Consider the following 144,179-nt stretch of genomic DNA (forward strand, 5'->3'; position numbering starts at 1 on the left):
GATTAGTTTTAAACCTCAATAATTGTTATTTAGTGCCAGCTTTGAGCATGAACATTGTATCTGGATCTCGTTTAATTCGAGATGGCTACTCATTTAAATCCGAGAATAATGGTTGTTCTATTTATTTGAGAGATATGTTTTATGGTCATGCCCCGCTGGTCAATGGTTTATTTTTGATGAATCTCGAACGTGATGTTACACATGTTCATAGTGTGAATACCAAAAGATGTAAAGTTGATAACGATAGTCCCACATACTTGTGGCACTGCCGCCTTGGTCACATTGGTGTCAAGCGCATGAAGAAGCTCCATGCAGATGGACTTTTGGAGTCTCTTGATTACGAATCATTTGACACGTGCGAACCATGCCTCATGGGTAAGATGACCAAGACTCCGTTCTCCGGAACAATGGAGCGAGCAACCAACTTATTGGAAATCATACATACCGATGTGTGTGGTCCAATGAGTGTTGAGGCTCGCGGAGGATATCGTTATGTTCTCACTCTCACTGATGATTTAAGTAGATATGGGTATGTCTACCTAATGAAACACAAGTCTGAAACCTTTGAAAAGTTCAAGGAATTTCAGAGTGAAGTTGAGAATCAACGTGACAGGAAAATAAAATTCTTACGATCAGATCGTGGTGGAGAATATTTAAGTCACGAATTTGGTACACACTTAAGGAAATGTGGAATAGTTTCACAACTCACGCCGCCTGGAACACCTCAGAGAAATGGTGTGTCCGAACGTCGTAATCGCACTCTATTGGATATGGTGCGATCTATGATGTCTCTTACCGATTTACCGCTCTCATTTTGGGGCTATGCTTTAGAGACTGCCGCATTCACTTTAAATAGGGCTCCGTCGAAATCCGTTGAGACGACACCGTATGAATTATGGTTTGGGAAGAAACCTAAGCTGTCGTTTCTAAAAGTTTGGGGATGCGATGCTTATGTCAAGAAACTTCAACCTGAAAAGCTCGAACCCAAGTCGGAAAAATGCGTCTTCATAGGATACCCTAAGGAAACTATTGGGTATACCTTCTACCTCAGATCCGAAGGCAAGATCTTCGTTGCCAAGAACGGGTCCTTTCTGGAGAAGGAGTTTCTCTCGAAAGAATTGAGTGGGAGGAAAGTGGAACTTGATGAGGTGATAGTCACCCCTTCCGAACCGGAAAGTAGCGCAGCGCGGGAAAATGTTCCTGTGGTGCCTACACCGACTGGGGAGGAAGTTAATGATGATGATCATGAAGCTTCGGATCAAGTTACTGAACTTCGTAGGTCCACAAGGACACGTTCCGCACCAGAGTGGTACGGCAACCCTGTCCTGGAAATCATGTTGTTAGACAACGGTGAACCTTCGAACTATGAAGAAGCGATGGCGGGCCCGGATTCCGACAAATGGCTAGAAGCCATGAAATCCGAGATAGGATCCATGTATGAAAACGAAGTATGGACTTTGACTGACTTGCCCGATGATCGGCGAGCCATAGAAAACAAATGGATCTTTAAGAAGAAGACGGACGCGGATGGTAATGTGACCATCTACAAAGCTCGACTTGTCGCTAAGGGTTATCGACAAGTTCAAGGGGTTGACTACGATGAGACTTTCTCACCCGTAGCGAAGCTGAAGTCCGTCCGAATCATGTTAGCAATTGCCGCATACTATGATTATGAGATATGGCAGATGGACGTCAAAACGGCATTCCTTAACGGCTTCCTTAAGGAAGAGTTGTATATGATGCAGCCGGAAGGTTTTGTCGATCCTAAGAATGCTAACAAAGTATGCAAGCTCCAGCGCTCAATCTATGGGCTGGTGCAAGCATCTCGGAGTTGGAACATTCGCTTTGATGAGATGATCAAAGCGTTTGGGTTTACACAGACTTATGGAGAAGCCTGTGTTTACAAGAAAGTGAGTGGGAGCTCTGTAGCATTTCTCATATTATATGTGGATGACATACTATTGATGGGAAATGATATAGAATTCTTGGAAAGTATAAAGGCCTATTTGAATAAGTGTTTTTCAATGAAGGACCTTGGAGAAGCTGCTTATATATTAGGCATCAAGATCTATAGAGATAGATCAAGACGCCTCATTGGTCTTTCACAGAGTACATACCTTGACAAGATATTGAAGAAGTTCAGTATGGATCAGTCCAAGAAGGGGTTCTTGCCTGTATTGCAAGGTGTGCAATTGAGCACGGCTCAATGCCCGACCACGGCAGAAGATATAGAAAAGATGAGTGTCATCCCCTATGCCTCGGCCATAGGGTCTATTATGTATGCCATGCTGTGTACCAGACCTGATGTAAACCTTGCCGTAAGTTTGGTAGGAAGGTACCAAAGTAATCCCGGCATGGAACACTGGACAGCGGTCAAGAATATCCTGAAGTACCTGAAGAGGACTAAGGATATGTTTCTCGTTTATGGAGGTGACGAAGAGCTCGTCGTAAAGGGTTACGTCGACGCTAGCTTCGACACAGATCTGGATGACTCGAAGTCACAAACCGGATACGTGTATATTTTGAATGGAGGAGCAGTAAGCTGGTGCAGTTGCAAGCAAAGCGTCGTGGCGGGATCTACATGTGAAGCGGAGTACATGGCAGCCTCGGAGGCAGCACAGGAAGCAGTCTGGATGAAGGAGTTCATTACCGACCTAGGGGTGATTCCCAATGCGTCGGGCCCGATGACTCTCTTCTGTGACAACACTGGAGCTATTGCCCTTGCGAAGGAGCCCAGGTTTCACAGGAAGACCAGGCATATCAAGCGTCGCTTCAACTCCATTCGTGAAAGTGTTCAAAATGGAGACATAGATATTTGTAAAGTACATACGGACCTGAATGTAGCAGATCCGTTGACTAAACCTCTCCCTAGAGCAAAACATGATCAACACCAGGACGCAATGGGTGTTCGATTCATCACAATGTAACTAGATTATTGACTCTAGTGCAAGTGGGAGACTGTTGGAAATATGCCCTAGAGGCAATAATAAATGGTTATTATTATATTTCTTTGTTCATGGTAATTGTCTATTATTCATGCTATAATTGTATTGTCCGGAAATCGTAATACATGTGTGAATACATAGACCACAACGTGTCCCTAGTAAGCCTCTAGTTGACTAGCTCGTTGATCAACAGATAGTCATGGTTTCCTGACTATGGACATTGGATGTCATTGATAACGGGATCACATCATTAGGAGAATGATGTGATGGACAAGACCCAATCCTAAGCATAGCATAAAAGATCGTGTAGTTTCGTTTGCTAGAGCTTTTCCAATGTCAAGTATCTTTTCCTTAGACCATGAGATCGTGCAACTCCCGGATACCGTAGGAGTGCTTTGGGTGTGCCAAACGTCACAACGTAACTGGGTGACTATAAAGGTGCACTACGGGTATCTCCGAAAGTGTCTGTTGGGTTGGCACGGATCGAGACTGGGATTTGTCACTCCGTGTGACGGAGAGGTATCTCTGGGCCCACTCGGTAATGCATCATCATAATGAGCTCAATGTGACTAAGGCGTTAGTCACGGGATCATGCATTGCGGTACGAGTAAAGAGACTTGCCGGTAACGAGATTGAACAAGGTATTGGGATACCGACGATCGAATCTCGGGCAAGTAACATACCGATTGACAAAGGGAATTGTATACGGGATTGATTGAATCCTCGACACCGTGGTTCATCCGATGAGATCATCGTGGAACATGTGGGAGCCAACATGGGTATCCAGATCCCGCTGTTGGTTATTGACCGGAGAGGCGTCTCGGTCATGTCTGCATGTCTCCCGAACCCGTAGGGTCTACACACTTAAGGTTCGGTGACGCTAGGGTTGTAGAGATATGTGTATGCGGAAACCCGAAAGTTGTTCGGAGTCCCGGATGAGATCCCGGACGTCACGAGAGGTTCCGGAATGGTCCGGAGGTGAAGAATTATATATAGGAAGTCCAGTTTCGGCCACCGGGAAAGTTTCGGGGGTTACCGGTATTGTACCGGGACCACCGGAAGGGTCCCGGGGGTCCACCGGGTGGGGCCACCTATCCCGGAGGGCCCCATGGGCTGAAAGTGGAAGGGAACCAGCCCCTAGTGGGCTGGGCGCCCCCCATGGGCCTCCCCCCATGCGCCTAGGGTTGGGAACCCTAGGGTGGGGGGCTTCCCCTTGCCTTGGGGGGCAAGGCAACCCCTTCCCCCCTTTGGCCCCCCCCCATGAGATCCCATCTCTAGGGCCGGCGCCCCCCCCAGGGGGCCTATATAAAGGGGGGGGAGGGAGGGCAGCAACCTACAGCCTTGGGCGCCTCCCTCCTCCCCTGCAACACCTCTCTCTCTCTCTCGCAGAAGCTCGGCGAAGCCCTGCCGGAGACCCGCTACATCCACCACCACGCCGTCGTGCTGCTGGATCTCCATCAACCTCTCCTTCCCCCTTGCTGGATCAAGAAGGAGGAGACGTCGCTGCACCGTACGTGTGTTGAACGCGGAGGTGCCGTCCGTTCGGCACTCGGTCATCAGTGATTTGGATCACGGCGAGTACGACTCCGTCATCCACGTTCATTGGAACGCTACCGCTCGCGATCTACAAGGGTATGTAGATGCACTCCTTTCCCCTCGTTGCTAGTACACTCCATAGATGCATCTTGATGGGCGTAGGAAAATTTTAAAAATTATGCTACGATTCCCAACAGTATGCACCGTTGCGAAAGTTCATCGTGCCGAGACACCACGTGATGATCGGGTGTGATAAGCTCTACGTTCACATACAACGGGTGCAAGCCAGTTTTGCACACGCAGAATACTCGGGTTAAACTTGACGAGCCTAGCATATGCAGATATGGCCTCGGAACACTGAGACCGAAAGGTCGAGCGTGAATCATATAGTAGATATGATCAACATAGTAATGTTCACCATTGAAACTACTCCATATCGCGTGATGATCGGACATGGTTTAGTTGATATGGATCACGTGATCACTTAGATGATTAGAGGGATGTCTATCTAAGTGGGAGTTCTTTAATAATTTGATCAACTGAACTTTAATTTATCATGAACTTAGTACCTGATAGTATTTTGCATGTCTATGTTGTTGTAGATAGATGGCCCGTGCTGTTGTTCCGTTGAATTTTAATGCGTTCCTTGAGAAAGAAAAGTTGAAAGATTATGGTAGCAATTACACGGACTGGGTCCATAACTTGAGGATTATCCTCATTGCTGCACAGAAGAATTACGTCCTGGAAGAACCGCTAGGTGCCAAACCTGTTGCAGGAGCTGAACCAGATGTTATGAACGTCCGGCAAAGCAAAGCTGATGACTACTCGATAGTTTAGTGTGCCATGCTTTACAGCTTAGAACCGGGACTTCAACGACGTTTTGAACGTCATGGAGCATATGAGATGTTCCAGGAGTTGAAGTTAATATTTCAAGCAAATGCCCGGATTGAGAGATATGAAGTCTCCAATAAGTTCTACAGCTGCGAGATGGAGGAGAATAGTTCTGTCAGTGAGCATATACTCAAAATGTTTGGGTATAACAATCACTTGATGCAACTGGGAGTTAATCTTCCGGATGATAGTGTGATTGACAGAATTCATCCATCACTGCCACCAAGCTACAAGAGCTTTGTGATGAACTATAATATGCAAGGGATGGATAAGACAATTCCCGATCTCTTCGCGATGCCAAAGGCTGCGGAGGTAGAAATCAAGAAGGAGCATCAAGTGTTGATGGTTAACAAGACCACCAGTTTCAAGAAAAAGGGTAAAGGGAAGAAGGGTAACTTCAAGAAGAACGGCAAGCAAGTTGCTGCTCAAGTGAAGAAGCCCAAGTCTGGACCTAAGGCTGAGACTGAGTGCTTCTACTGCAAAGGGACTGGTCACTGGAAGCGGAACTGCCCCAAGTATTTGGCGGATAAGAAGGATGGCAATGTGAACAAAGGTATATGTGATATAAATGTTATTGATGTGTACCTTACTAATGCTCGCAGTAGCACATGGGTATTTGATACTGGTTCTGTTGCTAATATTTGCAACTCGAAACAGGGACTACGGATTAAGCGAAGATTGGCTAAGGACGAGGTGACGATGCGCGTGGGAAATGGTTCCAAAGTCGATGTGATCGCGGTCGGCACGCTACCTCTACATCTACCTTCGGGATTAGTTTTAGACCTGAATAATTGTTATTTGGTGCAGCGTTGAGCATGAACATTATATCTGGATCTTGTTTGATGCGAGACGGTTATTCATTTAAGTCTGAGAATAATGGTTGTTCTATTTACATGAGTAATATCTTTTATGGTCATGCACCCTTAAAGAGTGGTCTATTTTTAATGAATCTCGATAGTAATGATACACATATTCATAATATTGAAGCTAAAAGATGCAGAGTTCATAATGATAGTGCAACTTATTTGTGGCACTGCCGTTTAGGTCATATTGGTGTAAAGCGCATGAAGAACCCCATTCTGATGGACTTTTGGAATCACTTGATTATGAATCACTTGGTACTTGGGAACCATGCCTTATGGGCAAGATGACTAAAACACCGTTCTTCGGAACTATGGAGCGAGCAACAGATTTGTTGGAAATCATACATACTGATGTATGTGGTCCGATGAATGTTGAGGCTCGCGGCGGGTATCGTTATTTTCTCACCTTCACAGATGATTTGAGCAGATATGGGTATATCTACTTAATGAAACATAAGTTTGAAACATTTGAAAAGTTCAAAGAATTTCAGAGTGAAGTGGAAAATCATCGTAACAAGAAAATATAGTTTCTGCGATCTCATCGTGGACGAGAATATTTGAGTTACGAGTCTGGTCTTCATTTGAAACAATGCGGAATAGTTTCGCAACTCACGCCACCCGAAACACCACAGCGTAATGGTGTGTCCGAACGTCATAATCGTGCTTTACTAAATATGGTGCGATCTATGATGTCTCTTACTGATTTACCGCTATCATTTTGGGGTTATGCTTTAGAGACGGCTGCATTCACGTTAAATAGGGCACCATCTAAATCCGTTGAGACGATGCCTTATGAACTGTGGTTTGGCAAGAAACCAAAGTTGTCGTTTCTTAAAGTTTGGGGCTGCGATGCTTATGTGATAAAGCTTCAACCTGATAAGCTCGAACCCAAATCGGAGAAATGTGTCTTCATAGGATACCCAAAGGAGACTGTTGGGTACACCTTCTATCACAGATCCGAAGGCAAGACATTCATTGCTCAGAATGTATCCTTTCTAGAGAAGGAGTTTCTCTCGGAAGAAGTGAGTGGGAGGAAAGTAGAACTTGATGAGGTAACTGTACCTGCTCCCTTATTGTAAAGTAGTTCATCACCGAATCTGTTCCTGTGACTTCTACACCAATTAGTGGGGAAGCTAATGATGATGATCATGTAACTTCAGAACAAGTTACTATTGAACCTCGTAGGTCAACTAGAGTAAGATCTGCACCAGAGTGGTACGGTAATCCTATTCTGGAGGTCATGTTACTAGACCATGACGAACCTACGAACTATGAGGAAGTGATGATGAGCCCATATTCCGCAAAATGGCTTGAGGCCATGAAATCTGAGATGGGATCCATGTATGAGAACAAAGTGTGGACTTTGGTTGACTTGCCCAATGATCGGCAAGCCATCGAGAATAAATGGATCTTCAAAAAGAAGACTGACGCTGACGGTAATGTTACTGTCTACAAAGCTCGACTTGTTGTGAAAGGTTTTCGACAAGTTCAAGGAGTTGACTACGATGAGACTTTCTCACCCGTAGCGATGCTTAAGTCCGTCTGAATCATGTTAGCAATTGCCGCATTTTATGATTATGAAATTTGGCAAATGGATGTAAAGACTGCGTTCCTGAATGGATTTCTGGAAGAAGAGTTGTATGATGCAACCTGAAGGTCTTATCGATCCAAAGGATGCTAACAAAGTGTGCAAGCTCCAGCGATCCATTTATGGACTGGTGCAAGCATCTCGGAGTTGGAATAAACGTTTTGATAGTGTGATCAAAGCATATGGTTTTATACAAACTTTTGGAGAAGCCTGTATTTATAAGAAAGTGAGTGGGAGCTCTGTAGCATTTCTAATATTATATGTGGATGACATATTGTTCATTGGAAATGATATAGAATTTCTGGATAGCATAAAAGGATACTTGAATAAGAGTTTTTCAATGAAAGACCTCGGTGAAGCTGCTTATATATTGGGCATCAAGATCTATAGAGATAGATCAAGGTGCCTAATTGGACTTTCACAAAGCACATACCTTGATAAAGTTTTGAAGAAGTTCAAAATGGATCAATCAAAGAAAGGGTTCTTGCCTGTGTTACAAGGTGTGAAGTTGAGTCAGACTCAATGCCCGACCACTGCAGAAGATAGAGAGAAAATGAAAGGTGTTCCCTATGCTTCAGCCATAGGCTCTATCATGTATGCAATGTTGTGTACCAGACCTGATGTGTGCCTTGCTATTAGTTTAGCAGGGAGGTACCAAAGTAATCCAGGAGTGGATCACTGGACAGCGGTCAAGAACATCCTGAAATACCTGAAAAGGACTAAGGATATGTTTCTCGTTTATGGAGGTGACAAAGAGCTTCGTAAATGGTTACGTCGATGCAAGCTTTGACACTGATCCGGATGACTCTAAGTCACAAACTAGATACATATTTATATTGAACAAAGCGTCGTGGCGGGATCTACGTGTGAAGCGGAGTACATAGCTGCTTCAGAAGCAACAAATGAAGGAGTCTGGATGAAGGAGTTCATTTCCGATCTAGGTGTCATACCTAGTGCATCGGGTCCAATGAAAATCTTTTGTGACAATACTGGTGCAGTTGCCTTGGCCAAGGAATCCAGATTTCACAAGAAAACCAAGCACATCAAGAGACGCTTCAATTCCATCCGCGACCAAATCAAGGAGGGAGACATAGAGATTTGCAAGATACATACGGATCCGAATGTTGCAGACCCGTTGACCAAGCCTCTCTCACGAGCAAAACATGATCAGCACCAAGACTCCATGGCTGTTAGAATCATTACTGTGTAATCTAGATTATTGACTCTAGTGCAAGTGGGAGACTGAAGGAAATATGCCCTAGAGGCAATAATAAAGTTGTTGTTTATATTTCCTTATATCATGATAAATGTTTATTATTCATGCTAGAATTGTATTAACCGGAAACTTAGTACATGTGTGAATATATAGACAAACTAAGTATCACTAGTATGCCTCTACTTGACTGGCTCGTTGAATCAAAGATGGTTAATTTTCCTAGCCATAGACATGAGTTGTCATTTGATTAACGGGATCACATCATTAGAGAATGATGTGATTGACTTGACCCATTCCGTTAGCTTAGCATTTGATCGTTTAGTATATTGCTATTGCTTTCTTCATGACTTATACATGTTCCTATGACTATGAGATTATGCAACTCCCGAATACCGGAGGAACACTTTGTGTGCTACCAAACATCACAACGTAACTGGGTGATTATAAAGGTGCTCTACATGTGTCTCCGAAGGTACTTGTTGGGTTGGCATAGATCGAGATTAGGATTTGTCACTCCGATTGTCGGAGAGGTATCTCTGGGCCCTCTCGGTAATGCACGTCACTATAATCCTTGCAAGCAATGCAACTAATGAGTTAGTTGCGGGATGATGTATTACGGAAGGAGTAAAGAGACTTGCCGGTAACGAGATTGAACTAGGTATTGAGATACCGATGATCGAATCTCGGGCAAGTAACATACCGATGACAAAGGGAACAACGTATGTTGTTATTCGGTTTGACCGATAAAGTTCTTCGTATAAATATGTGGGAGCCAATATGAGCATCCAGGTTCCGCTATTGGTTATTGACCGGAGACGTGTCTCGGTCATGTCTACATAGTTCTCGAACCCGTAGGGTCCGCACGCTTAAAGTTCGGTGAGGATCGGTATTATGAGTTTTTGTGTTTTGATGTACCGAAGGTAGTTCGGAGTCCCGGATATGATCACGAACATGACGAGGAGTCTCGAAATGGTCGAGACGTAAAGATCAATATATTGGAGGACTATGTTCAGGACACCGGAAATGTTTCGGGAGGTTTCAGACATATACCGGAGTACCGGGGGGTTACCGGAACCCCCCGGGGAGTTTATTGGGCCTATTGGGCCCTAGTGGGAGAAGAGGAGGGGCGGCCAGGGCAGCCGCGCCCCCTCCCCCTCTAGTCCGAATTGGACAAGGAGGGGGGGCGGCGCCCCCTTTCCTTCTCTTCCTCTTTCCCTTCCCTCTCCTATCCTACTCCTACTTGGAAGGGGGGAGTCCTACTCCCGGTGGGAGTAGGACTCCTCATGGGGCATTCCATAGGGGGCCGGCCACCTCCCCCTCATCCACTCCTTTATATACGGGGAGGGAGGCACCCCTTGGAGACACAACAATTGATCATTGATCTCTTAGCCGTGTGCGGTGCCCCCTCCACCATAATCCACCTCAATCATATCGTAGCGGTGCTTAGGCGAAGCCCTGCGTCGGTAGCAACATCATCACCGTCATCACACCGTCGTGCTGACGGAACTCTCCCTCGAAGCTCTGCTGGATCGGAGTTCGTGGGACGTCATCGAGCTGAACATGTGCTGATCTCGGAGGTGCCGTGTGTTCGGTACTTGGATCGGTCGGATCGTGAAGACGTACGACTACATCAACCACGTTGTTCTAACGCTTCCGCTTTTGGTCTACGAGGGTACGTGGACACACTCTCCCCTCTCGTTGCTATGCATCACCATGATCCTGCATGTGCGTAGGAATTTTTTTGAAATTACTACGTTCCCCAACACTTATAAATTGTTCACCATATAGAAAAAAAGTTCCATGTGTATATGAAAAATGTACAATGTGTATTTAAAAGGTAGGCATGTGTTGAAAAAAAGGAAAAGTCGAAGAAACTGGTGAAGGAAAACAAACCCATAAGAAAAAGGAAGCGACTAACCACCAGTCGACTGGACGCTAAACATCAGATCTGCATGATCGTACACCCGCGTCCCTCCCGCGCGACCCACTTCGGCAGAGCAACCCATGATGACCCAGCCTTCTTTCGCGAGGCCCAGCACGTGCAACACATGAGGCCCAAGACAAAAAAGACGGCCCCTCTGGCCCACCTTCCCCCGCACGTGACTTACCACCCCAAAACCTAGTTTCTTACCTCCATCGCAAGAAACAGCCACCTGCCCCAGTCTGTTGCAGATGCGTGATTCAACCTCTATACAGATGCTGCATTACATTTCAACCTCTATACAGATGCTGCATTTACATTTACATACCAATAAAATCAAGGCAAAAAAACATGGGAAAAGAACAACAAGTACTAAAGAACAAAGCCAAAAAGATGCAGAAAAAGGTAGCCCTTTTACTGCATGTGTGTAATTCCTCCGTTGTAATTGAGTTACCATTCAAATTCAGTCAGGTTACCAACAAAGATTGAATAAATTTGCCTCTTTTACAGCCAAAAAGCTGGTATAATTGATCCATGTTCCTACCTACAGATTACATCATTGAGTTACCTCATCATTGAGTTACCATCATAAATCCATATAGGTTATCATCATCACTCTATTAAGCTATCTTTTTTGAAGCATGTTAGAACTACATGTATGAAATTTCTCATTAATAGCCGAGTTACCATTTCGAGTGAATATAGATTACCAAAGTGTGTGCATTGAGTAATTAGCATCCTTTAACACTTATTCAACATAAAAGAAGATCCTTTTTTTATTGAATAAACCCATGTCAGAACAAGTTATCATGCTAAATCATTACAATTTACCAGGAAAACTTAGAACCAAAGGTGCTAAAACACTACAAGAATACCATGTGTTGATTTACATTGTTGCCACCATAATTTTTTGATAAAGAAATGATGTTGATGAAATGAGGTTGATAGGAACTATCACTGTCATACTCCCATACGCTGGTTACTTCCAAAATGATACCTGTTATAAAAATGAAGTAATCAGTGCAGAAAAAGAAAAAAATAGTTGTTGGGAAAAAATAATCAAAATTGCTTGTAAGTGTGGAAAATTGATGGATGCAATTATATATGCTATCAGGTGCTGCAACACAAAAAAATGGCACATGACAACGGGGGTAATGAGGATGTCATGATGAGTGGTGTGGGGACAAACCAACAGTGTGAATATGCACAGACGACAAGCTTTGGTTTTGCCAACATCAACAAAACAGACGAAGGTAAAACATTTACCATGCTACCACATTTTTATACACGGACTTGTTACCATCATACTTGAATTGCAACTACCACCTATGTTATTTCCAACTACCACATTCACCATGAATCAGTCCACAAATCACCAAGCTGAATGCACACAAGTTACCATGAAATTAGGTACAATTACCACTCTTACTGCATACGAATTATCATGCAATCCGTATTACAATTAGAATTACATGCTTTCACTTTACAACTACAAAAACATCTTACTGCATGCAAACTTTACCGGGCTAGTGGAGTACAAGTTACCACTAGTTTTGGCATGCAGAAATATAACACAAACTAACAACTTCAAAAACATTACAGGTGCTACATCTAGAAGCAACCCGATGGTCCGAGAGACAAGCAAAGAACTGACTACTAGCAGCATAGGGGGAGAGAAAGCTTCTTTGATTATTTAGTCAGCGAGCCAGCGAGTCCAGAAACAGGAGGAGAGAATGTTGAACAGGGAGACAAAAACACCAAGGCATACTCCACACCGGAGCCTCGTGATGAAACGATGAAGTTTGATACTTATGAGGAAGCATATGATCACTACAAGCAATATGCACTCAGACATGGGTTTGGGATGAGGCTGGAATACAGAAAAACAATTAAAGACGATACTGTAAGCAGAGTCCTCTTGGTTTGTGGGAAATACGGCAAGCCAAAAACAAACAAGGAGGAGACACAGGATGTGCAGGACCCAAAAGGCATCGTGAAGAAGAGGAAAAGAGGTAAGGTTGTGAGGTCGGGATGTCCGGCCCACCTTTACATCACCCACACGGATGCGTCGTGAAGAGTCAAACACTTCAACGACGAACACAACCACCCTCTAATAAGAAAGCCGTCATTGACAAAGTTCCTATCATCACATAGGAACATTCCCAAGGATGACCAGGACTTCTTGAAGATATTGCACGGATGCAACATAGAGTCACCAAGACAGATCCAACTAATGTCATGGTTCTACGGGTCTCCTAAAGATGTACCATACACGACAAAGGACATCACAAACCAATGAGCTAAATTCCGCATGGAGTACCGCCATGCTGATGTGGGGAGAACAATCTCATACTTCCAAGATATGAAGGTACAAGATCCAGATTTCTATTGGAGAATAAAGCTTGATGATGAGGACAGAGTGGAAAATTTGTTCTGGATAGATGGTGCGTCGCACAGGGCATATGCTAGATACAATGATGTCATCTCATTCGACACAACATACATGACAAACATGTACAAGATTCCCTGTGCGTCCTTCATTGGCATTAATAACCATGGGCAGTTAATCCAGTTTGGTTGTGGATTTGTTCGAAACAAACTATTTGGTAACTTTGTGTGGCCGTTTAATGCATTCTTGCATGCAATGGGTGGAATTGCGCCAAAGAACATAATAACATATCAAGATTTTGCAATGAGGAGTGCTATTGATGAGGTGTTCTGTTGGGGAACGTAGTATTTCAAAAAAAAATCCTACGATCACGCAAGATCTATCTCGGAGAAGCATAGAAACGAGCGGGGAGAGTGTGTCCACGTACCCTCGTAGACCAAAAGCGGAAGCGTTTAGTAACGCGGTTGATGTAGTCGAACATCTTCGCGATCCAACCAATCCAAGCATCGAACGTACGGCACCTCCGTGTTCAGCACACGTTCAGCCTGATGACGTCCCTTGAGATCTTGATCCAGTTGAGGGCGAGGGAGAGTTCCGTCAGCACGACGGCGTGGTGATGGTGATGATGAAGTTACCGGCGCAGGGCTTTGCCTAAGCACTACGACGATATGACCGAGGTGGTAAACTATGGAGGGGGCACCGCACACGGCTAAGACAATTGATCTTGTGTGTTTTAGGGTGCCCCCTGCCCCCGTATATAAAGGAGGGGAGGGGGAGGCCAGCCGGCCCCTGTAGGACGTGCCAGGAGAGAGGAGTCCTACTAGGACTCCAAGTCCTAGTAGGATTCCACTTGGTGGAAGGGGGAAGGAGGAAGGGAGAGGGAGAAGGGAAGGAAAGGGGGGCGCCGCCCCCTTCCCCTAGTCCAATTCGGACCCAGGGGGGGGGGGGGCGGCCAACCCCTTGTGGCCCTTCTCTCTCCCCACTAAGGCCCATGAAGGCCCATTAGTTCGCCCAGTAGGGGTTCTGATAACCCTCCAGCACTCCGATAGTTACCCGGTACCTCTCAGAACTCATCCGGTGTCCGAATAACATCGTCAAATATATCAATCTTTATGTCTCGACCATTTCGAGACTCCTCGTCATGTCCGTGATATTATCTAGGACTCCGAACAAACTTCGGTCATCAAATCACATAACTCATAATACAAATCATCATCGAACGTTAAGCGTGCGGACCCTACGGGTTCGAGAACTATGTAGACATGACTGATACACATCTCCGGTCAATAACCAATAGCAGAGCCTGGATGCTCATATTGGCTCCTACATATTCTACGAAGATCTTTATCGGTCAAACCGCATAACAACATACATTGTTCCCTTTGTCATCGGTATGTTACTTGCCCGAGATTCGATCGTCGGTATCATCAAACCTAGTTCAATCTCCTTACCGGCAAGTCTCTTTACTCGTTCCGTAATGCATCATCCCGCAACTAACTCATTAGTCACATTGCTTGCAAGGCTTATGGTGATGAGCATTACAGAGAGGACCCAGAGATACCTCTCCGATACACGAAGTGACAAATCCTAATCTCGATCTATGCCAACTCAACAAACACCATCGGAGACACCTGTAGCGCATCTTTATAATCACCCGATTACGTTGTGACGTTTGATAGCACACAAGGTGTTCCTCCGGTATTCGGGAGTTGCATAATCTCATAGTCAGAGGAACATGTATAAGTCATGATGAAAGCAATAGCAATAAAACTAAACGATCATTTATGCCAAGCTAACGGATGGGTCTTGTCCATCACATCATTCTCTAATGACGTGATCCCGTTCATCAAATGACAACACATGTCAATGGTTAGGAAACTTAACCATCTTTGGTTAACGAGCTAGTCAAGTAGAGGCATACTAGGGACACTCTGTTTGTCTACGTATTAACACATGTACTAAGTTTCCGGTTAATACAATTCTAGCATGAATAATAAACATTTATCATGATATAAGGAAATATAAATAACAACTTTATTATTGCCTATAGCGCATATTTCCTTCAGTCACCCACTTGCACTAGAGTCAATAATCTAGATTACATATTAATGATTCTAATACCCAGGGAGTCTTGGTGTTGATCATGTTTTGCTCGTGAGAGAGGCTTAGCCAACGGGTCTGCAACATTCAGATCCGTATGTATTTTGCAAATCTGTATGTCTCCCTCCTTGACTTGATCACGGATGGAATTGAAGCGTCTCTTGATGTGTTTGGTTCTCTTGTGAAATATGGATTCCTTCACCAAAGCTATTGCTCCAGTATTGTCAGAAAAGATTTTCATTGGACCCGATGCATTGGTATGACACCTAGATCGAATATGAACTCCTTCATCCAGTCTCCTTCATTTGCTGCTTCCGAAGTAGCTATGTACTCCGCTTCACACGTAGATCCCGCCACGACGCTCTGCTTGGAACTCCACCAAGTGAAAGCTCCACCATTCAATATAAATACGTATCCAGTTTGTGACTTAGAGTCATCCGGATCAGTGTCAAATCTTGCATCGACGTAACCATTTACGACGAGCTCTTTGTCACCTCCATAAACAAGAAACATATCCTTAGTCCTTTTCAGGTATTTTAGGATGTTCTTGACCGTTGTCCAGTGATCCACTACTGGATTACTTGGGTACCTCCCTGCTAAACTAATAGCAAGGCACACATCAGGTCTGGTACACAGCATTGCATACATGATAGAACCTATGGCTGAGGCATAGGGAATGACTTTCATTTTCTCTCTATCTTCTGCAGTGGTTGGGCATTGTGTCTGACTCAACTTCACACCTTGTAACACAGGCAAGAACCCTTTCTTTGACTGATCCATTTTGAACTTCTTCAAAACTTTATCAAGGTATGTGCTTTGTGAAAGTCCAATTAAGCGTCTTGATCTATCTCTGTAGATCTTGATGCCCAATATATAAGCAGCTTCAGCGAGGTCTTTCATTGAAAAATTCTTATTCAAGTATCCTTTTATGCTATTCAGAAATTCAGTATCATTTCCGATCAGTAATATGTCATCCACATATAATATCAGAAATGCTACAGAGCTCCCACTCACTTTCTTGTAAATACAGGCTTCTCCAAAAGTCTGTATAAAACCATATGCTTTGATCACACTATCAAAGCGTATATTCCAACTCAGAGAGGCTTGCACCAGTCCATAAATGGATCGCTGGAGCTTGCACACTTTGTTAGCACCTTTAGGATCGACAAAACCTTCTGTTTGCATCATATACAACTCTTCTTTAAGATATCCATTAAGGAATGCAGTTTTGACATCCATTTGCCAAATTTCATAATCATAAAATGCGGCAATTGCTAACATGATTTGGGTAGACTTAAGCATCGCTACGGGTGAGAAGGTCTCATCGTAGTCAACTCCTTGAACTTGTCGAAAACCTTTCACAACAAGTTGAGCTTTGTAAATAGTAACATTATTGTCAGCGTCAGTCTTCTTCTTGAAGATCCATTTATTCTCTATGGCTTGCCAATGATCGGGCAAGTCAACCAAAGTCCATACATTGTTCTCATACATGGATCCCATCTCAGATTTCATGGCCTCAAGCCATTTCGCGGAATTTGGGCTCATCATCGCTTGCTCATAGTTCGTAGGTTCGTCATGGTCAAGTAACATGACCTCAAGAACAGGATTACCATACCACTCTGGTGTGGATTGTACTTTGGTTGACCTAAGAGGTTCAGTAGTAACTTGATCTGAAGTTTCATGATCATCATCATTAGCTTCCTCACTAATTGGTGTAGGAATCACTGGAACTGATTTCTGTGATGTACTACTTTCCAACTCAGGAGAAGGTACAATTACCTCATCAAGTTCTACTTTCCTCCCACTCACTTCTTTCGAGAGAAACTCCTTCTCTAGAAAGGATCCATTCTTAGCAACAAATATCTTGCCTTCAGATCTGTGATAGAAGGTGTACCTGTCGGTGTCAAAACCGGCAGATCTCGGGTAGGGGGTCCCAAGCTGCGTGTCTTAGGATCGATGGTAATATGGACACGGGATTTTACCCAGCTTCGGGCTCTCTCGAAGAGATAATACCCTACATGCTGCTTTTGATTGTATTCGATGCGTATGATTATGGAGTTGATCTACCTTGAGATCATATGTTGTGGTCTAAACCCTAGAGGTATGATGAGTAATGTCACTACAAAAAAAATACACTTCCGTGATGATACATGTTTGTCACAGTAGGTCACGTTTTCTGTCATGCATGTACATCCATGACGATTTTATGACAGAATCAAGATAGTCATACCTGTGCTGTCGTTGAAGTGTTCCATGACATTACCAAATTTATAATCACAGAAGTGTCCACTTCCATTACGATAAATCGCGCGTCACAGAAGTGCTTTCGTCAAGGGTGACCGACACGTGGCATCCACCGTAACGGAACGCCGTTAAGCTATCGGGTCCGATTTTGGATCCCATAACCCGTTAACAGCCCCGACCAATGGGGATTTTCCACGTGTAAAATCATCATTGGCTGGAGGAAACACGTGTTGGCTCACCATTGGGACAGATGTCATCCACTCATTGGACCCAAAGCGCCTATGATACGTCGACACGTGGCACGGCCCAACAGAGGCCCATTCCTGTGAAAAGGCCGGCCCGTTTAACTTGGTCAAAAGGTGGCGAGCCGGCCCACGGCAAGCCTGTTAACGGCCTGTTCGCATATAGCCCATTTACAACCCGCTAACCCAGGGCCCGTTTACGGCCTATCCGAATTAGGCCCAGTAGCGTCATCTGGGCCGTTCAATATAATTCCAGCCTTTTTTAACTTCCGGCCCATGTATGGCCCATGACATCTTTCGGCCCATATGAGGCCCTTAGTAACTCTCGGCCCATTAATGGCCCGTGGTAAAACTGGCTCATAATGAACAGTGTATCACTTTATACCCATTAACAACACGTGGTGTAACTGGCCCGTAATGAACAGTGTATCACTTTATACCCATTAACGGCCCATTATTCCGTTGGGCCGTTTCCAGCCCATGTTATCTTTCGGCCTTCTCAGGGCCCATTTATTCTTGGGCTCATTTCCAGCATTCGTTTACTTACGGCCCATTACTGTCATTTTCTGCTTGTGGGCAAAATTCAGCCCGTGGTTATAGTCGGCCCGTTTGTGGCCCGTTAATACGTTGGCCGTTTTCATAGCGTCATCAAATACGGCCGATTAACGACGGCCCGTTATGGTCGGCCCATGAACGGACAATTTCAAGTCTAGCCCATTTACGACCATAATGTGGTCTATTATTGGCCCATGTTTGGCCAACCGATCATACGGCCCGTAGAAGACCCATTGATGATACGGCCCGTAGAAGGCCCATTGTGTCTACGGCCCATATAAGGCCCATTGTTTCTACGCCGCAGAAGGCCCATTGTTTCTACGGCCCTTAGAAGGCGCATTATTTCTACGGCCCATAGGAGGCCCATGTTAACTACAGTAAATATGTAGCCCATGGTTATTGTGGCCTAGTTTAAAAAAATAGGTTATTGCGGCCACTAGCAAACCGCGGAAAAAGAACTGCACTAACTACAAGAAAACAAATAAACAAGACAATAAGGAAATAAATAATAAAGCAACTTACGCTAGGCTATCACGGCTATTACACATATTACATCCACTGGGCATCAAAGTTCGCCACAGTTGCAAATATAGGGAACAAAGCAGCATATAAACGCCGCAGCAAAACAAGTCCAGAACTGAAACCACTTCAAAAGATCTCAAGAAACAATATCCTGGGTACCCATACTGCTGGCAAGATGCTTAACAAGCTTATTAACTTTCTCTTGTTTGGCGCTTAAATCCTCCAACACTTGCTGTTGCACCAGAAAGTATGCATCTGAATTCTGCAGGGACTTCCTCAGTCCTTCGGCTTCCTATCGCATAACATCTGATCGATGTCTTTCAACTTGAAGTTGAGACTCAAGAAGCCGAACTGATTCAGGCAGCGAGTTCGAAGAGCTGGTGCCAGCAGTAGTAGCCAGTAACTCGAACATTACATCAAGACAGGACTTTGGGGTTGTCTCAGTGCCTTCAATATAGTTTTTATCAGCTTTCTTGGAGACCAATAGGGATGTCTCACTATCTTGAACCTTATCTGCATTACTTCCTTTACCATCGCATAACGGGGTACTCTTCTCCAATATTTTATCTGCGTTCTAAAAGAGAAACAAACAAACAAATACATCACAGGTTTACAATGTAGTATATGAAAATCATTTTGGTAAACCAGTTCAGTAGTAAGGTGGATAGGATAACATCATGAAACAAACATATATCTATGTAGTATGGTCACTGTATGGTCTATATCATTCTAGTTTATGTTGCCAAATCAAGATAGATACAGTTCGAATCATATCTATTTAAGACAAAGCAGCATAGACAGAATATAAGTGTGGGAAACTACACAGCAATAACAACACTTGTAATGTGCATGGCATGAGAACATAACTGTTTATGCAATTGAAATTGAAATCAACATAGAGCAAGTTACAACAGCAAACACGTTAAAGAAACAGGTTTAAAACATACCTGTTGCACCATTGGAGTTTCAATTGCATCCTTCCAATTTGAAATTAGTTGGTATGAGTAAATAAAGTGATGCAAGAGCAAAGTAGTATGAACCATAGCTACAGAACCTGACCTGAGAACAATTCTTCTTCTGCTTTAAGCGTTGACTTGGGGTTCGGAGTGGTGGTCCTCGTGCTTTGGGCACTGCAGTTGCCTTACTAACTGCTCGTGTTTGGGTGCTCTGTGGTGGAGACGGTGTTGTGTCAACGGGAACTGGGTTACTATCTGCTGGGGTTGGGGTTAGAAGGGGTGTAGCTGGTTCTTTGTCCAACTAGGTAGGGGTACAATCTGCGTGAGTCTGGGTTATGTGTGGTGGGGCTGGTTCTTGGGCAAGTACAACCGTGGTTCTATCTCCATCGACAGGTAGCACGATCTTTTCTGAAGACCGTGTTTTTAGTCCCACAGATACTGCCATCACCCCTCCAATTGAAATGGCTGATAAACAAGAAAAGTAATTGAATGTACAGACATTATAAGATAGACAGGTGCAATGGATAGTAGGGAAGAAAACAGGGCAAGAAATAATTCACATTTATGTTGTCTAACCAAACAGAATAGGATGACACAATTTCACATATATGATGGCTAATTAAACAAGATAGCATGACACAATTTCACATATATGATGGCTAACTAAACATGATTGAATGACATACTTCAAAATATGATGAGTATGTAAACAGGATGACATGATATAACTATACGATGTGTCTATTAAAGTGGTTGGCATGCCATAAATCACAAACATGCCGTCGATGGAAACATGATGGCATGATATAATTCACGGATAGAATGACATTATTCAAAATATGATGACTATGTAAACAGGATGAGATGATATAACTATATTATGTCTTTAGAAAATGGGTTGGCATGCCATAATTCAGATACATGCTGTCTATGTAAACATCATGGCATGATATAATTCAAATATATGATTTATATACTAAGGAAGTGAGCAGAGGGCAATCGCATATATGATGTGTCAACTAAGGAGATGGCATTCAATATCGTGTATATGATGTAAAAACTAAGCATTGCAATACAACATATGCATGATATGAGTAATATAACCCTGCCAAGTTTGAGCATACACCTCAGGGGGATAATAGGACTGGTCATTTGCCTCTGAATCCTTCTCTGAATCTGTAACCAGCAAGATATCTGCTTCAGCAGGTAGCATTGTCTGCTCTGAAGACCTTGTTTTCACTCCAGATTTCTCCGTCACCAATTCAAATGGCTGATGCACAGGAAGAGCAGTTGAATATACAAACATTGTCGACAAAAGCAATGAGAAATACAAAAAAAGGATGGCATGATATAATTCACATATATGACGCTTGGCTAAACAGCATGCATTGCATAATTCACATATATAATGCCTTGCAACAAGATAGCATTGCATAATTCACATATATAATGTCTTGCAACAAGATGGCATTGCATAATTCACATATATGGTAATTACACACTAAACAGGTGGCATTCACACAAAGCATGTCTAAACTAAGCAAATGACATATCAATGCAAGATACCATACACACGATATGAGCAACATAACCCTGCCAAGTTAGAGCATGCACCTCGGAGGGGAAATAGGACTGGTCATCTGTCTCTGAATCCTCCTCCGAGGAGCTATCTATAACCAGCAAGACATGCGCTTCGTCAGATAGCATTGTCTGCTGTGAAGATGTTGTTTCCACTCCAGATTTTTCCATGACCGTGCCGAATGGCTGACGCACAGGAAGAGTAATTGAATGTACTAAAATTGTTGACAAATTTAACACGTAATAAAAAAATGATGTCATGATATAATTCACATATAAGATGACTGGCTAACCAGGGTGGCATTGCAAAATTCACATATATGATGCCTGGCTAAACAAGATGGCATTGCATGATTCACATATACGATAAAGAAACTAAACAGATGGCATTGACACAAAGCATGTCTAAACTAAGCAGATGACATCTTTGATGTATACAGTAAGCAATGCAAGGCACCATATGCATGATATTACCAACATCAGCATGCCAAGTTAGAGCGAAGACCTCATGGGGTAAATAGGAGTGGTCTTCTGCTTCTGAATCCCCCTCAGAACAGTTATCTTCCTCTTGATTATGATCTGAAATGGGTGGAGGGGGGGCTGCCTTTGCGCCCACCATGGAGCGACGTCTGCATGAAATTTTATTGCCACGCAAGGCTCGTCTCTTTTGCTCTACATGTTAGTTCCATTGTGTACAATAACTGGCATGCATAGGAATAAAACATAGTGAGATTATGTAAGGAGTGCATGCACAAATCCAGAGTGATGGTAGCAAACTGTGGATAGACCCAAAACCAATGATAGCAGGCAGATAATAGATTTTGTTAAAAAATACAGATAATGGATCCTTTAATGTTTGTTTGCACCCAACATGAAACTCATAGTAGACACCCGAGATTAACCAGATAGTAGACAGATAGTACTGATTGCCGCCCCAATATGTACCCCACAACCATTTAAAAACTCAAGTTTCAGCATAAGTTTGGACCTGACTCGGAGTCTAATAGGTGAACACGACGATAAAGTAGCATGTCATCATATTAAGTGATGCATAACGTAAGCAGACACGGAAGAGTGCGACCTCTCTTGCGGACCCGTGTAGTCCTCAAGGTCATCTGCTCAGTTGATGATGGTAATGCAGTTGTCGTGGCTGCCGGCGGCGGGGAAGAAGATCTGAGGTGGCGAAAGACAGTCTGGAGAGCGGATCCCTGCTGTGGTTCACCCTTCCGTCGTTGGAGCAGCTGAGCTGGGGTGGAACACAGCACCGTAGGAGCAGGACAAACCACACAAGGTTTTCTTTGACACATATCTGTAACAGAAGTAATTGTGTAAGGGCTTGTTTGAATTTGAGGATTCTAACATTGCAGTGATAGGAAATAGACAGGAATAGGATAGGAATGCACGTGCAAAACAGAGAATTTAAAAACACAGGATTTCTGCCAATCTAGGTGTTTGGTTCACAAGAATTGGAAGATCACAGGATGCAAAGAAGCATGGTTAGATTAAGTTAAACCACTAGAAAATGTACGGTTATAATGCTATTATGCTACTATCTCTTAGTCTTGTGCTTCATGAATAGGAATTTGAAAAGGAGGACAAGTGGACATTAAAATTCCTACGGTTTTTCTTTCAAGGAGACACTAAAGGAACAAATCCTACAGTTTTCCTTTGCTCCATTCCTTTGCACCAAATTCACGAAAAGTAGTACCATACGAAACTTTCCAATTCCTATGTTTTTCATTCACTTTTCCTTTCAAGCACCGGCGATTCTAGTAGGCAGGCCTGAGCAAGGAAAAGGCTACACTAAAAAAATGTTTTTGTGCTACTTCTATTACTTTGGACCCAGGCCACTGCCCTACTAGTTCAACTCCCAGGGCCATCGACAAATGCAAAACTCAAACGCGCAGAGATAAATAATGATGGCGTTCAAGAGAGTCCATCACGGATAGCTAAGTTGCCTGGTACCTCACTGCTTGTCATATAGTAGGATAAAATAATCGTATTTCCCGTTACTCCGTGTGCTCAGTGGACAATATATATAACATGTAGAGTAAAAAAGAGATGCAACAAGTGTACAACCTCTTTGGCGAAGCCATGTCGATCTCAGCGTGATTGGGTTGGCCGGTGAGGATGCTCCGGCTGACTTGGCTGTCGGAGGAGGGGAAGAAGATCTTAGGCGTCTGGAGATGGAGCCCGAGGTACTGATCCGCTGTGATGGAGGGTTTCGTTGTTGGAGCAGCTCCGGTGAGTTGTACGACGCCGAGGCTGAAGCAGGACAGGAGAGACAATGTTAACCTGAGTGGAATTCTAATAGCATCTCCAATAGATGATGTAAAATACATAACCACAAAGAGCTAGATGTAAAATACATCAGCCGCTCATCTTTGAACTTAACTGTCGAAACTGAATTTAGCTGTCGAAACTGAATTTTGCTGTCGAAACTGAATTTTACTGTCAAAACTGAACGCACTAGAGGTGAGGCTACACGTCAGTCGACTGATTTTTTCATCTCTGGTCAGTCAATTTTGTAGCCGTTGGATATGAAATCAAGGGCCTGTAGTTCATCTTCAACCTCCACCCCCCTGAGCCGCTAGCCACCACCGGCCAAACAGCCGCCCCCCGCCGCCCGCGGCCAGCTATGCACCGCCCCGCTCGCCCCGAAAACACTCCCCACCGCCGGTCCGCCGCCGCCCCGGCCATCCCTCTAGCCCCCCCCCCGTGCCGAGCTTTTTCTCCGGCGATCCCCACGCCACCGCCCCACCACCGCCGGCGACCACCGCCCCCACCCTGAACCCTAAGATAGATAGTAGGGTACCTCTCTGGCGAGCCCCCCTCCCCGCTGCGGCTGGTTCTTCCTTAACTCCGGCGAGCCCCCCTCCCCGTTGCGGCTGGTTCTTCCTTAACTCCGCCAAGCCCCCCACCCCCTGAAAATCGACTGACCCAAAAGTCAATTCAGTCGACTGAAGTGTAGCTAAATCGGAGCAGCATCGCAAGAAAGAGCAAGAGCAAGAGCAGCAGCACGAGCAAGAGCAAGAGCAAGAGCAAGAGCAGACTAGGTAGGGGACCGAGAGCAAGAGCAGAGCAGCAGCGCGAGCGAGAGCTAAAGCAGCAGCAGATCCTACTGATGTGGACGTCGCCGCCGAGGGAGCGACGCTGTGGAGGAAGTGGCCGGCGATGCCGGCGTGGATGGAGCCGTGCCGTGTCGGCTCGGGACCGAGCACCGGCAGCACCGTGAGATCGAATCAAGAAGAAAATGCGGAGATTAGTGTACAACCTCTTTGGTGGCGCCGATTAGGCCGCAGCTTCATCCGAGGAAACGGTGATGATGCTGCTCTTCCGGTGGTGCAGGTGAAGACGATGGTGTGGGAATGGAGGTGGCGCGAAAGATGAGGGGAACGTCGGGGCAGCTCCTTGGAGGTGGAGGACGGGGTGGCTGAACCGGCGGGACGACCAGATCGACGACGGATCCTCATCCGGTACAGTGGATGAGGTACGTCGATGTGTTATTGTGACGACATCGTCAGGGAAGAGGCTCCGACTGGGTGGCAGACGGAGGAGGGTGTGGGGCTTCGCGGGTTTTCGCGGCCTCAGTGTATGAATTGGTGGGATGGGAGTGGGAACCATGGCTTAGGGACGCGCTTGTCCGAAATGTGGGGTAAGTTATGAAAGTACCGCCACCGATTTGAGGCGGTTCTTTTGGTTCAGGGGTATTACAGGCATTTCGCATGTCGGGATTTCAGAGGAGGTGGGAGTTTTCGCGCGCGTTGTAATTTTGGAATAGCAAGGCGCGGGTTGAGATGGAGGGAGTTGTCGGAGCACAACGAGACAATGATTTATCTTAAATATTTCAGGGTAACAAGGCGTGGGTTGAAGAGGCGGGAGTTTCGCAGCATGATAGACAGAGGCGCTAGCTTGAAATTTCGGCATAACAAGGCGCGACTTGAAATTTCGGGAGAACAAGCTTAACGTGTACCAAAAAAAGACAATTTGGACTAGTATGATATACTACGTACAATGTGTTTAACACGCACAACACACACATACACCATTTAGACTAGTAAGGTACACGTGCATTGCACGCATGAGATTTGGCAACCAAATTATGAATAAATACCACATTATAGCATGTAAGCTTTGAGTCATATATGCATGATGTAGATGTTTGTTTAATTCTTATAGTTCATTTCATTCAAAATCATCTAGTTTTTATAAGAAAGCTAATCTATTTTAAGATTCATGGAATTGTGCGTTGTAAGGCATAAAGTAAAAACAAATCATGTACAAAAACATTTGGGCAATTCTGATACGGAAGATTCTAGAACAAAGAAGAAGTGCTTGTGTTTTGAGGTTTGTGCATTATGCTTAAGTTCAACCATAGAGTCTTCTAGATTGTACATGTGGCAAAATCTGGTGGAATCTAGATGATATCCAATGGCCAGTAGTGCTCAAATTTGCCAGCTCTGCACCATCGGATTGGCCTCATCCAACGACCATCTTTCAAAGTTAAAGTTATCCGCACACTATAATATATATATATATATAGGGGTATAGATATAGATATGTGCTGCGAAAGCCACCCATCATCTCCAATTAGAATAGTGTGTCCATGCACGGATGCAATGTGGCCAAACGATGTCTGCCATCAGTATCTCAAATTCAAACCAGTCTGACCTTGTTCAATGTGTATACATTACAACATGCTCGTTTCCAAACCACACCGCGCAGATCTCCGTTATATTCATGCATGCATGGGTTTCAAACATCATGATCTCTTATTCAAATAATTGAATTCAAATTTACATTGATTATGACCTCACCTAGTCTTTTACACCCACACATTGGTCTTCTCTTTATAATTGTACCACTAACTTTCTCTCGTGCATGCATGCACACACACTACCAGTCGGCATTATCCATCGCACACATGCAATCTTTTTCTTCAGGTCGGTCTCGCATGAAGGCACACACACACACACACATCCCCCTCTCCATCATATCGGACATTCTTTATCTCTCACGTGCATGCGCAACGATTGATGTTCCTCTATGTGTGTGTGTATATATAGCTAGGTCTTTCATAGTTTCCCACATAAACCGATCAATCTATATATCTAGTGAGGTCTCACCCTCTTTCCCACGTCCACATCGATCAATCTATACCTCTCTATATAGGATTACATATATAGCTAATACACCCACATTAATTATATATCGAACGCCCCCTTCTCATCATCCATGCCTTCCGCTTCATCTCTCAGACGCGCGCACAATGGCGAAGATAGGGGGCAGCAAGGGCCCTGCCCCCCTAACATCACTATATATCGAGGCTTATATGAATGTGATCATTAGACAATTGCTGGTAAAAATGGTTTAAGTTGATGAATTGGCCCTCCTCGTAAAGGATTAGCAATGCTTGGCCCCCTAGCTCATGGGACATTTTTCATGGCTCCGCCACTGCGCGCAACAGCGCACGTTCTCGCCCCCTCTATCTAAATATCGATCTCGCAGTTGTGCACTCCTTCATAGTCTCCCTCCACTTGGCCCCTCGCACCATCTTCTAGCCCCCCACCGGATTTTGCCACATGTACAATCTAGCAGACTCCATGGTTGAACTTAAGCATAATGCACAAATCTCAAAATAACAGTGGTTCTCCTTTGTTCTAGAATCTTCCGTATCATAACTGCCCAAACTTTTTTTCTAGTTGAATTGCCATTATTTGTTTTCACTTTATGCTTTACAACGCACAATTCCATGAATCATAAAATAGATTAAGGGCTTCTTTGATTCAAAGGATTCTCAAAGGAATTTTGGAGGATTCTAATCCTTAGGAATTTTCCCTATCTTGGTTGTTTGATTCGTAGGATTGTAAACCATAGGAATTTTTCCATATGATTCATTTGCACTAGATTTCATAGGAAACAACCCATCCACTCAAACCTCTTTGAAAGAATTCTGCGTTTTTTCTATGCACAATCAAACACTCGTACAATCCTATAGGATTCAAGACGACATTCCACTCTAATCCCATGTTTTTCCTATTCCCGCGTTTTGGAAATCCTATGAATCAAAGAGGCCCTAGGTTTTTTATAAAAACTAATTGATTTTGAATGAGATGAACTATAAGAATTAAATGAAGGTCTACATTAGGCATATATGACTCAGAGCTTAAATGCTATAGTGTGGTATTTATTCATAATTTGGTTGCAAAATCTGACGCGTGCAATGCACGTGTACCTTACTAGTACTTCGAGTATGTGCAAAACACAATGGCACGCTACACAATGTCTCTCTTACAGTTCATGCAGCGACATGGCACATGTGGAGGCGTTGTCGCGACATCCTTGTGTGGATTGATCACAGTGACGTACTGCTGATTCCAGAAGAATGTACTCGTCCTCCCTGAGCCACACTGGCGGTACATGCACAAAGCGAAGATGTGCACGCACGCCACACACGCACTCATTCCCTCTCACGCACACGCGGGTACACGAGCGGACGCAATTTTGTACCAAGATCCACCCCATGTGATAATTTGATGCGTGTAAAGTCCTTCACTTCATTGATGGCCAATTAGTACAACACATGCAAATTGAGTGGACGTGAGCGCGGAAGAAAGACATTACTACTCCACTGCGCGCATGTGAGTAGTTAAATCATGGGTTGCTAGTAGTACTTCCATTGGTCTCCTTCGTATTTTGTGCCAATTTTTGACAGTAACATAATATTTACGCATCTGAGCAGTGTAATCTACTTGAAATTTATGTTCCATTAAACTCATCGGGAGCCGTTTCGGGCCTCGAAACCAAAACCCATCAATTTATCTTTACCTTGTTCCCATCACATTCGAAAGTACTAGTGCTACAATTAATTGCAAGCCTGCTCACACCTACTAGTACGTACCAAACCTGAACGTGTTCCCACTATGCAGGTATTAGTACTAGTGCTAGTACTTAGGTTATAAAAAGGGGAACTACCTAACCGAAAATTACTCTACCTTTCCTCCTCATAAGTGCTTCTTCTTCGTTCGTCCTTGCCATGTCCGGTGCGCAGAGCTCTAGGTCGAGAACTACTGGTAACAAGGGAGCGACAACCAAGGCTGCGTAAAAAAGAGAGGGCTCGCCGCCACGCAGAGACCTCGAAAGATCTCTCACGGGCTGGCGATTGCTCCCAGGAGCGCCCTAGCCGCGAAGGCGAACATGCCGAGCTGGCGGCGCTGGAGTCGTTATCCCTCGATGGCATGCCCGATCAGCTCAATAAGCACCTCAATAAGCAGAAGGAGTTCATCCACGGCTTGGTGGAGCTGCTGAAGGAGAGCCTCGACGACATGCCCGCTGAGCTCAATAAGCAGGGGGAGTTGACCGCCGGCTTGGTGATGCTGCTGAAGAAGAGCATTGCCTCGGAGAAGAAGGCGACCGGCGAAATCCTGCAACTTCAGGAGGACAAGGCGAAGCTCTGCCACGAGCTCGACCTGCTGAAGGAGAAGAACACCGGCTGGAAGAAGCTGCATGAGAGTAGTAGTTCCTCGATGAAGATGCTGTAGGCCCTCATCATGGAACAGAAGGAGGAGTTGGCGAAGCTCCGCATCGAGCACCCGGCTACTGTCAAGGTACGTAATGCGGCCGTGGAACAGATGATGAAGGCTCGCATCTAGAAATCCCGCGTCATGGACAGAATGAAGAAGATGGCGGAGGAGACGCGCAAGGAGATGGAGGCCGTGGAGGCGATGAAGAAGCAGTTACGACTCCGCGGCGAATTAAATCATTTGGGGTGATAATCTTCCTTCTTCTTTTTCTCCTGTGTTTCTTCTTTTGCTTCGGGTGTTTCGCGGCACGTGTCACGTTCTCTGCGAGGCATGAATAGAACAATGCTAACAATGAGATGACTAGCAAATTAGATCATTTTTTATCGCCATATGGCACCGGGCTGCCATGTTTCGTGCTCCTTGTCGGTGTCAAAACTGGCGGATCTCAGGTAGGGGGTCCCGAACTGTGCGTCTAAGGTCGATGGTAAGAGGAGACAGGGGACACGATGTTTACCCAGGTTCGGGCCCTCTCTATGGAGGTAATACCCTACTTCCTGCTTGATTGATCTTGATGAATATGAGTATTACAAGACTTGATCTACCACGAGATCGTAATGGCTAAACCCTAGAAGTCTAGCCTGTATGACTATGCTAATGAGTATATCCCTTCCGGACTACACCCTCCGGTTTATATAGACACCGGGGGGATCTACGGTTACATAGAGTCGGTTGCATAGGAAGGAATCTTCATAGTTGATCGCCAAGCTTGCCTTCCATGCCAAGGAGAGTCCTATCCGGACCCGGGTAAGGTATTCCGCCTTCGTGTCTTCACAGCCCATCAGTCCGGCCCATGGATAACAGGCCGGACGCCCGAGGACCCCTTAGTCCAGGACTCCCTCAGTAGCCCTTGAACCTGGCTTCAATGACGAGGAGTCCGGCGCGCAGATTGTCTTCGGCATTGCAAGGCAGGTTCCCTTCTTTTCAAACTCCAAGATAGTCTTCGGATGCGATGATAGTATCCGGACCTGTCACACACACCATACACAACCGCAGAGAGAATATAATTTTACACGAGTCCAGTCCGCTGACAACTTGTTGTAGCATGACGTCACGTCCGACCGGTCATAATTCCGAACCGTTTTGTGTCCACCGCTCCACGTTTCGAGACGCGGTTGCTATTGGCACGTCTTGTCAAAGCAGAGATCGTGTCCCCTTATTGCGGGATTCTCATCAATACGGGTATGGGTAACCCAACCGTGCCGTTTACACAGTCTTTCGGAATATGCGAGTTCTAAGGCGAGTGGGGAGGCGTTCAATATTCACTGCCTTTATAAGGGGATAAGGATTCCCCCTTCCTCTCCCACACCTTCTCTCTTTCTCCGCCCTTCCAATCTCGAGCTCCAGCGCCCAAGTTCTTATCTCCTTTCCACTCGAGCTAGCACTCAACCATGTCCGGATCCAGAGGTCAGGGTAAGTGGATGGTCTCCTCCGTCAAGGAGGAGGACATTACTGAGCTTCGGGCGGCCGGATACTTGGCGAAGGAAATCGCCCACCGTCTGCCGGCCGAGGGACAAGTCGTCCCCACACCGAAGCCCAACGAGAGGGTGGTATTCACCCCTCATTTCTTCCGCGGACTAGGGTTTCCATTCCACCCATTCGTCCGCGGGCTGATGTATTATTACGGGATAGATTTCCACGATCTGTCCCCGAACTCCTTCCTCAACATCTCGGCGTTTATCGTTGTGTGTGAGGCCTTCCTCTGCATCCAACCCCACTTCAAGTTGTGGCTCAAAGTCTTCAACATGAAGCCGAAGGTGGTGGATGGCCAGCACGCGGAGTGCGGAGGAGCCATGGTGAGTAGGCTGTCCAACGTCTCCTGGCTGAAAGGCACTTTCGTGGATACAGTAAAGGAGTGGCAGAAACAGTGGTTCTACATCACAGAACCCCGTGACACCACCTGGGCTGCAGCTGCCAAATTCCGCTCCGGCGCTCCCATGCGACTCACCTCCTGGGTCGAGAAGAGTCCGAACTGGTGTTCGCCCGATGAGCTGATAGCGCTGCAGACGCGTGTTCAAAGCATGATAGCCAAGAACGTCAAGCTTGTCGATGTAATCAAGGTGATGCTAGTTCGCCGGATCCTCCCGTGCCAGCGCCGAAGCCGCCCTCTGTGGGAGTTCAATCCGAAGAAGCACCAAACCCTGGTGAGGCTCTTCGAAACCACTCACGAAGGTGCCTGGAAGTTGCTCTTTAAGGGCAACAAAAAACCGCCGGCCACAGATTCAGACCGTGGGCACGACATTAAACACCTCGCTAGCGAGGTATGTTATTTTTAACGTATCCCCTACTTGTTTGTTTCAAGGATGATGTCTGAGCTTTTACGATTGCTTATTCAAGACTGGATGGAGAGGGCGAAGCGGATCCAGTGTCCGGCTCCGCTGCCTGAAGAACCAGTCATCCCGCGTCTAGCGAAGATGCTGGTGCCGACACCCTATAAGGCGCCGGAGAAGAAGGCCAAGGGGGCCAAAAGTGGCCCCCGTCGCAAGGGTGCTTCGGACGTGACGTCCGAAGATGAAGAAGCCCATTCCTCCGTCCCTGAGGACGACGACGAGGAAGAGGAGGAGGAGGAGGAGAAGAACCCTCCCCCTGAGGAGGGAAAGAAGAAGAGGGCGGCTTCCAGGAATCTGGAGGCGGGAACGCCCAAGAAGGGGAAGGGCGCCCTTGCGGTCAACACCGCGTGGGACGTCGACAGCAGTCCGGAGCGACGCCCCCGCACTAAACCTCGGGCCGCATCGTAAGTACTATGACTCATGTATACCCGCATATCCGGCCTCTCCTTTTTATCGTTTTGATGTGGTTAATTGTGCTATTGCAGTCCGGCCCGCGATAGTATCCATCGATCCTCATCTGGAGGTTCACTGGGTCCGGCAGAAATGGCCAGCATGTCACCGCCGACCGCTCATTCCCCCGAGGCCAAGGTCGACACCGAAGTGTTGTCCCGGAGGACCGCTCCAAGCCGGGGAGGGGCCCAGGACGCTGTCCAGGAGGCGCCGCAAGGCGAGACCTCCGTCGCCGGACACATGGAGACTGGCGAGGAGGGACGTATTTAGTTCGGGCCTCAGTCGAATACCATTCCGAGGCCCATACGGCCGCGGAATCCGGCGAGCACCTTCCTTCGAAGGAGGAAGGTGCGCCAATTCCACCGGTGGCCCCTGTCCAACCAGGGGCACCGGATAACCTGATGGAGGCGCTACGAGGCGCCTCCATTGTGGACGAGCACCGTGTCCTTATGGGTACAGTGATCGAGAAGATTCAGTCCATCAAGAACGGACTAAATCAAGCCTGCAACAACCTGTTGATAGGTTTTGAGGTAAGCAACGTAGAAAGAGAAAAACCCCATGCAGATAGTAGCCCCTGAGACACTGTCCGGTGTTCGGAAAGAAAGGCCAGACAAAGGATCAATCCCTTGTTGCAGGAGACTAACTTGATATGTATGAATAACTAGGCGTCACTGTTGGCCGCGACCTCGCATACTGCCGAAGCCTCTGAACTGAAGCAGAGGTTGGAGCGGGCCGAGAACGAGCTCGGCGAGGTGAAGATTCAGCTCCAGGAGAAACAAGGTATGTAACGACTTGCTGTATATTCGGGAAGAATAAAATGGTGTATATTGACCGTAGTGTCGTGATATGTGTAGGAGCAGCGACCGAGGTCGAGGCCCTAAAAAAGGCACTGGCTGAAGCCGAGGGGAAGGCTGTCCTGTAGCAAGCCGCCCGTAAGAAGCTCAAGGCCCGGGTCAACAAGGTCCAGCAGGAGCTCCAGGATGTGGTGAAGAGGTGCGAAGCCTTGGAGCGCGAGGCGTCGGTTCAAGAGACCGAACTTACCAAGGCTCGCCAGAGCGCGGAGGCCGCATGGAATGAGGCCTGGGACGCTCTCCAGGAGATCCAGGAGGCCAAGAAGATCGCAACGGGTAAGGCATTTAACATGCAAAGCAAGTATGCGGAGAGGAAGTACCTTTTACTAACCCGGATTCGGAGTTGCCCAGGGGTTTCTGCGGATCTACCACGCAGCGTGTCCGATGTTGCGGAGTTCTTCCGAGCCAAAGAAGGCAATTCCATGGAGAAGCTGTTCTGGTCACAGTATGCTGCGCCAGAACATCCGGTGCCTTTTGCCGATCAGCTGAAACAGTTGGTCAAGCTGCACAGGGTGGCCGAACTGGCCATGAAGGATTTAATAATCCAGCTGTGGCCAGCCGAAGCTATACCCAGCAGTTATTTTGGCCTCATGAAGCGGGTGGTGGAGGCCTGTCTGCGGCTAGACATCGTCAAGCGATCAGTCTGCATCGAAGGTGCACGCATGGCCTTCGCCCGTTGCAAGATGTGGTGGGCGAAGATGGATGTCGTCGAGGTGGCCAGGGGGCCGCTAGAGGGCAAGGAGCACCGCACACCCGAGCACTATTTTGCGGATGTCCTAGAGGGGTCTCGACTTGCAGCAGCGCAATGCGGGCAAGACATTATTTTCGAATGAGTATATTTGTGTTGTCTTTGCCTTGTATGATGAAAACAAAGCCGGTTTGTAATATAATGTTTGTTATGTTTTAATTGTTTCCTCCTGTGCGGCCGTGTTGTATGGAATCCGAGGGTTGGCCAGTCGTCGGCTTCTGCCCTCTCGTAGGTAGTACGGAGGTGTTCGGGATGGAATCTAAACAATCTTGATCCAATTATATGGTCCTTGAAGGAGTTGCTTAGCGCAACGAACCAGGCAATCAGACTATGCGGCTTAAATGCCCTCACTTAGCCATAGGAGTTTTATAATAAAACATGGGCACAGCCCCTGGTATACGAACCAGAGTGCTGTCAGCGTCTGATCGGGAGGTACCAATCCTTCGCGTAATGCGGAAAAAATCTCCAGCGATTTGTAACCTCCGAACAGCTGACCGGCTCTCGCCGCATCATGACAGTTAGTTTTCGGCTTTCTCTACTGAGGTGCTCATCCGGTTTAGACCAGGGCACAATCGCAGTAGTTCTCCCTTTACTACCCTAGCCGATGTAGCGGAATGTAGGGTAGCAAGCACAGGAGCCGGGCAACCCAACTATTGACCAAAGACATGATTTGGAGCCAATGCATATAATGCTAAATTCGGGGTGCCGAACTTATCTATAAGAAGTTCGGACTTTGTTGCCGTATTATGGGGCGATGGGGAGCCCCTCATAAATATGAAACGTACCAAAGTGTACGGGTGCTAGAAGAGAAATAATTAATGGTAAAAGGAAAACAGAAAGAGAGGAGAGGTAGTATCTGGGGCTCTTGAACTTGGGCCGTGAACTGTTTCCATTATAATTGGGTTAATGCGTTAAAGCGCATTGATACAAATAGTGCGATAAGCCACCGACTATTTAACATGCCATAACCAAAGGCGAGCTGCATTTGGGTCCTGAAAACCGGTAGAGTAATCGTTGGATTGTCCTCTAGAGCTTCCCCTGTATGCATGTGCTCTGTGCCAATCTGGTGTACTTGTCCTTTGACAGGACCAGTGATCAGGCCATCAAAGGAGGCCTGTATAAAAGAGACCTGAGAAAGGGGAAAAGGAAATAGTAAAGGTACAAGTGAGTCCGGGATCGGTGTAGCCGAACTGTGGACAACAAGCTAGTTGTGCCTCCGTTGATGCCCATGGGATTTTGAGTGCGTAATTATGTACGCGTGGTATGAATGCCACTACCTCATCGGGACTGGGACGGAGGCCGAATTGCTAATCGAGCTCTTGACGAGCCAAGCTGTCCTGTTGCAGTGTGGTCCGGACCCTCTAAGTGATGTCCAGGGGCTCGGCAGCCGGATTATAGTTCTGCTTGAGAAGGCCGCTCTGTACCTCTACTGCTAGGGCGGCTGTGTGCTCCTCTGTAAGGAGGGAGCGTTCTGTGTTTCCATTGACTGTTATGACGCCGCGTGGACCTGGCATCTTAAGCTTGAGATAAGCATAGTGTGGCACCGCATTGAATCTAGCAAACACGGTTCGTCCGAGCAGTGCGTGGTAGCCGCTGCGAAAGGGGGCGATATCGAAGATTAGCTCTTCGCTTCGGAAGTTGTCCGGGGAACCGAAGACCACCTCCAGCGTGATTGAGCCCGTACAACGGGCCTCTACGCCTGGTATGACTCCTTTAAAGGTAGTCTTTGTGGGCTTGATTCGTGAGGGATTAATGCCCATTTTGCGCATTGTATCCTGATAGAGCAGGTTGAGGCTACTACCACCGTCCATTAGGACTTGTGTCAGGTGAAATCCGTCGATGATTGGGTCAAGGACCAGTGTGGCCGAACCGCCATGAAGGATACCAGTTGGATGATCTCGACGATCAAAGGTGATCGGCAAGGACGACCACGGATTGAATTTTGGGGCGACTGGCTCTACCGCATAGACGTCCCTGAGTGCGCGCTTGCGCTCCCTTTTGGGGATGTGTATAGCATATGTCATGTTCACCGTTTTGACTTGACGGGGAAATTTCTTCTGCCCCCCAGTGTTCGGCTGCCGGGGCTCTTCGTCATCGTCCTCACTTTGTGATCCCTTTTCCTTGTTCTCGGCATTTAACTTGCCAACCTGTTTAAAAACCCAACAATCTCTGTTGATATGATTGGCTTGTTTGTCTGGGGTGCCATGTATCTGACACGGACGGTCGAGTATGCGGTCCAAGCTAGATGGTCCCTCGCTGTTCCTTTTATAGGGCTTCTTCCGCTGGCCAGACTTGGAGCCACTGAATCCGGCGTTAACTGTAGTGTCATCGGTGTTATCGCCATTGCTTTGGCGTTTGTGTCTATTGTGCTGGAGCTTGCCGGTGCTGTTTTTGGCCTCGGAGGGGCCTGCCTCGCTGGCTGTGTTTTTGCTACGAGCCAGCCAGCTATCCTCACCTGTGCAAAAGCGGGTCATGAGTGTCGTGAGGGCTGCCATAGACTCTGGCTTTTCTTGGCCGAGGTGGCGGGCGAGCCATTCGTCACGGATGCTATGTTTAAAGGCCGCTTGGGCTTCGGCATCCGGAGAGTCAACTATTTGGTTCTTCTTGGTTAGGAACCTAGTCAAGAATTTTCTGGCTGATTCTCCAGGCTGTTGGACTATGTGACTTAGGTCATCGGCGTCTGGTGGCCGGACATAAGTACCTTGGAAGTTGTCAAGAAAAGCTTCTTCCAAGTCCTCCCAGCTGCCGATGGAATTTTCAGGCAGGCTATTTAACCAGTGTCGAGCTGGCCCTTTGAGTTTTAGTGGGAGGTAGTTGATGGCGTGGAGGTCGTCTCCACGGGCCATATGGATGTGGAGAATAAAATCCTCGATCCATACTGCGGGACCGGTTGTTCCGTCGTATGATCCAATATTTACGGGCTTGAACCCCTCGGGGAATTCATGATCCATTACTTCATCTGTTAAGCAAAGAGGGTGTGCGGCGTCTCTATATCGGGCCGCGTCACGGCGCACCTCCGATGAAGTCCACCTGCGATTATCGGCCCGGGCGTGACTAGGTTTGTCACGTCCGAATAGGTAGCCGTCGTCGTGAGTCGAAAAGCGTCCTCGCGGTCCGTAGATTGATCTGGTGTGTCCTGCTCTACTGTCTAGGTCCTGCCGAAGGTCGTATGTATAGTCCCGAGCTGTTTTGTCTCTATTTTTACGAGGCAGTGGGGCGGGCTGCGTGTTCGGCCTGAGTTGCCGTTTTATCCCGACCGCAGGGTGGTCGGTCCGCCGCACTGTCCCGACCACGTGGTGGTCGTTCCGCATTGCGCGAGGGAGGTATGGGCTCCGGCGCCTCCTCATCGAACTAAGGTAGCAATCTGCGCTTCAGGTAACTCTTGGCTGGACGCTTGAGGCCATATTCTTCGGCTGCCATGACATCAGTCCATCTGTCAATGAGTAGGTCTTGATCAGCTTGAAGCTGCTGCTGCTTCTTCTTCAGGCTTCTTGCAGTAGCTATTAGCTGGCGCTTGAAGCGCTCCTGCTCGAGGGGTGCCTCAGGCATGATGAAATCCTTGTTGCCGAGGCTCTCCTCATCCTCGGAGAGTGGACGATAACTATCGTCATTCGAGTCGTTGGGCCTGGCTTGTTTATCAGGGTTAACTTGCCCGTTTTCTTGTTCCTCCTGTTCGGATGTTGCTCCAACAGGGTCTTCATTGTTTTCGGCGTCGTCCGGAGTACTATTTTCTCTGGTGCCAGTGTTACTGTCTTTTGAGCGACGTGACTTAGAATGGCGTTTAGGGCGCTGGCGCTTGGACTGTGTCTCAGGAGGTTTATTCTCAACTGGATTTTCTTTGTCATCGTCGCTAGCTTTTTAGGTGTATCAACCATGTACACATCATACGAAGAGGTGGCCGTCCAACGTCCAGTGAATGGCGGGTCTTGGCCTTGCTCCTTGTCGGCATCGTCATCCATACCACCGATGCCTTCGGAGCCATAATCAAGCATGTCGGTTAAGTCCTCGACAGTGGTTATGAAGTGGGTGGTGGGTGGGAGGCGAAATTCTCCATCATCAGCCTCTGGTTCGAACCGGACATAGTTCGGCTGTGAGTCCCCCGCCAAGGATAGGTTCTTTAATGAATTTAGCACATCGCCCAAGGGCGACTGTTGGAAGATGTCTGTGGCGCTGAACTCGAAGATTGATAACCGATCCAGCTCGGTGTCCACAGGCATACGTGGTTCGGAAATTGTAGCCGGAAACGAGTCCGGAATTCCGTTGACGCAGATATTGCAAGGTGTTGAGTCTGTGTGCGGCTCTGACGCCGTGGGCTCTGTGGCCTCGGATGGCGTGATCTGCTCCGGATCTAAGGCCGTAGCAGTTGCAGGAACCATCTCCTGAATGTGGTCCGATGACAGATTTAAGTCATGTTCATCGGAGCGAGAGGGAGCGATTGTCGCGGTCCCAAATCCGTCGAAGATCAGGTCTCCACGGATGTCCGCGACGTAGTTCAAGATTCCGAATCTGACCTGATGGCCAAGGGCGTAGCTATCGATCTGCTTCAGATGGCCAAACGAGTTGGCCCGCAGTACGAAGCTGCCGAATACGAAGATCTGTCCGGGAAGGAAGGTTTCCCCATGGACAGCTTCACTATGGAGGACAGAAGGAGCCATGAGACCTATTGACGACGGCACAGTGAAACTCTCAATGAAAGCACCAATGTCGGTGTCAAAACCGGCGGATCTCGGGTAAGGGGTCCCGAACTGTGCGTCTAAGGTCGATGGTAACAGGAGACAGGGGACACGATGTTTACCCAGGTTCGGGCCCTCTCTATGGAGGTAATACCCTACTTCCTGCTTGATTGATCTTGATGAATATGAGTATTACAAGAGTTGATCTACCACGAGATCGTAATGGCTAAACCCTAGAAGTCTAGCCTATATGACTATGCTAATGAGTATATCCCTTCCGGACTACACCCTCCGGTTTATATAGACACCGGGGGGATCTAGGGTTATATAGAGTCGGTTGCATAGGAAGGAATCTTCATAGTTGATCGCCAAGCTTGCCTTCCACGCCAAGGAGAGTCCTATCCGGACCCGGGTACGGTCTTCAGCCTTCGTGTCTTCACAGCCCATCAGTCCGGCCCATGGATAACAGGCCGGACGCCCGAGGACCCCTTAGTCCAGGACTCCCTCACTCCTCCGTCGTAGTACTACTCCAGTGAAAAACTTGAGTATACCGCACGGTTCTTTGCTCCTACTCAGGTCGTCGGCACATTTATACGAGCAGTCAAATCACAAGGCCTCGCCTTCCAGCAGTAATGAGCCGTCAAATCACAAAGGTCCTCGCCTCTCGTGAAAAGGACCAAGCTAGACTGCCCTGCCCTCTAGCCTTTTAAAAAATGTATACATTTGTACAGTAGTAGTATTGATGGATTGCGCCATGGAGCAAAACTAACAAGATGAAATTAAAGAAAAAAGGTGGTACATATAGAGAGCGCTCATCACTAAATTATGCATATACTATATGACACTACCCACTATGAAGGTACTAGTAACATAGACTAGTAACTAGTCTATGTTACTCTCCACTATGACCAGCCAAAGTCGAGGCGCGGATACCAATGAGGGCCTGGTTGTGTATATACTTGGACAACTCACCCGACTGCATTCGCACCAGGCAGACGAAGCTCGTGTCGTGTTGCTGCCGTGTGCGGCCCGCACATTAACCAAAACCTCGCGCCTCCATCTTAGCCTCCGCGTTTTAAACTTCTCAATCTCAAGGCCAAGGAGCAACGTGAAACCTATGATAGAGCCAATCGGATGGTTGAGAACACTACAATTCGTAGCTACATATGCGTGTGTCAGAGAGGACGAGTGCGTGCATGCACCTCTTCTCAGAGTACAAGTGTATGTGGGTGGCATCGACCTAGGGAGCAGTGATGGTGCGTGCGAGAAGTCCCGAGAGATAGGTGTAATGCGTCTGAAAAAAAAGACTAGTCTATAGCTCGCCATGAGGCTATTCCTGTCGAATGCCAAGCGTAAGATATGTATCTGACGGTGCCAGTTTTTGCACGTACACATAAGTAGAAAAAGAACTAGTACCATGGCATATGCTACACCACGGCCGAGAAAACGTGCCGACGTTACGCCATCCAGGAATAGTGCCGCACTTCGAAACTAGAACCGTCAATAAATTTTGAGCGCGTCTCGTGATAACCCACAAGTATAGGGGATCAATTGTAGCCTCTTTTGATAAGTAAGAGTGTCGAACCCAACGAGGAGCTAAAGGTAGAACAAATATTCCCTCAAGTTCTATCGACCACCGATACAACTCTACGCACGCTTAACGTTCGCTTTACCTAGAACTGTTGGGGAACGTAGTAATTTCAAAAATTTCCTACGCACACGCAAGATCATGGTGATGCATAGCAACGAGAGGGGAGAGTGTTGTCCACGTACCCTCGTAGACCGAAAGCGGAAGCGTTAACACAACGCGGTTGATGTAGTCGTACGTCTTCACGATCCGACCGATCAAGTACCGAACGCACGGCACCTCCGAGTTCAGCACACGTTCAGCTCGATGACGTCCCTCGAACTCCGATCCAGCCGAGTGTTGAGGGAGAGTTTCGTCAGCACGACGGCGTGGTGACGATGATGATGTTCTACCGATGCAGGGCTTCGCCTAAGCACCGCTACGATATTATCGAGGTGTAATATGGTGGAGGGGGGCACCGCACACGGCTAAGAGATCAATGATCAATTGTGTGTCTAGAGGTGCCCCCTGCCCCCGTATATAAAGGAGCAAGGGGGGGGGTTCGGCCGGCCAAGGGGAGAGGCGCGCCAGGAGGAGTCCTACTCCTACCGGGAGTAGGACTCCCCCCTTTTCCATGTTGGACTAGGAGAGAGAGGGGGAAGAGGTGGAGGGGAGGAAGGAAGGGGGGGCGCCGCCCCCTCTCCTTGTCCTATTCGGACTGGGGGGGAGGGGCGTGCGGCCCTGCCCTGGCCTCCTCTCCTCTCTTCCACCTAGGCCCACTAAGGCCCATTAAGTTACCGGGGGGTTCCGGTAACCTCCCGGTACTCCGGAAAAATCCCGATTTCACCCGGAACACTTCCGATGTCCAAACATAGGCTTCCAATATATCAATCTTTATGTCTCGACCATTTCGAGACTCCTCGTCATGTCCGTGATCACATCCGGGACTCCGAACAACCTTCGGTACATCAAAACATATAAACTCATAATATAACTGTCATCGTAACGTTAAGCGTGCGGACCCTACGGGTTCGAGAACTATGTAGACATGACCGAGACACCTCTCCGGTCAATAACCAATAGCGGAACCTGGATGCTCATATTGGTTCCCACATATTCTACGAAGATCTTTATCGGTCAGACCGCATAACAACATACGTTGTTCCCTTTGTCATCGGTATGTTACTTGCCCGAGATTCGATCGTCGGTATCTCGATACCTAGTTCAATCTCGTTACCGGCAAGTCTCTTTACTCGTTCCGTAATACATCATCCCGCAACTAACTCATTAGTTACAATGCTTGCAAGGCTTATAGTGATGTGTATTACTGAGTGGGCCCAGAGATACCTCTCCGACAATCGGAGTGACAAATCCTAATCTCGAAATACGCCAACCCAACAAGTACCTTTGGAAGCACCTGTAGAGCACCTTTATAATCACCCAGTTACGTTGTGACGTTTGGTAGCACACAAAGTGTTCCTCCGGTAAACGGGAGTTGCATAATCTCATAGTCATAGGAACATGTATAAGTCATGAAGAAAGCAATAGCAACATACTAAACGATCGAGTGCTAAGCTAACGGAATGGGTCAAGTCAATCACATCATTCTCCTAATGATGTGATCCCGTTAATCAAATGACAACTCATGTCTATGGCTAGGAAACATAACCATCTTTGATCAACGAGCTAGTCAAGTAGAGGCATACTAGTGACACTCTGTTTGTCTATGTATTCACACATGTATCAAGTTTCCAGTTAATACAATTCTAGCATGAATAATAAACATTTATCATGATATAAGGAAATAAATAATAACTTTATTATTGCCTCTAGGGCATATTTCCTTCAGTCTCCCACTTGCACTAGAGTCAATAATCTAGTTCACATCGCCATGTGATTTAACATCAATAGTTCACATCACCATGTGATTAACACCCATAGTTCACATCGTCATGTGACCAACACCCAAAGGGTTTACTAGAGTCAGTAATCTAGTTCACATCGCTTATGTGATTAACACCCAAAGAGTACTAAGGTGTGATCATGTTTTGCTTGTGAGATAATTTTAGTCAACGGGTCTGTCACATTCAGATCCGTAAGTATTTTGCAAATTTCTATGTCTACAATGCTCTGCACGGAGCTACTCTAGCTAATTGCTCCCTCTTTCAATATGTATCTAGACCGAGACTTAGAGTCATCTAGATTAGTGTCAAAACTTGCATCGACGTAACCCTTTACGACGAACCTTTTGTCACTTCCATAATCGAGAAACATATCCTTATTCCAGTAAGGATAATTTTGACCGCTGTCCAGTGATCTACTCCTAGATCACTATTGTACTCCCTTGCCAAAATCAGTGTAGGGTATACAATAGATCTGGTACACAGCATGGCATACTTTATAGAACCTATGGCCGAGGCATAGGGAATGACTTTCATTCTTTTTCTATCTTCTGCCGTGGTCGGGCTTTGAGTCTTACTCAATTTCACACCTTGTAACACAGGCAAGAAACTCTTTCTTTGACTGTTCCATTTTGAACTACTTCAAAATCTTGTTAAGGTATGTACTCATTGAAAAAACTTATCAAGCGTCTTGATCTATCTCTATAGATCTTGATGCTCAATATGTAAGCAGCTTCACCGAGGTCTTTCTTTGAAAAACTCCTTTCAAACACTCCTTTATGCTTTGCAGAATAATTCTACATTATTTCCGATCAACAATATGTCATTCACATATACTTATCAGAAATGCTGTAGTGCTCCCACTCACTTTCTTGTAAATACAGGCTTCACCGCAAGTCTGTATAAAACTATATGCTTTGATCAACTTATCAAAGCGTATATTCCAACTCCGAGATGCTTGCACCAGTCCATAGATGGATCGCTGGAGTTTGCATATTTTGTTAGCACCTTTAGGATTGACAAAACCTTCTGGTTGCATCATATACAACTCTTCTTTAATGAATCCATTAAGGAATGCAGTTTTGTTTATCCATTTGCCAGATTTCATAAAATGCGGCAATTGCTAACATGATTCGGACAGACTTAAGCATCGCTGCGAGTGAGAAAATCTCATCGTATTCAACACTTTGAACTTTGTCAAAAACCTTTTTCCGACAAGTCTAGCTTTGTAGATAGTAACACTACTATCAGCGTCCGTCTTCCTCTTGAAGATCCATTTATTTTTTATGGCTCGCCGATCATTGGGCAAGTCAATCAAAGTCCATACTTTGTTCTCATACATGGATCCCATCTCAGATTTCATGGCCTCAAGCCATTTTGCGGAATCTGGGCTCACCATCGCTTCTTCATAGTTCGTAGGTTCGTCATGGTCTAGTAACATAACCTCCAGAACAGGATTACCGTACCACTCTGGTGCGGATCTTACTCTGGTTGACCTACGAGGTTCAGTAACAACTTGATCTGAAGTTTCATGATCATCATCATTAACTTCCTCACTAATTGGTGTAGGTGTCACAGGAACCGGTTTCTGTGATGAACTACTTTCCAATAAGCGATGAGGTACAGTTACCTCATCAAGTTCTACTTTCCTCCCACTCACTTCTTTCGAGAGAAACTCCTTCTCTAGAAAGGATCCATTCTTAGCAACGAATGTCTTGCCTTCGGATCTGTGATAGAAGGTGTACCCAACTGTCTCCTTTGGGTATCCTATGAAGACACATTTCTCCGATTTGGGTTTGAGCTTATCAGGATGAAACCTTTTCACATAAGCATCGCAACCCCAAACTTTAAGAAACGACAACTTTGGTTTCTTGCCAAACCACAGTTCATAAGATGTCGTCTCAACGGATTTAGATGGTACCCTATTTAACGTGAATGCAGCTGTCTCTAATGCATAACCCCAAAACGATAGTGGTAGATCGGTAAGAGACATCATATATCGCACCATATCTAATAAAGTACGGTTACGATGTTCGGACACACCATTACACCGTGGTGTTCCAGGTGGCGTGAGTAGTGAAACTATTTCACATTGTTTTAACTGAAGGCCAAACTCGTAACTCAAATACTCTTCTCCACGATCAGATCGTAGAAACTTTATTTTCTTGTTACGATGATTTTCCGCTTCACTCTGAAATTATATGAACTTTTCAAATGTTTCAGACTTCTGTTTCATTAAGTAGATATACCCATATCTGCTCAAATCATCTGTGAAGGTCAGAAAATAATGATACCTGCTACGAGCCTCAATATTCATCGGACCACATACATCTGTATGTATGATTTCCAACAAATCTGTTGCTCTCTCCATAGTTCCGGAGAACGGCGTTTTAGTCATCTTGCCCATGAGGCACGGTTCGCAAGCATCAAGTGATTCATAATCAAGTGATTCCAAAATCCCATCAGTATGGAGTTTCTTCATGCGCTTTACACCAATATGACCTAAACGGCAGTGCCACAAATAAGTTGCACTATCATTATTAACTTTGCATCTTTTGGCTTCATTATTATGAATATGTGTATCACTACGATCGAGATCCAACAAACCATTTTATTGGGTGTATGACCATAGAAGGTTTTATTCATGTAAACAGAACAACAATTATTCTCTAATTTAAATGAATAACCGTATTGCAACAAACATGATCAAATCATATTCATGCTCAACGCAAACACCAAATAACACTTATTTAGTTTCAACACTAATCCCGAAAGTATAGGGAGTGTGCGATGATGATCATATCAATCTTGGAACTACTTCCAACACACATCGTCACCTCGCCTTTTACTAGTCTCTGTTTATTCTGCAACTCCCGTTTCGAGTTACTACTCTTAGCAACTGAACCAGTATCAAATACCGAGGGGTTGCTATAAACACTAGTAAAGTACACATCAATAACATGTATATCCAATATACCTTTGTTCACTTTGCCATCCTTCTTATCCACCAAATAGTTGGGGTAGTTCCGCTTCCAGTGACCAGTCCCTTTGCAGTAGAAGCACTTAGTCTCAGGCTTAGGACCAGACTTAGGCTTCTTCACTTGAGCAGCAACTTGCTTGCCGTTCTTCTTGAAGTTCCCCTTCTTCCCTTTGCCCTTTTCTTGAAACTAGTGGTCTCGTCAACCATCAACACTTGATGTTTTTCTTGATTTCTACCTTCGTCGATTTCAGCATCACGAAGAGCTCGGGAATTACTTTCGTCATCCCTTGCATACTATAGTTCATCACGAAGTTCTACTAACTTGGTGATGGTGACTAGAGAATTCTGTCAATCACTATTTTATCTGGAAGATTAACTCCCACTTGATTCAAGCGATTGTAGTACCCAGACAATCTGAGCACATGCTCACTGCTTGAGCTATTCTCCTCCATCTTTTAGCTATAGAACTTGTTGGAGACTTCATATCTCTCAACTCGGGTATTTTCTTGAAATATTAACTTCAACTCCTGGAACATCTCATATGGTCCATGACGTTCAAAACGTCTTTGAAGTCCCGATTCTAAGCCGTTAAGCATGGTGCACTAAACTATCAAGTAGTCATCATATTGAGCTAGCCAAACGTTCATAACGTCTGCATCTGCTCCTGTAATAGGTCTGTCACCTAGCGGTGCATCAAGGACATAATTCTTCTGTGCAGCAATGAGGATAATCCTCAGATCACGGATCCAATCCGCATCTTTGCTACTAACATCTTTCAACATAATTTTTCTCTAGGAACATATCAAAAATAAACACAGGGAAGCAACAACGCGAGCTATTGATCTACAACATAATTTGCAAAATACTATCAGGACTAAGTTCATGATAAATTTAAGTTCAATTAATCATATTACTTAAGAACTCCCACTTAGATAGACATCCCTCTAATCCTCTAAGTGATCACGTGATCCATATCAACTAAACCATAACCGATCATCACGTGAAATGGAGTAGCTTTCAATGGTGAACATCACTATGTTGATCATATCTACTATATGATTCACGCTCGACCTTTCGGTCTCAGTGTTCCGAGGCCATATCTGCATATGCTAGGCTCATCAAGTTTAACCTGAGTATTCTGCGTGTGCAAAACTGGCTTGCACCCGTTGTAGATGGACGTAGAGCTTATCACACCCGATCATCACGTGGTGTCTGGGCACGACGAACTTTGGCAACGGTGCATACTCAGGGAGAACACTTTTATCTTGAAATTTAGTGAGAGATCATCTTATAATGCTACCGTCAATCAAAGCAAGATAAGATGCATAAAAGATAAACATCACATGCAATCAATATAAGTGATATGATATGGCCATCATCATCTTGTGCTTGTGATCTCCATCTCCGAAGCACCGTCATGATCACCATCGTCACCGGCGCGACACCTTGATCTCCATCGTAGCATCGTTGTCGTCTCGCCAACTATTGCTTCTACGACTATCGCTACCGCTTAGTGATAAAGTAAAACAATTACATGGCGATTGCATTGCATACAATAAAGCGACAACCATATGGCTCCTGCCAGTTGCCGATAACTCGGTTACAAAACATGATCATCTCATACAATAAAATTCAGCATCATGTCTTGACCATATCACATCACAACATGCCCTGCAAAAACAAGTTAGACGTCCTCTACTTTGTTGTTGCAAGTTTTACGTGGCTGCTACGGGCTTAGCAAGGACCGTTCTTACCTACGCATCAAAACCACAACGATAGTTTGTCAAGTTGGTGTTGTTTTAACCTTCGCAAGGACCGGGCGTAGCCACACTCGGTTCAACTAAAGTGAGAGAGACAGACACCCGCCAGTCACCTTTAAGCAACGAGTGCTCGCAACGGTGAAACCAGTCTCGCGTAAGCGTACGCGTAATGTCGGTCCGGGCCGCTTCATCTCACAATACCGCCGAACCAAAGTATGACATGCTGGTAAGCAGTATGACTTATATCGCCCACAACTCACTTGTGTTCTACTCGTGCATATAACATCAACGCATAAAACCAGGCTCGGATGCCACTGTTGGGGAACGTAGTAATTTCAAAAAAATTCTACGCACACGCAAGATCATGGTGATGCATAGCAACGAGAGGGGAGAGTGTTGTCCACGTACCCTCGTAGACCGAAAGCGGAAGCGTTAACACAACGCGGTTGATGTAGTCGTACGTCTTCACGATCCGACCGATCAAGTACCGAACGCACGGCACCTCCGAGTTCAGCACACGTTCAGCTCGATGAAGTCCCTCGAACTCCGATCCAGCCGAGTGTTGAGGGAGAGTTTCGTCAGCACGACGGCGTGGTGACGATGATGATGTTCTACCGATGCAGGGCTTCGTCTATGCACTGCTACGATATTATCGAGGTGTAATATGGTGGAGGGGGGCACCGCACACGGCTAAGAGATCAATGATCAATTGTGTGTCTAGAGGTGCCCCCTGCCCCCGTATATAAAGGAGCAAGGGGGGGGGGTTCGGCCGGCCAAGGGGAGAGGCGCGCCAGGAGGAGTCCTACTCCTACCGGGAGTAGGACTCCCCCCTTTTCCATGTTGGACTAGGAGAGAGAGGGGAAAGAGGTGGAGGGGAGGAAGGAAAGGGGGGCGCCGCCCCCTCTCCTTGTCCTATTCGGACTGGGGGGGGAGGGGCGTGCGGCCCTGCCCTGGCCTCCTCTCCTCTCTTCCACCTAGGCCCACTAAGGCCCATTAAGTTACCGGGGGGTTCCGGTAACCTCCCCGTACTCCGGAAAAATCCCGATTTCACCCGGAACACTTCCGATGTCCAAACATAGGCTTCCAATATATCAATCTTTATGTCTCGACCATTTCGAGACTCCTCGTCATGTCCGTGATCACATCCGGGACTCCGAACAACCTTCGGTACATCAAAACATATAAACTCATAATATAACTGTCATCGTAACGTTAAGCGTGCGGACCCTACGGGTTCGAGAACTATGTAGACATGACCGAGACACCTCTCCGGTCAATAACCAATAGCGGAACCTGGATGCTCATATTGGTTCCCACATATTCTACGAAGATCTTTATCGGTCAGACCGCATAACAACATACGTTGTTCCCTTTGTCATCGGTATGTTACTTGCCCGAGATTCGATCGTCGGTATCTCGATACCTAGTTCAATCTCGTTACCGGCAAGTCTCTTTACTCGTTCCGTAATACATCATCCCGCAACTAACTCATTAGTCACAATGCTTGCAAGGCTTATAGTGATGTGTATTACCGAGTGGGCCCAGAGATACCTCTCCGACAATCGGAGTGACAAATCCTAATCTCGAAATACGCCAACCCAACAAGTACCTTTGGAAGCACCTGTAGAGCACCTTTATAATCACCCAGTTACGTTGTGACGTTTGGTAGCACACAAAGTGTTCCTCCGGTAAACGGGAGTTGCATAATCTCATAGTCATAGGAACATGTATAAGTCATGAAGAAAGCAATAGCAACATACTAAACGATCGAGTGCAAAGCTAACGGAATGGGTCAAGTCAATCACATCATTCTCCTAATGATGTGATCCCGTTAATCAAATGACAACTCATGTCTATGGCTAGGAAACATAACCATCTTTGATCAACGAGCTAGTCAAGTAGTGGCATACTAGTGACACTCTGTTTGTCTATGTATTCACACATGTATCAAGTTTCCAGTTAATACAATTCTAGCATGAATAATAAACATTTATCATGATATAAGGAAATAAATAAAAACTTTATTATTGCCTCTAGGGCATATTTCCTTCAAGAACAAGTGTGAAACTAGAAGTACATTGTAGGTGTTGTTGGATAGGTTTGCAAGATAATAAAGAACACGTAAATAAAAACTAGGGGCTGTTTAGATAAGGACACAATAAAGTAAATATAGCAAGTGTGGAAAAGTGGTGGTAGGAGATGCAAAATTGTCCCTAAGCAATTGACTACTTTACTAGACCGATAGCAAGTTTTATGTGGGAGAGGCCACTGCTAGCATGTCATCCCTGACTTGGAATTCTATGCACTTATGATTGGAACTATTAGCAAGCATCGGCAACTACTAACGTTCATTAAGGTAAAACCCAACCATAGCATTAATTTATATTGGTCCCCCTTCAATCCCGTATGCATCAATTTCTATGCTAGGTAGAAGCTTCTGTCACTCTTGCCCTCCAATACATAGTCCTATCAACATACAACTAACCCTATGGTGTGATCCACGTGCGCGCTCATATGATGGGCACCAAAGGACAACAACATAACCACAAGCAAATTAAATCAATCATAGCAATTCATCAACCACCGATAGGACAACGAAAATCTACTCAGACATCGTAGGATGGCAACACATCATTGGATAATAATATGAAGCATAAAGCACCATGTTCAAGTAGAGGGTACAGCGGCTTGCGGGAGAGTGGACCGCTGTAGATAGAGGGGGGAAGGTGATGGAGATGTTGGTGAAGATGGCGGAGGTGTTGGTGAAGATCGCGGTGATGATGATGGTGGCCACGGTAGCGTTCCGGCGCCACTGGAAGAGAGGGGGAGAGGGGCCCCCTTCTTCTTCTTCTTCCTTGACCTTCTCCCTAGATGGGAGAAGGGTTTCCCCTCTGGTCCTTGGCCTCCATGGCATGGGAGGGGCGAGAGCCCCTCCGAGATTGGATCTCTCTCTCTCTATTTCTACGTTCTGGTATTCTGCCCTTTCGCCGTTTCTTATATATTCGGAGATCCGTAACTCCGATTGGATTGAAACCTTCGCCAAGATTTTTTTCTGAAAATTAGCTTTCTTGTGGCCAAAGAAGAGTAGCAACCGCCTTACGAGGGGCCCACAGGGTCAGGGGCACGCCCAGGGGGGCAGGCGCGCCCCCTGCCTTGTGGCCACCTCGGGCACCATGTCGCGTTGATTCTTCCTCCCATATTTCCCAAATATTCCAAAAATATTCTCCGTCCGTTTTTATTCCGTTTGGATTCCGTTTGATATGGGGTTTCTGCGAAACATAAAACAGGAACTGGCACTGGGCACTGGATCAATATGTTAGTTCCAAAAATAGTATAAAAAGTTGCCAAAAGTATATGAAAGTTGTATAATATTGGCATGGAACAATAAAAAATTATAGATACGACCGAGACGTATCATCTCGTCACATTCCAAATTACTACTACCACGCTATATTTAATTGCAAACCTGTTCACACCGATCACAACCTAAACGGTTTCCCACTTAGGAGCGTATTATTAGTACTCGGTTATAAATACTACTATGCTAAGATGACTGCACATTCCTCCTCAACTCCTCATCCACAAAAAACAATCAAGTCAATCAAGCCATGGCCAGCGTGAGTTCTGGGTCGAGAGATTTCCACCAGGGAGAGGTGAGCATGGAAGAGGAAGCACGAGAGATGTCCCGCCTCACCGCGAAAGCAGCCGACATGTCCATCCATGCAGCAGTAGCAGCACAGAGGTCCCGCCGCGCCGCCGAAGCAGCACGGAGGTCCCGCCGCGCCGTCGATGTAGCAGATTGGTCCGGCCATGCCGCGGAAGCAGCAGAGATGTCCCGTCGCGCCACCGAAGCAACACGGAGGTCCCGCCGCGCCGCGGCGGCCTGGGAAATTTCTCGCGGGCAGGCGAGGACTCTTACAGGCGCATGCATGCGATGGTCCATAGTCAGATGGATCAAATCTCCGGCTGGGCGAGGTTCCAGGACGAGGCTACCGGCATCATCTGACAACTAGGGGAGGGTAATGCGAAGCTCCAGGGCGAGCGCAACCTGTTGAGGCCGAAGATCGCCGGAAGGGCGAAGTAGGAGGAGGAGACCACTGCCTTGTTGCAGAGGATGGGCGTCATCATCAAGAAACTTATGGACGAGAATGCCATGCTCCGCATCGAGCGCAACAGGCTGGTGGAAGAATCCTTGGATGCAGCCAAGCAGCGTATTAAGGACATGAAACTGATGAAAGAGATCATCGCCCGCCGCGGGAACTAGTCTCCGCGACCTGTAGCGCATAAAGAAAGTAGAGATCAGCGAGCCAGATCGTTGTATGCGTCTTCCTTCTTCTTTTTCCCTTGTGTATTTCGGGCGTAGCCACATGTGGCTTTTTTTAATTATCTTCCTAATTATGTAAGACAATTATTACCCACTCTCATCATCCTTATATATATTCATCAGTCTTGCTATAAGTCGCAGTAGATGCTATATAGGTCCGTCGGATCTTACATCAAGATGCGTGCAAAATTTTCTTTCCAGATTTTCTTTTTTCTCTCTTAAATCTCAGTCGAGTGAGACATTGCTACGCCATTAAACAGAGGCTCGGGCACCATTAATGGAGACCTTGGGAGAGAGGTGGACGACAGATGGAGGTCAAAGGGCTCTCCTCCCGATAAGCACGCGCAGGGGTCTTATCGCACGCCTCCCGTAATCAAATAGCTACCCTGCATGGCGCCTCCTAGCTAATAAAAAAAGGGGACGCGTGGCGGCATGTAAATGGTAAATAGAACGCCCATGGTTTCAATAATACTTGTTTTTCCGATTGTAACGTGACAGCACTTGTTCCAAAATGACTTTGTTGATTGTTAATTTGTGCGCCTTCGCAAATCGGACAGCAAAATTACCACAACATGTTGGTGCCATGTCATGACACCAAGCCAAGTTTCATGATTTTCATGCGTGTTTCGGATTTACAGGAATTAAAAAACCAAGTTTCTCAATGTTTCCAGCCGAGCCATGACGCCCAGATGGTTGAATTTCATTCCCATTTCTGGCATGGGACCTAGAAATTTACCCGAGGACACACATGTGATTTTTCAACTAGCTTTGGTGCACTGGAGCATGTGCTTGTATTTAAAATTTGAATTATGCACACAAAGGTGACACGTTCCCTCTCAGAACCACGAGCCTTCTTGAGAGAAGCTCCGGTTTGCAAGAAACTTATACCAAAACTTGTTCCTATTCTGCAATTTTTTTTACCACGGCATGGTAGTACCATGACATGACACCATGCCAAGTTTCATGATTTTCAGGCATGTTTTGGATTTACAAGAATTTTAAAACCAAGCTTCTCAATGTTCTCGGCCGAGCCACGATGCCTAGATGTTTGAATTTCATTCCCATTTCTTGCATGGGACCTAGAAATTCACCCGAGGACACACAAGTGATTTTTCAATCAACTTTGGTGCACGGGAGCATGTGATTGTAGTTCAAATTTGAATTATGCACACTAAATGACCAGAAACTCAATTAGTGTATAAAAAAGGCCAAACGAACCCGGAATAATTCCAAAATTTAACAGGGCACTCATATAGTTCTATGTTGCCTCTGTAAAGAAAATCTGGGGGGAGGCACCGTATATTGTTGTGCACACAAAGGTATAAAGAAATAAAGAAATAAAGAAATTAGCATACCTATTTAATTCTTGGGTTCTTATTATTTATGTCACTAGTTGTGTATCACTACTCAGTTTTGCCATTAGAAGTTACAACTACTCAAAAAATGCCATCGATCCGTGAGATGCCTGCTCAAAAATGCAATTAGATATCTAAAAAATGCCATCATTAAGTTAGATGTTTGCTCAGAAATGCCATTAGACACTGTTATTTTCACGTCAAACCCGTTGACCATGTTACATGACAAAAATAAGCTGATTCTCACAATGATAAGTTAATGGTGTCCAGCACAACACACCCCTCAAATAAAACTAAGCACCATGGAATTCTTTGACAAAACTAAGCACCCTGAAATTCTTTGACAACTAAACTGCTGGCTATATGATGTTGGCCATATATACTATACGTATATAATGTGAAGAAACGAGTGGTAGTACTATACCAACTAAAAGATGAAATGTATGAAATATAACGAGAAGAAACATAGCATAGTTCTGCTGGGGGCTCAGCACAACACACCCTCAAATTAAACTAAGCACACCTGAAATTAAACTATGCAACTAATCCGGTAGACACTGCATTAGAACCACCATGAGAAACGACACTGCCACCTTACTCGGAGTCCTCGTCCACGTCCTCGACTTTGTCCTTGTCCCTCTTCCTCTTGGCTGATACTTCTTTGCTTGAACCGCACACTTGGCTCTTGCTCTTCATCCAACCCTTGTAGATATTGAAACAAAGGTAGCCATCCATTGCTGCATAGTGGATGTGGTCTATATCTAGTACATTCCACTGCCATGCATGACGATGAAACGTGTACGGAGGTTTCTCTAGTTTACCGTACGAAGGATGAACCATGCCTCCTGCCAGGGTCAGCATTGAAGGCTGACCACAGGAGGGCAGCAGCCGATTCTTCTGGAGGTCGAAGGGGTTGCCTACAACGAGGCCTATCCGACCCAGGACTCTTTTGTCGTTCGTAAAGTCTACAGTAACGAATTTGACTGGGCCGCCCTTTAGGAAGTTCTTAAATTCCTCGCACTCAACTTCGGCATGGCATATGTGGTAAACCAAGCATAAGTCATGCACGCAAACCTGGATCACAGCGGGCTTCTTCTTCTCTTCCTCTTTTATATCCTTCTCTTGTCCCAGGACTGTGGTGTACTCAACATCTAGCCCAGCGACCCACTAATCATTTGAGCTTTCGAACATGCGACTGAAGCGAGCAAGGCATCCTTTCACCGTCGCGGAAGAACGGGTGTAGATGACATCGAACTCATCGCCGGTGATGGTTCTAACCTTGTACTCACCGCCGATCATGGAGATTTGGGACGCCATGAATTTGGGAGGAGGGTTAGGATTAGTGGAACTGCCGTAATGTGAAAGGACGGGATGACTAGGAGCAAACTGCCGTAATGTTAAAGGACGTCCGGGGACGAGTAGGAGCGAACTGCCAGCGGTTTTCCGATTGTAAAAATGCTGAGTGGGGCGTGCGAACGGCAGGGTAGTGGCTTGCCTACTGGATAAATGGATTCATGCACAGTGCTATGGGGGCCCAATTAGATGTCATGTCTACTCGACGCCCAATTAAATGGCTTTCGATGTCATGTCAAGCGTCGGGAAAGTTACACGTGATACGAAGATTTCCATTCTCCCATGATACGGGATTCCGAGAGCCCTTGGATCTGAGATCGAACGGTTGCATGGCGTGATTCTAGACCTATGGGTGAATATCCTATCCTGGAGGGTTATTCTGCAAATTTTCAGCAACTTAGCATGCGACCGTTCGATCTCAGATCCAAGGGCTGCCAGCAGCCCGTATCATGGTCGCGCCGCCTACCACGAACGTCGCCTCGCTCGCGCGGTCGCGCCCTTGGTGATTTAACACGGTGCGTTAGGCTATCTGATGTTGGCATGTCATACATAGTCATCACTTAGTCAATCGTATTTTTTTTACTTCTCTCTTTCTCTTTCTTTGTAGTATTTATTGCATTTGCCAAGGAGTGACCTCTTTCAATGAAATGGTGCTTAGATGAGGTGCTAAGGGCATTAAATGGCTTAGCAATCAAGTCCCCCAATGCATAGGTGCTTAGTTTTTTGTTGCTAAGTTTGCTTCATTTAATTAACTATAGACACAAAATTGTCTTCTCACCTAGGTACACGCGCTTAGCACCGTTTCTTCCTTGGGTCACCAAACTAGTCTCTCTCTTCTTAATTAACTTGCCACGTCAGACTTTATGCCTATGTGGCAAGCTTAGCACCTGTAGGAGCAAGTAAGTTCTCCTTCCGTTCCAAAATAGATGACTCAACTTTGTACTAACTTAACTTTAAGTTAGTACATAGTTGGGTACTAACTTAACTTTAAGTTAGTACAAAGATGGGTCATCTATTTTGGAACGGAGGGAGTACAATAGTGGGCTATAAGCCCGCTTTACATGGCATTTTTGCATATGTGGAGGAAAGAGGCAAGGAAAAGGTGGAGGAGTGGGCTCTCATGCAAGAGCCGGCCTCTACATGGTGGAGCATTGGGAGAGGTACCTCTATGGAGGTGGTCAAGAATCGGGAGACTCACGCCGGTCGTAGCTCCACAGTTAAAATGATAATGGCAAGTCAAATCACGAGGCCCCACCTGTCCAGCAGTAACTCGCTGTCAAATCACACAGCCCTATGTTTGCAGCAGCCTACTCCCTCATCTTCTCGCGTCTCAGTCGAACCGACTAGCCGGAACTGCCCCGCCTACCGCGCAGGAAAAGCCCCACCCTCGACTTTTAAATAGTACAATATACTAATTTTGTATCCATGGATTGCACCATGGAGCAAAGCCTCAAGAAAACGGTGGTACACATGTACGGAGTATACAACACGCCTGCCGCGTTCGCGTCGCACCCCAGACGGTTGGTCGGTCTGGCACGCCGCTCTCCGAATGGAACGCGCGTCATATTGCGTTTGCACACACATGTGGGACCGCAATTGAGAACCGACCATAGGCACACTCCCTGGCCCCGCAAGTCGGGTGAGTTAATAGAAGAGAGAGACGAGCGATAGTACTACTAGAGAAGTGTTGTAGGAGTACATACGTTGGTACTCGGACGATCCCTGCAAGACACGGAAGATCAGTTCGTCCATGCATGTGACCAGACTCCAACAGACACGCCTGGATTGGCTATCGTCTACATATCGTGCAGGCTGTGTTGTACAGGGCTGTAGTTCCGGTGAGAAATCTAAAAAAAGGTTTCTTGTCATCTCGCAAAATTAGGTGTCATGTGCTTCGGATCATTGCGAGGGTTAAACAGCGACAACTGAGTTGGGCTAGTCATTGGCGACACATGCACGAAGACTACTCGGCTGCCATCTAGGTCAAGCCGGCTATGTTAATTAGGACATCTATCGACGGACCCCTTTTCTACGAGTTTATCTTTAATTTGAGCTTTGATCCTCGTCTAGTTTGTCCGTCAGGATTCATCTTGTCTCCTTTGGGCAGTGAGGTTATGATTTCTTGTCATGTGGCATTTTTTCGTGTTATATGTTATGATCCGGTGCTTCAGATCAAAATGACGACAACTGCGCCTCTGGGGCACGTGCATGAAGACTTCTCAACAGTCATTGACGAGGTCAAGCCGGCTCCGGTAGACAAAAGAAAACTAGTACTCCAGTATATAGGCAGGAGCCTCCGTGCTTGCTTGCTAGTGTTGCTCTCTTCACACTGTCTCGTCCTCTCCTGATATAAACACGACAGCGGTGGCCACACACTCTCTCTCTCTGCTCACCGCTGGTCACAGATCCAGCCGGATCCTCTCCGCCGGGGAAGGTGAGAAGGTGCAACGTTCACGCGGTCGTCCTCGACGATGGCTCTTACCCACTGCCGGCGCGTCCCGATCAGCGTGCCTTGCCGTTCTCTCCCAAGCATCGCTGGCGAGGGAGGGCCTCCCACCCCTTCTTCCTTGCTGCCGTAGTGTGGGCAGATTTGGCCTCCCGCCGCCCACCTAGCGACATCCCGGCGACCCTTAGGTATAACTTCCTTCGAAACCGGCCTTGCTCTACTTCCGGAGCTCCTGACGTCGCTGCATTTGTATCTTTTACTATTTCTCAGGGCCCCCTCGTAGATAGCATCGATCGGCTGTTCGAAAACCACCTAATTTTTTACTGTTAAGAGGTAAAACTAGTTCATGCACTCGAATCTAGTACTACTTGCTTCAAACAAGGAAGAAAGGGGGTGGGGGTGGGGGAAGATTTGTTACCTGAATCTAGGACTTGGTCGAAAGAGGAAATAATGGGGGCGAAAAGTAGCAGAGACTGGCTATCCAACTGGTCTCTAGGTCTAATAGGGAAATAAAGGGAATGCAGTACAAACTCAATATAAACCCGATCTATTGGTTGAAAAAGGAAAGAAAGTGGGGACTGGGGGACAAGTCAACAGAGTAAGTCCAGCACTAGATTTGCTAGCCTCACACAGTATAAGGTGGCTATATACCAAACAAAAATGGGACCAACCCAGATATCCTTTTCTGATGTTTGTTGCCCCGAGCCACTCTTATGTAATGCCACTGGTAAAATGTAGCAGTCGCACTGTTAAAAGTAAGGACACGTTAAACCAATGTTGTTTTCAATGTAATGCCTCCAGTAATATGAATCAATGGCACTTTTTTTCATGTCCTGCTAAATTTCCCATTAAGATAAGTTGCTTCTTTTTGTTAGAGATGCAACTGTCCTGGCCTGCCTACTCTCCCGTGCCCAAATACCGTCTCTGTAGCAGCTATTAATGTAATGTTGCTGGTAAAATGAAGCAATGGCACCATTAAAGTAATGTCGTATTTAACGATTGTCATAGTTAATCCTAATGCCAACCCTAATATCTAGCAATGCTGCTAGAAATTGCTACTGTCCTTGTACGATTGCCATTCAGATAAGGAACATGCTTTTTTCATTGATGCATGTTTCATCACTTGTTAGTCACCCTCCTTTCCACCTTTTTTGTGCAAACAGAGATATACATTTCACGCTTGATCTTAGTTGAATGCACAAATGATATCCAAATTATAGTTGAAGATTCCAGGAGCTTCACGACCAACCTTGATGTTGCTCAATTTTATTGCAACTAATGAAGAAGAAGCTCTGTGGGTTTCGTTTTCTGATGGAAATGGAACCGGGGCTTGAGCCCTTTTCTTAAAAAGAAGAAGAATAAGAAGAAGAAGAAGAAGAAGAAGAAGAAGAAGAAGAAGAAGAAGAAGAAGAAGCTAGCTCATGGGGCATTGCTTCATTTTAGGTGAACTGCACCAAAAGGTCCCATGAATTGAATCATCCATGTTGGTGACTGGTGTCATCCCTTCTACGATGGCGTTGACTGCAGATATGGTTCCCATCACGAGGTATGTTCCTTTTTGGTCTGACCGTTTGCCAAAGATCCTGCATGTTGATCCTGCTCTTGTGCTACTGTTTTGGCACTGCCATGATAAATCAGTAATGTTATTATTTTGCACCTTAATATAGTGGCACTATTAATTTGAGGCAATGTTTTGGCACCGCTAGTGCCACTGTTTTTTTATATATCGAAAGAGGGGGTTCCCTCCGATTTCATTAAAGAAACCCAACCATAGAGAACCATTATCCGACAACATCTCAGTGTAAACGGGCAGTTATGCTACTACTACTAGAACGGACTAAGTACTAGCAGGAGACAAGTTCGCCACATAAGCTAGGCAGGTAGGGGGACGAAGCACCAGCTTGACTAAGTTTGGAGTACAACCCAAATGCTACCACAGAAACATCAAGGGGAAGATAGGGACTGAAAGAGCCAGCTTCAGCATCCCAGTCTAAGCACCCCCGGCCTTCATCCTCGCTCGACCCTAGTGTCACTGATAAAATGAAGTAATAATACAGTTAAAATAGAGCGAGTGTCCTCTCTATCATTTCATTTCCAATGTAGATAAAGAAAGTGCTTCTCTTTGTTAATGTATGTTTCATCAACTAGTCCCATTGTTAATGTTTAAGCGTTTCTGCAAACTGGGGTGCTTAATTTTAGAGTATCTGCACAAAAATAGAGATTTGAATGTCTCAAGGCCCCTCCTTGTACTACCGCTGTACACTGATGTTCATCACTGGCAGAAGGTGTATCGGGGAGACTTGGGACGATTTCCAGTATGAGGCGTGGCGTACCGTATGAGGCGTCGCAGGGCCCATCTCGCCCTCGCAGCATGGCATACTATGATACTATCACAATATTTTCTTCTATTTATTTTGTGTGTTTCATCAACTAGTGCCACTATAATGTAATCACACTTTTTCAGTATCTGTGCAAACAGGGTTATTCAGCTGCATTTTGGTGGAACTGCACAAATGTACGGATGGAACCGGCATATATGCAGAGTGCGAGGTGTGCCAAGTAAAAATTACCGACACCAACCATGATCCATGCACGCATTGGCATCCACCACCACCAGTGGGTTGTGTGGCGCTCTCTGTGGACGGATCTTTCTCGGCAGCAAATCCTCTAACCAAATACTAGTAGCTTATATTGGCAGTTTTCTAGGGAGTACTCTTTTCTGAAAGAAGCACCAATCTATTTTTCTTTAATTGTACACAGTGTCACAACTTTGACCCAAAGGTCCAGAGCTATTTAAGGGTGATTGGCGTAGTACTCGGAGACTGATTGTAAGCATGATTTTCATTAGCTGTCACACTGATTGTAAGCATGAGCAGGTGGAAGATTAGGTTAGTAAGAAGCTTACCTTAAACCCTACCGCCGCCGTTGAAATGAGGCGAGCGTCAAGGGAACCATGGAGAACGGCGGGGAAGCAACGTCGCGCCATCCGGCCTCCTCTTGCGGTGGGAGAACGAATACTCATGTGGCTCCGGCTGGCTCTGCACCCTCACGAATGGCACACCGTGCTCGATCGGTTCATTATCCTCTGGGTGCTCGACCTTCGACCTGTACGCCCACCACCTCCGCCTGACTTTTGTCTCGGGCGAATCTGTCTGCTCCATCGCCCAGAGGAGATACTCGATGAACTCGAAGGACTGCGGCGTGACTGCCGCCGAGGAGTACATGTACATCGTCGCCCTCATCGCCGCCGTCTCGCTCTTTCGCATACATTGCCACATGGACCTCACCGTCCTCGAAATCTCCTACTCATTGTCAAACCAAGTAAGGATCTCCTTCAACCTGGCTAACTTTGCCTGGTCGCCGCTGGCGATCCGCCTGATTCGCTGCTGCATCCTCTCCATAAATGTCCTTCTGAGTGGTCTGGTGCTAGCTTTGGAAGATGGGAGGAGAGACGGTGGTCTTGCAATAGAGAAGAGGGAGAGGCGAGACAGTGGTTTTGGAATGGAGATGATGGAGAGAGAGGAGGTGGTTTTGCAATGGAGAAGAGGGAGAGGCGACACGGTGGTTTTGGAATGGAGATGATTGAGAGGAGAGGAGATGGTTTTGCAATCGAGAAGAGGGAGAGGCGAGACAGTGGTTTTTGAATGGAGATGATGGAGAGGAGAGGAGGTGGTTTTGCAATGGAGAAGAGGGAGGGGAGCGTGCGGCAGCGATTTAGGATTGGACAAGAGGGCCAGCGCGCTGTGACTGGATCAAAATCAAAATCAATTTACCCTTCAATTAAGAAAGCGACCCCACATTAACTGGTCTCCCTTTTATTCTGGGTCATAATTGACCATGATTTTCGCAAATAAAATATATGTTATACGTTGCAAAAATAATATAATTTGAAAGTACATTCAGATACGAACCAAACAATACAATTTTTGGTGACATGCATTCACATTTTGCTTGTCAAATATAGTACGTAGTCCAACTTTGACCCAAAATACGCAAAACAAAAAAAATACTTCCAAGACCAGCGCCGCTCTTCCGCTCTTCTCCTCTTAAACCACCGCCGCTCCTCTCCTGTTCCAATCTAAATCCAGCGCCGCTCCTCTCCACTTCCATTTCAAAACCATCGCCCCTCCTCTCCTGTTCCAATCAAAAACCAGGGTCGCTCCTCTCCCGTTCTAATCCAAAACCAGCGCTGCTCCTCTCCTCTTCCATTCAAAAACCACCACCGGCGAGTGAAGGTGCTGTGGAGAAGTAGATCGATGGAGGAGTACAACCAATACGTGAGGATCGCAGACGGCGACCCTGTGAAGCTAGCTAGGATGTTGGAGATACAGTCTTGGTTTGACAACAAGGACCAACTAGCGGCGACGGCGACATCCATGGCCAAATATCTGCAACAGAGCGAAAAGGCGGCGATACTCCCGGAGGGAGTCGCGCGGGAGTACATAGAGCTGCTCCTCTAGGCCATGGAGCAAACAGATTCACCGAATCCGATCGTGAGGGAGCGGTGGTGGGAGTATCGATCCCAGATGGAGCATCCACCAAAGATTGAAGGATCGAGCATCTACAGGGTGCCGTTTGTGAGGGTGTCGTGCCAGAGCGAGCCGGTGGAGTCTCCTTCGACCGAACCCAACTACAAGAGGAGAAAAACAATTGGCCCGATGATGCTTCCCTGCCATCCTCTCCCTCGCCGTTCACATCGTCTCACAGTGCGGCTGTCTGCCGCCGGGGAATAGGACGGACTGCCCCCCCCCGACCAGCCCAATAGTCGGGCAGGTTGTGAATTGTCAGGAGGAGCTTAGGGTTGTCAGTATTTGCAGGTTGTGAATTGTGTTGTGTGTTGTGTATTTTGAGAGTACTTTCAGATATGAATGTCTTTTGAATTTCAGATTTGTAGTATTGAGCATATGAAGTATTTTATGAATTCTAGAGATCTATTTTTAGCACTTAAAAAATGTAGTTTCATAGGAGTATAAAAGTGCAGACAATGTGATTCTCAGAGAAGAAACTGCAAGTTTCAGTTTCAGATAAGAAACTCCAAGTTCAGTTTCAGATAAGAAACTACAACTTTCAGAGGCAGAGCATTTATATTAACATGGCCTTTTCAAACAGTGTTAACATCATGTTGGAAGTTTTATTCATGGTCGAAACTGGAACTACCAGCCAGTTAACATCATGCTGATCAACATTCATGCATAGCACATCTTCATATGATGCACAGTCAAAAAGATATGTTATTTTCAAAATGCCCACACAATGTCGAGTGTGCAAAAAACAGAGAAAACGAGGGACGAAGTTTTGGCAAGTGTTGTACATGGTGTGCGTAGATGACAATTGGGACCCACATGTCAATAAAGGCAGAGGCAAAAAAATTGAGATATTTTCTCTGCACAGGTGGAATCGAACCCGGGCGGAATAGCTGTCGGGTAGTGTCACTCGGCCACTAGGCTAGTTCAGTTGTTTCGTTACTAATAAGGCACTTCCTCAGGTGGTCGGATCTCCTCCTGTGCCTTTGTACGCTCGCCGCGACGCTGCTGTCTGCCGTTGTGAACATGTTGAACAAACGAGAGGAATCTGGAGAGGACTGTACGTGGAGAGGCGGACAGTCGGGACCCACCAGGTCTATGGTCGTACGCAAGCAAGTGCCTCATCGAAAAAATACTTCCTCCTAATGTTATACTGACGTTGGGGCCCACGGGTTTGTCAACATAGTTACATTTTTTTAGGTGCTTCAACGTAGTTACTATAGGAGATAAATTCACAACGAAACCGGGGAGCTGGCAGGTATCATTTATTATCACTGGGGCAGCAAGTATCAGCTGGGTTTTGGGCTGCCCCGTCTAGGCTTTCTTTTTTAACATGCGCAGCTCACGACCTCGGATGGGAGGTCCATAGGCCTGTTTGTATTTTCTTGAGCGCCGTCATGTATCGACCAGCCTATGGACCTCCCATCCGAGGTTTTATTTTTCCTGAAACATCACAGCCCAATTTATGTATTTTTTTTGAAGAAAACACAGAGGTCTGTTCTATTTTTCTATATAAGAATAGGAACGCCTGGTCCAACTTATGTTTCCCTTCTAACTATATAATATATATTTAAATTATTTTATATGTTATTATATATTATTGTCATTGTCATCATATATTTAAGAGATACTTACATATGTAAGAAAACAATATCCCACATCTTATTAACTTATAAAAATAATTTCTTAACAATAAAATCCTGGATTTTTTTCGCAACGAAAATCCTGGTGATTGTGTATGAAAGCTTGTTAAGATTTAAGGACCAATGTAATAATAAATCACTTATTATTTAAAATATATATATATATATAACAAAATACTCAGCCCCTGTTTATTTTTTGATAACATTGCTGTGCCCACCCCAACATTATAATTAGAATCAGCCCAGCAAAATTGTGTATTTCGAGAAAGTGCAAATGGCCTGTAATTTTTTAGGAAACACATAAATGGGCTGCATGGACGCTACATTATTTGTTCACCCAACCCATCTAATGGACTATAATTCAAAAAAAATCAAATTGACTGTAAATTCTACCCCGCAAAAAAAAGACTGTAAATTATGAAAAAAATGGGTTGAATATGTGCCACATTTTTGGAGGCTGAAATGTGGGCCAATAGGTCGAAGCCAACGCAAGTCGTTGTCAACTTAGTCAATAAATGATTCTGACATCGTTAGCCATTGGATTTAAATCCAACGACCGGCATCCATCTTCAATCTCTCGTCTTCTTCCTCCAGCGCCGCCGGGACGACCTGCTCCTGCCTCCTGCTGCTAGCAGCTCTGCTTAACATGCTTCACTGTGAAGCGCTACTCCACCGTTGACTAGGCCATCCCTCCACCCCTCCACACCTCCTATTCTTCTCCATCGACTGTCGAACCACACCGCACCAGAACCAGTTAACCCTCGTACACCTCTCCGTCTGCGACTCTACTCCCGCGTCTTCCCATCTCCGGCTCGTTGCTGCCCGAGGCCTCGCTGTCGTCCACCACCTTGGATGCACTCGGCGCGGAGTGGTCAACGTGGTCAACGAACGACACCATCGGAAGTAGACTGTGCGTGGAGAGGCTGACAGCTAGGTCCACGGCCGCACGCAAGGAAATGCCTCCTTATTACACGCAAAATAATGATTCCTCCACCTGACAGCTGGGACCCACCGGAAGGGCCTCTGTATTTCGTGAAAAAAACGTTCCCACCGCTAACAGGTCGGCCCAACCAGCTATATCTTCGCACGCAAGGAAGTGTGTCCCCTTTGTAGGCCTCGCCGTCATCCACCGCCCTGGTGCTCTCGGCGCGGCGTGGTCAACATGGTCAAGGAACAACTTCCATCGGACGTGGACTGTACGTGGAGAGGCTGACAGCTAGGTGCATGGCTGCAGCAAGGAAGTGCCTCCTTATTACTCGGAAAATAATGATTCCTCCACCTGATAGCAGGGACCCACCAGACGGGCAACTGTATTTCGCGAAAAAAACGTTTCCCCCCTCCGGGCAAAAAAAGACGGTTCTCCCCCCTGACTGCTGGGACCCACCAGCTACATCTTCGCATGCAAGTAAGTGCCTAACAGTCGGGACCCACCTGGTCGAAGCGTACGTAGCATTGTCATTCTGGTCGCGAACGTCTACGTACATACTGGTCGATGTAGAGGCACGCACGTAGCATGTACACGTACGTACATCGGCAGTGTGCAAGAAATAAAATATGGCCACATACGTACATACGGGCTGGGTCTCGAACGCCTACTCGCGCATACGTATGGCCAGGGCTCATGGACATGGTTGGGTCGGAACGGAGAAACTGCAACGTCGTCGTGTTCATGGGGAGCCAACCGGCTGGGTCAGAATGGAATGCGTCGTCGTGTTCATCGGGAGGGCTTGGACGGAACATCCGATGGAAACGAGGCCTGGCGTACCGCAGAACGGAGGAAACGGCCTTGTGTTCGACCGGCCACGGTCGAAACGGGATCCTGTTCATCAGGAGGGGTCTGGCGTACCACAAAATGGAGGAAACGGACTTGTGTTGGACCTCCTACGGTCAAAACGGGGTCCTGTTTATCGGGAGGGGTGTGGCGTACCGCAAAATCCAGGAAACGGACTTGTGTTGGAGCGCTACGGTCGAAATGGGGGTCCTGTTCATCGGTAGGGGTGTGGCGTACCGCAAAACGGGACTCCACGGGATACTGTTCATCTCCACCGTCGGCCCTCTCTAGCCTCCACGGGCTACTGTTCATCCACCGTCGACCTCCTAAGGATAATAGATGCCTCATTGAAGAATTGCCCACCAAAGATGGCAATACCTAGATCTATCCTTGCTTTTATGCCTAGCTAGGGGCGTTAAACGATAGCGCTTGTTGGGAGGCAACCCAATTTTATTTTTAGTTTTTTGCTTTTTGCTTCTGTTTAGGAATAAATTTTTGTTCTAGCCTCTGGTTAGATGTGTTTTTATGTTTTAATTATTGTTTGTGCCAAGTTAAACCTATAGGATCTTCTTGGATGATAGTTATTTGATCTTGCTGTAATTTCCAGAAACTTTCTGTTCACGGAAATAATTGTTAAAAATCACCAGAACGTGATAAAATATTAATTCCAATTGCTACTGATCAATAAACAAATTGTCTAGGCCGTCCTATTTTGGCTTATTTTTTGGAGTTCCAGAAGTTTGTGGTAGTTACAGATTACTACAGACTGTTCTGTTTTTGACAGATTCTGTTTTTCGTGTGTTGTTTGCTTATTTTGATGAATCTATGGCTAGTAAAAGAGTTTATAAACCATAGAGAAGTTGGAATACAGTAGGTTTAACACCAATATAAATAAATAATGAGTTCATTACAGTACCTTGAAGTGGTCTTTTGTTTTGTTTCGCTAACGGAGCTCACGAGATTTTCTGCTGAGTTTTGTGTTATGAAGTTTTCAAGTTTTCGGTGAAAGATTTGATGGATTATGGAACAAGGAGTGGCAAGAGCCTAAGCTTGGGGGTGCCCATGGCACCCCCAAGATAATCTAAGGACACCAAAAAGCCAAAGCTTGGGGATGCCCCGGAAGGCATCCCCTCTTTCGTCTACTTCCATCGGTAACTTTACTTGGAGCTATATTTTTATTCACCACATGATATGTGTTTTGCTTGGAGCGTCTTGTATGATTTGAGTCTTTGTTCGTTAGTTTACCACAATCATCCTTTCTGTACACACCTTTTGAGAGAGACACAAATGATTCGGAAATTATTAGAATACTCTATGCGCTTCACTTATATCTTTTGAGCTATATAGTTTTGCTCTAGTGCTTCACTTATATCTTTTAGAGCACGGTGGTGGATTTGTTTTACAGAAACTATTGATCTCTCATGCTTCACTTATATTATTTTGAGAGCCTTAAAATAGCATGGCAATTTGCTTTAATTAATATCATGAGAAATTTGATGCTTGATAATTGTTTTGAGATATAAAGGTGGTAATATCATAGTTGTGCTAGTTGAGTAATTGTGGAATTGAAAAATACATGTGTTGGAGTTTGTGATTCCCGTAGCATGCACGTATGGTGAACCGTTATGTAACGAAGTCGGAGCATGAAGTATTTGTTGATTGTCTTCCTTTGTGTGGCGGTCGGGATTGCGCGATGGTTAACTCCTACCAACCCTTCCCCTAGGAGTATGCGTAGTAGTACTTTGCTTCGAGGGCTAATAAATTTTTGCAATAAGTATATGAGTTCTTTATGACTAATGTGAGTCCATGGATTATAAGCACACTTACCTTTCCGCAATTTTCTAGCCTCTTCGGTACCGCACATTGCCCTTTCTCACCTTGAGAGTTGGTGCAAACTTCGCCGGTGCATCCAAACCCCGTGATATGATACGCTCTATCACACATAAACCTCCTTATATCTTCCTCAAAACAGCCACCATACCTACCTATCATGGCATTTCCATAGCCATTCCGAGATATATTGCCATGCAACTTTCCACCACTTCATTTATAATGACATACTCCATCATTGTCATATTGCTTTGCATGATCATGTAGTTGACATCATATTTGTGGCAAAGCCACCGTTCATAATTCTTTCATACATGTCGCTCTTTATTCATTGCATATCCCGGTACACCGCCGGAGGCATTCATAAAGAGTCATATTTTGTTCTAAGTATTGAGTTGTAATTCATGAGTTGTAAGTAAATAAAAGTGTGATGATCATAATTATTAGAGCATTGTCCCAAGTGAGGAAAGGATGATGGAGACTATGATTCCCCCACAAGTCGGGATGAGACTCCGGACTAAAAAAAAGAGGCCATAAAAAAGAGAAAAGGCCCAAATAAAAAAAATGAGAGAAAAAGAGAGAAGGGACAATGTTACTATCCTTTTACCACACTTGTGCTTCAAAGTAGCACCGTGATCTTCATAATAGAGAGTCTCTCATTTTGTCACTTTCATATACTAGTGGGAAATTTCATTATAGAACTTGGCTTGTATATTCCAGTGATGGGCTTCCTCAAATGCCCAAGGTCTTCGTGAGCAAGCAAGTTGGATGCACACCCACTTAGTTTCTTTTTTGAGCTTTCATACACTTATAGCTCTAGTGCATCCGTTGCATGGCAATCCCTACTCCTCGCATTAACATCAATTGATGGGCATCTCCATAGCCCGTTGATTAGCCTCGTTGATGTGAGACTTTCTCCTTTTTTGTCTTCCCACATAACCCCTACCATTATACCTTATTCCACCATAGTGCTATATCCATGGCTTGCGCTCATGTATTGCGTAAGAGTTGAAAAGGCTGAAGCGCGTTAAAAGTATGAACCAATTGCTTGGCTAAAACCGGGGTCGTACATGATATGAATATTTTGTGTGGGGAAGATGGAGCATAGCCAGACTATATGATTTTGTAGGGATAACTTGCTTTGGCCATGTTATTTTGATAAGACATAATTTCTTAGTTAGTATGCTTGAAATATTATTGTTTTTATGTCAACATTAAACTTTTATCTTGAATCATATCAAATATGAACATTCATGCCACAATAAGAAGAATTACATTGAAATTATGCCAAGTAGCATTCCGCATCAAAAATTATGTTTTTATCATTTACCTACTCGAGGACGAGCAGGAATTAAGCTTGGGGATGCTTGATACGTCTCCAACGTATCTATAATTTTTGATTGGTCCATGCTATATTATCTTCTGTTTTGGACATTATTGGGCTTTATTATTCACTTTTATATTATTTTTGGGACTAACCTATTAACCGGAGGCCCAGCCCAGAATTGCTATTTTTTGCCTATTTCAAAGTTTCGCAGAAAAAGAATATCAAACGGAGTCCAAACGGAATGAAACCTTCGGGAACGTGATTTTTAGAACGAACATGATCCAGGAGACTTGGACCCTACGTCAAGGAAGCTTCCAGGAAGCCACGAGGTAGGGGGCGCGCCCTCCACCCTCGTGGGCCCCACGTTGCTCCACCGACGTACTCCTTCCTCCTATATATACCTACGTATCCCCAAACGATCAGATACGGAGCCAAAAACCTAATTCGACCGCCGCAACCTTCTGTACCCACAAGATCCCATCTTGGGGCCTGTTCCGGAGCTCCGCCGGAGGGGGCATCGATCACGGAGGGCTTCTACATCAACACCATAGCCTCTCCGATGAAGTGTGAGTAGTTTACCTCAGACCTTCGGGTCCATAGTTATTAGCTAGATGGCTTCTTCTCTCTTTTTGGATCTCAATACAATGTTCTCCCCCTCTCTCATGGAGATCTATACGATGTAATCTTCTTTTGCGGTGTGTTTGTTGAGACCGATGAATTGTGGGTTTATGATCAAGTTTATCTATGAACAATATTTGAATCTTCTATGAATTCTTTTATGTATGATTGGTTATCTTTGCAAGTCTCTTCAAATTATCAGTTTGGTTTGGCCTACTAGATTGATCTTTCTTGCAATGAGAGAAGTGCTTAGCTTTGGGTTCAATCTTGCGGTGTCCTTTCCCAGTGACAGTATGGGCAGCAAGGCACGTATTGTATTGTTGCCATCGAGGATAACAAGATGGGGTTTTTATCATATTGCATGAATTTATCCCTCTACATCATGTCATCTTACTTAAAGCGTTACTCTGTTCTTATGAACTTAATACTCTAGATGCATGCTGGATAGCGATCGATGTGTGGAGTAATAGTAGTAGATGCAGGCAGGAGTCAGTCTACTTGTCTCGGACGTGATGCCTATATACATGATCATACCTAGATATTCTCATAACTATGCTCAATTCTGTCAATTGCTCAACAGTAATTTGTTCACCCACCGTAAAATACTTATGCTCTTGAGAGAAGCCACTAGTGAAACCTATGGCCCCCGGGTCTATTTTCCATCATATTAATCTTCCAACACTTAGTTATTTCCGTTGATTTTATTTTTCTTTGCATCTTTAACATAAAAATTCCAAAAATATTATCTATCAGATCTCACTCTCGTAAGTGACCGTGTAGGGATTGACAACCCCTTATCGCGTTGGTTGCGATGATTTATTTGTTTGTGTAGGTGCGAGGGACTTGCGTGTAGCCTCCTACTGGATTGATACCTCTGTTCTCAAAAACTGAGGGAAATACTTACGCTACTTTGCTGCATCACCCTTTCCTCTTCAAGGGAAAACCAACGCAGTGCTCAAGAGGTAGCAGGCAACACCACGGGGTCCTGTTCATCCACCCTTACCGGGAACTGTTTATCCAAACCCCCCCAGCAACGCTCACTGTTCATCCAGAGGCATCATCGATCGGCCTCAGTTAGCAGCAGTAGTGAAGGAATCACTCGATCGGGTTCAGTTAGAGCCCAACGCCTCGCTTGGGTTCAGTAACGCGTAGCCTGCAGTGCAATCGCTCGGGTTCAGTAGGCGAACGCCTCGCTCGGGTTCAGTTAGAGCCCAACGCCTCGCACCCACGCGCGTGCATGTACGAGAGAAACGCGCAAACCTCCGTGCATCGCTCGGCCCCGACCACCCACCGTAACCGGGAACACCCTGATATTTTCCTCGCCCTCGCTTCTACGATGGTTTTTTCCATCATGGACGGCCCAACGAATGTCATGCAGCTGCGTCTCCGGCCCAACCAGGAAGAAAAGCCCATTTTCTGTCATGATTTTTTGTCATAGAAGTAGGATCCCACCACATCTATGATGATACCGGGTTTTGTCATAATTATCGTCATAGAAGTGTCATAAGTATGACAGAAAAAATTCGTTCGGCCCAAAATGTCACGGATTGTCTTTTTTTTGTAGTGTGTCATGATGCTCTATCGACTAGCCTGGCCTCGACTTATATAATGTACCGGAGGCCTAGGATAACAAGAGTCCTAGTCGAATACGCCGGTGGAGAGGAGTCCTTGTCTTGATCACCAAGTCTTGTGGAATCTTCCTCGTGTATACATCGGCTGTCCGAACTGGCCCATGAGAAACAGCCATAGGGGTCCTCGGCCCAATCCAACTAATTGGGAGACGACATGGTGAGTACCCCCTAGTCTAGGAAACTGTCAGTAGCCCCCTGAACCGGTCTTCAAGTTGGGGACGCTCCTCGATTCTTCTGAATTGTTCTTCTCTTGGGTAACGTAGTAATTTCAAAAAAAATCCTACGAACACGCAAGATCATGGTGATGCATAGCAATGAGAGGGGAGAGTGTTGTCCATGTACCCTCATAGACCGAAAGCGGAAGCGTTAACACAACGCGGTTGATGTAGTCGTACGTCTTCCCGATCCGACCGATCAAGTACCGAACGCACGGCACCTCCGAGTTCAGCACACGTTCAGCTCGATGACGTCCCTCGAACTCCGATCCAGCTGAGTGTTGAGGGAGAGTTTTGTCAGCACGACGGCGTGGTGACGATGATGATGTTCTACCGACGCAGGGCTTCGCCTAAGCACCGCTACGATATTATCGAGGTGTAATATGGTGGAGGGGGGCACCGCACACGGCTAAGCGATCAATAGATCAATTGTTGTGTCTGTGGGGTGCCCCCCTGCCCCCGTATATAAAGGAGCAAGCGGGGAGGCGGCCGGCCTAGGAGGAGGGCGCGCCAAGGGGGGAGTCCTACTCCCACCGGGAGTAGGACAACTCCTTTCCTTGTTGGAGTAGGAAAAGGGAAGGGAGAAGGAGAAAGAAGGAAGGGGGCGCCCCCCCTCCCTAGTCCAATTCGGACTAGTCCATGGGGAGCGGTGCGGCCTCCCTTTGGGGCCTTTCTCTCCTTTCCCGTATGGCCCATTAAGGCCCAATACGAATTCCCGTAACTCTCCGGTACTCCGAAAAATATCCGAATCACTCGGAACCTTTCCGATGTCCGAATATAGTCGTCCAATATATCGATCTTTACGTCTCGACCATTTCGAGACTCCTCGTCAAGTCCCTGATCTCATCCGGGACTCCGAACTCCTCCGGTACATCAAAACTCATAAACTCATAATATAACTGTCATCGTAACGATAAGCGTGCGGACCCTACTTCGAGAACTATGTAGACATGACCGAGACACCTCTCCGGTCAATAACCAATAGCGGAACCTGGATGGTCATATTGGTTCCCACATATTCTACGAAGATCTTTATTGGTCAGACCGCATAACAACATACGTTGTTCCCTTTGTCATCGGTATGTTACTTGCCCGAGATTCGATCGTCGGTATCTCGATACCTAGTTCAATCTCGTTACCGGCAAGTCTCTTTACTCGGTTCATAATACATCATCCCGCAACTAACTCATTAGTCACAATGCTTGCAAGGCTTATAGTGATGTGTATTGCTGAGTGGGCCCAGAGATACCTCTCCGACAATCGGAGTGACAAATCCTAATCTCGAAATACGCCAACCAACAAGTACCTTCAGAAGCACCTATAGAGCACCCTTTATAATCACCCAGTTACGTTGTGACGTTTGGTAGCACACAAAGTGTTCCTCCGGTAAACGGGAGTTGCATAATCTCATAGTCATAGGAACATGTATAAGTCATGAAGAAAGCAATAGCAACATACTAAACGATCGAGTGCTAAGCTAACGGAATGGGTCAAGTCAATCACATCATTCTCCTAATGATGTGATCCCGTTAATCAAATGACAACTCATATCTATGGCTAGGAAACATAACCATCTTTGATCAACGAGCTAGTCAAGTAGAGGCATACTAGTGACACTCTGTTTGTCTATGTATTCACACATGTATCAAGTTTCCAGTTAATACAATTCTAGCATGAATAATAAACATTTATCATGATATAAGGAAATAAATAATAACTTTATTATTGCCTCTAGGGCATATTTCCTTCAGTCTCCCACTTGCACTAGAGTCAATAATCTAGTTCACATCGCCATGTGATTTAACATCTATAGTTCACATCACCATGTGATTAACACCCATAGTTCACATCGTCATGTGACCAACACCCAAAGGGTTTACTAGAGTCAGTAATCTAGTTCATATCGATTATGTGATTAACACCCAAAGAGTACTAAGGTGTGATCATGTTTTGCTTGTGAGATAATTTTAGTCAACGGGTCTGTCACATTCAGATCCGTAAGTATTTTGCAAATTTCTATGTCTACAATGCTCTGCACGGAGCTACTCTAGCTAATTTCTCCCTCTTTCAATATGTATCTAGACCGAGACTTAGAGTCATCTAGATTAGTGTCAAAACTTGCATCGACGTAACCCTTTACGACGAACCTTTTGTCACTCCATAATCGAGAAAAATATCCTTATTCAGTAAGGATAATTTTGACCGCTGTCCAGTGATCTACTCCTAGATCACTATTGTACTCCCTTGCCAAAATCAGTGTAGGGTATACAATAGATCTGGTACACAGCATGGCATACTTTATAGAACCTATGGCCGAGGCATAGGGAATGACTTTCATTCTTTTTCTATCTTCTGCCGTGGTCGGGCTTTGAGTCTTACTCAATTTCACACCTTGTAACACAGGCAAGAAACTCTTTCTTTGACTGTTCTATTTTGAACTACTTCAAAATCTTATTAAGGTATGTACTCATTGAAAAATCTTATCAAGCGTCTTGATCTATCTCTATAGATCTTGATGCTCAATATGTAAGCAGCTTCACCGAGGTCTTTCTTTGAAAAACACCTTTCAAACACTCCTTTATGCTTTGCAGAATAATTCTACATTATTTCCGATCAACAATATGTCATTCACATATACTTGTCAGAAATGCTGTAGTGCTCCCACTCACTTTCTTGTAAATATAGGCTTCACCGCAAGTTTGTATAAAACTATATGCTTTGATCAACTTATCAAAGCGTATATTCCAACTCCGAGATGCTTGCACCAGTCCATAGATGGATCGCTGGAGTTTGCATATTTTGTTAGCACCTTTAGGATTGACAAAACCTTCTAGTTGCATCATATACAACTCTTCTTTAATGAATCCATTAAGGAATGCAGTTTTTGTTTATCCATTTGCCAGATTTCATAAAATGTGGCAATTGCTAACATGATTCGGACAGACTTAAGCATCGCTGCGAGTGAGAAAATCTCATCGTCTTTGAACTTTGTCAAAAACCTTTTTCCGACAAGTCTAGCTTTGTAGATAGTAACACTACTATCAGCTTCCGTCTTCCTCTTGAAGATCCATTTAATCTCAATGGCTCGCCGATCATTTGGGCAAGTCAATCAAAGTCCATACTTTGTTCTCATACATGGATCCCATCTCAGATTTCATGGCCTCAAACCATTTCGCGGAATCTGGGCTCACCATCGCTTCTTCATAGTTCGTAGGTTTGTCATGGTCTAGTAACATAACCTCCAGAACAGGATTACCGTACCACTCTGGTGCAGATTTCATTCTGGTTGACCTACAAGGTTCGGTAGTAACTTGATCTGAAGTTACATGATCATCATCATTAGCTTCCTCACTAATTGGTGTAGGAGTCACAGGAACAGATTTCTGTGATGAACTACTTTCCAATAAGGGAGCAGGTACAGTTACCTCATCAAGTTCTAATTTCCTCCCACTCACTTCTTTCGAGAGAAACACCTTCTCTAGAAAGGATCCATTCTTAGCAAGGAATGTCTTGCCTTCGGATCTGTGATAGAAGGTGTACCCAACAGTCTCCTTTGGGTATCCTATGAAGACATATTTCTCCGATTTGGGTTTGAGCTTATCAGGATGAAACTTTTTCATATAAGCATCACAACCCCAAACTTTAAGAAACGACAACTTTGATTTCTTGCCAAACCACAGTTCATACGGTGTCGTCTCAAACGGATTTAGATGGTGCCCTTTTTTTACGTGAATGCAGCTGTCTCTAATGCATAACCCCAAAACTATAGTGGTAAATCGGTAAGAAACATCATAGATTGCATTATATCCAATAAAGTACAGTTATGACGTTCAGACACACCATTATGCTGTGGTGTTCCAGGTGGCACGAATTTGTGAAACTATTCCACATTGTTTTAATTGAAGACCAAACTCGTAACTCAAATATTTGTCTCCGCGATCAGATCGTAGAAACCTTATTTTCTTGTCACGATGATTTTCCACTTCACTTTGAAATTCTTTGAACTTTTCAAATGCTTCAGACTTATGTTTCATCAAGTAGATATACCCATATCTGCTCAAATCATCTGTGAAGGTCCGAAAATAACGATACCCGCCGCGAGCCTCAACACTCATCGGATCGCATACATCAGTATGTATTATTTCCAATAAGTCAGTTGCTCGCTCCATTGTTCCGGAGAACGGAGTCTTAATCATCTTGCCCATGAGGCATGGTTCGCAAGCATCAAGTGATTCATAATCAAGTGATTCCAAAGCCCATCAGCATGGAGTTTCTTCATGCGCTTTACACCAATATGACCTAAACGGCAGTGCCACAAATAAGTTGCATTATCATTGTTAACTTTGCATCTTTTGGCTTCAATATTATGAATATGTGTATCGCTACGATCGAGATCCATCGAACCATTTTCATTTGGTGTGTAACCATATAAGGTTTTATTCATGTAAACAGAACAACAATTATTCTCTAACTTAAATGAATAACCGTATTGCAATAAACATGATCAAATCATATTCATGCTCAACGCAAACACCAAATAACACTTATTTAGGTTCAACACTAATCCCGAAAGTATAGGGAGTGTGCGATGATGATCATATCAATCTTGGAACTACTTCCAACACACATCGTCACCTCGCCTTTTACTAGTCTCTGTTTATTCTGCAACTCCCGTTTCGGGTTACTACTCTTAGCAACTGAACCAGTATCAAATACCGAGGGGTTGCTATAAACACTAGTAAGTACACATCAATAACATGTATATCCAATATACCTTTGTTCACTTTGCCATCCTTCTTATCCACCAAATATTTGGGGTAGTTCCGCTTCCAGTGACCAGTCCCTTTGTAGTAGAAGCACTTAGTCTCAGGCTTAGGACCAGACTTAGGCTTCTCAACTTGAGCAGCAACTTGCTTGCCGTTCTTCTTGAAGTTCCCCTTCTTCCCTTTGCCCTTTTCTAGAAACTAGTGGTCTCGTCAACCATCAACACTTGATGTTTTTCTTGATTTCTACCTTCGTCGATTTCAGCATCACGAAGAGCTCGGGAATTACCTTCGTCATCCCTTGCATACTATAGTTCATCACGAAGTTCTACTAACTTGGTGATGGTGACTAGAGAATTCTGTCAATCACTATTTTATCTGGAAGATTAACTCCCACTTGATTCAAGCGATTGTAGTACCCAGACAATCTGAGCACATGCTCACTGCTTGAGCTATTCTCCTCCATCTTTTAGCTATAGAACTTGTTGGAGACTTCATATCTCTCAACTCGGGTATTTGCTTGAAATATTAGCTTTAACACCTGGAACATCTCATATGGTCCATGACGTTCAAAACGTCTTTGAAGTCCCGATTCTAAGCCGTTAAGCATGGTGCACTAAACTATCAAGTAGTCATCATATTGAGCTAGCCAAACGTTCATAACTTCTGCATCTGCTCCTGCTATAGGTCTGTCACCTAGCGGTGCATCAAGGACATAATTCTTCTGTGCAGCAATGAGGATAATCCTCATATCACGGATCCAATCCGCTTCTTTGCTACTAACATCTTTTAACATAATTTTTTCTCTAGGAACATATCAAGAATAAACACAGGGAAGCAACAACGCGAGCTATTGATCTACAACATAATTTGCAAAATACTATCAGGACTAAGTTCATGATAAATTCCAGTTCAATTAATCATATTACTTAAGAACTCCCACTTAGATAGACATCCCTCTAATCCTCTAAGTGATCACGTGATCCATATCAACTAAACCATGTTCGATCATCACATGAGATGGAGTAGTTTCAATGGTGAACATCACTATGTTGATCATATCTACTATATGATTCACGCTCGACCTTTCGGTCTCCGTGTTCCGAGGCCATATCTGCATATGCTAGGCTCGTCAAGTTTAACCTGAGTATTCCGCGTGTGCAACTGTTTTGCACCCGTTGTATTTGAACGTAGAGCCTATCACACCCGATCATCACGTGGTGTCTCGGCACGAAGAACTTTCGCAACGGTGCATACTCAGGGAGAACACTTTTATCTTGAAATTTTAGTGAGAGATCATCTTATAATGCTACCGTCAATCAAAGCAAGATACGATGCATAAAAGATAAATATCACATGCAATCAATATAAGTGATATGATATGGCCATCATCATCTTGTGCTTGTGATCTCCATCTCCGAAGCACCGTCATGATCACCATCGTCACCGGCGCGACACCTTGATCTCCATCGTAGCATCGTTGTCGTCTCGCCAACTATTGCTTTTACGACTATCGCTACCGCTTAGTGATAAAGTAAAACAATTACATGGCGATTCCATTTCATACAATAAAGCGACAACCATATGGCTCCTGCCAGTTGCCGATAACTCGGTTACAAAACATGATCATCTCATACAATAAAATATAACATCATGTCTTGACCATATCACATCACAACATGCCCTGCAAAAACAAGTTAGACGTCCTCTACTTTGTTGTTGCAAGTTTTACGTGGCTGCTACGGGCTTAGCAAGAACCGTTCTTACCTACGCATCAAAACCACAACGATAGTTTGTCAAGTTGGTGCTGTTTTAACCTTCGCAAGGACCGGGCGTAGCCACACTCGGTTCAACTAAAGTGAGAGAGACAGACACCCGCCAGTCACCTTTAAGCAACGAGTGCTCGCAACGCTGAAACCAGTCTCGCGTAAGCGTACGCGTAATGTCGGTCCGGGCCGCTTCATCTCACAATACCGCCGAACCAAAGTATGACATGCTGGTAAGCAGTATGACTTATATCGCCCACAACTCACTTGTGTTCTACTCGTGCATAACATCAACGCATAAAACCTGGCTCTGATACCACTGTTGGGTAACGTAGTAATTTCAAAAAAATTCCTACGAACACGCAAGATCATGGTGATGCATAGCAACGAGAGGGGAGAGTGTTGTCCACGTACCCTCGTAGACCGAAAGCGGAAGCGTTAACACAACGCGGTTGATGTAGTCGTACGTCTTCCCGATCCGACCGATCAAGTACCGAACGCACGGCACCTCCGAGTTCAGCACACGTTCAGCTCGATGACGTCCCTCGAACTCCGATCCAGCCGAGTGTTGAGGGAGAGTTTCGTCAGCACGACGGCGTGGTGACGATGATGATGTTCTACCGACGCAGGGCTTCGCCTAAGCACCGCTACGATATTATCAAGGTGTAATATGGTGGAGGGGGGCACCGCACACGGCTAAGAGATCAATAGATCAATTGTTGTGTCTGTGGGGTGCCCCCCTGCCCCTGTATATAAAGGAGCAAGGGGGAGGCGGCCGGCCTAGGAGGAGGGCGCGCCAAGGGGGGAGTCCTACTCCCACCGGGAGTAGGACTCCTCCTTTCCTTGTTGGAGTAGGAAAAGGGAAGGAAGAAGGAGAAAGAAGGAAGGGGGCGCCCCCCTCCCTAGTCTAATTCGTACTAGTCCATGGGGAGGGGTGCAGCCTCCGTTTGGGGCCTTTCTCTCCTTTCCCATATGGCCCATTAAGGCCCAATACGAATTCCCGTAACTCTCCGGTACTCCGAAAAATACCCGAATCACTCGGAACCTTTCTGATGTCCGAATATAGTTGTCCAATATATTGATCTTTACGTCTCGACCATTTCGAGACTCCTCGTCAAGTCCCTGATCTGATCCGGGACTCCGAACTCCTTCGGTACATCAAAACTCATAAACTCATAATATAACTGTCATCGTAACGATAAGCGTGCGGACCCTACGGGTTCGAGAACTATGTAGACATGACCGAGACACCTCTCCGGTCAATAACCAATAGCGGAACCTGGATGCTCATATTGGTTCCCACATATTCTACGAAGATCTTTATCGGTCAGACCGCATAACAACATACGTTGTTCCCTTTGTCATCGGTATGTTACTTGCCCGAGATTCGATCGTCGGTATCTCGATACCTAGTTCAATCTCGTTACCGGCAAGTCTCTTTACTCGTTCCGTAATACATCATCCCGCAACTAACTCATTAGTCACAATGCTTGCAAGGCTTATAGTGATGCGTATTACTGAGTGGGCCCAGAGATACCTCTCCGACAATCGGAGTGACAAATCCTAATCTCGAAATACGCCAACCCAACAAGTACCTTCGGAAGCACCTGTAGAGCACCCTTTATAATCACCCAGTTACATTGTGACGTTTGGTAGCACAGAAAGTGTTCCTCCGGTAAACGGGAGTTGCATAATCTCATAGTCATAGGAACATGTATAAGTCATGAAGAAAGCAATAGCAACATACTAAACGATCGAGTGCTAAGCTAACGGAATGGGTCAAGTCAATCACATCATTCTCCTAATGAGGTGATCCCGTTAATCAAATGACAACTCATGTCGATGGCTAGGAAACATAACCATCTTTGATCAACGAGCTAGTCAAGTAGAGGCATACTAGTGACACTCTGTTTGTCTATGTATTCACACATGTATCAAGTTTCCAGATAATACAATTCTAGCATGAATAATAAACATTTATCATGATATAAGGAAATAAATAATAAATTTATTATTGCCTCTAGGGCATATTTCCTTCATCTTCATCTTCGGTCGTCGTCTTGAAAACTGGTTCAACAAATCATCTCATCTTCCATCTTGAGGATCGCCAAAGTGAATCCGAAGAGTTTACACGTCGGGTATCCGAGGAGCCCCTTTAAATTCTCGGCCTTTATCAATGCCTTGTTATTATTTTTTACGCCACACCTCGGGTTTGAAGTTGTTCCCGTGCGGCGGTGTCCTCTTGCATCCGAGCTCCAACGCCGGACTGCATTCGAGATAGCTTTTGCAGCCGAGCACCAACGCCGGATTATATCCGAGCTCCAACGCCGGACTATATCTGAGCTCCAACGCCGGACTATATCCGAGGTGTCATAGATCACCTTGGCTTGAAAAAGTTTGAAGGAGGTTATCCGAGTTTAACGCTGAAAAGTTCTCTATGGAATGAGCCATTCGAATCCGAGCTTTATGCCAAACCACTTCCGAGCTCCAATGATGGTCAGTGTCCGAGGTGTCGCAAACTACCTCGGTCTTTTAAAAGATTGAACGAATTCAGCCAAGCTTAATGCCGGAAATGCCCTCTATGGAGCCAGCCACTGGCGCCCGAGCTTTATGCCGGACTGCTTCCGAGGTGGTGCACCACCCCGACCGCGGGCTGATTTTTTGTGAATATTTTTGATTGGTGCAATTTATTCTCTGCCGAGATATATAGCCAGTATATGTATATCCTGTAGCCCTGAAGGTGTGTGTCAGTCTAAAACCCGAGATGCCCCTGAAGGAAAACATAGAACTGCTGATCCTAGTAGCCCCTGAGACTCAGGTCGATTTGCGAAATCGGCCTCAGGATCAACTCCTAGCTCGACAACATACGTAGGAATAGAAATGCAGTGTAATATATTAGAAATAATGATCGGCGGAGTGGCCCCTGTGAGAGGGTTGTGAGAAGTCGCCGTGATATATTAGCTTGATGCCGGATAAGTCCCAGATGGTACTTACTGTTGTCCGAAGACGCGCTTGCCCATAGTTTGGTCATGCCGAACACTGAGCACTTTGAATTCTCTGCATTGAATAAGCAGTGCAGTACCCCCCGAGACGCTGGTTGGGTGGCAACACCAGATCAGGGGATCGATGTGCCCCTTTAATATTTATAAATAATGAGCGCGAAGCCCAGTAGCCCCCGAGCCTTAATGTGGGCATGGGTGGCCGAATTAAGGATCGATATCCGTCTGATAGAAAATTTTGTTGTGTTTAACACAAACTTCTCGGAAAGAGAATAAAGATCTCTTAAAGGAGCTTAGAGCTGGTCGAAATCCGAGCTCGCCAAGGTAGGCCCCAAGGGGTTTAAAAGATGGATTGCAGTAAATGGATTTTACTCGCAATTTTCATGTGTAATGATTCTATGTATCCAAGTACTTTACATCATGAATGCTCGGATCCGCATTGTACAACACCTTGTTGACCGACCATCGGCTTCAACCTCCTCGGCTAGTGGCCGGGGAGTGTTTTTCCTACTTTATGAAGCCTTTACAAGGGCAAAGGTTACGACAAACAAGGCAATCCGGCCATATGGTTTTATAAACAAAGGTATGCGGAGAGAATGTTATATTACTATTTGATGTAAGAAACATCTCCCAAAGAAAATAATCCCGCTATCGGTTCCTTACTTTGGGTTGTCATGCCGACCATGATCACGAAACTTCAACTCCGATCGATGTAGGAGAAAAATATTGAGGATTTAGTTCAGGGGTAAGTTCCCGATCTCTGTGGCTTTTAATGGACCAAAATTTTCACTTCCGTCGTTGCCGACCAATTATATTCTTTAAGATGGCTAGCTTTCGGCTTCTCCCAGTCTGAGGTACTAACGCGGATGACCCGGAAGAAACAATCACAGAGGTGCTCCCTTTACCTCCTAGCCGAACAATCGGGAACGTAGGGGGTAATCACAGGAGCCAGGCAACCCAGCTTGGCCGAAATCTTAAGTCAAATTGATGCATATTTATGGCTTTATAACGATGATTACGGAAGGCGGCCCTTGTATATTAAATACAAATGCCGATGATATGTTTATTTTGACTCTGTTGCGACCGTTTATTAGTTGAAAGTGTCCCATCATCGGCTTCCACCCCCTTGTAGATCCTACGCACGGTGTTTCCACAATAACAAACAACCCGTAGCCGACGTCTCAACGCCCGAAGGCGGTCGTGTTAGCGGAAATGAGGCAATCAGATATGCGGGCTTTATAACTTTCACTTAGTGATAGGAGCTTAAAGTTGGGAGGCCAGCTACTAGCCCCTGGTTAGTGTTCGGCGACAGCCGAGGTCAAGCCGTAAACACTTCGGCCAATGTTATGAATGGCCCGTCATTTAACATAGTCATCGGATCGCTGACCAGTTTATGCTTATTGTGACAGTCAGTTTTCGGCTTTGTCCACTGAGGTGCTTAACCATGCGAGTTGGAAGCACAATCGCAGTGGTTCTCCCTCTGCACACCTAGCCGAACAAAGCGGAATGTAGGAGGCAAGCACAGGAGCCGGGCAACCCAACTATTGACCAAAGACACAATTCGAAATCCATGCATATATAGCAATATCCGATAATGTTTTTGCAGAATCTCTAAAGGTGTCCAGCGTTGAACCCAAAGCTAAGCACTTCTCCCATTGCAAGAAAGATCAATCTAGTAGGCCAAACCAAACTGATAATTCGAAGAGACTTGCAAAGCTAACCAATCATACATAAAAGAATTCAGAGAAGATTCAAATATTGTTCATAGATAAACTTGATCATAAACCCACAATTCATCGGTCCCGACAAACACATCGCAAAAGAAGATTACATCGAATAGATCTCCAAGAGAATCGAGGAGAACTTTGTATTGAGATCCAAAGAGAGAGAAGAAGCCGTCTAGCTAATAACTATGGACCCGAAGGTCTGAGGTAAACTACTCATACATCATTGGAGAGGCTATGGTGTTGATGTAGAAGCCCTCCATGATCAATGCCCCCTCCGACGGAGGGCCGGAAAAGGCCCCAAGATGGGATCTCACGGGTACAGAAGGTTCCGGCGGTGGAATTAGGTTTTCGTGGATGCCCCTGATGGTTTGGGGGTACGTAGGTATATATAGGAGGAAGAAGTACGTCGGTGGAGCAACATGGGCCCCACGAGGGTGGAGGGCGCGCCTGGGGGGTAGGTGTGCCCCCTGCCTTGTGCTCTCCTCGTTGATTGCTTTATGTAGACTCCAAGTCCTCTGGATCATGTTTGTTCCGAAAATCACGTTCCCGAAGGTTTCATTCCGTTTGGACTCCGTTTGATATTCTTTTTCTTCGAAACACTTAAATAGGCAAAAAACAGCAATTTGGGCTGGGCCTCCGGTTAATAGGTTAGTCCCAAAAATAATATAAAAGTGTATAATAAAGCCCATTAAACATCCAAAACAGAATATAATATAGCATGGAACAATCAAAAATTATAGATACGTTGGAGACGTATCAAGCATCCCCAAATTTAATTCCTGCTCGTCCTCGAGTAGGTAAATGATAAAAACAGAATTTTTGATGTGGAATGCTACTTGGCATAATTTTCAATGTAATTCTCTTAATTGTGGTATGATTGTTCAGATCCGAAAGATTCAAGACAAAAGTTTAATATTGGCATAAAAATAATAATACTTCAAGCGTACTAACTAAGCAATTATGTCTTCTCAAAATAACATGGCCAAAGAAAGTTATTCCTGTTGGAAATATGCCCTAGAGGCAATAATAAATAGGTTATTATTATATTTCCTTGTTCATGATAATCGTTTATTATCCATGCTAGAATTGTATTGATGGGAAACTCAGATACATGTGTGGATACATAGACAACACCATGTCCCTAGTAAGCCTCTAGTTGACTAGCTCGTTGATCAATAGATGGTTACGGTTTCCTGACCATGGACATTGGATGTCGTTGATAACGGGATCACATCATTAGGAGAATGATGTGATGGACAAGACCCAATCCTAAGCCTAGCACAAGATCGTGTAGTTCGTTTGCTCAGAGCTTTTCTAATGTCAAGTATCATTTCCTTAGACCATGAGATTGTGCAACTCCCGGATACCGTAGGAATGCTTTGGGTGTACCAAACGTCACAACGTAACTGGGTGGCTATAAAGGTGCACTACAGGTATCTCCGAAAGTGTCTGTTGGGTTGGCACGAATCGAGACTGGGATTTGTCACTCCGTGTAAACGGAGAGGTATCTCTGGGCCCACTCGGTAGGAAATCATCATAATGTGCACAATGTGACCAAGGAGTTGATCACGGGATGATGTGAGTTACGGAACGAGTAAAGAGACTTGCCGGTAACGAGATTGAACAAGGTATAGGGATACAGACGATCGAATCTCGGGCAAGTAACATATCGATAGACAAAGGGAATTGTATACGGGATTGATTGAATCCTCGACATTGTGGTTCATCCGATGAGATCATCGAGGAGCATGTGGGAGCCAACATGGGTATCCAGATCCCGCTATTGGTTATTGACCGGAGAGTCGTCTCGGTCATGTCTGCATGTCTCCCGAACCCGTAGGGTCTACACACTTAATGTTCGGTGACGCTAGGGTTATAGAGATATTAGTATGCGGTAACCCGAAATTTGTTCGGAGTCCCGGATGAGATCCCGGACGTCACGAGGAGTTCCGGAATGGTCCGGAGGTAAAGATTTATATATGGGAAGTCTTATTTTGGTCGCCGGAAAAGTTTCGCACTTTATCGGTATTGTACCGGGAGTGCCGAAAGGGGTCCGGGGGTCCACCAAGGGGGTCCACCAGCCCCGGGGGGCCACATGGGCTGTAGGGGGTGCGCCTTGGCCTATATGGGCCAAGGGCACCAGCCCCAAGAGGCCCATGCGCCAAGTGATAAGAAAAAAGGGAGAGTCCTAAAGGGGGAAGGCACCTCCGAGGTGCCTTGGGGAGGAAGGACTCCTCCCTGGCCGCACCCTTCCTTGGAGGAAGGGCCAAGGCTGCCCCCCCCTCTCCCTTGGCCCTATATATAGTGGGGGGAAGGGAGGGCAACAATACCCAAGCCCTGGCGCCTCCCTCTCCCTCCCGTGACACATCTCCCTCCTCCCGCAGCGCTTGGCGAAGCCCTGTTGGAATCCCGCTACTTCCACCACCACGCCGTCGTGCTACTGGATCTCCATCAACCTCTCCTCCCCCCTTGCTGGATCAAGAAGGAGGAGACGTTGCTGCTCCGTACGTGTGTTGAACGCGGAGGTGCCGTCCGTTCGGCGCTAGGATCATCGGTGATTTGGATCACGACGAGTACGACTCCATCAACCCCGTTCTCTTGAACGCTTCCGCTCGCGATCTACAAGGGTATGTAGATGCACTCCTTCCCTCTCGTTGCTAGTAAACTCCATAGATTGATCTTGGTGATGCGTAGAAAATTTTGAATTTCTGCTACGTTCCCCAACAATCCCTACAAAATCATATAGTCTGGCTATGCTCTATCTTCATCACACAAAGTATTTAATCATGCACAACCCCGATGACAAGCCAAGCAATTGTTTCATACTTTTGGTGTTCTCAAACTTTTCAATCTTCACGCAATACATGAGCGTGAGCCATGGACATAGCACTATATGTGGAATAGAATGGTGGTTGTGGAGAAGACAAAAAAGGAGAAGATAGTCTCACATCAACTAGCCGTATCAACGGGCTATGGAGATGCCCATCAATAGATATCAATGTGAGTGAGTAGGGATTGCCATGCAACGGATGCACTAGAGCTATAAGTATATGAAAGCTCAACAAAAGAAACTAAGTGGGTGTGCATCCAACTCGCTTGCTCACGAAGACCTAGGGCATTTTGAGGAAGCCCATCATTGGAATATACAAGCCAAGTTCTAGAATGAAAATTTCCCACTAGTATATGAAAGTGATATCATAGGGGACTCTCTATCATGAAGATCATGGTGCTACTTTGAAGCACAAGTGTGGTAAAAGGATAGTAGCATTGTCCCTTCTCTCTTTTTCTCTCATTTTTTTCTTTGGCCTTTTCCCTTCTTTTTTTATGGCCTTTTTTATTTATTTAGTCCGGAGTCTCATCCCGACTTATGGGGGAATCATAGTCTCCATCATACTTTCCTCACTTGGGACAATGCTCTAATAAAGATGATCATCACACTTTTATTTTCTTTACAACTTAAGAATTACAAATCAAAACTTAGAACGAAATATGACTCTATGTGAATGCCTCCGGCGGTGTACCGGGATATGCAATGAATCAAGAGTGACATGTATGAAAGAATTATGAATGGTGGCTTTGCCACAAATATGATGTCAACTACATGATCATGCAAAGCAATATGACAATGATGAAGCGTGTCATAGTAAACGGAACGGTGGTGAGTTGCATGGCCATATATCTCGGAATGGCTATGGAAATGCCATGATAGGTAGGTATGGTGGCTGTTTTGAGGAAGGTATATGGTGGGTGTATGATACCGGCGAAAAGTGTGCGGTATTAGAGAGGCTAGCAATTGTGGAAGGATGAGAGTGCGTATAATCCATGGACTCAACATTAGTCATAAAGAACTCATATACTTGTTGCAAAAATCTACAAGCTACCAAAGCAAAGTATTACGCGCATGCTCCTAGGGGGATGGATTGGAAAGACCATCGCTCGTCCCCGACCGCCACTCATAAGGAAGACAATCAATAAATAAATCATGCTCCGTCTTCATCACATAACGGTTCACCATACGTGCATGCTATGGGAATCACAAACTTTAACACAAGTATTTCTCAAATTCACAACTACTCAACTAGCATGACTCTAATATTACCATCTTCTTATCTCAAAACAATTATCAAGCATCAAACTTCTCATAGTATTCAACACACTCATAAGAAAAACAATTACTAATCTTGGATGCCTATCATAATTAAAGCAAATTACCATGCTGTTTTGTAGGAGTCTCAAAACAATATAAGTGAAGCATGAGAGAACAATAGTTTCTATAAAACAAATCCACCACCGTGCTCTAAAAGATATAAGTGAAGCACTAGAGCAAAAACTATATAGCTCAAAAGATATAAGTGAAGCACATAGAGTATTCTAATAGATTCCGAATCAAGAGTGTCTCTCTCATAAGGTGTGTACAGCAAGGATGATTGTGATAAACTAAAAATCAAAGACTCAAATCATACAAGATGCTCCAAGCAAAACACATGTCATGCGGTGAATAAAAATATAGCTCCAAGTAAAGTTACCGATGGACGAAGACGAAAGAGGGGATGCCTTCCGGGGCATCCCCAAGCTTTGGATTTTAGGTGTCCTTATATTATCTTGGGGTGCCATGGGCATCCCTAAGCTTAGGCTCTTGCCACTCCTGGTTCCGTAATCCATCAAATCTTTTACCCAAAACTTGAAAACTTCACAACACAAAACTTAACAGGAAACCTTGTGAGCTCCGTTAGCGAAAGAAAAATAAACACCACTTCAAGGTACTGTAATGAACTCATTCTTTATTTATATTGGTGTTAAAACTACTGTATTCCAACATCTCTATGGTTTATAAACTCTTTTACTAGCCATAGATCATCAAAATAAGCAAACAACACACGAAAAACAGAATCTGTAAAAAACAGAACAGTCTGTAGTAATCTGTAACTAACACAAACTTCTGGAACTCTAAACATTCAGCCAAAATAGGACGACCTAAATAATTTGTTTTTGATCTGCTACAATTGGAATCAATATTATATCACGTTCTGGTAATTTTTAACAATTGTTTTCATGAACAGAAAGTTTCTGGAATTTTCAGCAAGATCAAATAACTATCATCCAAGAAGATCCTATAGGTTTAACTTGGCACAAACACTAATTAAAACATAAAAACAAATCTAACCAGAGGCTAGATCAAATATTTATTCCTAAACAGAAGCAAACAGAAAAAAAAACTAAAATAAAATTGGGTTGCCTCCCAACAAGCGATATCGTTTAACGCCCCTAGCTAGGCATAAAAGCGAGGATAGATCTAGGTATTGCCATCTTTGGTAGGTAATCCATAAGTAGCTCTCATAATAGATTCATAAGGTAATTTTATTTTCTTTCTAGGGAAGTGTTCCATGCCTTTCCTTAACGGAAATTGGAATCTAATATTCCCTTCCTTCATATCAATAATTGCACCAATCGTTCTAAGGAAAGGTCTACCAAGAATAATAGGACATGAAGGATGGCAATCTATATCAAGAACAATAAAATCTACGGGCACATAATTCCTATTTGCAGCAATAAGAACATCATTAATTCTTCCCATAGGTTTCTTGATAGTGGAATCCGCAAGGTGTAAGTTTAAAGAGCAATCATCAAATTCGCGGAAACCTAACATATCACACAAAGTTTTTGGAATCGTGGAAACACTAGCACCCAAATCACACAAAGCATAGTATTCATGATCTTTAATTTTAATTTTAATAGTAGGTTCCCACTCATCATAAAGTTTTCTAGGGATAGAAACTTCCAACTCAAGTTTTTCTTCATAAGATTGCATTAAAGCATCAACGATATGTTTGGTAAAAGCTTTATTTTGACTATAAGCATGCGGAGAATTTAGCACGGATTGCAACAAGGAAATACAATCTATCAAAGACCAATTATCATAATTAAATTCCTTTAGATCCAAAATAGTGGGTTCATTGATATCTAAAGTTTTGACTTCTTCAATCCCACTTTTACCAATTTTCGCATCAAGATCTAAAGACTCCGAATTTTTGGAACGCCTTCTAGGTAAAGGTGGCTCATATTCAGTCCCATCATTATCAAGATTCATATTGCAAAACAAATATTTAATAGGAGACACATCAATAACTTTTAGATCTTCATCTTTTTTCTCATAAAAATTAGAAGAACACGCTTTCATAAAGCAATCTTTCTTAGCACGCATCCTAGCGGTTCTTTCTTTGCACACATCAATGGAATTCTCCTGGCTTTGAGAGACTCGTTGATATCATGCTTAGGTGGAATAGATCTAAATTTCAAAGAATCAACATCAAGAGAAATTCTATCAACGTTCCTAGCCAATTCATCAACCTTAAGCAATTTTTCTTCAAGCAAAGCATTGAAATTCTTTTGTGAATTCATAAACTCCTTAACACTAGTCTCAAAATCAGAGGGCATCTTATTAAAATTTCCATAAGAATTGTTGTAGGAATTACCATAATTATTAGAGGAATTACTAGGGAACGGCCTAGGATTAAAGTTTCCTCTATACGCGTTGTTACCAAAATTATTCCTACCAACAAAATTCACATCCATAGATTCATTATTATTCTCAATCAAGGTAGACAAAGGCATATCATTAGGATCAGAAGAAACACTTTTAGTAGCAAATAACTTCACAAGTTCATCCATCTTTCCACTCAAAACATTAATTTCTTCTATCGCATGTACTTTTTTACTAGTAGATCTTTCGGTGTGCCATTGAGAATAATTAACCATAATATTATCTAGGAGTTTAGTAGCTTCTCCTAAAGTGATTTCCATAAAAGTGCCTCCCGCAGCCGAATCTAAAAGATTTCTAGAAGCAAAATTCAATCCGGCATAAATTTTTTGTATAATCATCCAAAGATTCAAACCATGTGTAGGGCAATTACGTATCATTAATTTCATCCTCTCCCAAGCTTTTGCAACATGTTCATGATCAAGTTGCTTAAAATTCATGATATAGTTTCTAAGAGAGATGATCTTAGCGGGAGGAAAATACTTAGAGATAAAAGCATCTTTGCACTTATTCCATGAATCAATACTATTTTTAGGCAAAGACGAAAACCAAACTTTAGCACAATCTCTAAGCGAAAAAGGAAATAGCTTCAATTTAACAATATCATTGTCCACATCTTTCTTCTTTTGCATATCACACAAATCAACAAAGCTATTTAGATGGGTAGCGGCATCTTCACTAGGAAGGCTGGCGAATTGATCTTTCATGACAAGATTCAACAAAGCAGCATTAATTTCACAAGATTCAGCATCAGTAAGAGGAGGAATCGGAGTGCTAAGAAAATCATTGTTGATGGTATTGGTAAAATCACACAATTTAGTATTATCTTGAGCCATCATGACAAGCAAGCAATCCAACACACGAGCAAACAAGAAGCGATCGAGAAAGAGGCGAACGAAAAAGAGAGGGCGAATAAAAGGCAAGGGTGAAGTGGGGGAGAGGAAAACGAGTGGAAAATGGCAAATAATGTAATGCGAGGGTAAGAGTTTGTGATGGGTACTTGGTATGTTGACTTTTGCGTAGAATCCCCGGCAACGGCGCCAGAAATCCTTCTTGCTACCTCTTGAGCACTGCGTTGGTTTTCCCTTGAAGAGGAAAGGGTGACGTAGTAAAGTAGCGTAAGTATTTCCCTCAGTTTTTTAGAACCAAGGTATCAATCCAGTAGGAGACCACGCTCAAGTCCCGCGCACCTACACAAACAAATAAGAACCTCGCAACCGACACGATAAAGGGGTTGTCAATCCCTTCACGGTCACTTACGAGAGTGAGATCTGATAGATATGATAAGATAATATTTTTGGTATTTTTATAATAAAGATGCAAAGTAAAATAAACGGCAATAGAAATAACTAAGTGTTGGAAATATTAATATGATAGAGAATAGACCCGGGGGCCATAGGTTTCACTAGTGGCTTCTCTCAAGAGCATAAGTATTACGGTGGGTGAACAAATTACTGTCGAACAATTGATAGAATTGAGCATAGTTATGAGAATATCTAGGTATGATCATGTATATAGGCATCACGTCCGTGACAAGTAGACCGACTCCTGCCTGCATCTACTACTATTACTCCACACATCGACCGCTATCCAGCATGCATATAGAGTATTAAGTTCATAAGAACAGAGTAATGCTTTAAGTAAGATGACATGATGTAGAGGGATAAACTCATGCAATATGATATAAACCCCATCTTGTTATCCTCGATGGCAACAATACAATACGTGCCTTGATGCCCCTGCTGTCACTGGGAAAGGACACCGCAAGATTGAACCCAAAGCTAAGCACTTCTCCCATTGCAAGAAAGATCAATCTAGTAGGCCAAACCAAACTGATAATTCGAAGAGACTTGCAAAGATAACCAATCATACATAAAAGAACTCAGAGAAGATTCAAATATTGTTCATAGATAAACTTGATCATAAACCCACAATTCATCGGTCCCGACAAACACACCGCAAAAGAAGATTACATCGAATAGATCTCCAAGAGAATCAAGGAGAACTTTGTATTGAGATCCAAAGAGAGAGAAGAAGCCATCTGACTAATAACTATGGAGCCGAAGGTCTAAGGTAAACTACTCACACATCATCGGAGAGGCTATGGTGTTGATGTAGAAGCCCTCTGTGATCAATGCCCCCTCCGGCGGAGCGCCGGAAAAGGCCCCAAGATGGGATCTCGTGGGTACAGAAGGTTGCGGCGGTGGACTTAGGTTTTCGTGGATGCGCCTGATGGTTTGGGGGTACGTAGATATATATAGGAGGAAGAAGTACGTCGGTGGAGCAACGTGGGCCCCACGAGGGTGGAGGGCGTGCCTGGGGGGGTAGGCGCGCCCCCTGCCTCGTGCTCTCCTCGTTGATTGCTTTACGTAGACTCCAAGTCCTCTGGATCACGTTTGTTCCGAAAATCACGTTCCCGAAGGTTTCATTCCGTTTGGACTCCGTTTGATATTCTTTTTCTGCGAAACACTGAAATAGGCAAAAACAGCAATTTGGGATGGGCCTCCGGTTAATAGGTTAGTCCCAAAAATAATATAAAAGTGTATAATAAAGCCCATTAAACATCCAAAACAGAATATAATATAGCATGGAACAATAAAAAATTATAGATACGTTGGAGACGTATCAAGGTCCTAGTTCTGTTTCCAGACGACATGCCTGGAAAGAGTTGTCTGTTGTACCGCTGCTCGAACAAAGAGGAATTCGTGGAGCACATGCCTTCCTTTGACGAGTGGGGGCTGCGCCCAGATGGCCTGGTGGGGCCCCACGAGAACCCCGTCAACGTGGTCCCCCTCTTCGATGTTGGCGCCGAGCTCACCCCTAGTGTGGATGCAGGGAGGCGAGCACTGTCGAAGGCCGGTGGCTCGAGTGCCGAGGTGTTGATGCCGCCTGGGGCTCCCGAGGCGTCATCCTCGGGAACCTGTGATCCTTGTCCTGGGGCGGCAGCTGCGGGGGCGACGCAGCGCGCGACTCCTGAGGCCGAAGCTCCTGAGACCTCGGCAGGTCGCTGCGAGATGGCGCCCAGTCATCTCTCAGCTTGGCGCCCCTGAGGCTGTCCCTCCAAGCGCCTCTCTTGCTGCACCTCGTGCTGGCTGCCATGTCCAACGATTCAGTCGGCTTTGCATGGACTTCGAGGAGCTCCGGAAGAGGAAGGGATCCCCGAGCGGCAGCGGTGGTATCTTCGGGCCGTTGAAGCAGAGGAAGTACATCGCCATTGACGAGTAAGTATTGTATCTTTGTGGCTTCTTGAATGCCTCTTTCCTCCCTGACGTTGGTCCTTCAGGATCCCTTCCACCAAAGCCGCTGAGTCTCGTGAGAAGCAGTCTCCTCTTTCCTCGTCTCCCCCGCTGACCTTGAGCGCCCCGAGCCTGCACGCCGCCTTTGGTGCAGGGTCGGTTGGGGAGGCGCGCTCACCTCTATGGCGCCTTGAGCCTACGGCCTCGTCGTCCCTCCTTCGCGGCCTTGCCTGGAGCTCGGCGAGCGTGCCGAGGGCTCCTCCTCTGGTCATGGACGGCGGCTGGATGGCTTCGGTCTTGGGCGCCTCTTCAAGCAGCGGGCCTCGACTCGTCCGGGCTCCTTGTGAGTCCTGGCTGGCCTCCGGGCGGACGCCAGCCCCCAGCCCCCTGCCGGGAGGGGGCGAGCCGCTTCGATCCCCGCCTGCAGCCCCCGTGGTGGAGGACAAGATGGGCCGTGCGCTTGAGTTCGAGCACAGACGGAGCGTTGTTCGTCTTGAGCTCTTCCAGGAGGCGATGGGTGCGATGAACCGGCTTGGTGAAGAACTCGCGGATATTGACACGCGCCTCAAGGCCGAGGGTCTTCGGTTGGCGGAGGAGCGGCATATGTTGAAGGTGGCTATCAACCTCGGGCGCCACCAGCGCGAGCTTGATAACGCGAAGGCTGAAGCTTCTCTCGCAACCTTGCGTGAAGCTTGCTCCCGAGCTCTGGAAGAGGCCCGAGAAGCTGACTGCCGCCGCGAGGCCGCGGAGAAGCGCGCGAGGGAGCTCCAAGCCTGGAGCGGCAAGTGGAGGCGCGCAGAGCCGCCCTTGCGTCGTTGAGGGGGACGCCCGCCAAAGAAGAAGAGATCCGGAGGTGCGAGGAGGCGTTCGCACTGGAAGCCGTGGAGCATAGCCTTGAGCTCGAGCGATTGGACACGAGGGAGCGTCAAGTTGCCCAAGCGGAAGATGCCATTGGCACACGCGAGGCCAAGGCCCAGGAGGAGGTCGATCGTCGGGTGGCCGAGGCTCGCGCGGGTCTTGAGGGTAGGCATGACCTGAAGTTGAAGCTTGCGAAGGCTGAGGCTGCAGGTAGGACCGCTGACCTTAGGCCCAGGCTAGCTGAGGTGGAGCGGCGCGAGGAGGCCACGGCAGCCGCCCTGGTCACGGCGCAGGCGGAACTGGCCTCCGCCCGCGCCAAGCTGCTCTCTCTTCAGTAGCGGGTTGCTGACGCCGAGTCCGTTGCGCGGCAGAACAGGGAGGAAGTGCTTCAGCGGCGGACGCTGGAGCGTGTGCATGCTCCCATGCTCCAGGACCTCCGGAACAGGGCCAATACTGCCCTGGGCCACATCTGTGATGAGAATGCCCCTCACCCCCACGTGAACGACTACACCAGCCACCTCCGCTTCTTCGCCGACGTGGTGATGCGCCTGGAGAACCGCTCCGAGAGAGCTCGCCTGCTTGTCAAAGTGATTAGCTGCAGCCTGCTGGGGCGCGCATTCTCCTGTGTCTTCAGCCACCTTCAGAACACCTACCAGGACTTCTACTTTGACGCCGCCATTGCTCTAGTCCCGGAGGCCATCCGGGGCGACCTGGCGTGGTGGGTGGAGGACAACGTGGACGCGCTGGTCCGGGCCTTCTCTTCTGATGACGACGCGGTGATGGTCGCGGCGGACGAAGGCGACGTGGTCGATGATGGTGTCGGCGGTGCCGGTGGAGGTGATGGTGATGCTGGCGACGGTGGCAGCGATGCCAGCGGTGCGTCTGAAGGCGATGCAGCGAGCGACATGTCCGGCTGATCCCCGCGTTTCCCAGCTGTTTTCCTGCACGCAAAGGCTTGGGCGTTGCCCTGGAGATTGTAAGAGCATTTTGAGAGGGGGAGCCCCTCGTGTAAACAAACCGCAGCCTTTATTCTTTTATGCCGAGTTGAGTGTGCACCTTTGTGGATCCATGAGTCTGGTGGCAAGTTTGTTGTCGCGGCTTACCTTAGCCGGGGGAAGCCCCAAACTGGATCGTGAGGTCGTGAGCTTCCGAGAAACTCCTGAAGAATCTGCTGATCCGCTCGAGAGGGCCTCGCGAGAATCAAGTGCCGGTCGTGGTATCGACGCGCTCGGCGCGCGTGTGCTGTGCCCAGCCCCACTCGCGAGGGGCCCGCGAGGGGGAGGCAACGAGCGTGAGCTTTGAATTAAGGCAAGAACCAGATAGAAAGAAATCGCTTAAACGAGAAAAGGCACCCCCACGCTCATCAATGAAAATTCAACTTCAACTTAAATCCAAATCCAGAAGGCAAGGCTACAGAAAAGAGATCCAAAGCAAATGGCCGCGTCCGGCGCCTAGTCTAGTCTTCTTGTCTTCGAGTCTTCTCACTAGCGCGGAGCTAAGTGCTGCCACTAGGACGTGGGAGGGAGCCTCCAAGGCCCGAGGGCGGCACTCCTGAGACTCCGGGGCATGTACAGCCCCACTCATTATTACGTGAGAGTGTCACGAGCGGAGACCTTCACAGGCGTGAGCCTTACTTCATATTGCCAGACGACGGCCCCGCCTTGCGCCTCCCTCGACCACCGTTGGGGGCGACCGGAAACCAGGACGACACCAAGGGGCAAAGGGGACGCCAGCGGCACCCTCGGTGACCATGGGTCCTCTGCCAGGGGTAGGCTCTAGAGCACCTCCCCAGCAGAGGGCCTACCTTCGGGGGACGCCTTGCTCCGTGTGGCGCACGGAAGGGCCTTCGTCCCGGCTTCCTTCCTGTGGCCCCCAGCGTGCCCCCCCAAGCGGCAGGGAGGCCGACGAGCTAGGTCTGCCATCTACTGCTACGACCTGATTCTCCTGCGTACCATTGTTAGCGTAAGCCTGCTCCTGAGGAATTAGTGGTACCCTGTAGCTGTTGTCACCGGCGCGATTGGTGAGGCTTCCGGAGGGCTCCTGAAAGGTGCCGGCTTCTAGCGCCTCCTCATCCCAGCCCGGCTCGAGGGAACGAGCTAGGGTCGTCTTCCAGCATGTACTCCCGGTCCACCATGCGGGGCACGTAGGCCTCTGAGGCCGCCGCCTCGAAGACCTCGCCGTAGTGCCACATGCTCCATGTCGCCCGACCTAGCGTGCCACCTTGAGGATGGTAGGGTTGCATCCCGCCCGGTCCGTAGGTGGAAGCGCTCGTGCCCGCGCCCATCGGAGGTGGCGCAGGCGCGAGCGGGCGTCCAGCTCCGTTGGTTGCACCGGTGTCGATGAAGCTTGGTGGTGCACCTGTGGGCACGCGGGCATGGCGTGGCCCGCCGTGCGACCCGACCGCAGCTTGTGGCGTGAGCAGAGAGCAGAAGGGTGGCGTTCCTGAAGCTGCGGTGTCCAAGAGCTCGGCGACGCGCTCTAGCAAAGCATCCCAGCTGCTCTCCATTAACCGGCATCGCAACAGCTCTTGAGCCACTGTGAGCGCGGCCCTCATGTTTGCCTGCTCCCGTCGGGTGTGCGGCGCCGTGGCCGCAGTGAGGCTTGAGGCCCTTGCGGCCCCTCGTACTTGTCATGGAGTAAGAGCAGACGGTGAGTGACCATGCCGCCCACGCCCCGCGTTGTTTGGCGGTGCGCGTGCCGCCTGGGGCGCGGGGTTGAGGTCTTCTTGGGCAGACGGCACCGCCCGGGCCGGCCAGGCCGCCCAGCTGTCGGTATTGGCTCTTGCATCGCCGGACATCGGAGCCGCGGAGCGCCGAAGGATCAACGAGTGGATCGACTGGCGGGGGAAGAGCTCCGGCACACCCCTACCTGGCGCGCCAAATGTCGGATCTCGGGTTCCGGCAAAACCCTCAAGGTTCAAACACTGGGGTGCGCACGAAGATCTCCCCCTACCGATCCACGCCCTAACCTCGCTACGATCTCAGTGGCTAGCTCGACGAACTCGCAACACAAGGGACACAAGATTTATACTGGTTTGGGCCACCGTTGTGGTGTAATACCCTACTCCAGTGTGGTGGTGGTGGATTGCCTTTTGGGCTGAGGATGAACAGTACAAGGGGAAGAACAGCCTCCTGAGATGAGGTGTTCTTGTGCTTGGTTAACTTGTGTGGGTGAGGATGATCCCAATCAGTTGCCTCCTACTGTGGTGGCTAGCCCTATTTATAGAGGCCCTGGTCCTCTCCCCAAATATTGAGTGGGAAGGGAGCCAACAACAGCCAATTTGAAAGGGGACAACTAGTACAAGCTATCCTAACAAAAGCAGTCTTCGCCTGCAAAAGGCTCTGGTGGTGACGCCACCTTGGGCTCTGTGGTGACCTCCATCTTGCCGTCCTGCTGGTCTTGATCTCGTTGCACCGATATGGAAACCTTTGCTTGACGCCTCGGTACTCCTCGCCTGCGCTTGCCTCCTTAGCACCAAAGAGGAAACAAGGACACTGTGCGCGCTGGCGCCCGCCTGGCATTGGTCGTAATGGCTCACGTCACGAGAGCCTCGCGAGGTTTGCCTTGCCTTGATCTCTCCGCCCCTCGCGAGCCAACCTGGTGAGGCCACTCCTGAGGAGGTCTTGCGTCGTCCGCCTCGCGAGGCTTGGCCCCTCGCGAGGGTCTTGAATGCTTGTTGGTGAAGATGGGCCGTACGGGCCCGCTCGCAGAGCCACGCCGTGGGCCGCAAGCAGGCAAGTCTGGGGACCCCCGTTCCCAGAACGCCGACAAAGACTTATGCTGGAAACACACCAATAGTTTAAAAGTGCCATAGGCTCGAAAAGCCAAAAACTTATGTAGAAGCTTGACGTCCGGACTAAACTAAGATTTTAGTGCCAATCTGGAAATTGCTCTTTTTTTAAAAAATGTGCTTCTGTCGTGCTTTAATGTGACACATATGATCTCAACACTTCAAGCAGGTCAGCCTACGGCTTCAGGCTCCTTATCCCGAAGGCGGAGTGCTTCTTCGAGGCTAGTTTAGCGAACTAAACTCGAGCGGCTTTAGAGAGAAGCTAGGCTATCCGGCTATTGACCATACACTCGAGTCGAAAAAGGAGCGGTAGAAAAATACTTTGCAACGACCAAGAAGAAAACACATTATTATAGAATGGCTCGTGTAAATTTTAAGAGCCCCCAGTTAACATGGGTAAGGGGAGTTTCTTTTAGTGAACAACGTATGTGAGCATGGTCGAACCGAACACAAGTTAAAAATTTAAAACTTTGAGCATGAAAGCGACTTAGCTGGTTAATGTGTTCGGCATTGATGACGCGGTCCGAGCTTGATGCGGGACAAGGTTCCATCCCTCAAGCCGGTCCCGAGGTGGCGGAGCGAAGAGCTCGGCACTCAGAAGTGGTGACATAGCACGGCCAATGCAGGCCGGCAGAGTGACGCCGAAGTCCCCGGCGTGGGTTAATGAAGTGTTGACGAAGCCCCCCGTCCAGTCGAGTTGACGTGGTATGTCAGTACGCTGAGGTGACAACACTGCCCGACCCGAATCATTTACCTGTGCACAGAAAATAGTGCAAACCAGAGATAATAGTAATAATAATAAATTAAAAAATTGTGGAAGGTTTGCTCTCGTCACATTGTGGAAGGTTTGCTCCATGAGTCTCACTTTTTCCCTACTGAGGTGGATGACCATCCGCTTGGAATAGGCATATTTGGATTTGTGGATTCGGTTGCTAGATATACTGTTGTTGGTACTACCTTTGAATTAGATGAGGAGGAAGTTGAGGAACACACCATTATCTCGTTTGTACCTCATGATGCTGCTCTCAACATGCGACAAACCTCTTTTGGGCCTGAGATCTGGATTTTGTATGTTGGATTTCCATACGATTATCAGACGCATCACTACATTCATAAATCTGTTGATAGTTTTGGCAGTTTGGTTGATTGGAATAACCCTAGAGGTGACCGCAAATTTGTTTTGATCAAAGTCAGAGTCATTAGCTTGCGCCTGGTTCCTAAGAGCATTGTGATGAGGCAGCTTGGTGGCCCTCAGCATTGTTGGACTGTGGCTGTTACGATGCTTCGCAGTGATTGGAACGCCCACCTCCCGGATGTTCCAGCAGCTGGTGAAGATCCACCACCTGCAGACGGCATTCCTCACCCGCTTCATGGTCCAGGTCTGAATGCAGAGCAAATCTATCAGCAGTAGCTACACAACTGGATGGCTCGAAATGTTGCAACTGATGCGGCCAACAATGCCAATGACGATGTTGTAGTTGATCAGGAGGTGGGCATTCAGTTTCACCCTGTCTGGGGCGAGTGGCCTCCATCTCCACCACATACTCCCCCTGCTCTGTACAACTTTCAAGAGTGGTTGGCTTCTAAAGGCTTACAGGTGCATCATGGCATTCCCTCCCCTAATAATCTGCTTGACAGCCGAGGAATGGCGTGGAATGACTCCATTTCTGCTCAAGGTAGTTCAACTTCGAGTGATACTATCTCTGACACCTGTGTGCTGGTCCCAGTGAACATCCTCAACCAATTGTGGCAAGCTGGTCACACTACTCCTGCTGCAGCGCCAGTTACTCCGGTCAATCATGTGGTCATCTCAATTGCGATTTCGAGAGGTGGAATGCACTTGGAAGTTTCCTCTCAAGGTAACATGTCCCCACTCTACTTCTGAATCAGTGCATCCCAATGCTCAGGCTGAATACTTTCCTCAAGGCTGCTATCATGCCAGTTGTGGCCTCTTATGGACCTTGGAGCTCGGGTTATGGATTCAGAAACCACTTGGTTCAGTTTCAGATCACCCTCTCAGAGAGAGATGGAGTTTTCATAGTTGACTCTGCTACCAAGACTATCACTCAAAACTCTGATTCAGTCTCTTCGAGCATTATGCCTGACTTCCTACCGTTCAACAATGCTGATACCAACAATGCTCCGCTCCCGATTGCATATCAACACAGTCTGTCTGATGACCAACTTGACAAGGGCCCTCCTCTGCCTGTTATTGCTCCTTTGAACACTGCGGACCAGTTTTCAGTGATGGACCTAGCCTGGGCAATGTTAGCAGGGATCTGGCTTCCAACTCTCGCCGCAAGGGTAAAGTTGTTGTACCTGAATCCTCTTTGCAGCTGCGCAGGAGCACACAGTTCAACAAGTATGATGGATTACGTGTTCCATCAGTGTCTGACAACAAGCCAAAACTGTCCAAGGTCAAGCCCAGAAAGGTGCCTACTGCTCAATCTTCGATCACGATTACTGAACTTGCTGATGATCATGCCGAGACACAAGATGAGATTCCTCCCCCAACTCCGATCCCCGTGATTCAGATGATTGGCACCAACATGTGTGGCATCCCAGCTGCTGAGCTCTCTGAAGATGCACTAATGCCTGGCTCAACTGAGCCTGCTTCTCCGGAGCAGTAACTGCTTTCTTTACTTCTTTGATATGCCTCTTTTGGTTAATTGGAACGTTCTCTGTTGGAATGCCCGCGGCCTAAATTCGGATGATAAACAACTAGCGCTCTTTAATGCAATCACCTCTAGTGGGTGTGCGGTTATCTGTTTGCAAGAAACAAAAAAATCTTTGTTTGAGCTATCATTTATTAAATCTTGCTGTCCTCATAACTTTGATCAATTCGCATACATTCCGTCTAGAGGGGCTTCGGGTGGAATCATCACGATCTGGAACAGCTCCCTGTTCACGGCTGATGTTATTGCGACTGAGGAATTTGCACTAGTGACACGATTTAAATCAACTCAGTCGGCACAATTTTGGACGCTAGTTAATGTGTATGGACCATGCCAAGGTGAACAACGCACTAATTTTGTTAACTGGCTCTTTGCCCTTGATATCCCACCTAATGAAGACTGGTTATTTGTTGGAGACTTTAACTTCATCAGAGGGCCGGAGAACAGAAATAAACCTGGCGGAAATTTTACTGATATGAACACTTTCAATAATTTCATACGGTCCCAAAGTTTGATTGAACTACCTATTAAAGGTCGCAAATACACTTGGAGCAACATGCAATTGGATCCACTTCTTGAACAAATTGATTGGTTTTTTACAACCAATAATTGGACCTCTTCATATCCTAAACCACGGTAAAACCTCTGGCAAAACCGGTCTCAGACCATACTCCATGCATTGTGAATATTGAAACAGCAATCCCCAGGTCAAAGCTGTTCAGATTTGAATCTTATTGGGTCCATCACCCTCGTTTCTTTGATATTGTGCAAAACTCTTGGGCAAAACCAGTCAAAGCTAACAACTGTGCGACGGCCCTAGCCAGGAAATTCAAAACCCTTCGCCATGATCTCAAACATTGGAGCAAGAATATTTCCAAGCTTGCGGTCGCCATTGAAAATTCAAACAGAGCTCCTAATGAGTTAGACGGCCTTGAGAACAAAAGAACTCTTTCGACACCTGAAAGGAACTTTCGAGCTATTCTCAAAACTCACCTAACACGGCTATTATCTTACCAGAAACTCTACTGGAAGAAGAGATGTACAATTCGATGGATTAAATTTGGGGATGAGAACTCTAAGTTTTTCCAAGCCATGGCTTCTTGAATATATAGAAGGAACAACATCGCCTCTCTTACCACTGCAGATGGAATTACAGTGGAGGATCACACAAGGAAAGAGTCCATTATATTTCAAGCCTTTCGGGAAAGACTTGGTACCTCTGCACATCATGATATGAAGTTTGACCTTTCAAGAATTATTAAGAGATGTGCGGACCTTGAGCAACTAACGGTACCCTTCTCAAGAGAGGAAATTGATGGGGTGATCAATTCCATGCCCGCGGATAGAGCACCTGGTCCCGATGGATTTACTGGAGTTTTCCTTAAAGCTTGCTGACCCATCATTAAGGAGGATTTCTATAAACTTTGCGACCAATTCTTTGAAGGCAATCTTAATCTGGAAAGCATCAATGAAGGATATATCACGTTGATCCCAAAATTTAACTCCCCAGCTACAGTGAATGACTTCAGACCGATCACGTTGCTCAACTGTTGTCTCAAGGTAATCACCAAAATCCTTGCCAACCATCTCCAAAAAATTATCTTGAAGGTAGTCCATCGAAATCAATACGGATTTATCAAGGGGAGATCGATTCAAGATTGTCTAGCATGGGTGTTTGAATATATTTACCAATGCCAAACGTCCAAAAAAGAAATAATTCTTCTAAAGCTAGACTTCGCTAAAGCCTTTGACACCATAGATCATGAGGCGATATTGGCAATCATGGAAAGTATGGGCTTCAATACCAAATGGCTAAACTGGATAAAGTGCATATTCTCTTCGGCAAATCTTCAGTTCTTCTCAATGGGACCCCAGGGAGACAATTTCATTGCAAGCAAGGGGTACGACAAGGGGATCCTCTCTCCCCACTCATCTTCGTTCTGGCAGCTGACTTACTTCAAGCCGCCATAAATGATGCTTTCAGACAAGGCCACATTCAACTCCCATTCCCATGCCCGACGCAAATGGACTATCCGGTCATTCAATACGCTGACGACATAATCCTAGTACTCCCGGCCTGCCCACTCCAAGCAACACGTAGCAAAAACATTATGCCTGACTATGCATCCTCGATTGGTCTAAAAATCAACTTTCATAAGTCCACGGTGGTTCCCATAAATTGTGAGATGACCAAATGCCAAGAACTGGCCAATATTTTTGGATGTACCATTGGAAAAATGCCCTTCACTTACCTGGGCCTCCCTCTCGGAACCACCAGGCCAACTGTGCATGACTTAATGCCCCTGGTTCGCGGAGTTGAAAGAAGACTATCGGCCACCCTGAACATGATATCTTATGGTGGCAAGTTGTCCCTCCTAAACTCGGTGATCACCTCTCTAATCATATTTGCTCTATGCACCTTGAGATTCCCCGCGAAAATCATTGAGTTGCTTGACAAAATCAGACGCAAAGCCCTATGGACAAAACACGGAACAAGGAGACAAATGCAACTCTCTTGCTGCTTGGAACATGGTTTGTAGACCCAAAGACAGTGGTGGCCTAGGGGTCCTCGATCTCAAAACTCAAGGGGAAGCACTTTTGTTGAAATATTTGCACAAATTCTACAACCATTGGGACCTGCCCTGGGTAGAACACATATGGAATACATACTACCAAGAGAAAATACCGCATGCATCTGACCCGTGTGGATCATTTTGGTGGAGGGATGTCACTAAACTAATGCCAATCTACAGAGGGATTTCACAGGTTAAAGTATCGCATGGGGGCAATGTGCTGTTCTGGAAAGATCTTTGGACGGATTCTATTCTGGCTGATTCTGTAACATCCCAAAATTCTAAATTTTGGAATGTTATAATAAATAGATAGATTTGATTGTTCGTTGGATTGTTGTGTGATTGATTGACTGAAAGTGAGTGAAATTCGAAATCTTTTGAAAGTTAAATGAGAGGGAATAAAAGGACTTTCCCAAACTTTCATTTTGCTTTTATGATCTCCATGAATTCAAATTCTTTTCATCACAAAACCCTCGAGAGAAGATGACATGACTTCTTCCATTTATTTAAATGAAAAGGGGTGTTGAAAATATTTGAATATCATTTGAAAATATTTCTAATTCAGAAACTTCAAGCAACTCAATGATTTTCATGAGAGAAGATAAAATGACTTCTTCAAAACATATGAAATATGAGTTGGAAGTTTAAAAGGATCTAATTTAAAGTCCTTTTGGAAATTATTTTCAATTTGGAGTATTTGTGTTTTATTCAAATTATTTTTCTCCAAAATAAAAATATATGGAAAATAGGGTAACATGATTCCCTACAACAAAAAATTGGAGAGAAATAAATTTGAATAAATTTTGGTATTTTGAAAATGATTTTTATTGGATTTTAGTAGAGCAGTAGCACTCTTTGATTTATTTGAATTTTTGTCGATTTTATTTAATGCTAGAAAAATACTCACGCTGTAGGAAATCGTTTTCTGAAAATTTTGATATATAATATGCCTATGTAAAATTTTATTTTTGTTTTCGTTATGCAGTTTTCCTTTCTGTTTCTAATAAAAAAACTGTACGTACGGCCCATATTTATTTATCGCCCTTGCGCTGCATAATAGCATCTGGCGTCCCATCGTTTTTTTTTCTCCTAAATGGGCCAGGCCCAGCCGGCCATAATGTTTCCCCATTTTTTTTTCTCTCCATAGTTTTTCTTTTCTTTTTTTTCAATTTCAAAAAAGAAAGAAAAGAAACTGCAGCGCCAAGTACGTGCGCGCAGCCTGCCCGTGGTTCTTTTAGCCCATGCGGTTCCCCGTTTATTTTATTTGTTCGTCTACGTTTAGTCCCACATTGCATAGCCTTTAACCCCTAAACCTCTTTTCCACCTATAAATATAGACCCATAGAGCCTTTAAAAATTATCCATTGCGGGTTAAATCAATATTTTGGTTTGACTAGCTAAAAATATATTTCTCCTCTCCGGCGGGACTTTTGGAAGTTGTCTCCACACTCCGAAGTCGTCTTTTCTATACCTTATAAAGGTATATTTATTCGTTCTTTTATCCGTAGCTATTTTTTTTTCTTCTGCAAAACAGCTTGGCCCTGATTTTTCAAATAGCCATAACTTTTTACTCGTTCATCCAAATTAGATGAAACCAGTGCCTATAGTTTCGTCTTGTTTTCACCTATCCAGTTAACCTGTCACGTTAACTTTTTGAAATTTTCAAATTTCGAAATTTGTTCAAATTCATATTCAAACTTTTTTTGTTCATAACTTAAGTTCCGTAACTCCGTTTGAGTTGATTCTTTTTGCAAAGCGAAGCTCTTGACCTAAACTTTCTGATAAGGCCAAATTCACATAATTTTGGTACTGTTAGAAATTGTTTTATGTTGCAAGAGTTATTTGCTTGGTTTTGATGTTTTCCGAAGTGTCTTCTTCGTTCTTCTCGATCTTTTGAGTGATTGCTTATGTGTGGTTACTATTGCTTGCTTACGATAGATTGACGGAGTGTGATGAGTAGATCTATCAAGAGTTTTGAGTGCGAATCATCTTCATCAACATTGCAGGCAAGTTCACACTTTGATCATATCCCTTTCATACCCAGTTTTTATGCATTAGATTCAACCCTCAAACATTGCATGAGTAGGATTGATAACATGTGGGTATTGGGAAGTAGTTGATGAGGTAGTACCTATTGCCCTGTTTACAATCAAACCTTTGGGAGTTACTTCACGTTTGCTTATATTGCTATGCTATGCTCGTAGACGTGGATTGGGTTTGAGTGAATTTCCATGACAGATGTGAGATTGTTAATTAATGGTTCAACTTAAGGTGGCTACTTAAATAAACATCTGGGTGGATTGAGGCACCTGGAGAACCCAGTGTTGCCTGTATTTTTGGATATCCCGGAGTACCCGTGTGATCATCCTATGGACCGCCACCTCTCAAAGAGATCATAAGATTATTCATGCTAGAAACTTCTGTGTGCAGCCACAAGCCATTATGGGCTCTGGCATAGTTGAGTAAGTTGTGTGAGCTCTTGAAGAGGTGGACTAGCAGATGTAGGGGGATTGTAGGTGTAACGGTCTGCCCGGAGTAGAGAGTAAATGCTTCTAAAAGATTGTGTCTCGATCATCCGTTTCTCAAACACCATGTAGTGCGAGAAATCCAACGGAGGAGATCGAGTCTTGTGGGGAAAAGTGCGCAAACCTCTGCAAAGTGTACAAACTAACCATGATTAGCCGTGTCCCGGTTATGGACATCTTGAGTATCTAGTTCTTGGATTATCCCGTTGATCTCATCATGTTACTTAATTTAAATTTGATTTGGGTTTAATCACGTTCTTAATTGGGATTGAGATGCTGTCAACCATCTCAATGTTTCACAACCACAATGGTAGTTAAATAAAATTTATTCCTTTGCAGTAGGGAAAAATTGGCTTTTCGCAAAAACATTATAACCATAGAGCTTTTCCACCAGCCATATATGCATGTAGTGATAGCCTTTGTTCATCATTTCCCTATGGTGTGAATTTGCCAGCATATTCCATGTGCTGACCTGTTTTCGGGCTGCAACGTTTCATGTTGCAGGATATCTTACGACGAGTAAGTGATTCGTTAGGGTTACGATTTCTACACTCAACTTTGCCGTTGGTGTTGATGGGAATCCACAACCTTGTTACTTCCGCTATTTGGATTGAGGTAATAGTATTTACGTTACTTTATACATGTGATTTACGTCTGTTATAAATCCTCGAGTACTGTGTGTGTCAGCATACCGATCCAGGGATGACACTTAAGCACAGAGACTTGATCCATTCGGGTCGGGTCGCTACAGATTCCTTCCCAAAAGCTTTCTTGTTTGGGATAGATGAAGATATCTCTGTCCGGGACTTCTTGGAGACCACGTCACTAGGGGAAACCTTTCACCTACCCCTATCAGTTCAGGCCCATGCAGAGACGCGCGCGTTGCAGGCCCAGCTTTCCCACGTCACCCTAGACACGATTGACACGACGGCTGATAAATGGACCTATGTTTGGGGAACAGCTGAATATAAGTCCCATAGCTTCTACTCCTTCTGCTTTCGGGACTCCAATGCGCACCAGAGCTTCAAATGGCTGTGGAAATCAAGGTCAATGATGAAGATTAAAGTTTTTGGATGGCTGCTGCTCTCAAATAGATTAAACACTAGGAACATGCTGAAACGACGCCACTACAATATTGGAGACAACCATAACTGCATTCTATGTGGTCTCCCCATTGAGGAAACAGTGGAGCACCTCTTTTGTGATTGCTCCTTCAGCTCATCCTGTTGGACGACCTTGCATATCAAATGGAATCCAAATGAGTCTAGATTGCAAAAAATCTCCTTGGCCAAGACCAGCTGGAGCCAACCATTGTTCATGGAAACTTTCTTGTTAGCAGCTTGGAGCATCTGGAAGGAAAGAAACAATAAACACTTCAGAGGAATTGCCCCATCCAAGCAGGCTTGGCTTGATAGGTTTAGGGAGGACTTTGGTCTCCTCACTCATAGAGTGAAGGACAAACATAAACCTTTATTTCCTCCTTGTTAAGCTCTATCTGAAAGACTTTCTTCCTCCCCATCCACAAAATGTGAGGTGGTTGTAAAAACTCATGTACATACCTCATATTCTTTATTTAATTTAATGCAGTATGAGGTACTCCTACTGTTGATAGTTCAATAATAATAATAATAATAATAATAATAATAATAAATTAAAAAATTTGTTGCATAATAAATAATTTATGCAAAATGAGTAATAAAAGAAATATGGCCTGTGCGCCGAACGCTCGACGAGGTAGAGCTCTCTCGGCGATGCCGAAGTCCCCGAGGCAACCGAACACATCGGTATGGCAACAAGACCAACAAGGTGATCACGCGAGCTGATTTACGCCGATTGGGACGACGGCGTCGGCTTGCCGAAGAGACCACGTGACGCAGTCGCAGTCCATTACCTGCACATGTAAAATAGTGCAGGCCAATAATAATAATATAGATATATAAAAATCCTCGCGTAATCAATTTACGCAAGATAATTTATTTAAAAATATGTGGCCTGGCGCCAAAGTCAATGTCGATGCAGGGCGTCGGCGTGATGCGGTAAGGGTGTGGCAAAGCCTGAATTCATAGGTCGGTCCGAGTTCCGGATGCGGCGTTCGCCGAACTATGTACGGAAACTGACCGAACCACCACGCGACCGTCGTTAATGCGGCCGCCATTTGATAGACCTGTGTATAGATGATGGAACAAAACAGAGTAATAATTCCTTGGAAAAAATAAACCCAAACAAGCAAAAATTGCTAGGATTAATAACACCTGGTTTATTTATTGTAGCAGTCCGAAGAAAAGTGACTCCCAAAATTGGGACTCGATCCACACATCCATTGCCTGATGGGCGGTGAAGCGACGACATGGCGATGCTGGTAAAGGTTGGCTCGCCGAGGCAATGCCCCCGGTCCAGCTAACGTGACGAAGCTGGTCGACTGACGACGCCGAAGTCTCCAGAGTTGGTTGATGAAGGGATGGTGAAGCCCCCGGTCCAGACGAGGTGACGGAGCAGGTCGGTAAGGATGCGTTGCAGCTGCCATGTCAGCCGAGGTGTTGAAGTAGTTCGGCGTGATGGACATCGGCTTGAAGAAGCAACGGTGCGGCCATGCCGATGCAGGTCATAACTCGTGACGTGGTCAATGCCGTCTTGATGAAGTGACCGTGCGGCGATGCTGACGTGCCCGCTCCGTGTAATCCATGGGGCGGCGAGGTTGGTGATGATTTATCCTTCGCGATGTTGAACTCTTGTTCGGCTTGCCGAGATGATGATCCGAAGAAGTTGAGCTCGACTCAACAAAGCGACGACGTGTCTAGCGCAGGTCGGCAGCCGTGGAGCAACGTTGTCGGGCTGGTTTGACACCGGCGCGATGGTGAAGATCATATTGGAAAAGACTTTAAAATTAGTGGGATGTGTTTGGGAACAAAATACAATACCCCATACAAAACTTCCTTCAAAAAGGATGTCCGAAATCCCGTTCATAAAAAAGATGAACTCGGGTCGGATTCGTTCTCGCGTAGAAAACAGATTTGAAAAGTGATGCACTAATCAGAAGGTTCCCGGAGTTTGGACGGTCGCATCGAGCTGAAATTTTGAGGGGTGGTAGATATAGGAATTCCACAGCCGATCAACAGTTGGATCTTCCAAAGGACGTATGAGCTAGGTGCTAGACACCATGCTCCAAACTCGTCTAGATTCCCGTCCAGATTTGACGGGGCTCCGGTATATCGGAAACTGGTGGAGATTGCTCCATCGGAACGCGACGAAATTTTACAGTGTTGTTGTAGACTCAATTCCGCACAATTCCACCAAAGGAATCATCAAAGTGATGCTCGACGAGGTGGTGGTAGCGGATACAAGTTCGTTGTTCAGAAAAACAGCATGGTTGCCCGAGGGCAATGTTGATGTTGAGCCCCCGAACTCCATGGATGATTCCTCCATGATCTTGATACAGATCGGAGTTGATGTTGATGAAGGCCCTCGTCCGAACATGATGATTGGAGGTAGGGCATAGTCCTCGGTCAAGCCAAGGTGACCGGTTGAGGCGGCGACGAAGACGCTACGTCGCAGTTGATCTGCACGCGAGCTATTGATCCTTTTGTCGACCACACAACGGAACTCTCAATGAAAGCACCATTGTCGGTGTCAAAACCAGCAGATCTTGAGTAGGGGGTCCCAAGCTGCGTGTCTTAGGATCGATGGTAACATGGACACGGGATTTAACCCAGCTTCGGGCTCTCTCGAAGAGATAATACCCTACATGCTGCTTTTGGTTGTATTCGATGCGTATGATTACAGAGTTGATCTACCTCGAGATCATATGTTGTGGTCTAAACCCTATAGGTATGATGAGTAATGTCATGATGCTCTATCGACTAGCCTAGCCTCGGCTTATATAATGTACCAGAGGCCTAGGATAACAAGAGTCCTAGTAGAATACGCCGGTGGAGAGGAGTCCTTGTCTTGATCACCAAGTCTTGTGGAATCTTCCACGTGTATACATCGGCTGTCCGAACTGGCCCATGAGCAAACGGCCATGGGGGTCCTCGGCCCAATCCAACTGATCGGGAGACGACATGGTGAGTACCCCCTAGTCCAGGACACCGTCAGTACCCGACAGTCTCTTTTAGGTATCCTATGAAGACACATTTCTCTGATCTGGGTTCAAGCTTATCAGGTTGAAGCTTTTTCACATAAGCATCGCAGCCCAAAACTTTAAGAAACGACAGCTTAGGTTTCTTGCCAAACCACAGTTCATATGGTGTCATCTCAACAGATTTAGATGGTGTCCTATTTAACGTGAATGCAGCCGTCTCTAAAGCATAACCCAAAACTATAGCGGTAAATCAGTAAGAGACATCATAGATCGCGCCATATCTAATAAAGTACGGTTACGACGTCCGGACACACCATTACGTTGTGGTGTTCCAGGTGGCGTGAGTTGTGAAACTATTCCACATTGTTTCAAATGAAGACCAAACTCGTAACTCAAATATTCACCTCCATGATTCGTAAAAACTTTATTTTCTTATTACGATGATTTTCTACTTCACTCTGAAATTCTTTGAACTTTTCAAATGTTTCAGACTTATGTTTCATCAAGTAGATATACCCATATCTTCTCAAATTATCTGTGAAGGTCAGAAAATAACGATACCCACCGCGAGCCTCAACACTCATTGGACCGCCCACATATGTATTATTTCCAATAAGTCAGTTGCTCGCTCAATTGTTCCAGAGAACGAAGTCTTAGTCATCTTGCCCATGAGGCATGGTTCACAGGCATCAAGTGATTCATAATTAAGTGATTCCAAAAGCCCATCAGCATGGAGTTTCTTCATGCGCTTTACACCAATATGACCTAAACGGCAGTGCCACAAATAAGTTGCACTATCATTATTAACCATGCATCTTTTGGCTTCAATATTATGAATATGTGTATCACTACAATCAAGATTCAACAAAAATAGACCACTCTTCAATGGTGCATGACCATAAAAGATATTACTCATATAAATAGAACAACCATTATTCTCTGATTTAAATGAATAACTGTCTCGCATCAAACAAGATCCAGATATAATGTTCATGCTCAACGCTGGCACCAAATAACAATTATTTAGGTCTAAAACTAATCCTAGCGGTAGATGTAGAGGTAGCGTGCCGACGGCGATCACATCGACTTTGGAACCATTTCCCACGCGCATCGTCACCTCGTCCTTAGCCAATCTTCGTTTAATCCGTAGCCCTTGTTTCGACTTGCAAATATGAGCAACAGAACTAGTATCAAATACACATGCGCTACTACGGGCATTAGTAAGGTACACATCAATAACATGTATATCAAATATACCTTTCACTTTGCCATCCTTCTTATCCGCCAAATACTTGGGGCAGTTCCGCTTCCGGTGACCAGTCCCTTTGCAGTAGCAGCACTCAGTCTCAGGCTTAGGTCCCGACTTGGGCTTCTTCACTTGAGCAGCAACTTGCTTGCCATTCTTCTTAAAGTTCCCCTTCTTCCCTTTGCCTTTTTTCTTGAAACTAGTGGTCTTGTTAACCATCAACACTTGATGCTCCTTCTTGATTTCTACCTCTGCATCCTTTAGCATCGCGAAGAGCTCGGGAATTGTCTTATCCATCCCTTGCATATTATAGTTCATCACGAAGCTTTTGTAGCTTGGTGGCAGTGATTGAAGAACTCTGCCAATGACACTATCATCAGGAAGATTAACTCCTAGTTGAGTCAAGTGGTTGTGGTACCCAGTCATTCTGAGTATATGTTCACGGACAGAACTATTCTCCTCCATCTTGCAGCTATAGAACTTATTGGAGACTTCATATCTCTCAATTCAGGCATTTGCTTGAAATATTAACTTCAACTCCTGTAACATCTCATATGCTCCATGACGTTCAAAACATCGTTGAAGTCCCGATTCTAAGCCGTAAAGCATGGCACACTGAACTATCGAGTAGTCATCAGCTTTGCTCTACCAGACGTTCATAACGTCCGGAGTTGCTCCTGCAGCGGGTCTTGCACCTAGCGGTGCTTCCAGGACGTAATTCTTCTATGCAGCAATGAGGATAATCCTCTAGTTATGGACCCAGTCCGTGTAGTTGCTACCATCATCTTTCAACTTAGCTTTCTCTAGGAACGCATTAAAATTCAAAGGAACGGTAGCATGGGCCATTGATCTACAACAACATAGACATGAAAAATACTATCAAATACTAAGTTCATGATAAATTAAAGTTTAATTAATCATATTACTAAAGAACTCCCACTTAGATAGACATCCCTCTAGTCATCTAAATGATCACATGATCCATATCAGCTAAACCATGTCCGATCATCACGTGAGATGGAGTAGTTTTCAATGGTGAACATCACTATGTTGATCATATCTACTATATGATTCACGCTCGACCTTTCGGTCTTAGTGTTCCGAGGCCATATCTGCATATGCTAGGCTCGTCAAGTTTAACCCGAGTATTCTGCGTGTGCAAAACTGGCTTGCACCCGTTGTATGTGAATGTAGAGCATATCACACCCGATCATCACGTGTTGTCTCGGCACGACGAACTGTAGCAATGGTGCATACTTAGGGAGAACACTTATACCTTGAAATTTAGTGAGATATCATCTTATAATGCTATCGCCGTACTAAGCAAAATAAAATGCATAAAGGATAAACATCACATGCAATCAAAATAAGTGATATGATATGGCCATCATCATCTTGTGCCTTTGATCTCCATCTCCAAAGCACCGCCAAGATTACCATCGTCACCGGCTTCACACCTTGATCTCCATCGTAGCATCATTGTCGTCTCGCCAACTATTGCTTCTACGACTATCGCTGCCGCTAAGTGATAAACTAAAGCAATTACATGGCGATTGCATTTCATACAAGAAAGCGACAACCATAAGGCTCCTGCCAGTTGCCAATAACTTTTACAAAAACATGATCATCTCATACAACAATTTATATCTCATCACGTCTTGACCATATCACATCACAACATGCCCTGCAAAAACAAGTTAGACGTCCTCTACTTTGTTGTTGCAAGTTTTACGTGGCTGATACGGGCTTCTAGCAAGAACCGTTCTTACCTACGCATCAAAACCACAATGATTTTTCGTCAAGTGTGCTGTTTTAACCTTCAACAAGGACCGGGTGTAGTCAAACTCGATTCAACTAAAGTTGGAGAAACAGACACCCGACAGCCACATGTGTGCGAAGCACGTCGGTAGAACCAGTCTCATGTACGCGGTCATGTAATGTCGGTCCGGGCCGCTTCATCCAACAATACCGCCGAATCAAAGTAAGACGTTGATGGTAAGCAGTATGACTATTATCGCCCACAACTCATTGTCTTCTATTCGTGCATATAACATCTACGCATAGACCTGGCTCTCATGCCACTGTTGTGGAATGTAGTATTTCAAAAAAATTCCTACGATCACGCAAGATCTATCTGGGAGAAGCATAGCAATGAGCGGGGAGAGTGTGTCCACGTACCCTCGTAGACTGAAAGCGTAAGCATTTAGTAACGTGGTTGATGTAGTCGAACGTCTTCGCGATCCAACCGATCCAAGCATCGAACGTACGGCACCTCCATGTTCAGCACACGTTCAGCCCGATGACGTCCCTCGAGCTCTTGATCCAATTGAGGGTGAGGGAGAGTTCTGTCAGCATGACGGCGCGGTGACGGTGATGATGGAGTTACCGGCGCAGGGCTTCGCCTAAGCACTACGACGATATGACTGAGGTGGTAAACTATGGAGGGGGGCACCGCACACGGCTAAGACAATTGATCTTGTGTGTTCTAGGGTGCCCCCTGCCCCCGTACATAAAGAAGGGGAGGGGGAGGCTGGTCGGCCCCTGTAGGGCGCGCACGGAGAGAGGAGTCCTACTAGGACTCCAAGTCCTAGTAGGATTCCTCCTGGTGGAAGGGGGAAGGAGGAAGGGAGAGGGAGAAGGGAAGGAAAGGGGGGCGCCGCCCCTTCCCCTAGTCCAATTCGGACCCAAGGAGGGGAGCGCGGCCAGCCCCTTGTGGCTCTTCTCTCTCGCCACTAAAGCCCATGAAGGCCCATTAGTTCCCCCAGGGGGTTCCGATAACCCTCCGGCACTCCGATAGTTACCCGGTACCTCTCGGAACTCATCCGGTGTCCGAATAACATCGTCCAATATATCAATCTTCATGTCTCGACCATTTCGAGACTCCTCGTCATGTCCGTGATCTTATCTCGGACTCCGAACAAACTTCGGTCATCAAATCACATAACTCATAATACAAATCATCATCGAACGTTAAGCGTGCAGACCCTAGGGGTTCGAGAACTATGTAGACATGACCGAGACACATCTCCGGTCAATAACCAATAGTGGAACCTGGATGCTCATATTGGCTCCTACATATTCTACAAAGATCTTTATCGGTCAAACCGCATAACAACATACGTTGTTCCCTTTGTCATCGTTATGTTACTTGCCCGAGATTCGATCATCGGTATCAACAAACCTAGTTCAATCTTGTTATCGGCAAGTCTCTTTACTCGTTCCGTAATGCATCATCCCGCAACTAACTCATTAGTCACATTGCTTGCAAGGCTTATAGTGATGAGCATTACCGAGAGGGCCCAGAGATACCTCTCCGATACACGGAGTGACAAATCCTAATCTCGATCTATGCCAACTCAACAAACACCATCGGAGACACATGTAGAGCATCTTTATAATCACCCAGTTACGTTGTGACGTTTGATAGCACACAAGGTGTTCCTCCGATATTCGGGAGTTGCATAATCTCATAGTTAGAGGAACATGTATAAGTCATGATGAAAGCAATAGCAATAAAACTAAACGATCATTTATGCTAAGCTAACGGATGGGTCTTGTCCATCACATCATTCTCTAATGATGTGATCATGTTCATCAAATGACAACACATGTCTATGGTTAGGAAACTTAACCATCTTTGATTAACAAGCTAGTCAAGTAGAGGCATACTAGGGACACTCTGTTTGTCTATGTATTCACACATGTACTAAGTTTCCGGTTAATACAATTCTAGCATGAATAATAAACATTTATCATGATATAAGGAAATATAAATAACAACTTTATTATTGCCTCTAGGGAATATTTCCTTCATGTTCATCGGGATAGTACACAGGAATTGCTGTTGGCATATAATGAAAAAAGCACAGGAGAAGCTTGGGAAGCTGATGGCTGACGATGAGCCACTAAACAATGCATTCAAGGATTGTGTTGACAAAAGCCTGACTGGTATTTTACTTCCCACCCTAACTACCTTAAAATACAAGAAATGGGTTTACATGCATGATATCAACAGTTACCATGTAATAAGGTGACAGATTACCAGAGGATTATAACAAAATTACCTCCATTCATTATTTTCTGTACTAAACCTATCATGTTCATGTTTGTTGCACGCATTTCGGTTGTTCACCCCACTAGTTACAACAAGAATTTTCAATCACCAGCTAGTGGTGATTGATAGGAATCTTTTTTGTTGCTAGTTAAAAATGTTGCTTGTACTACACACACAGAGTGGTATTCGCTGCGGACAAAAAAATCATCCTATGTGCAATGTACTTACCATGATGCTTGAACTAAAGTAACCAAGTGTGTGTGATAGAATTATCAACAACAGTGGTGTTTCAAGTTACCAATATGTATGAACCAAGTTTATCATCCTTCAATACCTGATGTTACCATGTTTCTGTTATGAATGCAGTTGAGGAGTTTGAGCACAAGTGGTGGGTGATGATGGAAGCGTATGGCCAGACCGACAACGAGCATTTCCAATGGCTGTGGGAGAACAGGAAGTGTTGGGTCCCGGTATACTATATGCATGATTTTTTTCGTTCTTGCAGACCACGGCAAGAAGCGAGGGTTTTAACTCTGTGCTCAAGAAGTATGTCAACCCAAACAACTCACTGGTCGAATTCGCACAATAGTACACTGCGATACAGGATAAGGTGATGGCTAGCATGTCAAAAGAGCAGTTGGAAACAGTGTACAAAGAAACCGAAATGTACTCGATGAACCCGCTGGAGATGCAGGTGTGGGGGCTGTACACGCATAACCTGTTTTGCAAGTTCCAGGTGGAGATGAAGGTGAAATCAGCCTACAGATGCGACGCATTGGATGATGGTACTTTCAAGGTCAGCTCAGTGCGGGGGATAATGTCAAAATATGGGGACAGGGACTACCATGTGCAAGCAAACATGGATGAATGAAGAGACATACTTGTGTACTTCCTGCAAGTTTGATCGTGACAGACTACTGTGCGCACACGTACTATGAGTTATGGACCAGATTGGGGTGTACGAGATACCTGAAAAGTACATCCTAAAGAGGTGGACTTGGGATCCAGAGGAGGATCTTATTCAACCTGATTTCGAACAGCCAACAGTTAAGAAGTCGATGCCAGAGGAGGGGAAAAGTGTCATGCTATATACGTCAATTCGTAAAGAATTTAAGGCATCAGCCAAAGACGCTTGCCGAACAGATGATGGGACCAGATTGGCAAGAAAACACCTGTATAATTTCAAGGAGGAGCTTGAAATCCTGAAGAACAATCAACTTAGAAAAGCAAGAAAGGAAAAGGAAGAAGCAAAAGGATCATTTCAAGGACAGCCGGATCCCTACTCGATACCTGTGGGGCGGGTGAATGAAGACAACTCCGCCACACAGCACCAAAATGCCCCCGATGCAAAACAACAGGAGAACCCAACCACACAGCAAATAAGTGCCACTTATGTGCAACGACAGGAGAACCCCGCCACACAACAAGAAAGTGCTACTAATTTGCAGCGACAGGGTAACCCCGCCACACGGCAAGAAAGTGTGTGTGTGACGATACATGCTAGCAAAAACAATCATGCTTTTGTCATCCAGCCCCCACATCCTGATGCAGCTCCGACCTCAAACACAAAGGTGATACTAGACCTTCCCGAGACTACAACGAAGGGGCTGCCAAAGTCAAAAAGGAAGCAGTCAGGTTTCGAGATTGCAAAGCCCAAGCCAAAAAGGAAATGTGGTGTGTGCGGGGGCTTCGACCACGACAAACACAAATGAAAATCTCCCCTAGCAAATGCAAATGCAAAAATGATGGTGGCCACATTCTTTTCATGGACCATAATGTGCAAGCTACAAGCCCCATAACATTCCAGTTATCAGCATTGTATCATGGAGTTATCATGGCTTTGTAATGCAAAAAAGTGCATATCTATATTTTATGCAAGCTATTAGTACCCTAATATGCCAGTTACCAGCAATGTATGATGAAATTGTCATGGATTTGTAAATCCAAAAAATTATCTACATTTTTTGTAGGCTACCGGCACTGCATTGTATTACTTATGAACAAAAAATTATGCCTGCTTGGACTTCTAAAAATTAGAAGCAAGATGATTGCAGTTATCAAATAAAATGTGATCCAAATTATAATGACAGCAATGAATTTATCATCTGGTGAGTGAGTTTGGACTTTGTATACTATAGTAAAACAACATGTCAACACTTTGCTCCATGACATTGTCATGACAGATTCATGTAAAAAAGTTATCAGCACAGTTTGGTAGAAGTTATCACACTATCGTAAAAAATATCACCTCATCACCCACTGCCGAACAGATGATAACGCCACTTCTTGCATTTGTTTTGATCATGATCTAACCACCTCAAGTCAAAATTTTCCGGAGAGCTGGAATTTGTTCATGAGATAAGGCCGGAACATTTTTTCCATCCCACACCTCAAGATACGTGCAGGCAAAAAATCCGCAATTAATGCTGAAACATTTGTGATGAAAAAACAACACACAATCAGTTTAATTGGAGTTTGCGACCGGGTCAATAAACAGGGATAAGAACATATAGTGGGATGTTAAAAAGAGAGTGAATAATCCACAACTAACCCATTATCCTGTTTCAACACATCAATGTACACAAGTTCATAGTCCTGAATCTGCTTATGTGAGTGCTTGTAATTTATCAACCAAGCCTTCTTTATAGCGTTCATGTATCTTGTCGCGTGCTCGAGAAGAGAAGGACTATCTTGTTCACGCAATGAATCTAGAACTTTGAACCACTTCGCCCTGAGATTTAGTGACAACACATACCAATGCCCGTCATTTGGACCGAGACCCAACTTTTGCAAAGCAGGGAATAGCAGCTGCAAAAAAATAAAAGGCAGTAAGCATGGAAGGGGAGAAAGAACAAAATTACCAAGATAACATATGGTTCTGAAATTCACATGGGAGGCAACTAGAAAAAATTATCAGGGCATAAAGGTCAAAGTTGCCAGTGTGCAGGATAGAGGTTATCATGACATGAAGAACAAATAATGTCAGTGTAAAAAAGATAAGAGTACTGATATTAACAAGATGTTACCAAGACTCTAACTGTAAAGTTACCAGGGCCATCAAACATAACATACCAGATCCAGCAAACATAACATACCTGATCTGGTGACTAAGAATGTAAAACTGGTCCCGTCGGAAATACTTCAGTACACACTTGGATTTGAAGTCTCCTATCAACAGATACACAGATAGCAGCCACGGGAAGATGAGCCTATTTGGGGTTTCCTTGTACTGAAGAATGTGAACATGTAACTCAGCAATGTTGGTTGATAGTTGCCCAATTCCCTTCACACAATTGGCAAGCTCACCGAGGGGGACCCACCTACCATCAATGTTGATGACCCTAACACTACAATACAAAAAAAGATTTTAAAAAATACATTTCAAAAGATGGCACACAAATAATGATTTATGTTAAACAAATGAGATGGAAACATACTCTTTAATCTTAGAGTTAGAATCAGTAGTATGCCTGATAACTTCATTGTAAACAAACTCTTCCTCCTCGGTCGGTGTGAGGGTGGCAAAAGGCGGGAGCAGGTATTTGGACGGGTGGGTGACCCTAACTTTCCGAATAAAGGATTTAGGGGTTGCACTGCGTACTAAATTCTCTATGCGAGGTGGTAACTCTGGTGTAACAAATGTTGGATTTGAGGGTTGTTTGGTCAAAACAGAAAAAACATAACTAAGATGTATAATGTAACAAGGACATGAGTAAGCAAAAGTAAAAAAACATTGAAAACATGAGTTATCAGCAGAAGGGTGAAAGAATTATCAAGTGGTGGGTCATAACTTATCAACTACCACATGTTTTCCATAGTTGAGAAACAAAGAAAGGGATGTATGCAAGGGTTGCAATGTTCATGGAGCAGAAAAAAATTACCTATTTGAACATTCGATTTCCCTTTTAATGCTGGATTGTCATGTTCAAATTGTTCCCACCACATGAGAACCTCATCATCGTCAATCTCGACATCATACACTTGCACACGACCACCTTCCGGTGTTATATAAAAAAAAGAGGGATGAGGACATGGACAGTAGTGATAAACAAGATAATATATTGAAAATAAACAAGTATTAAAAATTGATTCAATATACATTAAGTTATCAGGCCCACATTACAGAAAATGCCAAGTGATGTGAATGTGGATTACCAGCACACTGGTATGGGCTTTAAAAAATAGATAACATTGGTGCATAATAAGGAGCAGGTGTGATAACATCAAAACATGTATTAAAAAGAAGACCAAAAGAACTTTATAGCCCGGAATTGGTAATGAATATATATGGCTGGAGTTATCATGTCCATTGTTCAGAAATTATCAGGATTTGAACATTAGAGTTACCAAGATAGTGGCAAAAAGACTTATCAGGATAATTAAAGAATGAGGGAATAATAAAAAAATTCATATGAATAAGAGTACACACCTGCTACTACCAGTGCAGTCATGTTTTGTAAGCATGACAACAAATTAAGGAAAATAAATAGGCAATGATAGGAGATGTATGTATCACGCGCTTACTAAAGTTAGTAACAGATAAAAGTGGTTCAGTTATCAGGCCCATGGTTGGTGTGATAACATCAGCTTTCAAAACTGACAAAGTTACTAGGGGGAAAGAGGATGGAGTTATCACCAGGAGAAGGGGTTACCAGAAAAAGAAACATATTGTATGTTATCATCTATGCTAGCGTCCTACAAAATATTTTAGGGAACACAACAGGAAATATATTCCGAGTACTGAAAGCACATATGTTCATTTTCATCACACAAAGCATAGAAGTAGTATTACATTCATCGATACACACGAAAGCATAGAAAATTCCAAACACATAAATAACGGGAGCACACCCAACCACAAAGAAAAGTTGTACACTGACATATGTCAATCCATCACTCTCGCTGCAGAAAGCGAAGACGCAAGGAATTCACTTACCACTTTACCAGAGTTGGGTGGTGATACGTCTCCAACATATCAACTTTTCCTAACACTTTTCCTCTTGTTTTGGACTCTAATTTGCATGATTTGAATGAAACTAACCTCAGACTGACGCTGTTTTCAGCAGAACTACCATGGTGTTGTTTTTGTGCAAAAAAAAGTACTCGGAATGGAGCGAAACTTTGCCAGGATTTTTTATATCAATAATAAGAATTTTTGGAGCCAAGACCCACCAGAGAGGGGCCCTGGGTGGGCACAACCCACCAGGGCGTGCCCCACTCTCCTGGCGCGCCCAGGTGGGTTGTCCCCACCTGGTGGCCCCGCAGACCCTGAAACCGACGCTATAAATTCCTATTTTTCCAGAAAAAATCAGGGAGAAAGAATTATCGCGATCCACGAGACGGACCGCCGTCACCTCCTATTCTTCATCGGGGGGCCAGATCTGGAGTCCGTTTGGGGCTTCGGAGAGGGGGATCTTCGGTCATTATCATCACCAACCCTACTCCATCACCAATTTCATGATGCTCCCCACCGGGAGTGAGTAGTTCCTTCGTAGGCTCGCTGGTCGGTGAGGAGTTGGATGAGATTCATCATGTAATCGAGTTAGTTTTGTTAGGGCTTGATCCCTAGTATCCACTATGTTCTTAGATTGATGTTGCTATGACTTTGCTATGCTTAATGCTTGTCACTTTCGGCCCAGGTGCCATGAACTCAGATCTGAACCGTTTATGTTATCATCATTATATCCAAGTTTTAGATCCGATCTTGCAAGTTATAGTCACCTACTACGTGTTATGATTCGGCAACCCCGGAGTGAAAACAACCGGGCCCACTCCCGGTGATGACCGTTGAGGGAGTCCTGGATTAGGGGGTCCTCGGACAGCCAGACTATATCCTTTGGACAGACTGTTGGACTATGAAGATACAAGATTGAGGACTTCATCCCGTGTCCGGATGGGACTCTCCTTGGCGTGGAAGGCAAGCTTGGCGATACGAATATGTAGATCTCCTCCCTTGTAACCGACTCTGTGTAACCCTAGCCCCCTCCGGTGTCTATATAAACCGGAGGGTTTAGTCCGTAGGACAACAACAATCATACCATAGGCTAGCTTCTAGGGTTTAGCCTCTACGATCTCGTGGTAGATCAACTCTTGTAATACTCATATCATCAAGATCAATCAAGCAGGAAGTAGGGTATTACCTCCATCGAGAGGGCCCGAACCTGGGTAAACATTGTGTCCCCCGCCTCCTATTACCATCCGCCTTAGACGCATAGTTCGGGACCCCCTACCTAAGATCCGCCGGTTTTGACACCGGCATTGGTGCTTTCATTGAGAGTTCCACTGTGCCGTCACCATAAGGCTTGATGGCTCCTTCGATCATCGGCAATGATGCGATCCAGGGTGAGGTTTTCCTCCCCGGACAGATCTTCGTGTTCGGCGGCTTCGTACTACGGGCTAACTCGCTTGGCCATCTGGAGCAGATCGATAGCTACGCCCCTGGCCATCAGGTCAGGTTTGGAAACTTGAACTATACTGCCGACATCCGCGGAGACTTGATCTTCGATGGATTCGAGCCCATGTCAGGTGCGCCGCACAATCACGACAAGCATGATTTAGCTCTGCCGTCAGACTGTGTTCGGGAGATCACACCTGCAACTACCCCGACCCTCAATCCGGAACAAATTGCGCCATCTGTGGACGGGTGGATGGACCCCGCCACGGAGGCCGCACACTCAGTGGAGATAGTGCCGAATACTAACTTCACCTCCTGCGAGACCCGTGTTGCCGAACCGTTGGATTCGTCCCCGGCCACGGACTCCGAGCCGCTTGTGTCCGTGCCCATCAAATCTGGTGGGGCGCCGATCATGGAGTTTACCTCCGCGGATATCTTTCAGCACTCGCCTTTTGGCAATGTGATAAATTCATTAAGGTCTCTCTCCCTGTCAGGAGACCCTTGGCAGAACTATGTCCGGCTAGAATGGGATGCGGACGACGAAGAAATTCGCGACCCACCCACCACCCACTTAGTAGCCACTGACGACGATTTAACCGACATGCTCGATTTCGACTCCGAAGACATCAACGGTATGGACGACGATGCAGGAGACGAACAAGAACCACCGCCCACAGGGCACTGGACGGCCAACTCATCATATGATATATACATGGTGGACACCCCCAAAGAAGGGGATGGCGACAAGACAACGGAGGATAATCCCTCCAAGAAGCAACCCAAGCACCGACGTCAGCGGCGCCTCTAAGTCTCGCCATAGCAAAAGCAGCAACACCGGCACAAGAGACAATAACGCTCCGGATAGTGCCGAAGACGACGATAATCCCCTCCAGCCAAACCTCGAGCGGGAGGATGAACAAGCTAGCCCTCCGGAACAGGCAGCAAACGGAGAATCAGAGGATGACAATTACATGCCTCTCTCCGAAGACGAAGTGAGCCTCGGCGACAAAGAATTTGTCGTGCCTGAGGATCCCGTCGAGCAGGAACGCTTCAAGCGCCGGCTTATAGCCACAGCAAACAGCCTGAAGAAAAAGCAACAACAGCTTCGAGCTGATCAAGATCTGCTAGCGGAAAGATGGACCGAAGTCCTGGCAGCCGAGGAATACGAACTCGAGCGCCCAACCAAGAGTTATCCAAAGTGTAGGTTGCTACCTCAGCTCGAGGAGGAAGCATTGAAACCTATATCACCAGCGTATGATACGGCTGATCGGCCACCTCGTGGCCGAGACAAAGAGGCATTTCAGCCCGAAGTCCAGCCCGCACCCCGCCGCCAATCAAACAAAAATACCAAGGCCCGGGGCAACACGCGGGACCTGCGAGACGTATTGGAAAACAAGGCAAAACATGCAAGATCGACCTACGGATCACGGGGGCGCACACCAACGCGGGACGATGACCGTCATGCCGGATACACTAAAAGCAAATCCGGCCGGGCCAAATACAGCAAGCAAGACTCATATGAAATGCGTCATGATATAGCCCGGCACAGAGGCACCGCACACCCCCTATGCTTCACTGGTGAAGTAATGGATCACAAATTCCCAGAGGGTTTTTAACTCGTAAATATTGACTCATACGATGGTACAACAGATCCCGTGGTATGGATCGAGGATTTCCTCCTCCACATCCACATGGCTCGCGGTGATGATCTACATGCCATCAAGTACCTCCCACTAAAACTCAAAGGACCAGCTCAACATTGGCTGAATAGCTTGCCAGCAGACTCCGTTGGCAGTTGGGAGGATATGGAAGACGCATTCCTTGACAAGTTCCAGGGCACTTATGTGCGACCACCGGATGCTGATGACTTGAGCCATATAACTCAGCAGCCAGGGGAATCGGCCAGGCAATTCTGAACTCGGTTCCTAACTAAGAAAAACCAAATTGTCGACTGTCCGGATGCAGAGGCCTTAGCGACATTTAAGCATAACATCCATGATGAGTGGCTCGCCCGGCACCTCGGCCAGGAGAAGCCGAAGTCTATGGCAGCCCTCACGACGCTCATGATCTGCTTTTGTGCGGGCGAAGACAGCTGGCTGGCTCGCAGCAACAACACATCAAGAAGTCATGGCACTTCAGATACAAAGGATACTAACGGCAGACCACGTCGTAACAGACACAAGCGCCGCAACAACGGCGACAACGCCGAAGACACGATAGTCAATGCCGGATTCAGCGGCTCTAAATCCGGTCAGCGGAAGAAGCCGTTCAAAAGAAGCAATCCGGGCCCGTCCAGTTTGGACCGCATACTCGATCGCTCGTGTCAAATTCACGGCACCCCCGATAAGCCAGCCAATCACACCAACAGAGAATGCTGGGTGTTCAAGCAGGTTGGCAAGTTGAACGCCGAAAACAGGGACAAGGGGCTGCATAGCGACGACGAGGAAGAGCCTCGGCCGCCAAACACAGGAGGTCAGAAGAGATTCCCTCCACAAGTGAAAACGGTGAACATGATATACGCAACCCACATTCCCAAGAGGGAACGGAAGCGTGCACTAAGGGACGTCTATGTGATGGAGCCAGTCGCCTGTAACGCCCAGGATGCGGCTATATCTCTCACGTGTCGAGGCACGACTTAGAGGCATAACCGCATTGTAGGTTTTGTCGCAAGAAGGGTCATCTTCACACAATCCCATGTAATGAAAAAGAATGGGATAAAGAGAGTTGGCTTACAATCGCCACTTCACATAAATAACAAGTTAAACATACATCATCTAGAATACAATCAAGGTCCGACTACGGAACCAAAATAAAAGAAGACAACCCCAAATGCTAGATCCTCGATCGTCCCAACTAGGCTCCACTACTGATCATCAGGAAATGAAACATAGTAACGACCAAGTTCCTCGTCGAACTCCCACTTGAGCTCGGTTGCGTTGCCTGCACTGGTATCGTCGGCACCTGCAACTGTTTTGGAAGTATCTGTGAGTCACGAGGACTCAGCAATCTCACACCCACGAGATCAAGACTATTTAAGCTTATGGGCAGGAAAGGGGTAATGAGGTGGAGCTGCAGCAAGCACTAAGCAAATATGGTGGCTAACATACGCAAATAAGAGCGAGAAGAGAAGCAACGCAACGGTCGAGAAGCTAGAAGTGATCAAGAAGTGATCCTGAAGCTACTTACGTTCATTCATAACCCAAACCGTGTTCACTTCCCGGACTCCGCCGAAAAGAGACCATCACGGCTACACACGCGGTTGATGTATTTTAATTAAGTCAAGTGTCAAGTTCTCTACAATCGGACATTAACAAATTCCCATCTGCCACATAACTGCGGGCACGCCTCTCGAAAGTTTATACCCTGCAGGGGTGTCCCAACTTAGCCCATCACAAGATCTCACGGTCAACGAAGGATATTCCTTCTCCCGGGAAGACCCGATCAGTCTAGGAATCCCAGTTACAAGACATTCCGACAATGGTATAACAAGACCAGCAAGACCACCCGACTGTGCCGACAAATCCCGATAGGAGCTGCACATATCTCGTTCTCAGGGCACACCGGATGAGCGAAGCGTACAAGTACCAACGTAACCCAAGTTGCCAAGGGACGGTCCCGCACGGTGCTCTAGTTTGGACCAACACTCAGAGGAGCACTGGCCCGGGGGGTTAAAATAAAGATGACCCTTGAGTCCGCGGAACCCAAGGGAAAAAAGGCTTAGGTAGGCAAATGGTAAAACCAAGGTTGGGCCTTACTGGAGGAGTTTTATTCAAAGCGAACTGTCAAGGGGGTCCCATAATCACCCAACCGTGTAAGGAACGCAAAATCAAGGAATATAACACCGGTATGACGGAAACTAGGGCGGCAAGAGTGGAACAAAACACCAGGCATAAGGCCGAGCCTTCCACCCTTTACCAAATATATAGATGCATTAATTAAATAAGAGATATTGTGATATGCCAAAATATTCATGTTCCAACATGGAACCAACTTCAACTTCACCTGCAAACGTTATAGGAAGGGCTGAGCAAAAGCGGTAACTTAGCCAAACAACGGCTTGCTAGGAAAGGATGGTTAGAGGCTTGACATGGCAATATGGGAGGCATGATAAACAAGTGGTAGGTAGCGCAAGCATAGCGATAGAGCGAACAACTAGCAAAGCAAAGATAGAAGTGATTTCGAGGGTATGGTCATCTTGCCTGAAATCCCGCAAGGAAGAAGAACGAATCCATGAAGAAGACAAACAGACGTAGTCGAACGAATCCTCACAGCTCCGGAACGAAACCGAAGCTAATGAGAGAAGCAAATCGGAAAGAAGCAAACAACATGGTAAACAACCATCACATAAACATGGCATGATGCACAATCAAGCATGATGCATGTCCGGTTTAATGAGGCATGGCATGGCAAAGTGCAACAATCAACACTACAAATTAAGTGGAGCTCAATATGCAACGAGTTGCATATTGACGAAACACCACATTCAAGTATTTAGTTCTCTCTCATTTAGGTACACATCAATATTAAATGTTGGTTAACATGACAAGAGGAGAAGCATAAGTAAATTAACTATTTAGGCAAGTTTAAATGAGGCCGGAAACAACAAACAACAATTCCGGGAGATCCCCATGTGCATATTTTGATTTTGCTACTGTTCTGCCCTAAACCATATTTTAATGTTGTTAAGCAGTAAAACAAAGTGCATCAAGTTAAACTAGGCATTTTTCTACCCCATTTGCATATAAAGTTTATTTAAAATCGAGCTACGGTTATTTAGTTATGAAATAAATCATTTTAGCATGGCATTTAAGCAAATTAAAGCAAACAGCATTTTAAACATTTTAAACATGGATGAAAGCAGCATATTATGAAGCTAGATGAAATTCTAAGCATTTTACATGTTTAAAACATTTTAATCTGATGCACGGTAGTGGAGTTATTAATGCATGAACAAGGAGGGGTTTTTTGTAAATCTGCTAATTCCCTGGAAATTAGACAAATTCGCAGACCGGAAAAAAACTACATTGGGCCGAAAATGCTGGGCGCTGGGGCGCTCACCATGGGCTTCGACCCGTCGGTGAGGAGGTGGAGGCAGGCCGCGGGGCGCAGGCTGGGCCTTGGCGCGCAGGAGGGACTTGGCGGTCCAGCGTGCGAAGCAGAGGGGCGAGCAGCTCGAGTTGCTGCTGCTCGTTTTTGAAGAACAGCAGCAGGGGAACAGTAGCGCGATGCAGAGGCTTGGCGAGGCGGGACTTGGACGATGTGGCACGGCGGCGCTCGGGCGACTCCGGCAGGAGGAGGCTGGGAACACAGGGCCTCGCCGGATCTTGCGGAGGCGACGACGAACGGAGCAGGGTGGTGGCGCAGCTGCAAAGCCATGGCAGGGAAATAAATTCAGAGAAGTGGCAGAGAGGGAGGAAGGAGATACGAGAAGGAGAGGGACGGGCAGAGGGAGGCGGACCCGGATCCGGTCGCAGGAGGTCACCGGGGTCCCGTTCCCTGCCGGATCGAAGCGGAGGCGGGCTGGCGGACTTGGAGCTCCAAGCTTCAGTAGGGCGCAGCCATGGCGTGGTGCTTCTGCGAGGAAAACACAGAGAGGGGCGAGACGTGAGAGGAGATTGAAGGAACCATAGGAAGGAAGGGAAAGGAGAGGCGGCGCGACGGGGCCAGTCTAGTAGTCTAGGTCGACGGAGGGCGAGGTCGCCAGCAGCAGGTCGAGCTCCTGCTTGAGGAAGGAGGCGCGCGAGGTGGTGCTTCGGCACGGGAGTTCGAGGCGGCGGGGTCGACGTGCTCGGGAATGAGGGCGCCATGGGAGGAGCACGAGAGGAGCTCGGGGTAGGAGGCGCGCTGGAGCAAGGGCTGGAGGGGTCCTGGTGCTCCGGTGGCTTGTGGTGGCAGGGGGATTGGGCGAGCGGTGCTGGTTGGATGGATCGAGGGAGGAGGCTTGCGGGCTGATTGGAAGAAGAATGGGGATGGATCCCGAGGGAGATTTGGTGGAGTGGCAGCGGCTGGCTGGGAGGATGGGACATCTCCCTAAATTTTAGGGTTGGTCTCTACATATAGCAGGCGGGAGGAGTTTTAGGTGCGTCCGATCGTCATCGGACGGCTCCGGGTCAATTGGGTAGTCAAAATAAGAAAAGAAAGAAGTATTGTGGTATTTTAGGGTTGATCCGGACTCAACGGTTACGACTGAGGGGGGTCGGGTTCGGGACAGCTTTCGGACGCGCATGAGAGGGAGTCTGGAGTCTGAGAGAGGCCGACAAAGACAAAGAGGCCTGACAAAGGTGAACGGAGACAAAGCGAGAAGCGGCAACTACAAACGACTACGAGTTTTATGAAAACATGTGAATGCAATGCGGATGATGACATGATGAAATGCAACAACAACAACACCAATAAAACACACCACGGTCACGCAAAACATGGAACGCATCTAGAGCGCCGGTCTTGGGGCGTTACATCGCCCCAAAGTTCAACCCATGGTCCTCTTGTCTGATCACCTTCGATCGCAGGGACCACCCCACTAGTATCCGTCATGGCGGATCTGCCGCATTGGTCCTTGACCCCATCATCGACGGATTTCACCTCACCCGAGTCCTGATGGACGGCGGCAGCAGCCTGAACCTGCTCTATTAGGATACAGTGCGCAAAATGGGTATAGACCCCTCGAGGATCAAACCCACTAAAACCACCTTCAAAGGTGTCATCCCAGGTGTAGAGCCCCATTGCACGAGCTCAATCACACTAGAACTGGTCTTCGGATCTCCGGACAACTTCCGAAGCGAGGAGTTAATCTTCGATATCGTCCCGTTCTGCAGTGGCTATCACGCACTGCTCGGACGAACCGCATTTGCCAGACTCAATGTGGTACCGCATTATGCATACCTCAAGCTCAAAATGCCAGGACCTCGTGGGGTTATAACAGTCAATGGAAACACAGAACGCTCACTCCGCACGGAGGAGCACACTGCGGCCCTCGCAGCTGAGGCACAAAGCAGCCTTTTAAGGCAACCCGCCAATTCGGCGATAAAGCCCCCGGATACCTTCAAGCGAGTCCGGAGTAACCTGCAACAGGATCGCCTGGCACGTTTAGAGCTCGCCTAGCAATTCGGCCCCCGCCCTAGTCCCAGTCAAGCGACGAAATCTGTGCCGCGCGTACATAATTACGCACTAAAAATACCATGGGCATAGGTGGGGGCACGACCAGGGCACGTCCCACAATGCGGCTCAACCACCTCAGGGGCTGTATATCTTAATCATTTTTTCTCTTTCAGGACCTTACTCTCTGGAAGCCCCTCTTCGGCAGTCTGATTGCTGGACACATTACGGGAAGGAAAAACCAAGGAGGCAAGAAGCTAAGACGTACAAGGGAATCCCCAGGTGGTCTCTAATAACGATCGAAGTACCCGTTTTAAATACCCATACGCAACTTGCCCTTCGATAGGATATGTCAAATAGTCCTATTTTTTGCTTATTGCACTACTTGTATCAGTACGCTTCGACGTATTATTTAAATAACAATGCATAGCATTAGTCCATTATTGCAATACCCTTCTCTTTTCTTGTCTGTTTATTTACGACAACTTGCACCCATACATTCTGGTACGACCAATACGCCAGGGGCTTCAGTATACCCCATAATACGGCATGAGAAATCTGAACACTTTCGACAGTGCGGCACCCCAAACTTATAGCATTATATGCATCAGCTCCGAATCATGTCTTGGGTCAATAGTTGGATTTGCCCGACTCCCATGTTTTGGTACCTTATGTTCCGCAATATCGGCTAAGGTAGTGCTAGGAGAACTACTGCGATTGTGTCCCGGTTCTTCCGGACGAGCACCTCAGTAGAGAAAGCCAAAAACTGACTGTCATGATAAGGCGAGAGCTTGTCGCTGTTCGAGAGGTCTCAAGTCCTTAAAGACTTTTTCCGCTTCGGGCGAGGAGTCGGCCTTGCCCGACTTAGGCGTATATAGCACCCCAAATTCGGCCTTCCGAATACTAAGGGCTTCGCCACAATTTAAAATTGTAGACTTCTATGGCTAAGTGAGAGTGATAAAGCCTTATAGTCCGATTGCCTGGTTCGTTGTGCTGAACACCTTCCTCGAAGGACCCAAAATTGGGATAAAGAGTGCTCAGGTTTATCCCGAACACCTCAGTACTAGTTACATGGGGGCAGAAGCCGACGACTGGCCAACTCTCAGATTTTATAAACGGCCGCACAGAAGGTAATATTTTAAATTCACAAGGGTTGCATAGCACAAATGAACTTGTTTCATATTACAGGATCGCATGAGTACATTCATTCGAAATTTACATCCTTAGTACATTCCTCCGCCACAAGGCGAGAACCCTTCAGGACACTGTTATAATACATCTCGGGGTGGCGATGCTCCTTGCCTTCCGGCGGCCCCTCCTTCACCAGCTTCTCTGCGTCCAGCTTCGCCCGGTGCACCTTTGCTCGGGCAAAAGCCTTGCGCGCGCCCTCGATGTAGACAGACCGCTTTATGACGTCAAGCCGCGGGCAGGCATTCTCAAGCCGCCTCACCAGGCCGAAGTAGCTATCAGGCAGGTGATCGCCAGGCCACATCCGGACTATAAGACCCTTCATGGCCTGTTCGGCCGCCTTGTGGAGCTCGATCAGTTGCTTCAGCTGGTCGCTCAAAGGCATAGGGTGTTCGGTCCCAGTATACTGAGACCAGAACAACTTCTCCGTCGAGCTCCCCTCCTCGGCCCGGTAGAATTCCGCGGCATCTGATACACTGCGGGGTAGATCTGCGAACGCTCCTGGAGAGCTCCGAACTCGGGTAAGTAAAAGAAAATTTTCTTTCACATGCTTGCTTTGCATAATGAATGCCTTGCCCGCCGCTATCTTCTTAACTGCCTCAATTTCCTAGAGGGCCTTTTGGGCTTCGGCTTTGGCGTGTTGTGCGCTTTCGAGGGCCTTCACAAGCTCGGACTCTCGCGTCTTAGAGTCAAGCTCCAAGGACTCGTGTTTCTTGAAGAGAGCCTGGAGCTCTTGCTGCACCTCGCCCACCCGGGCCTCTTGTTTTTCCCGCTCAATGCGCTCCTTGGCCGCCTTGTTCTCGGCCTCGGACAGCGCCTTCTTCAGGGTCGCCACTTCGGTCGTGGCCCCTGGCAAAATTCATGACGATCCTATGATCTAAGCAACCACCCTTGTTTTTTCTTATCAATATACAGACGGGGTATAACTTACCTTTGTTCTCTTCGAGCTCCCTTTTGGCAAGGCTGAGCTCTTCCTTGGACCACTCAAGGTCCCGCTTCAGTGCGGCGACCTCCACAGTACGTGCGGCAGCGGCTAGCAGTGAAGCCTGCATGTGCACATAGACATATTTAGATTAGACTCCTGCGGTTATTATTTGATCCTCTATTCGGCCTTTCTTCGCAAACGCCAAACAGAGCATCAGGGGCTAGTGTCTATGCGGTAACATTCTCTTATAATCTGGTTACTTACCTCAAAGCCTGTTAGGAGGCTGGCACAGGCTTCAGTCAGTCCGCTCTTGGCGGACTGAACCTTCTTGACCTCCGCACTCATGATAGTGCGGTGTTCTTCGTCGATGGAAGCGCCGCGAAGCACTTCCAGCAAGTTGTCCGATGCCTCTGGATGGATAGAGGCCATCAGCACAGGCGTCTTGCCCCTCTTAGCGAGGGGTTGCCTGATAGAGTCCGGAACCACTGGAGGTTCCGACGCAGTATTCGGCTGGGGGCCGAATTTGCTGCCCCCATCATCAGAGCCCATCGGAGTCTTGCTCCCCTTGTGCCCAGCATCCGGAAGGTCACCTTGAGGCGCCTCCAGGACTACCTCTCCTCGACTCGGTGCCCTCTGAGACAACACTTCAACGTTGTCCGTAGGGCGAGGGGAGGAGGCGGTCGGAAGTGAATCACTGTTCAAATCCGACGGGTCCAAAGAACCATCCGATGAAGATACGTCGATATGGGCTCGGGACGGACTGCATAATCATGTTCGGCGTGATGAGAAGCAGTTCAATAAAACATACCAAGAATTATTATAGTATCCGGATACTTACGACTTCGCCAGGGGCTTGTCCCTGGGCAACCACTCCTCTTCGCTGAAGGCGGCGGTGGTGGAGTTGTCCGGAAGGAGGGTTCTTCCCTTCTTGGACCCCTCGGCCGCCCCGGACGGGGCGACCTTCCTTTTCTTGTCTCCCCCGGCTGGGGGGAGAACTCTCCTCTTCCTCCTCCTCGTTTTCACGGGAGGAGTGCGTCTCAGTGTTATCAGACGATGAGTCCGATATAACCTGGCGCCGGAGACCTTTCCGGGTCCCTGTGGCCTTCTTCTTGGCCTTCTTCTCCGGCACCTCATAAGGCGCCGGAACCAGCATCTCCCTTAGGAGAGCATCTGCTGGATCTTCGGGCAGGGGGGCTGGACAATCGATCTGCTCCACTGTCTCGACCCAGTCCTGGAAAATGGCGTGGGGGCTTAGATCCCGCGCATGGTCAAACTGGGGAAAATGAACATCTTACGAGATATAAAAGACTTACCGGATTGGCAGGGTGCTTTGCGCTGAGTCCGCGGTCCTCGATAATAGGAGGAGGTACCTCGGCACCCTTGAACAGCACCTTCCAGACGTCCTTGTGCGTCGTGTTGAAAAGCTCTCGCAGCGTCTGGTGCTCGGCCGGGTCGAACTCCCACAAATTGAATGCCCGTCTTTGACACGGGAGAATCCGGCGGAAGAGCATGACTTGGACCACGTTGATGAGCTTGATTTTCTTGCTCATCATGTTTTTGATGCACGTCTGGAGTCCGGTCAACTCTACCGAGGAACCCCAGGACAGGCCCTTCTCTTTCCAGGAGGTGAGCCGCATGGGGATTCCAGATCGAAATTCGGGGGCCGCTACACAATTGGTGTCGCGCAGCTCGGTGATGTAGAACCACCCCGATTGCCACCCCTTTATGGTCTCCACATAGGAGCCTTCAAGCCATGTGACGTTGGGCATTTTGCCCACCATGGCGCCTCCGCACTCCGCCTGCTGGTCGACCACCACCTTCGGTTTAACATTGAAGGTTTTCAGCCACATGCCGAAGTGGGGCCTGATGCGGAGGAAAGCCTCGCACACGACGATAAACACCGAGATGTTGAGGATGAAATTGGGGGCCAGATCGTGAAAGTCCAGCCCGTAGTAGAACATGAGCCCATGGATAAATGGGTGGAGGGGAAATCCCAGTCCGCGGACGAAGTGGGTAAGGAAAACCACCCTCTCATGGGGTTTTGGAGCAGGGATGATCTGCCCCTCATCTGGCAGCTGGTGTGCGATATCCGCGGCCAGATATCCGGCTCTCCGTAGCTTGGTGATGTCCTCCTCCGTAACGGGGGAGACCATCCACTTGCCTCCCGCTCCGGACATACTTGGAGTGGTTTGAGGAGGAAAACGCGAACTTGGGTGCTATAGCTCGAGTGCGCAAGAATGGATGAGCAAGGAGGAAGAAGGAGTGGGTAAAAACGGCGAATCCTTGTCCCTTTATATGGGCGGAAGAAACTATGCGCCTCCCCACTTACCTGATAAACTTGCTTATTCCCAAAGCGCCGTAATTGATGGCGCGGTTGGGTTACCCACACCCGTATTGATGAGAATCCCGTGATAAGGGGACACGATCTCTGCTTCGACAAGACGTGCCAAGGAAACCGCCTCGCGATATGTGCAGTGGCTGGTTGTGAAAAACGGTTCGAATAATGACCGGAACGTGATGTGATGTCACGCTACATAATGTGTCAGTAGATTAGATTTGTGGAAATATTATTCTGTCTACAGTGGTATGTGGAATTTGTTTTGCAGAGCCGGACACTATCCTTGTGTTCAAAAAAATTCTATGGAGTATTCGAAGGAGGAACCCGCCTTGCAATGCCGAAGACAATCTGTGCGCCGGACTCATCGTCATTGAATCCTGGTTCAGGGGCTACTGAGGGAGTCCTGGATTAGGGGGTCCTCGGACAGCCGGACTATATCCTTTGGCTGGACTGTTGGACTATGAAGATACAAGATTGAAGACTTCGTCCCGTGTCCGGATGGGACTCTCCTTGGCGTGGAAGGCAAGCTTGGCGATACGGATATGTAGATCTCCTCCCTTGTAACCGACTCTGTGTAACCCTAGCCCCCTCCGGTGTCTATATAAACCGGAGGGTTTAGTCCGTAGGATAACAACAATCATACCATAGGCTAGCTTCTAGGGTTTAGCCTCTACGATCTCGTGGTAGATCAACTCTTGTAATACTCATATCATCAAGATCAATCAAGCACGGAAGTAGGGTATTACCTCCATCGAGAGGTCCCGAACCTGGGTAAACATTGTGTCCCTCGCCTCCTGTTACCATCCGCCTTAGACGCACAGTTCGGGACCCCCTACCCGAGATCCGCCGGTTTTGACACCGACAACCGTAGTTTGAGGAGTTCATGTATTCACTATGTGTTAATGCTTTGTTCTGGGTCTCTATTAAAAGGAGGCCTTAATATCCCTTAGTTTCCAATATGGACGCCGCTGCCACGGGAGGGTAGGACAAAAGATGTCATGCAAGTTCTTTTAATAAAGCACGTATAACTATTTACGGAATACATGCCTACATTATATCGATGAACTCGAGCTAGTGCCGTATCGCTCTAGGTTATAACTGTCACATGATGAATATCATCCAACAAGTCACCGATCCAATGCCTACGAATTTATCTTATATTGTTCTTGCTAAGTTACTACTGTTGTCATCACTGTTACACTTGCTACAAAATTACTACTATCATTGTTACTGTTACCGTTGCTACTGTTACTACTATTAAAACTATCAAACTACTTTGCTACTGATCACTTTGCTGTAGATAATTAATCTCCAGTTGTGGTTGAATTGAGAACTCAGCTGTTAATACCTTCAAATATTCTTTGGCTCCCCTTGTGTCGAATCTATAAATTTGGGTTGAATACTCTACCCTCGAAAACTGTTGCGATCCCCTATACTTGTGGGTTATCAAGACCTTTTTCTGGCGCCGTTGCCGGGGAGCATAGCTATATTTGTTGAGTCACTTGGGATTATTATCAATTTATCAATATGAAGAATCTGAAGGATCTAAAGACAAAGATTTATCCCTCAAAGACGAGGGGAGGTAAGGAACTGCCATCCAGTTCTGCTTTAGATTCATCTTCTGTTATGAGTAAACTTGCAACACCACCACATGCTATCAATTCTAATATGTCGCAAGTTATTGATGATGCTACTTCTACTATGAATGATGCTTATGATGATGCTAGTACCTTGCTTGATAATGATGATGTGCCACTTGGTGAATTTCTTGATGGACAAATTGCTAGAGTAATACAACATGATGTTGTTGATTCTAATGATGAGCTTGAAACCGAGATTCCTGAAACACCTGCTAGGACTAGCCTTCCTAGATATGAATTGCCTAAGGTACCGGAAGATTATGTTATGAATGAGGAGACAACTAGAGATATTCTTGCTTGTAAGGATAGAGATGATCTAGAGAAATTATTATGCAAGTATAAAGAAAAATCTCTGAATGCTAGAATGAAATGTGATCCTAAGTTTGCTACTTCACCTATCTTTATTGATGATAAGGATTACGAATTCTCTATCGACCCAGAGTTAATTACTTTGGTTGAATCTGATCCTTTCCATGGTTATGAAACTGAAACTGTTGTGGCACATATTACTAAGTTGAATGATATAGCCACCCTTTTTACTCATGATGAGAAGACTCTCTATTACTTTATTCACAAATTATTTCCTTTCTCATTAAAAGGTGATGCTAAAGCTTGGTACAATACTCTTGCTCATGGTTGTGTGCGTAGTCCCCAAGATATGATTTATTACTTCTCTGAAAAATATTTTCCTGCTTATAAGAAACAAGTTGCTTGATGGCAGCTGGAACTACGTCAGTATTTCCCCGGAGAGGGAGGGATGATGTAGCACAGCGATGGTAGGTATTTCCCTTAGTTATGAAACCAAGGTATCGAACCAGTAGGAGAACCAAGCAACACAACGTAAACAACACCTGCACACAAACAACAACACCTCGCAACCCGACGAGTTAAAGGGGTTGTCAATCCCTTCCGGGGTACGGCGCCTCAAGATAGGCTAGCGGACATGAGGTAAATTGCAGTAGATTGATAGATCGAACGCCAAATAAAATAAATAAAGATAAAACACAGCAAGGTATTTTTGTATTTTTTGGTTTAATAGATCTGAATAAAAATCCAAAGGAAAAGTAGATCGCAAGGCAAATATATGAGAAAGAAGACCCGGGGGCCATAGGTTTCACTAGTGGCTTCTCTCGAGAAAAATAGCAAATGGTGGGTAAACAAATTACTGTTGGGCAATTGATAGAACTTCAAATAATTATGACGATATCCAGGCAATGATCATTACATAGGCATCACGTCCAAGATTAGTAGACGGACTCCTCTCTGCATCTACTACTATTACTCCACACATCGACCGCTATCCAGCATGCATCTAGTGTATTACGTTCATGAAAAAAGGAGTAATGCAATAAGAATGATGACATGATGTAGACAAGATCCGTTTATCTATATGGCGGTAGATATAGATCCCGTCTTTTTATCCTTAGTAGCAACGATACATACGTGTCGTTTCCCCTTCTGTCAGTGGGATCGGGCGCCGTAAGATCGAACCCACTACCGGGCACCTCTTCCCATTGCAAGATAAATAGATCAAGTTGGCCAAACAAACCCAAATATCGGAGAAGAAATACGAGGCTATAAGAGATCATGCATATAAGAGATTAAAGAAACTCAAATAACTTTCATGGATATAAAAATATATGACTGTTCATAAACTCGAAGTTCATCAGATCCCAACAAACACACCACAAAAGAGTTACATCATATGGATCTCCAGGAGACCATTGTATTGAGAATTCAGCGAGAGAGAGAGAGAAAGCCATCAAGCTACTAACTACGGACCTGAAGGTCTACAAAGAACTACTCACGCATCATCGGAGAGGCACCAATGGAAGTGGTGAACCCCTCCGTGATGGTGTCTAGATTGGATCTGGTGGTTCTGGACTCTGCGGCGGCTGGATGAATATTTCGATGCCTCCTTTAGGGTTTCAGGAATATTTGGGTATTTATGGAGCAAAGAGACGGTCCGGGGGCACCCGAGGTGGGCACAACCCACCAGGGCGCGCCTGGGCCTCCTGGCGCACCCTGGTAGGTTTTGCCCCCTCGGGGCACCCCCTAGGTGCAACCAGGGCCCATTGCCTTCCTTCTGGCCCATTAAAAATCATCGTGGAGTTTCGTGGCATTTGGACTTCATTTGATATTGATTTCCTGCGATGTAAAAAACATGGAAAAAAAATAGCAACTGGCAGTTGGCACTATGTCAATAGGTTAGTACCAAAAAATGATATAAAATGGCTATAAATTGATTATAAAACATCCAAGATTGATAATAAAACAGCATGGAACAATAAAAAATTATAGATACGTTGGAGACGTATCACTGCTTTACATGAAATATTTAACTTTGTGCAAACTAAAGAAGAGAGTCTCCCACAAGCTTGGGGGAGGCTTTGCCAGTTACTTAACGCTTTGCATGATCATCCTCTTAAGAAAAATGAAATACTTGACATCTTCTATAATGGACTAACTGATGCTTCTAGCGAATTCCTAGATAGTTGTGCTGGTTGTGTTTTCAGGGAACGAACTGTTGGACAAGCTGAAGAATTATTGAATAACATATTGAAAAATTATGATGATTGGACTCTTCCTGAACCACCGGCTAAGCCCGCTCCGAAGAAGAGGGGTATATTATATCTCAGTCCCGAAGATATGCAAGAGGCAAAGAAATCTATGAAGGAAAAAGGTATTGAAGCTGAGGATGTTAAAAATTTACCTCCTATTGAAGAAATACATGGGCTTAATACACCACCACTGCCTAAGGTGGTAGAGGTAAATTCTCTAATGAAGTTCAATGATAATGATAATCCTCACGATATGCATCCTAGTCAATGCCTTTATGAGTTTGAATCCTATATTAGAAAACAAGATCACTTCAATGCAAATGTTATGAAACAATTGAAATACAATTCTGATATGATTGCTCGCTTGAGTGACTTGTTATTTAGAATATCAAATGATGTTAGAGGTGTTGGACAACATGCTTCTATGGTTCAAACTCAGTTAGAACAAGTTGCTAAATCTCAAAGAGAGTTCCTTGATGAAATGAATAATAATATACATGACTTTGCTGTTAGAGTTGCAACTAGAGGAGGTAAAATGACTCAGGAATCACTTTATCCTGAGGGACACCCAAAAAGAATAGAACAAGATTCACAAAGAGTTAACACTGATGCACCTAGTCCTTCTAGAAAGAAGAAGAAAAAGAAAAATGATAGGACTTTGCATGCTTCTAGTGAACCTGAAAAAGAAAACCTCCTGATAATGATAATGAAACTTCTATCTCTGATGCTGAAAATCAATCTGGTAATGAACACTCACCTAGTGATAATGAAAAAGATAATGATGAGGTTCATGAAGACACTCAAACAAATAATAAAGAACCAAATAATGATGTTGAGATAGAACCACCTGTTGATCTTCATAACCCACAACCTAAGAATAAAAGGTATGATAAAAGAGACTTCATTGCTAGAAAACACGGTAAAGAAAGAGAACTGTGGGTTCAAAAACCTATGCCTTTTCCACCCAAGTCAACTAAAAAGAAAGATGATGAAGAATTTGAACGCTTTGCTGAAATGCTGAGGCCAGTCTTTTTGCGTACTCGCTTGACTGATATCCTTAAAATGCCTCCTTATGCAAAGTATATGAAAGACATCATCACTAATAAGAGAAAAATACCGGAAGCTAAAATCTCCACTATGCTTGCTAATTATACTTTCAAAGATGGAGTACCTAAAAAACTTGGAGATCCGGGAATACCAACTATACCTTGCTCTATCAAAAAGAATTATGTGAAAACTGCTTTGTGTGATTTAGGAGCTGGTGTTAGTGTTATGCCTTTCTCTTTATACAGAAGACTTGATTTGAATAAAATCAAACCTACTGAAATATCATTGCAAATGGCTGACAAATCAACTTCCATACCTATCGGTATTTGTGAGGATGTGCCCATTGTTGTTGCTAATGTTACTATTTTGACTGACTTTGTTATACTTGAGATGCCCGAGGACGACAACATGTCGATTATCCTTGGTAGACCCTTCTTGAATACTGCAGGGGCTGTTATTGATTGCAATAAAAGCAAGGTCACTTTTCATATCAATGGTAATGAGCATATGGTGCACTTTCCGAAGAAACAATTCCAAGTGAATGGTATTAATGTTATTGAAAAATCTCCGACAATCACTATTGGAAGTTTTCAAATACCTCTACCTACTGCCAAAAAGAAATATGAAATGCTTATTGTTGGGGACATTCAAATCCCCATTGAGGTAACTTAGTGATTTACGAAAGTTCTTCGGTTTCATGCTAATCGGAAGTGGTTGTTAATAAGACCTGATCAACCTTATTAATGAATCATTTTTGAGCGGTATGAAGTTGATGAATTTAGTAAGCACTACATTCTGTCCTTACTTTTTATTCTCCGTTTTTATTAGTTAAATAAAATAAAATGCCATATTTAGTCAGTTTTCTGAATTTTCCGTGCAAAAAAAATGACCAAAAATATAAGTTCTCAGAATGCTCTGAAAATTGAATACGATTTTTTCAGAATATTTCTGATTTTCTGGTGCAAATAATATCAGAGGGAGGTGCACTAGGTGGGTACAACCCGCCTGGGCGCGCCAGGACCCCCAGGCGCGCCCTGGTGGGTTGTGGTCCTCACATGGGCTCCCTCACTTACCTCTTCATCCCACATCATCACTTACCTCCAGAAAAAAAAATCTCCATTGCTCTCTCTCCCGTGTTATTGCTCTCAAACCCGTGGATTTCGATCTCTTTGCTCGAAGCTCCATTTCCGAAACTGTTTCAGGGGATTGTTGCTTGGTATGTGACTCCACCGTTTGTCCAATTAGTTTTTGTTTTAGTGGTTTATAGTTTGAATAATTAGCTTCTCTTGGTGCTGCTGTAGATGTGCTTGCATGTTATATTCTTATAGTTCTAAGTAGTTTGAATGCTTGCTATGGCTTCTATGTATCTCTATGAGTTGTTGGTATCAATTTAATAAAGTTTTGTTGACAAATTTTTGTCACCCAAAAATTTTCAGAAAATTGTACACGGACATGATGAACCTATTTGGAAGGAGTTCTTCGAGGAGGCGATCCTCGGGGGCATCTTCTAGTGACAGTTCTGCTCGCCGGTCTTATGTTGAACCAAGTGAAAGTTCCACATGAGATGCCGCCACCAAAACATGCTTATGGCCTTGCGATGATTATATGGTGTGTGTGGGCATTAAGGAGGAATTTGAGCAATATGTTCACAATGCCGGTCTCGGTCCCTACCTTTCAGATAAGTGCGAACAATGCCACCTTCTCACTGAATCATTTGTCAAAGGATTTAAATTCTTTCCCCGTGAGTCTAGGGTGTCGTTTATGCTTTATGATAGTCCATTTACCATCTCACTAGAGAATTTTGCTTACCACTGCAAGCTCCCGTCTTGGGGTTCGCTTGACGAACCACCAAAGGCTGAGTTCGAAACTTTCTTAACTAGTCTTTGTTACGGTGAAAGGAGGGGAGTGACACAAGGTAGAATAAAGAGCATTCATTTTCCCGCATTCAGTACTTTGCATTATTTAACGGGAAATGCATAGTAGGCAAGCAAGACTGTAGCACACTTTGTGCGCCAGACTTGAGCCTCATTCGCACCGCTCTCACCGGAGAAAGGAATTATAACCTTGGAGCGATTGTTGCACGCAGACTTCAGCACAACGCTAACAGTGACTAGTTCTATGGTGGAATTTACGCCACGCGTTTAGCACGAGGGCTTGGTGTTTCACCTTTGCCCTTTGATCCTATCCTACCCACGCATTATTTAGATTTTAACACCTTGAAAGAGCATAAAATCCTCAAAGGAAAGATTCATGACTTCACGTACAATTTGTTGTTTAACCAAACATCTGTTGTGTACACATATTTGCCTGCGCCTGCTCTTTTTGACTATCACACCAAGGGGAGATATTTTGTTCTTGAGAGCGAGGCCCGAGCTCACAACGCAGCAGTGGTGGCAACACGGCAGGCCGAGGCATCAGCACCGAGAGCCTCCGTGAGCTACCACTCTGACTACTACCCTCCAGGCTACTGATCGACTACCAAGTTAGGCCAAAATCCTAAGCTTGGGGGAGTACGTGTTCTCACCGACATTATAATCATGTTCATTCATACCATTCTATTTGTCGGTGTTCACACTTTTTCATTGTACCATCCATGCTTAGATTTATTTTCTTGCTTTCTTCTTGTGTGTTTGAAAAACTTAAGAAAAACCCAAAACAATAGTTGTAGTAAATTACTTTCTATGCATGCTTAGTAGTAGTATTAAAAAGAAAACCCAAAAAGATTTCCTTTTTCTTCCTTTGCTTGTTGGGAGCTTTCCCATGTAAATAGTTTTTCTCGTTTTTGCTTTTCCCTTTTATTTGCTTGTTTAAGAAAACCAAAAACTCAAAAAATATTTCAGTGTGTTTCTCTGAATTTCCTTTTATTCGAGTTGTACCGAGGAGAAGACCACGATGAAAATGTTGAGTGGCTCTCATGTGAATAATTGTTGAACTAATAAAGAGCACATTTTACCCTGTCTTCTCATGTTGAATAAAATGCTTGCAGATTCTAGCTTAGTCCACGACACTCTTGCACTATTATTATTTTCATATCATTCGGTCATGCAAGTGAAAGGCAATAATGACGATATTCGATGAACTGGTCATGGCAGAGAGAAACTGGTATGAACTCGACTTGTTATGTTTGTGTAAATATGTTTAACCTAGTGTCCATGATTCAGCCCATTATGATTAAACATGTTTGCAATGACAATTAGAGATTATAGTTTCTCATGCCATGCATAAGTAGCTGGGAGTTGATAATGATTTATCTTGGATATCAACATAGCATTAAAATGATTGTGATGTAGTATGATGATATGGTATCCTCCTCTGAATGTTCGAGTGGCTTGACTTGGCACATGTTCATGCATGTAGTTGAATCAAAACCAACATAGCCTCTATGATATTTATGTTCATGGTGTTCATATCCTACTCATGCTATGTCCAATGTTACTTATGCATAATGCATGGTTATGATCGTTGTTGCTCTCTAGCTGGCCGCTTCTCAATCTAATTGCTAGCCTTCGCCTGTACTTAGTGGGAACTCTGCTTGTACATATAAAAAAACCTTAAACCCAAAGTTATTCCAGATGAGTCCACCATACCTACCTATATACGGTATTACCCTGCCGTCCTAAGTAAATTTGCATGCGCCACCTCTAAAAACTTCTAAAAATTATCCTTTTTGTGTGCCTGGACCGTTCATGGAACGACAGGAGGTGGTCGGTATCTTCCATGCTAAGCGGGTTATTCTCAGGTCGAGTGTTTATTCACTCGCCATCGCACGAGAAAAGGGCGGTAATAGGGATGCCCAGTCCCAAACTGCAAACATGAAAAAGAGTTAATCTCTTGAATAATCAAACGAAAACTCCCAATGGAGTCAAAACCTTTACTTTTATCGCTTGGGAACCTCCACTAACTTGTTTAGCATGGGAGATATTGATAACTGATGGTCATGAAGTGAATAAGAAGGGTGCATGTCTCAAAATATCATTTATCTCTGTTTTAAAATTTTGAGCTCTAGCACCTCTGCAAATCACTCCTTCCATCTGCGCAGGGACTATCTATTTACTTTTATGTTGTGTCATCACCTTCTAAAACAAGCGCCAGAAACTGAGAAGAGCACAGTTGTCATGATTTATGCATTGTGTGTAGCTAATGTTGGGTGCATCATGACTGGATCTTTTCTACCATGAATTACAATGTTTAGTCGCTGCTTGAACTTTGGAGGTGCTCTGCATTTATGTTTTGCGGTCTCAGAAAGGGCTAGCGAGATACCACTATTGTCTTTTTATATCATGGTTGTTTTGACAACGTGTTGCTATTTGAGATATCTTATTATTGCTCGCTAGCTGATTATGTCATTGATATGAGTCATTATAATCTTTAAGAGTTATTGTCGACATGGTTAGTTATAATGATTGGCTGAAAACCTGGGTGCTGTTTAAGCTTATTTATGCAAACAAGAGCAAAAGAGTTCGTAAAAGTTTTTCTTTTTCACTTTCAGTTTATCAACTGAATTGCTTGAGGACAAGCAAAGGTTTAAGCTTGGGGGAGTTGATACGTCTCCAACGTATCTACTTTTCCTAACGCTTTTCCTCTTGTTTTGGACTCTAATTTGCATGACTTGAATGAAACTAACCCCGGACTGACACTGTTTTCAGCAGAGCTACCATGGTGTTGTTTTTGTGCAGAAATAAAAGTTCTCGGAATGCAGCGACACTTTGCCAGGATTTTTTATATCAATAATAAGAATTTCTGGAGCCAAGACCCACCAGAGAAGGGCCCCTGGGTGGGCACAACCCACCAGGGCGCCCCCCCTCCTGGCGCGCCCAAGTGGGTTGTCCCCACCTGGTGGCCCCGCAGACCCTGAAACCGACGCTATAAATTCCTATTTTTTCCATAAAAAATCAGGGAGAAAGAATTATCGCGATCCACGAGATGGAGCCACCGTCACCTCCTGTTCTTCATCGGAAGGACAGATCTAGAGTCCGTTTGGGGCTCTGGAGAGGGGGGTCTTCGTTCTTCGTCATCACCAACCCTTATCCATCGCCAATTTCATGATGCTCCCCACCGAGAGTGAGTAATTCCTTCGTAGGCTCGCTGGTCGGTGAGGAGTTGGATGAGATTCATCATGTAATCGAGTTAGTTTTGTTAGGGCTTGATCCCTAGTATCCACTATGTTCCTAGATTGATGTTGCTGTGACTTTGCTATGCTTAATGCTTGTCACGTTGGGCCCGGGTGCCATGAACTCAGATCTGAACCGTTTATGGTATCATCATTATATCTGTGTTTTAGATCCGATCTTGCAAATTATAGTCACCTACTACGTGTTATGATCCGGCAACCCCGGAGTGACAACAACTGGGCCCACTCCCGGTGATGACCATAGTTTGAGGATTTCATGTATTCACTATGTGTTAATGCTTTGTTCCGGTTCTTTATTAAAAGGAGGCCTTAATATCCCTTAGTTTCCAATATGGACCCCGCTGCCACGGGTGGGTAGGACAAAAGATGTCATGCAAGTTCTTTTAGTAAAACATGTATGACTATTTACGGAATACATGCCTACATTATATAGATGAACTAGAGCTAGTGCCGTATCGCCCTAGGTTATAACTGTCACATCATGAATATCATCCAACAAGTCATCGATCCAATGCCTACGAATTTATCTTATATTGTTCTTGCTAAGTTACTACTGCTGTCATCACTGTTACACTTGCTACAAAATTACTGCTATCATTGTTACTGTTACCGTTTTTACTGTTACTACTATCAAAACTATCAAACTACTGTGCTACTGATCACTTTTCTACAGATAATTAATCTCCAGGTGTGGTTGAATTGACAACTCAACTGCTAATACCTTCAAATATTCTTTGGCTCCCCTTGTGTCAAATCTATAAATTTGGGTTGAATACTCTACCCTCGAAAACTGTTGCGATCTCCTATACTTGTGGGTTATCAGGTGGCGGAGCCCAAGCAACCGGTTGCGCATTGGTAACTTTCACCACTTTCTTGCCCTTGGAGTCAGCAGCAACAGGAGATGCGGGCCCAAGAACGGCGACAGGGCCAGTAGCTGGTGTTGCAGATGGTACTTGAGCCGATGGCGCCGCCGCCGGTGCTTCTAGTGTTGCAGGTGGAACTTGATCTGATGTTGTTTCCGCCAATGCTTCTGGTGCTGCAAGTGGTACTTGAGCCGATGGCGCCGCCGCCGATGCTTCTGGTGCTGCAAGTGGAACTTGAGCTGATGGCACCGCCGCCGATGCTTCTAGTGCTGCAGGTGGTACTTGAGCCGATGCCGCCGCCGCTGAAGCATCTGGTGATGGAGGTGCAGCTTGACCCGTAGGAGCCAATGCTGGTGCTTCTTGAGCCGTTGGAGTTGCTTCAGTAGATGGTGGCACTTGTGGACTCGCACCAAAGATGGCATCAAGCCCAAGAGAGCAGTTGGGTGGCGTAAAATCACCATAGGCTATATACACATTGGCGTCTTCTCCAGCTCCAGGGGTGCTCGACTCCAACACAGGGGTCAGCTACTGCAATAAACACCAAAAGTAACTAACAAAATTGAAAAAATGCATCAGATAAACATGAAGTGGACATTGTATTTGTTAATGTCAGAACATTAACCTAAGTTATCATGGCTTAAACAGACAAGTTATCAACATAAAAAAGTGAAGTTGCCAACCTGGGGCCGCAGGATTCTGGGCATCATTCTCTTGACCTTCAGCTATTGTCGTATCAATAGGCATATTGACTCGGGTACCTCCCACAACTTCTTCAATGACATGAATGGCTGCAGCGGAAAAAGATTGAACACATCGTCAACATAAATCATCACTACATACAAGAAAAAAAAGGTGATGGGAGACAGAAATAACCTATAGCTTCACCTTCATCATGCCCTACATTGGCAACGACTTCATTTTCACCTTCAACAGCCTCAGCCGCGCTGGCGATATCTTCAACAATAGCAGTAACAGTGGCCGCTGCAGCGAGCTGATCTACAGGGTCATCAGAAACACCAGCTGATGTCGCTGCAACAGCATCAGATGCGCCCATGCTAGTTGATGCTGCTTTATCAGAGGCTAACGAACCACCAGTCGCATCAAGTACTTCAACCGCAGACGGAGATGTCGCCGTGGGCGATTCATCAAGATGGATAACTTTTGTTGGCCGCGATGATGTTGTCTGCGACAATGCTGCCCTTAGTCATGGAGAAGATCCGGTCTTGGCGAAGTGCACCTTTTCACAGTGGATTTATCTTTTGAACGATTGAAATATGGGTACACAAGAGTAGTAGTAAGATTACACATGTTGTTAAACTTAAGTTAGCACATGTTACCAACAAAAACAGTTGTCACATACTTCAGGTGTAAATAACTTCCAGGAAAAAATTACAGAGTTATCAAGGACTAGCAATATAAAGTTATCAAATGATATGAACCAAAAAGCCAGCATTTTGTTTTGTATAACTATAAACAGAAAATAACTTGGTGCAATGAATAAGAATGTATGGGGGAAATGCAATCAAGAAAGGTATGTAAACACCTTTTTCCTGATACACTTGGCGAACCCTTAGCAGCAGCAACTTGTTACATAGGTGCACTGTATGAAAAAAACAAATGTTACAAGCACAAACAGTTACCAAGATTGGTAAGTCTAAATTATCAGGGGGGCATAATTGAGTTATCAATGTTCATCAAAATAAGTTATCAGACAAAAAGAACAAAATTACCAGCGTGTTGGTAGGTGTAAAACCTAACTATAGTTTCAGTGCACATGAAAATAGTGTAGAAAAACAGCAAAGAACTACTGAACATAAACGAAAGTAAGAGGCGTAGAAAAGAATGTGAATACATTTTTACTGGTGCAATCTCTGAATCCTTAGCAGCAGCAGCAGCAGCTTGTTTGCCAGGTGCCCTGCAAGGGAAAACAATGTTAATCAGAACATAAAAAAAAGACAAGTTGCTAAAAAAAATATGAGCAAGCTAATTATCAGGATGAAACTACCCAAACTACCATACTCAAACAACTGGATTTACCATGTTGTATCAGGCACAACATTAATAAAAAACCATGGAAAAATCATTCTCCTGCGTGGAGCCTCCTTCCGCATGGTGTATAGTGGGACGGCGACACCAGTTCCCTTTTCAGCCACACGTATACCAAGCTCCTGGACCACAACTTTCTTCACAGCTAAATGAGTTTCATCTGTTGACGGTGCATTTGGTGAAGATGGCCTTTGTGATGGGCTGGGGGGCACAACTGGTGAAGTTGGATGGAGCGGCACAGTTGGTGAAGCTAGACGGGGGGTGATGGTAGCCTCAGTTGCTTGCGCCTCTGGTAAGCCAATTTTTTCAGAAGCTGAGAACCACATCGCTTGACAGAGGATTCAGTGGCCGCCTCAGCTTGCGTGTTTGTCAGATCTCGCTGGCTAAGCCCTCCATCACCTGATCCAACTGATGTTGCGTGAGAGGTGCCAGTGAGCATGATCTGAGACTCATTAAGGTTCTCATCGATATTGCGGACAGGCGTGTCTTCAACATCTGGTGATGTGTTCTCATGAGCTTTGACAGTTGCATCATCCAGATGTGTGGTGTCATCATCAACTGGCCCGCTGACCGTAGCTACATTCGCGGTACCACTTCCTGAAGCAACGAAAGGATCATTACGGCGATGACGAACAACTCGATAATCCATATCATCACCATCATCATCAGAGTCAGCATCAGAATTAGCATCATTGCCTTCGT

The sequence above is a fragment of the Triticum aestivum genome, chromosome 3D (genome assembly GCF_018294505.1).
Source record: "Triticum aestivum cultivar Chinese Spring chromosome 3D, IWGSC CS RefSeq v2.1, whole genome shotgun sequence".
NCBI lineage: Eukaryota > Viridiplantae > Streptophyta > Magnoliopsida > Poales > Poaceae > Triticum > Triticum aestivum.